This window comes from Mirounga angustirostris, unplaced genomic scaffold (genome assembly GCF_029215605.1).
Source record: "Mirounga angustirostris isolate CCGP_5_RB_7025 unplaced genomic scaffold, mMirAng1.0.hap1 SCAF_8, whole genome shotgun sequence".
In the NCBI taxonomy this organism is placed as follows: Eukaryota; Metazoa; Chordata; class Mammalia; order Carnivora; family Phocidae; genus Mirounga; species Mirounga angustirostris.
The window spans coordinates 129,576,511-129,720,689 of NW_026991716.1; the positions used below are offsets into that span (position 1 = coordinate 129,576,511).

A 144,179-nucleotide genomic window follows, 5' to 3' on the forward strand; every position below is an offset into this window, starting at 1 on the left:
TCTCTCATGAATAAATAAATAAAATCTTTAAAAAAAAAAAAAAGAATTGGCATCTCAAAAGTTTGAGAGACATTTGACATTGTCATAGGACCAGTGGGATAGCCTGGGGTCAGAGGGCAGGGATCAGACTCGCTCGGTGAGTTGAAGGCGGCTCAAGCTACAGATCAGCTGGTGCCTCAGGACCACACCTCTTCCCACAATGCCCTGGGAAAAAACAAAATTGGTGCTGCCCCACAGATGGCCTAAGCTGGTGGTGGCCTTCTGACCGGTCCTAATTTTATAGCTTGAAAACAACAGCTGGGGGAGACTGTAATCAGCTGATGGTGGAGTCTTGATAGGAGTAGAGTTGGAATGACAATTTGATTTTACACCTGATGCCTCAGCCATATCTCATAACAGCCTCCAACCAACCAGGTGCTCAAAAGCCGAGACTAAATGCTGGAGGAAGAGGTGACTCAAGATCCAGTTCAAGTGGAGGGTCTTGGGAGGTCTGGGAGACAACCGTTTCCTTTGCTTACTATGGAAACCTAGTAAGAATCCTCAGAGTGTCTCTGTAGAGGGGAGAAGTGTGACTTCCTATGATTTATAGAATAGCCAGCATCAGACAGGGCCTGTACTGAGGAGTGATGAGATCTGCATTTTTGTGTATTTATATTGGACGATCAAGAACAAAATGTGTCGAGCCAGAAGTGGAGATGGTTTCACTCATGTATTGCTTTGGGGCACCCACCATGTTGTAAGCACTGTTGTTGTTCCTGAGAATACAGACTCCACTCGGTCACATACTTGTCTTCAGGGGTTTATTATCTGGTGGGAGGGACAGATGACCCAAAAGACTCCTTCCATCATCATATAATATATACTGCTATGTAAAACATACGTAATATATAAAATATAATATCTTATATAATTATATATATAAGTTTTCAAGTGGTCATAAGAGTGAGGAAGAGAAAGAAAGAGAGCAAAGGGACAGAGGTTCAGAGAGAAGGCCTGCCTGAGGAGGTGACATTTGAGCAGAGACTTGATCACAGAAAGACTTGATGGGCGATGTGATAGATAGATGGTGGCCAAGGGGCAGACATGAGAGTGAGACCTTGCTAGGAAATTGGCAAGAGCTTAGTTAGGGAGGTGACTAACCCCAGCTGGGAGTGTGAAGGGTTAGGCTGGCGCCGTGGGGAACTGGGAGGTGAGGTTGTAGGCACAGACAAAAGTAGACAGGAGTGTTCCGTATTTGGGAATCCCAGGCTATGTAAGGTGATGGGCAGAGTGAGGTGTGTGTGCCTGGGGGTGCGGTGGGGAGTATTTGAACACATGCTGGAAAAGAAAGCAAGAGAAGCCTTAGGGGCAATGTGAAGTTGTTTGGACTGTAGCCTGAAGAGAACGGGGAATATGGAGGGAATTTTAAGTATATGATATGATATGATCCCATTTGCTTTTAGAAAGCTCTCTGTGGGAGCAATAGAAAGAATGGGTGGAAGGCAGGGTGTGGAGGCAAGCAAGGAGACCACAGAAGAAACCCAGATGAGAGTGTGTGGACAGAGAGGAGAGGAGAGGGCAGATAAGACCCAGACAAGCATGGGATCATTAGGGTTTGCTTATTGATGGATTAGACACAGTGGATAAGACCAAGAATTTCTAAGTGTAACAAGAAGTGAATGGTGTTACACAGTCCTGCCAGAAGGCAAACTGGAAGTGAAGCAGGTTCAGCTTGGAAGATGGTGTTTTGGTTTGAATTTGTTAATTTGGGGATGACTACAAGACATCCAGGTGCAGGTCCCAACTGAGTAAGCAGTTGGAGATACATGCTTACCTTCCTTTATTTGGCTTTGCCAATGGGGACAATAACTGAATTACGCTCTAGGGTTGGTGGCAACAGGATGCCTATGGAGATGATTTCCCACTGCTTGCTTCACATCCCTGAAGTGAAGATGTGCCTGCGGCCATAATTTCCTGGGGACATTGTTGGAACAACAGTGAGTCAGTCCCCTCCGCCATGTTTATGGCATGTTATGTTCACACACAACAGCGGGCACTATTTTACTATTTTAGGTGCTTTATTTCCAGTGACTCATTTTCCCTCAGAACAACCTGTTAGACAAGCACTGCTGATTGTTCTCTAGATGGAGGCATGAGAAGGCACAGAGAGGTGAAGACACTTGCCAAGGTCACACAGCGCCTATGTCGCAGAGGCCAGATTCAACCCAGGCAGCTGGGTTGCAGGGCTTAGGCTGGTAACCACCACAACATACTTGTCGGCAAACTGGACGCTCTACCAATCCCTGGTGTCCTCTCTGATCTTTACCCTCGAGGCCCTTCACCATTCCCTGAGGGAGGAGCATGGAGGTCCAGCAAAAGGTATATCTTTATGTCCAGAATATTTTTCCTCCTTAGTTCTTTCGTGGCATCTTCAAGAGGATCACACACATGCCCGAGGTCCGCCATTTGGGCCAAAGTTGTTTACCAGAACACTTGATAACCTAATAATGACAGAAAGAGAGTGCCAGGGGAATAAATAACCAGCCCCGAGTGTGCCATGAAGGCTAAGGAGAGCCAGGATCTGTTCTCGTAGGGACAGCTTTGGCTGACAGCAGTGCTTTCCCAGCTCTGGGCTGCAACCCTTCAGTGGGTTGGGAAATCTGTTTCGTCGATTGTAACCAGCATTCGTTCCAAATAATGCAATGGAAGAGAATAGGATGTGTAGGGGGTGTATTACATGTAATATGCGCAAGTTATGTGTGTGGATATATGTTTGGGTCATGACATAAATGTACTTCTTATTGAATGTTTGGAAAATGCTGAGCTAGAGCACTTTTTACTGTGCGGTCCACGGCCAAAACCATACTCACTGTATGACTATAGCCCCCCCTTACCTGTGGTTTCAGTTACCCATGGTCAATTGTGCTCCAGAAGTGGACGAGCCTCCTTCTGACATGTCAGAAGGTCAATAGCCGCCGAATGAATGCTACGTCATTCCCCTCGTGTCATCTCATCACGCAGGCATTTTATCATCTTGAATCATCACAAGAAGGCTGCGTGCAGGACAAATAAGGTATTTTGAGACAGAGATGCCACATTCACACAACTTTTTTTATAGTATATTGTTATGATTGTCCTATTTCATTATTAGTTATTGTCGCTAATCTCTTACTATGCCCAATTTATAAATTAAGCTTAATCATAAGTATGTGTGTATAGAAAAAAACATAGTAAATATAGGGGTTGGTATGATCTACGGTTTCAGGTGAGAATGTATCCCCTGTGGAGAAGGGGGGACTGCTGTATCTTCTTCTCTAATGAACTGATACAGGCATTCGTCTGTGTACTTTAACTCTACACATATGTGCATAGTGCATTGGCACTAAATGTGGTATTCCTGCAGACCTGAAGCTTGGCCCAGAAACCTGCTCTAGCTCATGATTTGGGGAGTTGGTGGCAGGTAGATGGCAAGTTGTCAAAATGGAAGCTTTAGCAGGAGACAAAATCCCCTGGAAAGAGTGTGAAAGAGCAAAGAGAAGAGGGCAGAATCTGGGGAACCATTTACCTTTAAGGCAAGGATACTGGAAAAGGAGCTCAGAAGACCTGGACAAAGAGGTGGGAGGGAAACCAGGAGGGTGTTGGCATGGGAGCCAAGAGAGGAGAGAGTCCGAAAAGCAAGGAGAGGTTCAAGATTGTCAAATGTGGCAAGAGGTCAAGTGAGGTAAGACCTGGAAGGCTCACACTGAATTGAGCAACATGGAGCTCCCTGGTGACGTTGGTTGGTGCCTTCAGCCCAGTGGTGGCCGCTCTACTGTGGGGGGAACTGAATGGTGACCAGGGAAGACAGACATGGGGCGGGGGGTGGGGATGGGCAGCTCTTCCAAAATGTTTGGCAATGAAATGGGGAGGGCAAGAAGCTGCTGGCCAGACGGGGGATAACGGGTTCCTCCAGAGACAAATTGTGTTTTTCTAGTGTTACAGAAAGACAAAATCTTCACAAGCTAGGCTTATAGGAAGGTGCGGGACATTTAGCCTCTGTTAGAAGGGATGAGGTGAAACTATGGATTCCCACCGCCTACCCCCATCCTCTCTGAACAGACGAGTAAGAATTTCTGGCAATTGTGAAGACAAAATTTTAGAATGGTGACAATGACCGCTGATGTTCTGGTTATTTATATGAGTAATGGCTAAGTTTATTTGGGGATTATGATTCCAAATTGTAATGCACAATGCAATCAAAATCCCAGTTAGGAGGAGGAAAAGAAAAAGAGGATGAAATGGTAGCCAAAAGAAAAATGACATTGATAGGTTATCAATATTAGTGCTATCACTGCTTAAGGAATAATGAACTAATGGACTGTATTCTGAAAACAGAAAATGCCGTGGGTAACTGATAGAATCCAATGGGACAGATCAAATTTCGTCTACTTTCATGATGAAAACCAGACTTGAAATTACTTTTGATTTGTCTCTTGGCTTTACCACATGTTTGAGGGAATTTGGATGTAGGCACCTTATCACTGACATTTACTAGTCAAGATAAGAATTTTCTGTTCAGGTTTGTGGGCCGTGGGGACTGCCATTATCACAGCCTCCAGGTGGATTACCAGGTGTTGCATAATTATTGCGACATCTAGTCTGTAAGGAGTAAGGAAATTTGCATCTGAGTATAAATATTTGTATTTAATCTTTGTTTCCCTGGGGGGGGTGAAGAAAGCTGGGATAAAGTCACCTTATTTAACAAACGTTGGGCATAGAGAGAGTTTTCAGAGATGAAGGAACTATATATAATTCCTAAAATAAACTTTCTCCAAACCAGAGAGCAATTTAAGAAAATGCAAAGCTATGAAGAAAGGATATTGGCGAATCTTCCTTAGGTTGCTTTCAGAGCAGTGAGTAATTGCCTTAAGGTAAAAGCTCATCTCTTGTGTTCTAGAAAATTCTCAGACCATTCAAGTCACTAAAAACCATTCATTGTTTTTGATTAAGCAGCATGTGAAGAATCTTGTCTAAATGGGTTAGAAATGAAAGTGTTTGCCTTGAACAAAAACGTATAGTCTTGAAGATGAGAAATATTGCTGGTTTTGCTCAATTTAGTCATCTATGTAAAGGGTCTCTGGCGTGAGAATAAACCCCTTATTCCCAAATATTTTGAAACATGGAATTAAGTGTGTGTGTGTCTGTGTGTGTCTGTGTGGTGGGGAGTTCCCTTCAAGTGTACATCATGTCCTGGGTGGAGCAAATGGATTTACAGGAAGAGGAACTTTCATGTTAGTTCAACTCCTAATTGTAAGTCAAGGTGACTCATTTGGGCAACGAAGGTCAAGGTATGTGAGGAAAGAGACGGACTCCTCACTGGCTATTTTTTCATAAGTGAAGATGCTTAAAACCCTAAGTTTCTTCTTGAATGTCTCTTATTACCTGTCATTTTTGAAGTTGTAAGTGAAAGCTGAGTTTTAAGTACAAAGGAAAAAAGGATCCTACACAGTGAAAAAAAAATTGACACAAGAATTTCTCAGAAAGAACTTAGTGAATTTTTATAAACTCTTTGAAGTTGTTCTTGAATGACTGAATTCATTGTCCAAAGACTCAAAGGAGTTGGAATTGGTTGGAATTTTCCACTCTTTGCCATACTCCTGGATCAGAGGCACAATTTTTCAAAATATTGGTAGAGCCAGGTCCTAGTGCCAGAATGAGGGAGACATTTTATGTAGTTTCTCCTTCATTAACTATAATTTTAGCTGTTTTTGTTTTGACTGAAATTCTCCTGTTTGGTTCAGTTGGTTAAAGCTGGGGCTAGCTAACTTGGACCAGTGCCAGATATCTGGAGACAGGCAAGCTTATTCTGTCATTGATCACCGCCTCTTTCCATCCTCTTCCTCCTGGCCAACAGAGGTACTCACCCTCTTGGCTACGTGTTCAGGGTTTAGAACACCCTCTGATGCCCCAGGCAGTTTGAGGGTGGCGGTGATGTGGAAAACAGTCATCAATCTCTAGGGGCCAATCATGGTAGTTCTATGTCCTTTGTGAAAAGTTGGGTGGGGAACCTACCTTGAGGACAGTTGGCCTCTTCCATGGGGTAGAGAGGTTTCAGCCTTGACCCCCTCTAATTGTGATGACTCCAGCCATCCCATTTCACACAATCCCCCACTAGATTCTTTACTTTCACTCTTCAGGGCTTGCCCTGATGATGAGCTTCAGATATGGAACTCCTTGGGAAAATCCCTTCTCAGGCTCTTGGTGAAAACCTCAAAGGGACGGAACAAAGCTGATCATAAATCTGGGTAGAGCAGACCTGCACACTGGTTGATTGCAGAGCTGGAAAAGCCAGGGAGAAAGTTGTTGGTTACTTCTTTTATTTCCCTTTACAGCTGTTGGTCTAAAACCCCACACAGGGATACCTTAGAAAATGTTCAGAAGAAATCAACTTTATCTACTTTCCTTCTGAGAAACTTTTTTGAGTAGCTGCTGGTAAACCTCACCAGCTTTTTCAAGAAGTTCACAAAAGCCACTTAATGTGTTGAAGCATCTTTGTGGTTTCTTTCGGTTGCCTGAACAGAAATGTAATGTTAGGTACAAGAGACGTATAGTAGCGTCTCCCTATAATTTTACACACATCCACATGCAGTTCTCTGTTTATAATTTCCCTCCCCATCTCTTTGCCCTAAACCTTTATAATAAGCTCATTCATTTGTAACTCTACTTGGCTGCCTGATGTTTGTAGAGTAGAATTAGTGCAATTGCTTTCCCCAGTAAAAAGAGGTAGCTTGGCAGTGGTATTGAGAGGGAGGAAAGCTGACTAGCCAGGGAATGCAATACTAGAAATGTAAGCCCAGTAAACAGCACTGACTCCTTTAGAGAAATGTTTGCTGTCTGGGTGTCCCCAGCCTTTTAGCCCAGCGATGGATCAAGCCTGCAGCCCTTTAGATACAAAGATAACATGAATGCTCTGCCTGCGAATAAACAGACACTTTGTAAGGAGAGAAAACTGGTCTGAAGAGAATTTCTCAGGCGCTTTGATTGTCTGATGGCACAAACATCGCCTCGTCAATTTTTCTCACAATCTAAGAGAGGAAGTGGCATGAATAGGAATGTGTTTGGAGCTGGAGGGTGGGGACAGGAGGGAGAGAGACGCTTCCCCGCCATCCGAAGAGGCGGGAGGGCAAAGAAAACCTTCAAGAGGAACCTGCGACGCGGTCCCGCCCCGCGTCCCTCTCCGGGCGGTCCCCTGCCCCCCGGGGCAGCGCCGGGCAGCGGAGGGGGGGGCGCCCAGGCCGCTGGAGGCGGCGGGTTTCGTGCGCCTGGGCACTGCTGGGGGCGAAAGGCGCAATCCCGCGGCTCCGGGAGGGGAGGCCACGGTCACCCGCGCGGAGGACCGTCTCTGGCGCCAGACCCAAGCCGGTCCTCTCCGGTGTCTACGCACAGGCGGCCGCGCGTGCCCACGCGCACACATTCCCGCCTCCGCGCGCAAGTCCCACGCCCCGGGCCCCGGGCCCGCGAGGCGCCAGACCCGCCTCCCCGGCAGGACCTAGAGGGTCCTCGGCGGCGTCTTTAAGGCCGCCGTCCCCGCCCCTCCCTCCTCCCGCCCTCCCCCGCCCGTCCTCCTCCGTGTCGCCGAGGCTCCTCCCGACCTCCCCACGAGCCGGGCTGCCGGGCGTGCGCGGCGCGCGGAGCAGGTGCGGCCGAGCCCCTCGCATGCCGCTGCCGGGCCGGAGGTGCTAGCGGCGCCCGGCGCGCTCCGCCCGCCCCTCCTCCGGGCCGCACTCGGGCTCTGGCGCGCGCGGGGACATGTCGGTGGCGACGGGCAGCAGCGAGGCGGCCGGTGGGGCCGGCGGCGGCGGCGCGCGGGTGTTCTTCCAGAGTCCCCGGGGCGGCGCCGGCGGCAGCCCGGGCTCGAGCAGCGGCTCAGGCTCCTCCCGGGAGGACTCGGCGCCCGTGGCCACGGCGGCCGCGGCGGCCGCGGCGGGGCAGGTTCAGCAGCAGCAGCAGCAGCAGCGGCGCCACCAGCAGGGAAAAGTGACAGTGAAATACGATCGCAAGGAGCTTCGGAAGCGGCTGGTGCTGGAGGAGTGGATCGTGGAGCAGCTGGGCCAGCTGTACGGCTGCGAGGTACCTGAGCGCGGGCCCGGGAGGGTCGGGGGCCTCCCTCGGCCCACTGTGCCCACACCGGAATTCTCCAGGGCTCCAGCTCTCGGGGGCGCACCGCCCTGTCTCCTGGGGACCCAGCGCTGGGAGCGAGGCGCAGGGCGTTCTCTCTCCGGGGTGCCCTCTGGCGCCGGGGCGCCACAGTTGGGACGCCCCTGCCTGGGTCCAGATGCCGGGTGCGCGCAGAGCTGCGGGCCCCCTTGTTGGCAGTGGGGAGCGTTGGGTTTTGCTAAGCACCTTGCTTTTCTCGGAGCCCGGGGCGCCTCGAGGCTCCAGCTGCAGCTACCCTCAGAAGGGCTCACCCCAGCTGCGCCTAACCCAACAAGAACAGTACTCACTGCTGAGATCCTGGCAATCCCGATTTCGGTGGAGGGGGAGCAGGGAAGGGACCTGAAAGCTGCTTAACGGAGAGGAGAGGTTCTGGGGATCCCAGAGGACCCCTCGGTTCCTGAAATTCTACAGCAAAATCATGAGATGAACGCTTTCCCTTTTGCAGCGAGCCCCGACGCGCGTCCCCATAATTCATCCTTGCATTTACCCAAGCTTTACACGTTGGGCTTTGTTGAAGCAGTTTTTTCCCCCCCTGGTCGAGCTCGGTTACTCCTGTTGATGGGCGCAGGGTGAGAGCCTTTGGCAACCTGGAAGGGTGCCTGGGTGAAAGGACGGTAGCTCTGCGGGTGGTGTGCGGGATGCCCGGAATCCGCCAGCTTCCCCTCCGCGGCGACCCCTGTGACTTCCCACGGTTCAGGGGCCAAGGTTCATACACAAGTCCGACGGACGCGTAGATGCTTGATGTTAGGAGAAATATTTGGAATAAACTGTAACAAACGTCTGCTAGAAAAATGACTGAAGCCAAAATGATTCCCCATGAGAGTCTTTAATAACAGCGATTCTGAATGAAGTATTGTACTTCTCTTAAGGGCGTGGAGTTTGGGAAGGGTGGGAGAATGGAGGGGATTAATAATTAAGGATTCGGCTTCTAAGTTAAAGCAGGTTTGTGTCCATACAGCTGCTAGCGCTGTTCAGCAAAAATGAAAGCCAGATGAACTCATTGGCTTTTCTCCTGGTTTGGGGTATTCTGTTTTTCACACATTTTATGGCCTATTGTGAACACATCCTTTCCTTAACATTCTCAGGATAGGAGGCAACAGCATCCTCATTAGGGACTACTGATGAATGATTAGGATATAATGAAGCTTGACTATATGACTAATAGGCTTGTAAAAATATATTGTTTCCCCAGCCTGACTCTTACAAAAAGCCATTTTAATTGCATAAATAAAAACCGGCCAACATAGGAAGTGTTTCTGGGATTTCTTTCTTTCTTTTCTTTCTTTCTTTCTTTCTTTCTTTCTTTCTTTCTTTCTTTCTTTCTTTCTTTCTTTCTTTCTTTTTTTGTAGGAAGTTGGCAAAACTCTTTCAAGAAACACTGTATTTGATTTAGATGGGATTACTGTTGGGTGGATGGATGTGCTCAGTCTTGCCTCTGTAGAATCCAATTAATTTTCATTTATTTCATACTGACCTTTATACTCCATTTTGGATTTGGAGAAGATTTAATAGAAAAACTACTCTTGAAATTAAGAGTGCTTTAGCAGTGCTCCTTTTATGGGAGGCTAATTAGGTGTAGTTGGGGAAACTAGAGAGTTCTGGCCCCTTAGCAGGTTGGCAAATCAAAAAATTTAAACATTTTTCAGAATAATTGGGGAAAAATGGTGGATTGGATGTTCACCGTATTGAACATGTAGGTTAGATACATATTTTAAAGGGTAAACATCACCTTGAATCTTTTCCTGGTACATCTCTTCTCCTATTTTAGACCTTCTGGCATACAGCAAACTGGAGATTTGAGAGAGGGCTTTATGCTGCCAGCATGTCATTACAATGTGGCAAGTGTTTCTCTTTAAGTTGTTTGCTCTGTCATTTTAGGTTTAAGGAATATTGGTCATTGAGAAGGTTGTTGGCAGTTTGTATTTACCAAGCTGATGACCATCTTCCTTTAATGACAAAAAGCATGTGGACTCATAAATAGGCATATAAAGAATTGTTGTCTTCCATCTATTTCTCCACCGGTGGGGCTCTATTTTTAGCTTAGCTTCTCTGGTCTGTAGCCTTTCCTTGCTGATGTCTTCAAGTATGTCAGCCCCTGCTTTCTTAACCGAGAAGGACTAATTGCTCTGAATCTCATGAATATAGAAGGTGGGGAATGTTCCTTCTACACTTAAAATTGGTAATGTTGTCAAATTTTTACTGCATGCAATTGACACAGAAAGCGAATTTGCCAGACTTCAAACTGGCCGGGGGCCTGAGCTTTCTGCCAAATTGGGGGAGATGATGAACACATATTTAACTTCAGAAGAACTTACATCAGGCCAGTCAGCAGTTGGATGACTTGTCCTTTTCGGAATAGAAAATAGTGATCTTTTGGAGAGGCATAGAGCATGATATTTAAAATTAGGAGTGGGAAAGAAGAAATACACAGAATAACTTCCTGGCTGTGGTCTTGTCTTGAAGTTTGCAGTGGCCGGTCAATTTTGTATGGAGAATAACCTGAAGACAGCATCTGTGGAGTGCTTATTAGGTGCTGTTCTCGGCACTTTATATGGACTAATTGATTTAGTCTTTACAACAGCCCTATGAAGAGGGTGCTGTTGTCTGTTTTACAGATGAAGAAACTGAGACCCAGAGTAAGAGGCTTTCCCAAGCTCGAAGAGCTGGTGAAGGGCAGGGCCTGGGGATGGGAGTATGAACCGCGGCCGTGTGGCTCTGAGCCCACATGCTAATCACTGGGCCCTGCCTCTTAAGTTTGCAGGGGCCCATGCAAGAGAACAGATGGAGGCCCTCAGAGCATAGATCTAAATATTTAAAAATAATGCATTTGTAATGAGCATGATATAAAATTTATTCTGTCTACCTCCCTTGACAATGATATCTCCATAGTGGCCTGGAAGGCTAGGTTTGAATTTTGAATTCTCAGACTTCCCAGAGCTCACAGCTGGAATGCAGCTGGAGAATCCCCTGGCCTCGTGCCTGCTTTCTTTTCTTCCCACCCACAGTACAGTCTCACCTGGTGAAGAGCATTGTGTCCGCTCGCATACCCAATCTCTGTCTACTCTGTTTACCCTTCATCATACCTTCGGCTCAGACCAGTGGCAAAGGCCCCCTTGGGAGGACAGATCCGGGAGGAGCCTGTTCATGCGCTGGAAATGGCTTGGTATTGGATCAGGAAACTCTGGGGATCTGCAGCAGAGCCTAAAACCAGACAGAGGGACAGCGGTTCCAGGTAGGTGGGTCCAGTTGGTCCCAGGAGCTCTGCAGGAAGATGGGTGTGGGAGGATTAGGGCCCAGGACCATGGCCCTTCTTACCCAGTCTAAGGGCGGTATTACTGCCCACCACATCAAACAGCCGTTTGGATACAGAGATAAGTGTTTTTTATAAATTCTAAAATGCTTAGTTATGGTTATTTTCCATTTCATCTTCTTATACAGATAGTTAAATTTTCAGCGAAGGATTTGGTTATAATGGAACTGTTAGGATGGATCTGTATCCTCCTTTAAGAATTTCTGTTTTGAGACATTTTCGTATCTCATCCAGACCCAGACAGTTTTTAAGAGCGTTTGAAATCTGGCATCGAGTCTCCTTTGACAAGTATTGCAAGATGGCTTACTGGATAAGTCATATCATTTTTTCTCATCTTGCCTAGTATCAAGATAACATCTGTACTTTCAGTTTTGCAGTTGGATTTGTTTTGATGGTGACCCTAGGAAGAAATACCCTTTAGATTGCTGCCTGACACATGGACACATGGATATATGAAAGACACATGGATTCACAAAGCACCACTTAATATTACCATGTATGCTAGAGAAAAAAATGACAAGGGTAGTGTAAAATATGACTTTATTAATGTTTAAATACAATGTTCTATTTCCTTTTCCAGAATTGCTGGTTGTGACCCTCTAAATTGATTTCAGGGGGCCCTGGGTGGCTCAGTCAGTTAAGTGTCCGACTTTTGATTTTGGCTCAGGTCATGATCTCAGGGTTGTGAGAGTGAGCCCCACATCTGGCCCAGTGCAGACAGGGCGTGGAGCCTGCTTAAGATTCTCTCTCTCCCTCTCCCTCTGCCCCTCTTTTTCTCTCTTAAAAAATTAATTAATTAATTAAAAAATAAATAGATTCCATGACATTTTTGGACAGTAGCATGCAGTTTTAAAAATACTCCTCCAGCGGCACCTCAGTGGCTCAGTCAGTTATGCATTTGACTCTTTGATTTCAGTTCAGGTCATGATCTCAGGGTTGCGAGATCAAGCCCCGAGTTGGGCTCCACGCTCAGCGGGGAGTCTGTTTGAGACTCTCTCTCTCCCTCTGCCCTTCCCCCCTCTCTGCCTCTCTAGAATAAATAAATAAATCTTTAAAAATACTCCTCCAGAAAGGGAAAAGCCTAAACATATGTGATAGAATTACCTGGTGTTTATTAAATGATCTCTGTGCATCAGGTATGATTCGTGTAGTCCTAGTAACAATTTCTGATATTCTCATTTTGTCAGTATAGAAAGTGAGTCATGGAGATGCCAGAAAGTTGCCCCAGGGCCCACAGCTGAAATGTGGCGGTGCAGGGCCATGTCCAGGAATTGTGATGCACCCCCTTGCACCGACTGCTTCTCGAGGCAGGACAGCTCCAGGCACCTTCCGTGAACTTGTGTGTGTTGTGTACTCCCCAGAAGTGGCTGTTGGAGCCTCTGAGTTGGCTGATCATGCCTGTAGGGGGAAATCCCACCACCGGGGAGCTGTTCTTATACCTGGATCAAGCTTCTAGCTTTAAGTTCAGGTCCTTGTTTTGTATATAGATTCCCACTCTAACAACATCACATTTCCCTGTTTTGCTGCTTTCTTAGTACCTGAGCCAGAAGGTAGAAGCTATTGCTTAGAACTTGGTTTGTGGATCATTTGGTGAATCTCCATGTGTTTGGGTATTGGAGAATGAATAGGCTTTTTAAAAGAACTGCTTTTTTTTTTTTTTTTAAACCTCCATAAACTCAATCTGTAAAATATTAAGGAATAAATTAAACGTGTTAGAAGTCTACGAATAAAAGAATTCTCAATTGCCAAGGGAAGAAAAGTGCTTCACACGTTTCCCTTTGGAACAGTAGTTAGGGAAATTTGGGGTGGAGGCGGTGGTTAAGAGAGTAAGTGTTCCGTGGCTAGAAGAACCTGAAGTCACCTCGTGGCCCCAGCATTCAGTAGTCGTGAGAGCGTAGGCAATTTCCGTAACCTCTCTGAGCCTCACCTTCTGCTATATTTAAGGGGATCACCCTGGCCTCTTTGCAGGGTTGTCGTGAGGACCGGATGGGAAAGACGTGGAACGTAGCATCTGGAACACAGTAGGTACAGTCACTGTTGTACCTTGAACCACAACCAGCCACTAACTACTTCTGATTCTCTGTGATGTGGGCAGAGGACAGGAAGGAAGAGAAAACAAGGCATTTGCATCTATTCGGTGGTAGAATTTGGAGAAGATGAGTGGATACTTTGAGGTCAGGGATATCGGTATGTGTTTGAACTTGAACGTGGGCAAATCGTCTCTATATCATTCCCCTTTCTTCTAGAATCTTCCTTATTCTGGAAGTTCCTGTGCATTTTCATGTATGTATGGAGAAATTAGACTTCAATCTGCGTGAATTTTCTTTGTGTATGTCCTACTGTGGGAGAGCACAGTTCTTCAACCATTAGGCATTTATTTGAATGAATGAAAAAGAGCCAGTCATCAGAAGCCATATTTTAGCACTGAGTGAGTTGGTGGCATTTCTTTATTAGAGTCACAGCTAGGAAAAAAAAAACAAAACAGATTTATGGTTTTGTTACAGTAATCCATATCCCACTCTTGCATTATTACTGTTTTATTTCAGCATTGTTGAAAAGTACACTTACCTTCATTGGCTTATCTGCTCCAAACAGGTGTTTACAAATCGTGGTTGCAGTGCATTGATTTTTCAGCTTAGATCGAGAGAATTCTTTTGAGAATCTGATGTTCCCGGTGTCTCCTGCCCACCCTCTTTTCCTCTGCTTCTGCTGTGCCCCTGACATACTAGTTCTGCCTGCATTCTCGCCTTGGACTCATGCTTTTGCTTCCAGGGTCTTGTGCTTTTCTCCCAGCTCTGAAACGACCTGGCTGCACCTGGCTACACCTGGCTGCACCTTGCCTCATTGACAACTCTCCTCGGAGGAGTCTCTCTTTCCAGATGAGGGAAGAGCAAGGTCTGCATTGTTTTTTCCCATGTGGTGCGTGCACCTTGCGCACTATTTCATTTTGCGGTTTACTCCCTAGTCTTCCCAGGCCGTACTTGGCTATTTCATGGCTTGAATTTCAAACCGTCCTCCATCTTTTCAAGGCAAATCTTCCATGCTCTTTCCTTCCCTGCAGCCCAGTCCTCGGCCTCCTCCTGCGCCAGCCAGTGTGGCCACCCATCCGGGGGCCTCTTCCCTTCATCGTCCTCCTGCCTTGGATGGGTTGGCAGCCGGGCTCCCTGCTAGAAACAGCAACCATCACCGGCCACGAAAAACGCTTCCCTTCCCCAGTCCTGGATCCCCTCTGGTTGCCACTCTTACTATCTATTTTTCTGGATCTTTCTCCGGACACTGTTTATCCACCACAGCTGCCCTGAGGACCTTGCTGTTTCTCAATCCAGGGGGACTGTGTGAGGCTTTATTTGCCTTGGCCCTCCTGCCGCGTTAGACGCCCTTGGCCACTCCCCCGGGGAAGCCTTTGGCTTCTGAGGCAGCCCCTCCAGGTCTCCCACGCTTCTCTAGCTACTCTTCCAGCCCCCCTTCTGGGTTTTCTTTCTCTGCCCATCTCTTTGATCTGATGTTGCACAGGGTCTGTCTTTGGGCCCCTGCTCTGCCTTCTGTGTTGTTGGTTTTTTTTTTCCCCCGCTCTTGCACGCTCTTTCTGGGTGATACGAATATTCCCGTGGCTTCAGTTGCTGGCCATATGCTGACAACTCTTCAATCTGTATTTTTAGCCCAGATCTGTTTTCTGAGGACCAGACATATTCAGAGAGTTTTGAAATGGATAACTCCACTTAGATGCTCCATGGGAGCCTCGTGGGTAACTGGCCTGCAAATGGAGTTTACGTTCCTCTGCAGACCTCCTCCTCTTCCTCCCTTTCCTCGTGAGTGAATGGCATGTGCTGCAATCCATGGATGTCCCAGCCACAGATACTGCTGGCATCCTCTCTCTTGCTTCTGCCCTCCACATCACACCCGGCAGCCTCAGAGTCTTGTCGACACTCGCTCCTTACGGCTCTGCAACCCGGTGCCTTGACTTCTCGCTGCCACCGCATTCGTGCAACACCTAACATTTCTCACCGATTGATGCTTCCATCTCAGTTCTCTGCCCCGAGTCCTGGTATGGCCGCCAGCAGCAGCCCCCTGCTTGTCCGCTAATACAGCTCCCCGCGGAGGGCCAGGGGACTTGTACGTTTTGTCTCCCACAGTCAAACTTTACAATAACTTTAGGAGAGGGGGGGTGGTGATGTTCTCTTCATTTCTTCATTTTGTAGCAGAAGAAACCGAGACCAGAGAAGCTGTGACCTGTCCCCGTCTCAGGTCATGCTGACCCCAGAGGCACATAGCCGCAATGCTGCCCCACAGCTCAATTTACTGAGTTCCTACTGCATACCCCAACCTTGCAGTAACTCTGCAAGAAACTGAGGTGCGGGGAGCTTGAGCAACAGGCCCCGGTCAGAGGCCACGTCTCTCTCAATGGCAGAGTCAGGAGCAGACACGTGTCTCAGGTTCCTGGGCTGGGACCTCCCCCTCTGAGCCCTCCCCTCCAACTGCCCCTCACTGTGGTGATTCAAAGTGTTTTCTGAAGTCCAGGCTGGATCCTGTTATTTCCCACGGCCTTCCTGACAAAGCATGAGACCTTAGGCTGCAGCCAGGGCTCAGGGGCTTACCCTGCCCGCCTCTGTAGCATCATCTCTTGCCCCTGTCCCCCACCCCTGAATGCAGGGCAGACAGGACCCCTTCAAGCTTGCTTCTCTCTCTGCCAGACCATCTCTCCTTACCTCTCCTACCTTACTTGTCCACCTGTTTCCTGTTCTTCAGGCTCACCCTTGGGGTATCTCCTCTAGGAAGCTTCTCTGACACGTCCTCCCTGGCGGCCTGGCTGACAGGCCTCCGCTGGCTTGTGCTTACTCACCCCTTTCTTGGAACACGTCGTGTAATCCTGTCTTGCAGCTTCGTGAGGGCAGGGTCTTATGGCCCCTGCAGCCCCAGTGTCTCTCACACACCTGGGTGCCCTGAGGTGTCCAGCACCTGGCCGCCAAGGGAGTGTGACCGAAACTGGCCCTCCAGACCGTCTTCTGGAACTGTGCATTTCAGAAAGACAAACCCCAAATTAACTGCACTAATGTAATTTGGCTCTGCCTGGGTTATAAATCTACTTTTTCATTGTTGACTCAAAGTTTTGGTTCTCTCCCCTGCTTGTGAATTATATCTGTGCTGTCCTTTGAACCTGTGAACGGAAAGGAAGTGGCAAAGGAATAAAACACAGAGGTAGGGGGATGAGAGTCTTCCAAGGAAGTAATCACAGGTTACTGCCATTCTTCTCTCTAATTTTAATTTTTCAGTATGTACAAGAATCCTGTTTTATTTGCACAGTCATTGTTCATTTCTCTGAGAGTAGCTGTGCTTGCTGGGCAAAGAAGGGGTGAGTGCTTTTCCATCAGCAGATAAGATTCAGAGCAACGGGCTCACACAAGTCTTAATAGAACGGGAATGTGAGCCAAGATTCCTGCCTCTCCTTCAAAGTTTGGGTCAGTAAAGTCTAACCAGGTTTTTCTGAGTCAGGACTGGTGCTTGGGAAATCTGTTTGATGGTGTAAGACCTTAGAAAAAAGAAGAGACCAGAGTGCAGATTCGTCTCTAACACATGACTTTATGGTTGAGGAAAAAATGATCAGAGAAGGGCTTTTCCTTTTTTGAAGAATCCTTAGGGCAGGAAGTAACTTGGGAGTATTGATTCATTCATTCGTTCCAACAGATATTTGCAAAGATGCGGAAAGGGGAACAGGAAGCCTTCATCCTTGAAAATTGGGTAAGAGGAAAAGAACAAGAAAGGAACCTTTCTGTTACAAGAGAATGGAGGTGTCCATATGACTGAAAGCCCTTTGCGGGCAGAGACTATGTCCTGTTCCCAGTTGTCTTCGTGTATCCAGTACGTTTATTTACTGCATAGTGGTTCTGTGCTTCTCCCTTTACTCGAAGCCTGTTTTCAGGGAAGGATATGATAAATTCGTTCACTTTATAGTGTAAATGACTAAACACACTTTAATTATCTTTCATTTTAATAGGAAGTAAGGTTTTAAGTAAGAGAAAGTAATCTCTTACTGCCAGCCGAACTTCAGGAATCAATGAACCAGGACAGGATATCTTATTTGTGGGCTCCAGGTCCTTGTTGGCATCTGTGAAATCTATGGAATCAAAGCATGTCCATTGTTCCCAAGATGTTATGGGAAGGACCTTGGGCTGTTGCTTAATTAGCTCGATGACCTTGGCAAGTCATATTCATGATAGACTTCTGTTTTCAGGTTCTCTTTCCTTACCTGAAAAAATGGGGCTGGTCTAGGGTTTTTAAGCCCTACCTTTTAGGGCTTCTATGATAAAGGTGCCCTACATTGCAGAAAATGGGATTTATTAAAGAGAGGGTGATACTTAAAGCGGTTATTGAAGTGTCTTTCTCTCTTAAGGCAAACCTGAGACAAGCATTAGGCTAGTTCACCAAAGGATCATCCAATTGCAGAGCTAATTCCAGTAGCTAAAGTGAGAGTGTATCCATCCTTCCCTTGGCATGATCTCTTGTGTGACGTGGCTTGGATAGGAAGAATCAGATTGAGAAGCCTTTTAAAAACACCCTCTTTCCCTCCTCCAGCACTTCCTACTATTGACTTCTAAGTTAAATTTGAAATCTTGATGCTGCAGACATCATAGGTACCCTACCTGCCTTTTAAAGAAAAATTTAATTGGTTCACCTTTAAGAAGAGCTGGTGTATTTGACTTAAAAATTTTTAATGTGTAACTTATAATATTGTCTGCTGGGGGGCTTTTCCTGTTCCTATTATTTGTCCTTTACCTTGGCAACTCATAATTGACTAATAGTGGTATTTATTTTTAACTTGTGTTGAGATATAAAATGAGCATCTGAGAGGGAGAATAGTAGCAGCTTTAGGAAATAAAATTTTTAAAAGGTGAAGGGTACAAAGTAGCCTAAATAAGAGGCTGAATAAATCTGTATAAACAAATTCATTTTCACTGGGGAATGTCTTCCTAGAATGTCATTTTATAGTTCGTTTTAGAATGAGCATGACGTGATAGAAAAAATAAATTAAGATTTTTCATGGACACCTCTGGTCGGAAGTGGAAAGCAGTATTTTTTGCTCTTAATGATATTTGTTTATTTTGTATGATGATAGAATCCATAAAGCACCAACAGATAATCCCATTCAATTCACACAAAGACTCTGTGATAGAAGTAGTTACCTCATTTTCAAAAAAGATTTATTTATTTGAAAGAGAGAGAGAGAGCATGCATACGGAGGGGAGGGGCAGAGGGAGAGAACCTCAAGCAAACTCCCCTCCGAGTGCAGACTCAATTCTACAATCCTGAGATTATGACCTGAGCCAAAATCAAGAGTCAGACGCTTAACCGACTGAGCCACCCACGTGCCCCAGTAGCTACCTCATATTTAAAACAACAGAACTGAGGCTTAAGGGCACCTGGGTGGGCTCAGGTCATGATCTCAAGGTCCTGGGATCGAGCCCCGCCTCCACCCTCGTGCTCGGAGGGGAGTCTGTTTGTCCCTCTGCCCCTCCTCCCCCTTGTGCTCTCTCTCTCTCTTTCAAATAAATAAATTAAATCTTAAAAAAAAAATTAAAACAACAGAACTGAGGCTGAGAGAGGCTTAGTTCCATCCCTGAGTTTAAATTGCCAGCAGGAAAAAGAGGAAGACTCACACTTGGAAACAGTGACCATGTGGGTCACCTCCCTCACCCTGGTCATTTCCAACTATTCTAGAATGTTTGCCCCATACACCGGGCAAGGCTCCTCTGCTTAGTTATTTGATAGATTTTCAAATATGCTTCATCTTAGTTGAACAGTTTACAGGTTTCCATTCTATGTTTGCCATTTATAAGATGAACCATCAACAGGATTCAACGATTTCTTTAGAAAAATTCAAATCCATCAGTACTCAAGTATATATCCTAGGAAGTGTACTACTTATTTCTTGGATTGTCAAGTCTGCATGAACAGTTAATATTGGAGCCCTTACACTCTCTAGCTGTCCACATAGATGGAGTTTTGAGGTGAAAAGTTAGAAACTCACTTTAAATAAAACATTGGTTGCAGAGTGGGTATTTTATCCTACCTGTTTGAAAGCATCAGCTATTCCTGTCACATGATAGAAGTAAAGAAATGATGCTTCTAAATAATGTACAAATGCCTTAACAACTTCTTTTGCTTCTGCTAAAGGATATTTTTGTCCTGAGCTGCTTGTTGAATCATCTGTTAATATCTTTTATATTTTATATGTCAGTAGTACAACAGATGTAGATGCTCCGTTCATTTCTGCAAATGTTAAAAGAATCAAATCTGTTTCAAGCCAAATAGGTAAGGTGTTGAGATTTCAGATTGGTAAAGATGATTTTTCTGTTTAGTTCTTATGAGCCAATACTCAACATAACAATTCTAAGTAGTCAACTGGTTTTTCTTCTGTTGGTGATGGGGTGGGGCAGCTCTCTGACAAGTCAAGAGAAAATGAGTCATTGATTTGGTGCTAAAACATGATTATGCTTGCCATAATGAAAAGAGCTACAAATATTACAACTAAAAAAAAAATAACATGTACTATCTCTGGTAGACAAGTGCCTTTTGTTAAGCTAGAATATTCCATTTCTTCATCAAACCCCAGATGGTTCAAACTTCAGTAATCTTCTGCCAGAAGCAGTTTATATGGATGGATGTTTAAATGAAAACGTGTGTATTTAGGTAAATAGGACATCATTTAAACTAGCCTGAGACTTTAAAAGTGTTTAGCTGCCAGTCATTTCTCAAACCTCTAGGATATTCGCATGTTAAACTTCAGAGAGGGAGAGTGGGCTGCGTTTTATATGTGAAATATCCCAAGTTTGAGTTAACTCATTGCTCTAAAGAAGAAGAAAATGAGGAACTGGTCTGTTTATCATTGGCACCTTACTGTAAATTGCCTCGCATAAAGCAGTTTAAGACAGTGAAGGAGGGTGAAGAATGAGATACAGAGAATGTATAAAACATTTAGTGAAGTGTAGATTCTCAAGTCAGCCATTATGATGAAGCCACTGGCCCACCCCACCTCTGCAGGTGTGAGGCGGGGGGCTCTGAGCAGGTCTGGTGGGCGTGGTGTGGACCAGCCTTCTCAAGGAATTCAGGCTGTCTTTTTCCCTCTGGCCCCACTTTACAAAATCACAACAAATGGAAAAGTTCCTAGATATGGCTTCCTGCTGGTGGTAGGAAATAAGTTGTCTCATTTCAGAGATTCCTTATTGGTTTAGACCTTGGGTTCCTTTTAAATGCTTAATGCCTGGCCTGGGTGGTTCAGTCGGTTACGTGTCTGCCTTAGGCTCGGGTCATGATCCCAGAGTCCTGGGATCGAGCCCCGCATCGGTCTCCCTGCTCAGCAAGGAGCCTGCTTCTCCCTTTCCCACTCCCCCTGCTTGTATTCCCTCTCTCGCTGTCTCTCTCTCTGTCAAATAAATAAATAAAATCCTAAAAAAAAAATAAACAAATGCTTAATGCCTGGCCTGGTGTGGGGCATCACATTATACGGAGTAGGTTTGGTCTGCCCAGAAGGATGAGGCAGGATCCCTGCACCTGCCTTTACTCACAGCGTGGTTATAAGTCGTCATCCTTGGCTTCCTTTAATTTCCCCTTTTAAATGATATAGCCCTCTCAGGGATCTTTTGAGGATTAATAATGTTAAAAAATCATCCCAGGAAAAGCCCATGATATTTATTCAAGTACCACTAGCAACGTCTATGCTTTTTTTGCCATGATCGATTCATCCTTGTTGCTACAAATATTCAAGGTAAAGGTACATTCTTTGGCCAAAAAGAGAACACAGGCTTTTGGAGTTTTTATTTAGAATTTTTTTTTTTTTGAGGGTTTGAAAATTTTGGTCACACACCTGGTTTTATGAATATGGAATAACCTTGGCAGTGTCTCAGAATGAAAAATTTTGTTGGGCTGCTTTTCGGTTCAAGAGAATTATTGCATGTGAGTTAAGTGATAATATATCTATTATCATATAACATTCATTCTGGATAAAAATATTTTTCCTAGGGTATCTTTCATATGTGCGTAGGAAAAGGGCTGCAAAGATGTGTAATAAATATTAATAGTGTTTTTAGTGTCATTATGGGTGATTTTTATTTTGCTTACATTTTGTCCAATGAACGCATTCCCTTATGTGAGAAATCTAAGGTTATTTTAAAAAAGAGGTGGGCGTGGATATGCCTATTGTCACTGGTAAGGAAAGGGCTCCCTGCCTTCAAGGACACCAGCTCTCCGATCACAGGGCTTTACAATGTTAAGAGCAGCTTTCCTGGGGCTTTGCCTTCTCCTCGTTTGAGGCAGCCAGGAGGTTTTTGTTTTTAATTGCAGATAATTAAGGAAAGAATAAGCTAGCAATTTTGTTCATATTTTCGATTCTTTACCTTTGCCGACTGAGTGCTGATAACACTTTGGGAAATCAGGGTGTCCTTATCTTTTTGGGTACAGAAACAGCATGATCAAGGAGAGTGCAGGTCCACGTGCATTTTCTGTTGCACTTGGTCTTATAGACTCCACTCATTTCCAGTTACTTCCCCCGCCTTCAGTGAGGTTGCTTCCTACATTTGTAATGTAGTTAGATTGCTTTGTCACATTCTACATCCCTTCTGGGATCCCCCAATCTCCTAAATGATTTTTTTTTAATGTGCATACAAAAGGCTTACTCTTTGTGCTGTAAAGTTCTGTGGGTTTTGACAAATGCAGAATGTCATGTATACTCTCACAATATCACATAGAATAATATCATCACCTTAAAAAAATCTCCTGTGAGTCATCCATTCAGCTCTTTCCGTTTCTTTCCAGGCCCCTGAGAACCACTCATCTTTTTAGCATTGCCATAGTTTTGCCTTTTCTGGAACGGCATAGAATTGGAACCAGATTGTCTGTAGCCTTTTCAGACTGGCTTCTTTCGCTTAGCCATAGGCATTTAATATTCATCTATGTCTTTTTGTGACTTGGCAGCTCAGCTCTTTTTATAACTCAGTAATAACCCATTGTATGAATGTACCACAGTTTATTTGTCCATCTGGCTGTTGGAGGACATCTTGGTTGCTTCAGGTTTTGGGCAATTATAAATAAACCTGATATAAACGTTTGCAGGCAGGCTCTTATGTGGATATAAGCTTCAAATCAGTTGAGTAAATATGCCAGACGTAGTTTTAGATGCTGAGGGTCCAGGTGCCAGGGATCCTGCAGTGAGCCAAAGAGGCCAAGTCCCTGTGCTCTAAACCCAAGTACAATGAGCAAGCCAAAGTGGGTTCAGCTCGGGAGAGGTGCTGTGAAAGAAATAGAACAGGCCACTGGGATAAAGGGTGAATGACTGTGGCCTGTTTGGTGGGACCACGGAAGGGCCTCTCCAGGCAAGTTGTCACACGTGAACCTGGACCTACATAATGAGAGATGATGTCAGCAGTGCAAAGGCCCTGGAAGCACGTGCCACTCAGGTTTGCTCATTTGAGTTGCCATCCAATATTCCACGTGTGAGTACATCCCACTTCTTTTTCATCTGTTCTAGAAGCCTTTGATGGGCAGTTGCGAGGTTTCCAGTTTGGGACTATTCTGAATCGAGGTGCTGTGAACATTATTGCACATGTCTTTTGGTGAACATATGTCTGCGTTTCTGCCGGGTTATATGCATCGTGGTGAGATTCCTGGCTTAGTGGGTGTGCATATGTTCGGCTTTGCTGCATATTTCCAGATGATTGTATATGGCAGCCAAGAGTAATTATACTGACTTACATTCCCACCACAGTATAGGAGAAAGCCAGTTGTTTCATATCCTTGTCAACACTTGGTGCTTTCTCTTGTTCATTTTCACTCTTAGGTATACCATCACCTTGTGGTTTTAGTTTGCATTTACCCGAGGACTTAGAAAGTTCAGCCCCTTTTCATATGCTTATCGATACTTTGGGGATCCTCTTTGTGAAGTGCCTGTTCAAATCTTTTGCCACTAAAAAGTAAAACGTTGAGTCAGGTGGTCTGTCTTACTGATTATTTATTTATTTTTTTTAAAGATTTTATTTATTTATTTGACACAGAGAGAGAGAGCACAAGTAGGCAGAGAGGCAGGCAGAGGGAGAGGGAGAAGCAGACTGTCCATCGAGCAGGGAGCTCGATCCCAGGACCCTGGGATCATGACCTGAGCCGAAGGCAGCCGCTTAACCGACTGAGCCACCCAGGTGCCCCTGTCTTACTGATTTTTATGTATCCTGGCTACTAATCTTTATACATCCTAGATATCAGTCCTTGGTCAGAAATACATGTTGTTTGAGTATTTTCTCCCACCTTGTGAGCTGCCTTTTTCACTCTTGTAATGTTAAGTGTCTTTTGATGAATAGAAGTTCTTAATATTAATATTGTTCAATTTACCAGTTTTTTGCTTTATAGTCAGGGCACTTTGTATCCTGTTTGAGAAATCTTTGCTCCAAGGTCATGAAGATGTTATTTTTTGGATGCTTCACTGTTTTACTTTTTGTATTTAGATCTGTAATCTATCTGAAATTGATTTTTATGGTGTAAGGTAGGGATCAAGATTCATTTTTTCCTCCTCCAGTTGACCCTGTACCATTCATTGGAGATCATTCTCTCCCCAATGCACTATAGTCACAAGTCAGGGGACCTCGTCTGTGTGGGTCTATTATAGATTCTGGTGAGTGTGTTTTCATGTTGGGTTGGGCCTTCCCGTCTTGCTCACAATACTCCCATTTTCATTTCCTGGCACAATGGCCCATGCACTCAATTGGTAAATGGTTAATAAATATCAACTGTTCAAGGGGCAGGTCTGAACTTGCCTTTAGACAAGAGTGTTTAAAATCCCTAGTCTCAGGCTCTAAGAAAAGATACTCAGATTTCATTTTAGAAAAGACTTTACTTGACTAGTTAATTATATTTCTTCAACATGCCCCAATATGGTTTTGGATGCATCCTGCTGATGAAAGTCCTAGGGAAGGTCGGTTAACTTCAGACTATCCAGTCTGTAGTACTGTATCTATTCAACCATCCAGCCAGCCACCCAATAAATATTTGTTATGGGCCTACTATGTGCCAGGCATAAAGGAAAGCTATTAAATAATGGGATTCTTTCCAGAGTTTCTGTTTTTAATTTTAGGATATTTGTTGTTTCTTTCTTTACAAGTTGAATACTCAGTACAAGAAGGGCAATTTTTGGAATTTTCTTCTATTTCTAGGATAGCTTATTCTATTATAGTTATTTAAAAATTTTTTGTGTGTGACAGTCTGGGTAAAGAGGTGATAGGCCTATGTAGTAGAACTTTTATGTTGCTCTCAGAATATTTTAAAACAAATAGAACCTACAAAAGGAAAGAGATTAATTTTTTAAAAAGTGCATTATTTATTTTAAAAAAGCACCTTATTAGTGAATTCAATGAGCAGTTAAATACTTTTCTTATTTTCAGAATTTAGTGCCAGCCCAAAGACCACATCCCGTGAAATGGAGACCTGCGTTTTCAGGAGGATGGCATTGTGCCCAGAAGGGGCCAGTCAGTGTCCTTACATCAGATTGCACTACGAATGGGTGGCATGCTGAGGGCTGTTTTTGCTCTGCTACCTGTCCATCAGGGGACCTGTCTGTTGATGGCTTCTCCGCAGCCGCCATCTTGCTCAGTTATGGTAGCGCCCTGGTTCATGTCATAGGACCTCTCTGCTCCTAGCCTCCCCCCAGGGATGTGCATGAGGAGTGGTAGGGTGGGCAGATGGTCGAAGCTGGGCCCAGCCCTTGGCATTAGCTGCTGGCAGGTGGGGATGTCTGTGCCAGCTTGTTCGCCCACTGTTGCCTGTATCTGATGGTTTCCAGTTCTACCCGTTCAGAGCCCTTTGGGGATGCTGGAAGAGACAGCCGGGGAGCCAGGCCATGGCTGGCTCGGCCTCTGCCTCAGGCAAAGCAAAGAGACTGGCAAGAGAACAGGGTGTCTGGGCTATCGACTGTCACTTACGTGACAGAACTTTTATTCGCTTTCGGATTAGTTAAGGTCGGCTCTGTTTAGTTTTTCGTTTGTCTCCTTGAATGTCTTATATATTTAGTGAAACCTCAGCTATCCAGAGGTCACTAATTCTGAAACCTCAACCATTTGGAACACAGCGAAGAACCTGGGAGAGAGCCGATGGGGGACTTCGAGAACCTGAGGAGCTGCCCCGGAGTTTATGTTCTTTATTTATTAGAGAGAGCATGTCTTGGGCTGGGGAGCGCACATTGACTCTTACTTGAGCCACAGTTCTAACAAGCTTGGCCTCCTGACTTCTTAGCTCACAGTGATGTAAAAGCAGCACAGCAGGCTGCTTGCTCTAAGAACTGGGAGAAAGTCTACAAGTGACAGCTGACAGCCTGACAGTCAGGGGGTTGACAGAGAATCTATAAAAAGCTCAGAAGATTGGAGCCATCTTGCAGAAGACAGAAAGAGCTCTGTGCATGCCAGTGGCCTGGAGGGTCGTGCAGCACCATAGAACGCCTGCTCAACAGGGCAGACCTGAGTCATTAAGAAAATATTAATTCTGTTGCTAACATTAGAGAGGTTTTCAGAAGAAGACTCCCAGTGTTGGTTATCTGAAATAATTTGCTTATAGAGAACCATTGTTTCCCTCAGGGTAGTGAATATTTTTTTCTTTCTCTCTCTGTCTTCCTTCTCTCTTCCTCTCTCTCCCCCTTCCTTTCTCCCTCTTCTTGCTTTCTTTCCTGCTGTTCTCTCCCCATCCTCTCCCCACTCTCCCTTACCCACCCCCAGTCCCCCCACCCCTTCCTCCCCCCTCCCCCGCAACTGCTTTCCCTCCCCTCCCCCAGCCCTGCCCAACACAGTGCAGTTTCCCATTTGTCTCTGAAGGACACAGATATCCAGTGGGTTGCTGGGAAATGTTCAACAACTGGTTCTCAGGAAACAAACCAACCAGCCCTGATTTATATAGCATTTGTACTCCTCCATGGTTGATCTCAGGCTACCATTGTGAAGTCACGGAGTGTGGAGCAGGAGCGAGTATTTCCTCCACCCAGATCCAGTAGATGTAAGTACCCTCCAGAGTGTAGACAGGAGTGCAATGTAATGACATCATTAAGAAGTGATAAATTTTGAGCATTTATTAACTTTATTTTACTTGTAACTAACTTACTGGTATGTTTATATAATTTAATTTTTAATGACTGTGCTTAAGAGCTGGCTCATAAAATTCCTGCAAGGTTAACAGTTGTCTCTTATGAGCTGTGAGCCGCTCCAGCACGTACCCAGCCCCTCGTAGTTGAGGGAGACTATGCGGGCTTACGCGAGCATAACAATGATCTAACTGCCTCTCGAAGAGAATCCCAGAAGCTTGTAGTTAAGAGAGACCCCTCATCTATTCTGACCTCGCCACCTGCCACTTTAATTCTATCTGCAGCCCGATGAAAGGAAAGTCCCAGGCTCCTGCTGCTCGTATTTCTCATGTCCCAGGACAGAATCCACCGCTGACCTGCACGTTTGAAGGTGGAGGGACACGGGTTCCTCCGGCCCCAAACCAGGACTGGAATTTGGTCTCTTTCTCCTGTTGCTCTCCAACTTCCTTCTCATGAAAACAACCCGAGTCCTGATTTCATAATTTAGCACAAGACATGTTTTATTTGTGGGGATTAACTTAATGACCACCATGTCTTTGAGTAAAATCAGCAAATGTTTATTCGCGCTTGTTATGTGGTAGTTGTTCAGTAGCCCCGATTTTTTGATGAAGAATTTATTTTACTGATCCATCATGCATCTATAAAGGATATTTATTATACAGAGTTTATTATATATTTATTCATAGGTGTGTATATATATATATATATATATATAAAACCTATATGCGTATATATATATATATGTATGTATACACACACACACATACTCATTATATGGTATTTCTGACATTCAGAACTAATAATTCAAATTACTATAGATAGGAAGTGTTTGATTATCTTGGGCCAGTGAGACCAGACAGCTTTCTAGAAGATCTTTCTAACCCTGGGGCATTGGTGCCTTTATGACACGGTGGAGCTCTTTTGTAAAGCTGGATTTTAGTGTGTGTTTGTTAACGCGGCCGACCACACTAGGCTTACCGTAGGAGGTCCTGTGGTGTGGTGGGAAGGACACGGCCTGCCGAGCAAGGCAGACCTGAATCTAAAGCCCAGCTCTGCTGCTCACCAGCTGGTGATTCTTCTTCCTTTGGACTACTGAGAGTTGGTGTTACGGATATTTCTTCTTTCCTTAAGAAGCCTTGGTTTATTATGGGCCTCAAAATAGAAGCTCCTTAGTCTGAAGATAAAGTTCTTTGGAAATCCTATCTGACATCTCTCCTGGTGGGCATAGCTCTGTAACAGGAAGCAGTGGGTGTGTGGGTGCTGCGTGTAATAGGGGGGGAGATAGGCTCCTGGCAAGGAATGTGAGCGTGGTAATTGGAGAGGACAGTCAGGCCACTCCATGTCCCTAAGAGGCCAGATTCATCCAGATTCATCACATGGCCAGACGTGGGCACAAGGTTATGTTCTCACATCCCACGCTTGGGTATCTCTTTGTTCTAGCGTCAGCCATATTGCTCTCTGTGTCACTCAATCAAATCATCTCAAGGCCAAACTGGCACTTGCTATGGCTTCCTTCTTTTTATTGATAGTGTGGTGAATAACCCCAAAAGACCTGGATTTTGTTTGTTTTTGAAGTAATTTTAGATTTACAGAAGAGTTGCAGAGGTACTGATGAGTTTTCCCATTTCCCTGTCACCTGTCTACTTCTAATGTTAACATCTTATCATGTACATTTATCAAAACCAAGAAGTCAACACTGGTATAATACTATTAGCTAAACTGTAGTCTTCATTCAGATCGCCCTGTTTTTTTTTTTTTTTTTTCGCTAATGTCCTTTTTCTCTAGCAGGACCTAATGAAGGATATCACATCTCATCTAGTGGAGTTTGTCTTTGGCTCCCCTCATGTCCCGCCCACTCTGAGCCACCTAATCCAATCTCTTATACCCACATTTTGTTCTATTCTTGTGGAAGTGCCTGGACTTAGCCCCAGCCCTTTACTACTCACATGTGGACCCTGGCCTATTACTTTTGGATTCCTATCCCCAGATTCTCTGACCTTCTTGGGAGCTGTCCAGAACTGCCAGGGGAACCATCAGAAAATGGACTCCTATGAGGTAGCTCAGATCTCTCCCTGACTGAAAGCTGAGCTTCCACAGCCTCTTTTCTAACCCTTCCAACATGATTTTGTACCACCTTCCAGATTCAGCTTCAGCCCTCTTATGCAGATGGGGAGGTTTCTTGGCAGCCTCCCAAACATTGCTCCCTATCTCACAATTGCCAAGGCTCGAGTCCTGCTGTGTGAAGGAACTGTGTTCTCCTTTCATGCTTTATCTTACTCAGTCTTTAGGACAGTACCTATGAGGGAGACCAGTTAGAAACTGAGGCACAGGAAGAGTAACTGGCCATGGTCGCACAGCCAGTATGTAGTTGAACAAGGATTTGGACTGAGACAGTCTGACTATAGACCTTAGGTTCTTAAGCACTCCAGTCCCTCATCTCAAATTCAAGATGGCCCCATGAGTTTTGCTCATGCCATTCCACATTCCTTCACCAAACCCTTCTGTATTTTCAGTGAGGATCCTACTCATCCTCCAAAGCCAATTGAAATCTCATTTCCATGATTTATTTTTTTCATTTTAGGCTGAAATCAATCTGCTTACCCAGCACTTCTTAATATTTATAAATCAATTAGAATAAATGCTTTATCTCTCAGCTGACACTTTCCATATGCTTCCTGTGGGTGTGATTTCTTATGGGTGGGCATCTAATCTTCCCAATTTGACTGTAAGCTCCTAGAGGGTAGGAACTTTGGTTTATTTATTTTTATTTTATTATTACTATTTTTTTAACCTTTATTTTTTTAAATTAACATATGTACTGTTGGTTTCAGAGGTACAGGTCTGTGATTCATCAGTCTTACATAATACCTAGTGCTCATTACATCACATGTCCTCCTTAATGCCCATCACCTGGTTACCCCATCCCCCCCACCCCCACCCCTCCAGCACCCTGTTTGTTTCCTATGATTAAGAGTTTTGCTCTCTGATTTCATCTTGTTTTATCTTTCCCTCCCTTCCCCTATGATCCTCTGGTTTTGTTTCTTAAATTCTACATATCAGTGAGATCATATGATAATTGTCTTTCTCTGACTGACTTATTTCGCTTAGAATAATACCCTCTAGTTCCATCCATGTCATTGCAAATGGCAAGATTTCATTTTTTGATGGCTGACTAGTATTCCATTGTATATATATACCACATCTTCTTTATCCGTTCATCTGTTGATGGACATCTGGGCTCTTTCCATAGTTTGGCTATTGTGGACATTGCTGCTATAAACATTGGGGTGCAGGTGCCCCTTCGGATCACTACATGTGTATCTTTGGGGTAAATACCCCCTAGTGCAATTGCTAGGTCGTAGGGTAGCTCTATTTTCAACTTTTTGAGGAAGCTCCGTACTGTTTTCCAAGGAACTTTGGTTTATAATATATTGTGTCCTCCTAAGAGTCCAGCATATAGTCTCTGTTGAATAAAAGTGTTTTAAGTAAGTGTGATTTCCTGGAATATCATTTGATAATAAATAGTGAAGAGAGTCTCATTCTATTTGAAACATATTATTAATGGCTTGAACTTTGCTTATGGAGCTGCTATGGCACTGAATCACTCTCGACCAAATAAAACCCAAACCAACAATAATAATGGGCGCGAAGTGTTTATTAGGTTCTGGGCTCAATTCTAAAGGCTTTCCCACATTAACTCTTCATCGTCTTAACAAACATCTGAGATGGGTATTTTCACCAGTCCCGTTTTAAAAGGGTAGAGACCAGGCAAGGAGAGATCCAGTAACTCACTGAGAAGCACAGAGGAGCTGGTGGGGCAGGAAGGATTGTCCCCAGTGGACTGGGTGCCCTGGATCTACTTCAGTGGGGTCACAGTGCATACAGAACTCACCTCTTGTTTTTGTGAGGTCAGAGGCTCATTTACTATGACTACAGAACTTTGATATGCTGAGTGTCTTTTTTGAAAAAAGTGAGTTCATTACCAGTGTGAACCTTTATAAATCTTTAACTCCTTGATCTTTACGACTGCTTAGTAATTTCCTTTGTAAAATATTACTTTACCAATTAAAAGCCCCAGTAAAGGCAAGCTCCCAAGTGTGGAGCGTTTCTAAATGCAAGAAAGTTGTTCTGACATTTTCTGGGTGCTGATTTGGTCCCCCCAGGACAGGGGGGTAGGGCATTATCAGAACTCCTACTTTGTGTGCTTTCTCCGTTCTAATGCTTAATCATTTTACAGCATCTAACCATGTGTTATTGGGTAACCATAACACATGGCTCTTCACTCTGCTAAGTTTAAAGCTGGTGTTTTTCTTAGAATCAGTTAAAATAAAACCTGGATGTCGTACCCCTGGCTTGTTTTGGGAAATGCAGTTTAACCACAAGCCAACCTGTGGTATTTTTAACTGATGTTTGGTTTGCTGGTCGTAATTGCTCCAGTGGGTCCCGAACATTCCAAGGTTCTCTCGCTGGCAACAGGATCCCCAAACCTGCCACACCGAAGTCATAAGTTACTCTACTTAAAGAAGAACTCAAAACTCTACTGTGGGTATTTAGAATGCTGGCCTGACATGGCCTGTGCTTTTTTTGTTGTTGTTGTTTTTCGTTTCTTGTAGGTTTATCCTTTGACTGATTACCTGGTTTTGGGGGGAAAGGACTTCTCGTGATAGCAGTGAACAGGAGGGACCCTGCCAGGCTCTGGTAGGTGAGGGGGTCGGGGAGGGTTGGGGATGGAGCCCATGCAATGGTTGCAGCCGCCCTATTGTCTAATCTGGACAGGACAGACTGGAGCGATGCCAGCTTGGCAGAGCAGAGTTACCAAGCCAGGGATTGCTCCTAAAAACTAAGCTTGAGGCAGGATACCCTTGGTACAATTTGTGTCTGGCTCCTTCCTCTTGTCTTGTTTCCTGCTTCCTGGCTTATCATTCAGTTTAAATTGACCTTTCCCCTTGATTGTAGGTCTTGGTGCCAAAGGGATGACAGAAAAGCAACATCCTATTTCTATCTGTGCAGTCTTTTTTTTTTTTTTTAAGATTTTATTTATTTATTCGAGAGAGAGAGAGAGAGAGCATAACAGGGAGGGGGTAGAGGGAGAGGGAGAAACAGACTCCCCACTGAGGAGGGAACCCGATGCGGGGCTCGATCCCAGGACCCTGGGATCATGACCTGAGCCGAAGGCAGACGTTTAACTGACTGAGCCACCCAGGCACCCCTATCTGTGCAATCTTATTTAAAATACCGAATAAGTAATTGGGCTCAGTAATTGTGGCAACTTCCTTAGTTTGTTCGAAAGACTTGTTCTTGGTCTAATTCATAATCTGTTTCTTTCTATGATATTTTGGTGGATCAGTGGATTCATGTCTTAGAGCCAGCAGAGTTTTATGATCATCTTCAACTAGTTCCCATTCAGACACACTCTTTTATTTCATAGAAATGAGATTTTCTCTTAAGCTGTTATTGGGAGTGAAGCCCATGGAAGGGCAGGCCCCTGTCATTGCCACAGAGGTCTGTCTAGCAGAGGACTGGAAGGAGGGGCTGAGTCAGGAGAATCTTGTGCTGTGGAGGACCCTGTGGACCAGGAGGTGGGCTTCATACTGACGGATGAGGCCACCCAGGGAAGTGGGAAGCCAGAGCGCTAGGAACAGCCAGTTATTTAAGGCAGTCCCACCAGGCAAGTAACCCACCTTTGTCTTCTGTGTCTGCTAGCCTTTGCCTTCTGGCTTCCTGTGATCCTGACTCCATGTCCTGTTTGCTGCCTTCTCTGTACTCAAAATTCTAATGTCCGTGTTACCCAGCCTGCAAACTTGGACCTACTTCTCAACAGATCTCTCGCTGGGTGGTTTTGTGCTAGAAGTTTCCGACACCACATTGCCCTCCAGACACCAGTAAGCCAGTCTTAACACTCAGCAGAAAGAATGCAGGCCTTTCCCCGATGCTATGTGCCGACCAGAATGGGAATGAGCTTCTGCTTCAAGAGACGCATCTTGACAGTTCTGGAAAAACTAAGTTACACCGCTTCTCTCTCTACCTGTTGTTGTTTCTGTGAAGCGATCTGGGGCGAAGAGATGGAAAATGAAACGCTAAATTGGGCCTATATATGGGTCTTACTTAATGGCACCTTTAGGCCAGGTTTATATTGGGAAGGGAACTATCTTGGTAGATAAGAAGCGAGAATTCTTGCCAGTGTGTCCGAGGACTGGCCTCTGTCTGTTGACAGCAAAGAGTGTAAACACAGGGTCATGTGTGGAGTGTCCCGGGGCAATGGAGCTTTTGTGAAGATGGAATCGTTTCATACCTAGGCTTGCTTTCTCTTCTCCTTTTTGTGGGCTCCTGTCCCTCTCTTCCCGGGAGGGGGAGCTAGAGAGTGGGTGGGGGGAGCTACCTTAATGGGGCTGATCGGACCTGCATCAGAACTCCAGGGGCCCGCCTGTCCAGTGACTCTCCCAGTGAGGAGATGGGGACAGACCTCACCACCAAGGCCCCATCTCCAGCCATGAAGATGGGCTTCTCTTTGCGGTCTATGTTTTCCCTCTTTTCTGTGTAGTTGTCCAGTTGCTCATCAGTTTAATGTTTTACCTTGCTCGTGAACATGCTTTCCCCCACAACTGAGTGCTGTGATCATCATCTCCTGGAGGGCTTTGTGTGTGTGTCTTCTGGCCCCTGGGATGGCCCCTCACCACACCAGCAGGACTATGGGGCTTTTGTGCAGAGGCTTTGTGCCCTCCTTGTCTATCTGCATCCTGTGATCAGGGGCAGATGCCACATTGGAAAGGCTTACAGCAACCCATCTCGGGCCCACCTGGGAGCCTTGTGGGGAAACCAGGATGGTCTGCCTGATAACCCAGCTCATGTAGGAGGCTGAAGGAAATGCCATGTGTGGGCGGGGGAGTGTGTTGGGGCCACAGGGTCAACGGGAGCCCTATATGGGATGACGGAGAGGGGCAGGACCAGCTCAAGGATCTCTGGAGACTCTGGGCTATTACTGGAGGAGAAAGGAGTTACAGCAGGTGGAGATTTGTTACTCTCCTAATATGCATGAGCAGCCCTTTTAGTTCACTCCTTCAACTTAAGTCAGTATGATTGATTTATAGGCCTGCTGGAAGCATCTCAGCCAAAGAGATGACTGTATGTCTAACCTAAGCATAGTAATAGAGGCATCACCTTGATTGCTTTGTTTCCTCTTTTGTTTTTTGGAATCATTAAAGACAGAATTATACCTGGCTTTCAAAATTATCCTGGTGATACAAAATACTGTGTCCAGAAATACTGCAGAGGATCTTTATGCCATTGGTTGTCGTGGGATTACATGGAAGTGATCATCTAAGAGGAGGACGTAGCTACTAGTGGTTTGTCTCAAACCCTGACCCATACTCTCTGATATGTGGATTTTCAAATCTCACAGGTGACTCATTTATTCATTCATGGAGAAGGAGAAAAATGAGATCCTCTTAGAGGTACCTCTTGGATGACTGGCCCCAAATGTGGATGCTGCAGGCAAAGCGAGCTCTCCAGGGAGAGTCAGCCAGCTGTACTTGTTAGCTTTCTAGAGTCTTCCTGTTACTATGAGTGCAGTCCTTTTCAAAGCTCTGTTCTGTTTCCTAAAATACCCTCCCAATCCACTTCCTCTTGAGAGGAAGAGAGGCCTGTGGTGTCTGCCTGTCCTGAGAGTAGAGCCAGCGAGGGGAGGCATGAGGAGAGACCCAGGGAGGAGGGACTGCCCGCCCAGAGGCCTTCATCCTCACAGTGAGGAGGATGGACTGCCCAGGTGCGGAGAGTCCCAGTAAGTGTCTAGACCTGGCGGCCTGGCCACAGGGGTCTGTCTTTTTAAATGGAAACTAACTCTGCAGATTTACCCTTTGTTAGACTCTGAATCTGAAATATTTGTCTCATGTTAAATCTTGTTGCTTTTCAGAGTGATACAAATAATTGGCACTATCCATGATGGCTCTTACATCCGTGAGATGAAACAACCTTACTATTATTTTTAGAACAGGCGTGATGAAACCTAAGAATAAGGCCAGGCATAGTGTGTGAGGAAGACGAGGGTTTGAGTCACATACTGATTGTGTGATCTTGGGGAAATTACTTGGCCTCTCTGTTCTTTGGTTTCTCCGTCTGTCAAATCGGGGGTAACGAGATGTTGTGAGAATGAACCGAGGTGTTCTATGTAATAAAGCATTTATCACAGTGTCTCGTAGATAGTAAGCACTCAGGAAATGTTAGCTGTTATTAGAGTTGAGGCAAAGGAGTACAGACTGAGGCAGACCTGGGCTGCCCCTCTAGCCGCATTACTGTGGGCTTATAGTGGAACCTGTCCAAGTCTCAGTTTCTTCATCTGTAAAATGGGCATTTTAGTTCTGCCTCCATGGAAGGGTAGTCACAAGAGCTACACCTGGTCGTGTCTGGGAAAAGCGCTTTAATGAAACGCAAGCCCCTTGGGGTGTAAGGCGTAGTGTAGTTTTATATCTTATCCAGTGCTGCATACGGTACTCTACACTTGCAGATAAATCTCACGAGCTCCTGAGTTTGCCTTTGGTTGTTTTCTCTGCTCTAAATGTTGTCCCAGCCACACAAGCCCTTCTTGGAATAGTTGTTTTGAGTGTGTGTCTTGAGGACCTCCCTGGGGTCCCTTCGGTGGGTGACATAGGCAGAGCAGTCTGTGTAAGCTCCTCGAGATGAGTGACACCAGGACGATTTTGCGGAGGTTTAGGACCATCACCACCAGTGTGGCTGGGGCTAGGGGTGCGCGGAGTGGGCAAACCACAGGTCTGAATTTGAAGGAAGCCTGGGCGCAGAGCCGTTTGGAGCGATGCGTTTCTACTGCTGAACAGTGATCCTGGACCACATCCGCAGGTGTAAGAGGGGCTCTTTGTGAAACAGGAGGGGACAGGGCCAGTCTGCATCGTCACTAGGAAAATTCATCAGTGTCCACATTCTTGTCACCATGCATCTGAAATAAGGACAGAATGTCAAAGTTGAGGTTGATCTGGGTGAAAGGGAGGTAGAAAAACTATAGCTTCTCCCTTAGGAGCTAATGGTCAGATTTAAATTTAGTAGTAAGTGATATATATACGTGTGTGTGTGTGTGTGTGTTAGGTGAAATCAAGTGGCTGTGTCTTCAGAATTGCAATTTTTTTAATTAAAATTTTTTTTTAGAGAGACAGAGAGTGTATGCGGGGTGGGGAGGGGCAGAGGGAGAGAGAGAATCTGAAGCAGGCTCCATGACCAGGGAGGCCCTGATGTGGGACTCGATCTCACGACCCCAAGATCATGACCTGAGCTGAAATCAAGAGTCAGACGCTTAACCGACTGAGCCACCCAGGCGCCCCCAGAATTGCAATCTTTATTCCCTCTATCTTCATCTGTTTGCCAGGAAGTGGCTGGCTGCTTCCGGCAAGGCTGGCATTTTAGGAGAGATTCTGGATGTGCATTGCCCAGCCTGCCATGCACCCGAGCTCCTTCTTGGTAGCAATTATTCGGGGCTTTTTCAGGGAGGGGGCGTTGCTGGGGGACCTTTTTCCTCCTTTCTGCTCTGAGATTCAGGTTGTCCTGAGAGGAGACCCTTTACTAGTATGGGAGAACATTTTACAAATCTCGTCGTGAATATTTAACTGTGAATGAACATTGTTCTTTTCTGTCGCCCTAGCTCTTTCCTTCTCCTCCGTTTCCTGTTTCCCCAGGTAACCCACTTCCCAAGGTACAGAATGGTTTCTTGCACATAATGGTTTTCTTGCTTATCCCTTAATTAGGAAAAATGTCACATATGAGCCTAGTTGTCTTGTTTCTAGATATAATAAGATGCTTTGTCCTTCGCCTTAATGGTAGCATGCCAGGGAGCTGAGCCACTGAGGTTTGCTTGGAGTCTGTGTGAACCATCTTTCTGACAAACAGAGCACGCTTTGAGTGTACCTTTGTTAAGATCTTTCATTAATGTGACTTGATTTATTTTTGATTTGGAGCTATGACAGGTTTTCTTTTTCATTGCTTCTCTAATTTGAGACTTGAAATAAAATTACTTTATGCAGTAAATGGTTGGCAATATGTTTATCCCTCTCTTCTTCTCCCATAGCAGTTGCTAGATAAAGTGGGAAATAGGATGCTGGGGTAGAATATGAATTAGTTTTTTGGAAGTGCTAAGTCTGATATGGGTTGTACAGCTAACTAGCCCAGGTGCAAATGATATTAAAGAACAAGAGAACTTAGTGTTGTTATTTGACTGATTTCAGCCACTGTCACCAAATTGGTTGGCGTGTTTTGGTCTTTAGGTTATGGTTGGCAACGGAAAAATCTTAATATAATGGCCAAGAGTGCACACTCTCTGTCCAGACCTGCTGGGTTTGAATCTGGCTCTATCAATTCCAAGCTGTGTACCTTGCTCCAACTATAAAGTGGAAATAACACGCCTACCTTATAGGGTCATGGTGATGAGTAAATGAGATGATACAGTATGTGTAAAGTGCAGAGTATAATACCTGTCACCAAGTAAGCACAATATAATTGTAGAAATCCATAAATACCCACTTAAAGCATAAATATTCTGCTGGTTTGTGGATTATAGCTTTCATGATTACTGTGGTAACAGACTTTTCACTTTTGAAAGGGAGTGATTTTTTTTTTTTTTTTAATATGAGTTGTCTTGAACTATTAGCAAGCTACTGTGGCTAATGTTAGTTATAAATTTCAGTTGAGTTTTCTACAGTACAGTTAGCCCTAAAATTATAAAAAGGAAAATGAGTTGGTGAAAATGGGTTTATAAATTCAGCTTTATCTTTCTACCTTGACAGAAAAGAAATAGAATGGAAAATAAAATTTTGTATTTTGTCTTAGGAATTCAGGCAAGTTCAATGTTCAGAAAAGTGCTTTCCAATGTCATGGTATAGGGTCATTACAAACCTGCTGGCTAACATTTGAGTGTGGGCTTATACCTGAGTCGTCAAACTGGGGAATTTCTTGAAATGAGTAAGTAAAACACAGAAAAGTTTCATTGGTTTATGGAAAATTCATATTGATGCAAACATTTATAAGCCTTTTAATTTAACTTTATTTATTTTTTTTTTTTAAGATTTTATTTATTTGAGAGAGAGAATGAGAGAGAGAGAGAGAGCACATGAGAGGGGGGAGGGTCAGAGGGAGAAGCAGACTCCCTGCCGAGCAGGGAGCCCGATGCGGGACTCGATCCCGGGACTCCAGGATCATGACCTGAGCCGAAGGCAGTCGCTTAACCAACTGAGCCACCCAGGCGCCCTTAACTTTATTTTTTAAGCCTATTTATCTTAAACATCTTAGAAAAGGTGAAGAGAGATGTGCTATGGTGTAATACACACTTTTTGACTCTTTACATATTTCTCTTGTTTTGAGTGGTCCCTTTTGATGTCAGGTGAGAGATTCTTCAGGCCTTTGAAGAAGATTAGTTGTCAAAATTTGATGAGCTAAATCGGGCAGGTTAAATATAATGTTCTTCTCTGATCTAGATGGACTCAGAAGTTAATATCTGGGCTCTCCAGGAACTAATTTGCAGGGGTGGTCACACGTCGGAGTGTAGTAAATGCTGGACCTGGTGAACACGTGTCCCATTAGCATGTGGCATGCGATGCTCAGCGTCTGGCCTGTTGTGCTGTTCAGCTGAGGTGGCTTTTCCACAGAGCTGACTCCCTCACTGACGCCGCCTCTTGCTCACGGGCAAGTCTGACTTCTGTCCCATGAGCACCTTCTGTCACCTTCTGCTGAATATGGACGCCTGGCCCTTTGTCCCCTGCCCGCGCCTTGTTCCCTTTGCGACCACGGGGTGTGATTCCTAGCTTGCGTTTGGGCGACATCACCTTCACCCCTGTGTTGAGCTTCTTTCTGCCGAAGATGTGGATAAGAGACCCCGTTCTGTGTGGGAGCCCTCGCTCCCAGGGTAGGTCCATTTTCTCCAGGAGAAAGAAGGGCCTCTGAGGAGCAGCTGCGGCCCTGGTTTCCTCACTGTTGTGTCTCGGGGCACACACAGTGACTGGCACGGGGCAGGCACCCAGAGGGTTTGTGGGTGAGTTAATGGACGGGTGAATTTGTGTCTTTGAGCAGACCAAAGCTGGGCACGCGGGGCCCAGCGGAGAGACGCCTGAGCAGGAAGTCACGCTCCTGACTCCCCCACCAGGGGTGGGCATGGCCGGTGCCCCTTTCATACGCTGGATTCCTTGGCTGGGCTCTCCGCCACCGTGCCACCTGCGGTTGGGTCTCGGCTGTCACCCTGTGCTGCAGGCCTTTCCCCCTTTCCATTCCAGCTTATTATCACCCCCTCCTAATTGCTAATGTGTGTGTTCTTAACTCCCCTGCCTCTCGGTTTAGCTGGGGTGTTACTTAACTTCTTTTTTTTTTTTTAAGATTTTATTTATTTATTTGACAGAGAGAGACACAGTGAGAGAGGGAACATAAGCAGGGGGAGTGGGAGAGGGAGAAGCAGGCTTCCCACGGAGCAGGGAGCCCGATGCGGGGCTCGAACCCAGGACCCTGTGATCATGACCTGAGCCGAAGGCAGACGCTGAACGACTGAGCCACCCAGGCGCCCCTTCCTTTCTTTTTTTAAAATTTAACTTCTTTCTGTGTCTCTGCCTAGGAAATGACAGCAATGGTGCCGCCTGTCGCAAGGGGCTCCGGGGGGTGCAGGGAGTGACTGCGTGGGAAGCAAGTGGCAAGGGCCTGCGGTAGTCCATTCTGATCCCCAGTCACCCACACTGTCCCGCGCACATGCACAGCTGCCCCTCCTGAGGCCCAGGCCATCTCTCCTGTGCTCTCGGCCCTGCCAGCCACCTCATGCTTTCCTGACTTTGTTCAGCTTGCCAGGGAGACCCTCCTCACAGCATCCATCGGAATCTTCTAGCAACAGTCCACCGTCTCCCTAGCACCCCGCTCAGTGTCGGTCAAAGAACACACACCGACAACCGCTTGTTGGTTGGCAGACGTTGAGGTTCTGGCCTCGCCCCCTACCGGGGCCTCCAGGCTCCACCGTCTGAGGCCGCTGCTGCATGGTGGTTCGGAGCCTCCTGCGGGGGTAGGAACCGAATGAGCATTTATAATTCCAGCAGCCGGTGACAAGGCAGCTCGCTGTGTCAGTCAGGATAGGCTAGGTTGCGCTGCAGTCAGGAGCAACCCCAAATTTCACCGGCTAAAATAATGACATCTTATTTCCCACTCAAGCTGTGTAGCCAGTGTTGACCTGATGTGGGGGTTCCGCTCCTCACTGTCACTCAGGGACCCAGGCCCATGAGGCTGCCTCTAGAAACATGCTTCTGTAATTACCAAGCCAGGGCAAGGGCCCCGAGAGGCACCTACGGCTCCTAAAGCTTCCACCAGGAAGGGCACCCATCGCTCCCACGTGCTCTTCACTGGCCAAAGTGAGTCTCACTCCACATCTAACCTTAGAGGCAGAGCACAGACCTACCCTGTGCCTGAAGGAGCCACTAGAGGACTTGTGACCAGAGAGAGATTTTGCTGATAAAGGGAGTGTTGCCTAATTATTACTGTCACTCTTCAAAAGGATTGCCATGCCTCATCTCCAGCCTCATTCAAAATAATTACTTAGTCAGAGAGAAAAGGCATGAGTCCCAGGAAGCTTCACAAATGGAGTTTTCCTTCAGGATGGTCTTCCAGTTTTCCTTCAGGGTGGTCTTCCAAAGCTCTCAGGAACAATGAACTCATCCACGTTGAAGGAAATAACTATGTGTCTAAAGAGAAAATGTCCTAGGTAATCTAGAGCTGGACCTCCAAGGAGAGTGATTTACATGAAAAGCCCCTCAGTTCACTCAATTATTTTATTGGGATTTTGCTGAGACCCTTTGTGTGATCAGGGTTTTTATGGCCTTTAATCCTGACTCATATGTGGGCTGCCATTGTGTAGATAAGCTCCTGTTAGATAATCACCGGCGGAAGCATAAATAAGCCTCTGGGGACTGGCCCCTCTGTGCTCAGCGCTGAGCTGGGAGCTGGGGTTCTGTGGTTCTGTGGTAGAGTGGCTAATAGACAAAATGATGGCAGCTTGAGAGAAGGAGAAGCAAAGGGAAGTGTGCCAGAGGATAAGGGAAGGAGATAGCAGGTAGGGGAGGGCCTCCCCCAGAAGATTCTAGAAGGCTGAGAAATCAGCTCGCCTGAGGTAAAGAGGAGGGGCGTGGTCAGGAGATGGTTCTAGGCCATAGGGCAGCAGAAGCTGGAGACCTGGAGGGGTCATACCGTGAGAACTTCGTGGGCCAAGTCGGGGAGTCAGAATTTTAAGTTTGGTTAGAAGCCATTGAAGCAGAGAAATGAGGTGGTCAGATTTGAATTTATTTTATTTTTTTACTATTACAAAAGTGTATCGAACGAAAAAGTTCAATATGAAAATGTACACAACCTGATTTTTATAGAAAAAACAGGATGGGGGGGACACGCAGAAACAGTGGATTTCACTGGTGAACATGGCCATCATCTGCGCTCCATCCAAGGCTATTTCCTCCCATCTCTATCATTCCCACATTGTTCGGTTGCCTCATCTCCACACGTTCATCCGTCAAAAGATCCATAAAGGGACCAAATCCCCTCAATATTCCTTGGCCACGTCTGCCACCATTTAATTGTGACCATAACTTCTTGCCCATACATTTTTTTCATCTCAGGAGAGGAGTTTTGCTTATTGTATCTGCTTGGCGAGCTCAAAGATGCCTTCAAACAAAATGCCTTGAATTTTTAAATTTAACTTATGCTTGATTTGTTCATTATTTTTTACATGTGTTACTTCTTGGTATGATTTACATTTCCACAACTAATTACTCTCGGCAGTATTTCTGTTTTAAACCTCAAGTTCTGTTTTACACTGAATACCCACATTTAAATCTGATCATTTCCAGTATTTTTTTTTTTTTTTTTGCACTCGCACAGAAAATTTAGCAACGTGAGAAAACTGAAGTAGAATATTATACTCGAATGTGGATTCAGTCACAGCAGAGAGAGAGATCGGTTTGTTCTTGGGGCTTGTTTGTTTCATTAGGTGATTGCTACAATTCGTTGTCTTGTCAAAATTTAACTTTATACATATGGATTTAGAGCATTAAGGGTTTCTAATTTAATGGATATTTCTTTTTTTTTTTTTTTAAGATTTTATTTATTTATTTGAGACAGAGAGAATGAGAGACAGAGAGCATGAGAGGGAGGAGGGTCAGAGGGAGAAGCAGACTCCCTGCCGAGCAGGGAGCCCGATGCGGGACTCGATCCCGGGACTCCAGGATCATGACCTGAGCCGAAGGCAGTCGCTTAACCAACTGAGCCACCCAGGTGCCCAAGGGTTTCTAATTTAGAAGAGATTAATCTCCTTCTGGTTTTGTTGGTTTTATGGTGAGATAATCTATTTGTTCAAATCTGTCTTCCTTTGGTAATAGCTTAATCAGAAGGCCACACCAATGTTTATACACACATTCTGAAACTGTGAGTTTTGTTCCTAAATGACTGAAGGCAGATCAGAATTTTGAAAAGCCTCCATGAGTGCTGCAAATGCCAAAGGTCAAGAGAGAGTGAAGAGGTGGGGGGGACCAAGGTGTTAGTGGTGGGGATGGGGTGGGGTGCGCCGACGGGGTGCTCTTTGGAGGTAGGATGGACAGGACTTGCCAATGGATGGGTGTGATGTCCAGCAGGAAGGCAACGGTGGTCATTTGCTCAGGGCCTGATGTCCTGGGGGGCAGTGCACCTGGGAGATGGGTGATTGGTGATGAACAGAACAAAGGGAGCTACCTTCTTATGGGATATTTAAATTACCCTTTGTTTGCTCACGAAATTCCCACTCCTTTTGAGTTCGTTTTTCTGGATATAACTGAAATCAATCCTTGAGGGTCTGTGCAATCCCTTTTCTCCAAAAGTGCCAGATGAAGAGCGGTACATTTAAAGGGCTTTGTGTTTACTCCCCATCCTCCTATATTTCTTTCTGTTGACACAGTGCCCACTCAGGCAGTGGTCATAATGCAATAGAGAAGATTTGCAGTGTTCTTTGATGACTTAATTGACATCCTCATCCCATTTTTCATGGTCACAGTTATTGGATTTGAGGAGGACTCTGGTCTCTTGATTGGATAAGGAAGACACTTGGGTGTCCCTGATTGAATTTGGCAACAGTTCTAGTCTCCTTGTGGAGGCTTAGGAAAATCCCCAAGTCTCATCTGCAATATATTACCAAACCATCTTGTATGTTGGAGGGATTTCTGGTGATGGCCAAGCTCATCATGTTGATATTGATTGTTTTAGCTTCTCTTGCAGTGAGAACATTTTCTGACTTCACATTCTAGGCCACTCGCATTTGGAACCTCTGAAACCTTCCTTCAGACTAATATTGAATGTTTTATTTTCCCCACATACCTCTGGATAGAGTTTGAAAGCCACAGTCACCTTAACATCGACAGCCACAGCTTGGAATCTTAATTCTGGCTGGTTCTCCACTGACTCTTTGAATTGAATCACACAGATCTGTTCTGGATTGTAGTCCCCCACTCTCCCGGACAAGAACACGTCCGTCCAGGAAGCTACAGGAAGGTGAAGGCCAAGAGAGTCACTGTTCAGCAAGGCTCTTAGCCGGACCTTAGTTTCCCATTTCACTTGCAGGTTAAAGAGGGAAGAAAGATGGTTTTGGTTCAAACCACCGTTAGATCAAGCTGTGTGACCCGGGACAAATCCTATAACCTCTCAAAGGCCTCATGTCCTCATCCGTAATAATAGCACCTGCTACAAGGGTTGAGATGAACAGTAATTAAACTCTTGATTATAAAAGTTATTGGCACAGCACCTAGTACGGTGGTACTAATAAATATGAGCTATTATTATTTTGAAAAAAAGAAAAAAAGAGGACTGTCTTACCCAATTTGGTACTTCTTGATCAGACTTAGGACCTTACTTTGTGATAATTTGTGTTTCACACAGGTTTCTTAAAGACAATGTACACATTGGCTCTAAGTCACTCATTCATAGCTGATTTATGGTTCAAGACTTTGTCTTTTTGTTATTAATCAATGGACATAATAGTCTCTGTTCTGGGGCTGATTTACTAATTCTTAGAGGGTGTAGGTCAGGTGGTTACTAAGCAATTGTCAGGACAGAGTCCAGTAACCCTGGACAACTGCATAATAAACCTTATATTTTGAGCTCTGCAAACAAAGGCATTGCTCAGATATGATAAGGAATTTGGATCAAGACTAATCTTTTCTCTGGCCTGGGTCTGCTGTTGACTTCCTCAGACTCATCATAGCTCTCGTTGGTGAAGGACTTACTATAAGGCAGGTACTGTGTTAGGCACAGGACATACTATTTAAACCTTAGGACAGCCCAGTGAGGAAAGTTCTATTCTTATTTATTCCCATTTTATGGATGAGGAAATAGAGGTGTATAGAGGTTTAGGTCACACAGTGAGTGATTGGCAGAGCTGGGACCAAACCCCTGGTCTGCTTGGCTTCAAGTCTGTGTTCTTGAAGTACTGTTCCCGCTCGAAGGCAAAAGTGATGTTGGATTTGCATATTCCCTCGAGAGCAAATATTTAATGGGGGGACAGCCATGTGCAAGGAGGTGCCTGAGGCCCACTGAAAAGGACCCATTTACATATTGTCCCCAGTGCTGCTGGGACTTCATCTTGGAGGAAAAAAGAGAGCTGGCCAGACTTTCTTTTGTGCAGATTCTGGCTTGTGCCTCTCTCCTGAAAGATGTATTCACTCACTCACTCACTCTTACCCCTCTGCCCAGACATACCGTAAATTCACGACGACCAACAAGAGGCAGGCCCCGCACATGCACTGCATTTGCCCAGGCTGGCTGCTCTCCAGTTCTCCCAGAGGGCAGCTGCCTTCCTCGGCACCTTGTTCGCAGGCCTCACCTCGGCTTTCTGGTTCCCCACTGAGAAAATGGGGACAGTCGGAGGGCCCTCCCAGGGCCCCGCCGGCTCGCGTGCCCACACACATTGCTCACTTCCTAGCGCGGCCGATGAGCTGTCTGAGGCCCCAGAAAGAGACCCTCCCTTCTGCAGTGGACTCCACCCTTCTGGCCTACTCAGGGATATTGCTCCGGTAATTTCCCCTCACTTTCCTGCTTCGTTTCGTTCCCCGTAGAGTATAAACATGCTATTCTTTCTTCATCCTTAAAAAAAAAAAAAAAAAATCTAAAATCCTTTCTTGACCCCACTTCCTCCTTTTAGTTAGCAACCTTGTCCTTTTCTTCAAAACAACTCGAGAAAGTTTTCTGCACAGTGCACCACCCCCCAACCTTTTGCAGGGGATACATTCCCAGACCTCTCGTGGTTCTGCAGTGGTTCCCAGCACCAAGCCCTGTACATACTTTGTTTTTGCCCCATACGTACCTACCTGTAATAAAGTTTAATTCATAAATTAGACATTGTATCCGGTTAGCAACAATAACTAATAATGAAATAGAATGGTTACAACAAAATACTGTAATAAAACTTCTGTGAAGGTGGTCTCTCTCTCTCTCTCTCTCACGATATCTTCATTGCACGGTACTCACCCTGCTTCTTGTGATGAGTGAGCCGATTCGATGCCTGCATGATGAGATGAGGGGAGGGGAATGACGTAAGCATTGTGACGTAGCACTAGGCTGCTCTTGACCTTCTGCTTGGTCAGAAGGAGGGTCATCTGCTTCCAGACCGCCGTTGACCACAGGTATTTGAAATTGCAGATGGTGAGTGGGATGACTGCATTCTTGAACACCAAACCCGGTCCCAGTCTCCCATTGTGTCTTGAATTGACTCTGGATTTCCGCCCCAGCCCTGCTCCGAAGCTGCTTTGTTAGGTAACCGTGACTTCTGTGTTGCTCAACCCAATGGCCCAGGCTCGGTCCTTGTCTTACTTTCAGACTTTGACACAGTTGATCTCATTCCCTCCTCCTTAAGGCACGTTCCTCTTCTGGCTTCCCAGGCATCAAACTCTTTCCTGTTCCGTTGCTGGCTCTCACACTTCTAATTTTACCCACCGGAGGCCTCAGGGATTAGCCCTCGGACCCCTGTATACACTGCAGCCTTATTATAATAGCCAAGATATGGAAGCAGTGCGTGTCCATCAAAAAATAAGTGGATAAATAAGATGTGGTATTTATATACAATGGAATATTACTTGGCCACAAAAAAGAATGAAATCTTGCCATTTGCCATGGACCCAGAGGGTATTATGCTAAGTGAAGTAAGTCAGAAAAAGACAAATACCCTGGGATTTCATTTATATGTGCAATCTAAAAAACAAGACAAATGAACAATAATGTAAAACAAAAGAGACTCATAGATACAGAGAACAATCCAGTGGTTGCTGGAACAGCGTGGGGCTGGGGAGGGGGCAGATGAACAAAATAGGAGAAGGAACAAAAGGTACAAACTTCCAGTTATAAAATAAATAAATAAGGTACAGGGATACAATGTCGAGTATATAGAAATATAGTTGGTAATATGTAACAACTTTGTATGGTGAGGAATGGTCGCTACATTTACCATGGAGATCACTTTGTAATGTATATACATGTTGAGTCACTGTGTTCTACACCTGAAACTAATACAATATTGTACATCAACTACACTTCAGTAAAAAAAAAAAAAAATCAAAAATTAAAAAAATTGCTTGGTGGGGCGCCTGGGTGGCTCCGTCGGTTAAGCGTCTGCCTTCGGCTCAGGTCATGATCCCAGGGTCCTGGGATCGAGCCCCGCATCGGGCTCCCTGCTCGGCAGGAAGCCTGCTTCTCCCTCTCCCGCTCCCCCTGCTTGTGTTCCCTCTCTCGCTGTCTCTCTCTCTGTCAAATAAATAAATAAAATCCTTAAAAAAAAATTGCTTGGTGGTAGATATTTGCTATTCTTTGGCATCTCAGTGAGTAAAGGGGGAAGACTACTCGTTTAAGTACTTATGCATGTTGAATACAGTTATTGACAAATTTAAAGGTGAGATGGGGCCAGTTCATAAATATAATAACTGATCCAAGAGGCTGTCTGTGTCATTGTCTCTCGATCAATGAAGGCAAGAGTTATGAAAAGAATATATGTCTACTTTCCCTCACATTTTCTTTACTTACACAGCTAAAACCGTTGCTATTTATAGCCAGCCTTTCTTACATAAACCTGCACCACCATTTTATCTCCAATTCTGGGTCAGTTTCAAGAGGAAATTAAGTATTCATGCAGTTATAGGAATTCCTCTTTTTCTTTAACCTCAATATTCTAGAAAATGTGTCTAAAGGTAGTTCTGGGCCTAAGTATTTTATTTTGGTGAGAGCTTCCATTTATTCACTCAATAAAAATTCACTGTGCATATATGTGGGCCAGATAGGTATGAGTGTTACAAAATAAACAAAATATAGTCCCTGCCCTCAAGGAGCTCTTAATGTGCTATTGGAGAAAACAGATATACGTCTTGATGGGTTTTAGGGTTTTAATGTGCTAGGGATCATGATGAAATTTAATGTGCCAGTGACTACAGGGCTGTGGGAAGCCAGAGGACGGGAGGTCCAGGTCCTAATAGTGTCAGGTCATGGACAGTGGTCAGCCTGAATGACCTTCACCCCATCTCCTGATGTGCACTGGATACCGAGGATAGAAGGCCTGAGATCCTTCAGCCTGGTCCCTGTCTGGGCTGACGAAACCATCTCCGTGAGTAGAGGGATGGGATTCTCCTGGTCTATGTTATAAAGGCGGACTGAGAACAGTAGTCCTGGTAGACCTTCACTTTCTTTTTTTTTTTTTAAGATTTTATTTATTTATTTGAGAGAGAGAGTATGAGAGAGAGCAAGCACATGAGAGGGGGGAGGGTCAGAGGGAGAAGCAGACTCCCTGCCGAGCAGGGAGCCCGAGGTGGGACTCGATCCCGGGACTCCAGGATCATGACCTGAGCCGAAGGCAGTCGCTTAACCAACTGAGCCACCCAGGCGCCCCAGACCTTCACTTTCTAAAGAAGAGTGCCGCCAAGGCTTTCCAAAGGGCATCATCACAATATACTGTCATTATGCCTGCCGAACTCCTAGCTGGGCTGCTTGGAACAGCCTAGAGGTTGGCAAGGATTTATGGTCATTCCGGGTAACTGGACAATCATAAATCTTCCACCGTGCTTGCCTTTATAACAACTGAATTAGCTTGCTAGTGCAAAGAGCCATTGGGACTCAGAATAAATCATGCAGTCAGTCACTCAATAGACAATTATGGAGTGCTCACCAGGTGTGAGGCATTCTGTTTCCTCTCTCATTGATGTCAAAAGTTAGCAGAGTAGCAGGGCATCGGATTCTTGAATCTAATTTCTGTTCCAAGGAGTTTTTTGGCTTGTTTTTTGTTTTTTGTTTTTAATTTGCAAGGTTGTTTTGAGGATGTCATCTTCAATCCTAATTATTCTCTCCCAGAAGAAACTAAATAAGGATTTGGGGAAAGATTTGTCCATGTCACACCTCTTTCTGGGAATAAAAACATAGGTCAGCATAGGCATTTACACCTTTGTTATTTGCCACTGCTTTTTTCCTTTGAAAAATAGATCTGTAGTTCAATCAGTCCGTTTGTGGAAATCAAAAATAAAGCATGGCATCCCTTTCTTTCTGTGCATCTGCCATTAAATGAGCGTCTATTCCAGTAGCAAAAGTGACAGATGCAGATGAGGTAACAGCTTGCTGTCTTCTTAGTTGAAGCTTACTTTGCGATGGATCAGAGTAACAGAATTGGCGTTTTTAGAATGACTGGAATTGTATTTTGTGCTACTTGCCTGGGATCAAAGGTGAACCTCTCTCACAATCAGGGCTGACAGCATTTTGGAAGACAGATGAGAGTTTCTAGGTATAAGGAAGGTCTGGATGCTCTTTCTTTCCCTCCCCGCCCCTTCACATAAATATAACCTCTCACCTGCCACAGACCAAGGATCAAAACTTCAGCCTCAGGGGGCCACTCAAATCTCAATCCAGTGTTTACAAGGATTGTCTCCTGAACTCGCTTTCCTCAGGCCTCAGAGAGGTGAAGGATGAGGGAGTATTTTCTTGGGGAGGAAAAAGTCAGAAGAGCCCAGTGTAAGAGGCTCAGCTCTGGCCCGTTGAATTCAGGTGAAGACGGACCTTCCAGTTGCTGGTGTTTGTCTAGGAAGTCACGCCGTGTGCCTCCTTCCATCAGCAGTCACTCCCAGAAGGGCCACACCAGTGGATCTCTGGCTCCAGGGGGCACTCGGCTCGTGTGGGGAAGGCACTAAGTGTTTGAATGGAATTGAATGTTCACTGCTTGCCTGGGATCTGGCCGATTAGGGAGATGGGTGCAGGTGGCCCCAGAGTTTAAAGGGTTGTTTTATAGGATTGGCGAATTGCTGATTTCAGACTGTTATGGGATGTCCGCTGGTGGGTATCCAAGTGGTTGAAGCGTTGCTTTCCAGTGTGGAAACAATCTGGTTCTGATGTCTGTCCCCCTGTTGCCACAGGCTGCGAGGAGGAGGGCTGGCTTCGGGCTTTTGTGCGTGTCCTGGCTACCCGGTGTCAGGAAACGTCCCTCCGCGGGGCCAGGGGGCTGCTCCTTGCTGAGAGCTGTGTGGGGGGCGCGGTTCCCCTGCCCGAGCTTTGTTTCCCTCGGCATTCTCCCCCATCTCGCCTCATCCTATGTTTAAGACCTGCACAATGACAAATGCCACGGAAGATGGGTTTTGGGGACTCGTTTTCAAAATGGAGCCACCAGCAGGAGCTGAGGGACTCTCAGGAGGGCCCAGCAGTGCTGTCTGTTCACAGAGGGTCTGGGAGAAGCAGAGATGAGCAGTGGCCTTGGGCAGGGCTCGGTCCTTGGGGGGGCCCCTGATTTAGTCAGGATGGAGCAGCCGCTTCGCGCTTGTGTGTCTGAGCTTTGCTTCCACAGCCAAACGACGTTCCACGGTGTTCTTTTGTGTAGCTGCCATTTGCCTTTGTCTTGCCCTGCAAACGGCAGGTGGGGGTCTCCTGTCTTGTTGACGGTGGAATCCTCAGCACCCAGCCTGTAATGGTAGAAGGAAGGTTCTAGACGGGGAGTGGAGATCAGCGACCGTATGTGAGGAGTGGCTCTTCCTTTTTGTTGTCACTCTCTGTCGTGGGGTGTCTTCCCTTTCTGCAAAGACGCTCAGCGCCTTCTGAAGCAGTGGTTTGCAGACTAATTGGTTTGTGAATCCTCTGTGGCCCCTGTCAACCTGTGTAGACTCTGAGCTCCTCCTTACGGGCTGGGGTCCTGTGGCTCTGAGGGAGGATGGTGCCCAGGGATCTGCATTTTCATAGGGGCCTCTGAGGCAGGTGTTCTGTGAGTCAGGACTTGAGAAAGAGCACTTCCCGCTTCTAGCCGCCGAGTGCTCTGGAAGTAGGCTCTTCAGGTGGGGAGTCAACAATCGAGGAAGGAACTCTGACTCATTCCCACTGCTTTGATCACACACCTGGAATTTTCCACACCTTTGATTTCTTTTGTACCACCCCATCGAGTCCCGTGGGGACACTTTACCATTCTCTTCAAGTACCCTCTAAATATTCAGTGGCATGGCTGAAACCAGTTGACATTTAAAAAACTGAGTACTTTTATAGGAGAGCAGTAACAACAGCAACAAAATTACTAGATGTACCATTAAAAATCAGTTAAGTTTCCCAAGTACCAGATCTTAAATAAACTCTATTGTAGCCCCGAGAGACTGGACTATATCACAGCCACTTCTCAAGGAGTCGGGGTCCTAATTACTTGTTTCTGTAGAACAATTGGCCTTTTCTCCCCCTCCCTTATAGTCGTGACTCCTTCCCTGTCCAAGACTTAGGTTTATCCTTGGCACGCTGGGGTCGATCTGTCCAGCTCCCATTCCCAGTCTGGGGAACACTCCCCACTGTTGACTGACAGGTAGTGTAGACTAGTACAGACACTGGGTCCCTTGCCCAGACCCGGCTGCCTGTCCCTTTGGATCATATCCTCCGGTGTGGATGTGGGCTTTTCTGTGACAGGCCAGGGAATAGCAGTACTTACATCAACCATCTCCACCATGTTTGTAACGTGTGAGGCTCAGGTCTCCAGCTGGGGGGTTAGCATGTTCTCTGGAAATGGTTAGTCATATCCCAAACTTGCCCTAGAACCCCGAGTCCATTCGTGTGTATTTCACAAAGGGTGTGTTCCATGGAAACTTGGAATCACCTGCTGGGTTCCAGATTAGTGAGTGCCTTGGCTATTTCTGATGTGTTGGAGTGCCCGAAGCCCGCTGTGACAGGGAGGCCATCCCCGGAGGGCCCTCTGGCTGCTGCCCAGCCCTCCAGAAAGGGCTCTGCCATTCTCGTGCTGCTCCCAAAGTCACTGAAATCAGCAGGGACAAATCTTTTGCTCAGCATGGCTGCATCCTGAAAGGCATAGAACACGTGTTGGCATAAAGCCATGCAGATTGGGGTCAGGGTGTCTGAGTTTGAAACTAAGCCCTCAGTCCCTGAGTCAAGATATTCAAACATTTCTGTGAAATTGCAGTGAGGATCGTACCTAACTCAGTGAACTGTTCGATCTTTAATTCAAAAAATGATTATCAAGGGCTTCCTATGTGCCCGGCACCGTGCAAGGCACTGCTCTAGGGACGTACAGTTTAGGGAGGGATAACACCAAATGTAAAATTTTACCTGTGTGCTACATGCAACAAAGAAGTCTGTGGCCTTAGGAATACAGTTTCAGGGGTTAGGAGGTTGACCTTGTCCCAAGTGAGACCAGGGAAGTTTCCCCTTAGGAAGTGACTGTTGACTTCAGATAATGAGAAGAGCATACCACACATGCATGTGCAAAGGCCCTGTGGAGGCCTAGGTGGGGAGGATCCTGTTGAAGGATCGGGGATGGGGCGGAGCAGGGGGTGGGGCCTGGCACCCAGCACGTCTTGTAGGCTGTGCTAGGAATTTTGGTTTTAAGTTTGATGGGAAGCCACCGAAAGGTCCTCAGCAGGGCAGTGACAGGGCAGTGACAGATTTGTGTTCTGAAAGTTGCTACCCTGGCTACAGAGAGGTGACTTTGAGCAAAGTCAGTTGTGCCCAGTGTGCCCAGGGACCTGCCCTCTGATCCCAGTGTGGCTCTTGGAGCAAGACTCCATGTGAGGAAGGTAATGAAAGAACTTCTGGCAAATTTTGCTCCTCAGGCAGAATGTCCCGAGGGGTGGCCCTGAGCTCTCACCTGTACCCTAGAAGGTACCTGAGCTTCCAGAAAGTACCCCCATACACCCCCTCGGCATCCCTTCCCCTCCCCCTGCTTCCACTGTTGTTAAATCTAGTATTAGTCTGGTGTATTTATTACAACAGATGAGCCAGTATTGATACATATATATCAATATATGATATTTTGGTGGGCAGCAAAGCAAGGTTTATTGAGCGATAGCAAAGGGATAGTACAAAGCTCCCAAGGAGGGAGGGGATCCGAGGGGATTGCCGCCGGAGTTTCTAAGTCTAGGGGTTTTTATGGGTTCATTGGCAGGCTGTTTGAATCTGATTAACCCTCCCTGCACCTGTCACCCAATCAGGTTTTTGTCACCTATCTATCATATGGGAAAGGGTGGAGGGCTCCTTCCAGGGCGGGTGCAAAATCTTTTTAAGGGTGGTTTCCTCTTAGGGTGTGTGTGTGGGGGGAGGGGGGAACCTCTTGTCCCTGCCTGCCTTCCACTTAAAAAGGATTTTGATACATTTTTATCATGCCAAACTCCAGAGTTTTCATTAGGGTTCACTCTATGTTTTGTACTTTCTATGGACTTGACACTAACGACATTTTTCCACCATTACAATGTCATACAATCTCACTGCCCTTAATTGCCCTGTGCCCCACCTGGTCACCCCTCCTTTCCCCCAAGCCTTTGGCAACCACTGATCTTTCCACTGTCTCCATAGTTTTGCATTTTTCCAGAACGTCATATGGTTGGAATCCTATGGTATGTAGCCCTTTCCGGTTGGCTTCTTTCACTTAGCAATAGGTATAATAAGGTTCCTCCATGTCTTTTTGTGGCTTGAGAGCTCATTTCACCCAGTCTTCCGCAAGTGGGCCTTGCCTGCTGGTCTGTGCCTGGAGGTCTCCAGATGGGAATAGCAATTTCTTTTCGGTGCCTGGCATCGCTTCCAAAAGGCAGCTCCACATCATCTTCTCAGTTTTCCCCTTCTGTGTACCTGTCAACCCCGAACACAGGTAGCCATAGCAGATTTAGGAGCTTTCTCAAGATAGGAGATGGGAAAATGTTCAGACTCAGTATTCTGTGTTCCTGAAATCCAACACCCTGGCCCCCCGGATTCCCATTGGAATGATTCAGTCACGCTCAGTGTGGTGACAGGATTGATAGTGTGGGAGGACTGCCATCTAAGAACTGAGCTGGAACAGGCATGTGCCTTTGTGACACCCTGGGTCTGAAGTGTTTCCAGCCTGAAGAGCTCTGCTTGGTCTTTAAGTAGTTTTTCTAAAAACGTAGGAATGGGTCACCTTCTATCCAAAGACAGTCTCGGCCGTATTACTAAATGGAGGAGAAGCAGGACATAGCCAAGTGTGACTTCTTAAGAGACAGGCTGCATGCCCAATGCCTCTTGCTCTCCGTGGGTGACACCAGCCCTCTCTTCTGGAACAGCCCTTTATTCTCTCCCCGTGTCCTTAGCGGCTGCCTGCAGCCCCATAGCAACTTGAGCTCATTGCCCAGCTGTCTTGTCCACATTCTTGACCTGCCTGATCCCTCCTCTCTTCTGCTTGATGTGCCTCTGAATGTGTGTGTGCCCACCAGCTCCCTCAGCACTGGTCTGAGGGCTTGCACGCGGTGCTTCTGGTGATGCAGGTGCTGCTGGGGGGGGGGGGGGGAGCTGGGGACCTAGAGGGGTCCCACTGCTGTGAATCAGTGCAGGGAGCATGAGGATGGTGGCCATCTATTCAATGCAACCAGAACCTTCGGGACATCCATTCTGCCATGGCTAAGAAGGCTGTCCTCGCCATCTCTAAGAACTGCCTCAGCTCTCCCTTATTGTCAACTACCTTCTTAGGATACCAACTTCTGCTTTTTTTCTTGTCACTTTGGCATTGTTCATGACCAGCTGTGCATGTTTAGCGTTCATCCGTAGAAACGCAAAGTGTTAAAAAAAAGAAAGAAAGAAAGAAAGAAACGCAAAGTGTTATTGTTTCCAGAAAGCTCTGCCTCTGGGGATTTTTGCTTACATTTCTCCCTCCACCCTTGTAATCCTTGTGGTTTTGAATAAGTTGGTGATGTGTTAGGTCTTTACATGCAATTTTCAGGCATAAGGAGTGAAAGATGCCCCGGAAGAGACATTTACATTAAATTTTTTTAAAAGAGGGATCAGCTGATCAGAAGTGCTCAGAAACCTTAGCCACGTCTGAGGTCGTGTTACTGACCCTTGAGTTGATGCGATAAGCCCTGGCACCATCGCGCTGGCTTTTTCTATTCGGCCCCATTTTACAGGTGTGGGAAAGAAGGGTCAGGAGGGTGAGCTACCTCGCTCCAGCTCACACAGGTTGTAAGTGGCAGGAATGCAATTGAACCTGGGTCTGTCTCTCTCCAACCTCCCTTGCCAGAGATGAATCGCTACATGTCAGGTTTTAGGAGGGGCAGAGATTTGGGGGGGTGGAGGCCTGCCCACATAGCCCTTCAGCGGAGGAACAATTGACACGGGGTGGGGGGCAGGGCGGGGAATGGGGTTCAGATCTGGGAAGGCACCTCCCTGGCTGGGCTCGGTTGTCCTGCTGCTTTCCCACACAGCTCCTTTCGTTAGCATCTCAGTGGCCACCCCTGACCTCTCAGCCCGGGCACCCCCTCACCTAAATGCTGGCCCTCAACACCCGAGTCTGCGTCCCAGCGGCTCCCACCCACGATTGTGCCCACCTGCTGCTGCTTGATAGGCATGTCCTTGACACCTGCACCTAGCGGAATGCTCTAGCTCCCCAGACTCGGGAATGGCGGGAGCTGCATGTATGCGGTCTGCTCTTTGAGGTCTGGAGTAGCCATGACCCAAGTAAGAAGAGAATGTATATTGCGCTACTGTCGCCTGGTCTAAGGCACGTTGTCTCTTACCAGGTGATTTCTGCCACCTTCTACGTGACTCTGTTCACCCCCATTCCTCGCACAGCCCAGGGTGATCCTCTCTAAGAGGTGAATCAGATCATGCCACCACTCTGCTCAAACTCGGCTTTTCTCTCACTCAGGGGACAAGTCAGTCTTTACAGGGTCCCCACCCCAAGCCCACTAGAGTGACCCCCGACTCCTTGCAGCTTCTCAGATACACCTGGGCACTTGCTTGTCCCCCTCGACATCTTCCTCCAGACATCTGACCTGGCTTCCCTCACTCTCTTCAAGGTCTTCTATTCAGATATTTCTCTCACCCTAGGTAAAATTCTAGCCTTGCTATTCCCTGTCCCTCTCCTCTGCCTATTTTTTCTCTAAAGTATTTATCACCATTTGCTATGTGGTATGTGGTCCTTACGTGCTTATTGTCTGTCTTCCCCTACCAGGGTTTGATCTCCACAAGAACAGGTATTTTTGTCAGTTGTCTGTTCTTTCTCTCTGGCATCTAGAAAGTGCTTGGCAGGTAGTAGGTATGCAGTCAGTAGATGTCACATGGATCTGCCTGGTGCTCTTAGCGTTTGCTGTAGATGTGCCTAGTTCTAGAATAATCTCATGAGACCAGTAACGTGAATCTTCCTATCTATGAGTTGGTATTCATTTTCTATTGTTGATGGTTAGGACAGCAGCTGTGCCCTGGGCTGCTCTGACATGAGACGGTGTGGCAAGTAATTTGCTCAGTGATAATAGCGAGATAATACCAAATCAAGCAAGTGAACTCTCGACAAATTAAAACATAGTTTATGGTGTTTATAAAATAATGTCAGTGTTGCTCACCCTTATCACACCATGTTTTCTTGCCCGAGAGGAATGGGGTGGCGCTCTGTGTGGGGTGCTAGGTGGATGAGGGTCGTGACAGTGCCTGGGTGCTCTGGGTGCTCCAGAGATGAACTTCAGCTGTGGGGTGTGTGGGATAAAGGGAGGTACAGACTTGCTCTTCTGGGCGGCAAGAATAGCATCCTCTGTGGACATTATCTTAACCATCCCTTTACCATAGGATAAAGTTTGGTTAGGCTGTTTCATTTTTTTTTTTTTTAAGAGAAGAGTTTGGGAGATATTACTGTTTGGCTCGGAGCCAGCTTCAACCCTTGAAGCTTATTTAAATTTTAAAATAAGTGGGTATTAGGGAAAGACTGGTAACATGGGATCACACCATTTACCAAGGGTGTTGGAGCTGGGATGACCTACACGTGTTTCCCCCATTTTGGTTCCACAGGAGGCCATCCTCTTCCAGCCCCTCTGAATGCCTGGCCACCCAGGCAGGTGTGAGGTGGTCCCCAAGCCCGTGTTACCCATTAGGCTCGGCTCCATTCTTTCTGCTCAGCTTCCCAGCTTTTGAGGCCCCATGTGCTTTGTTCTTCACTTCCTGGCCTCCCAGGTTCCCTCCTTGGGCTTCATTTGAGAGTATGCCCTCCAGCCTGCACCATCTACCACCACAGATGCACAGATGCCTTTCCTAGCTTATTTCATTGTTTTGCTGGAACACTTCTTCCCCAGATGGGAGGCCAATCTATTAAGATGTAAAACCTGATGTGTCTTGAAATGTCTGTGGTGTTTCTCTGACTCTTCGTTGGCAGTTTGTGGGCAGGGAGGCATCCAGTTTGGAAATCATTTCCCTATGGGATTTTGGAATTACTGCTCCCTTGACTGATGACGCAGATTCTCTCCCTGCCCCTGTGTGACCTGTTTCCTTTCTGAAAGCTTCCAGGATCTCCTCTTTGTCCCCAATGTCTTGAAATTCCACAGCGATGCGCCGAAGGGCAGGCTAGCCTCCTTTTTTAAGTGGAAAAGATTTCTTGCAGTTTCCAGGGCTGATTTAAACATGTAATATTATAATATTTAAATTTGTGCCACTTAAAACCAAGCATAACTCTGGATGCTTATGGTTTTTCCAGTTATAAAATCAAATCGAAATTGCAAATTAGCCAGAAAGCACCCAGCGGATGGAATTCAAGCACACAACATGAATTTAGTGTGATGGCCAAGTCACTCCTTTCGAGGTTAGGAAGGAGGCCCAGCCCTGCCCCTGCACGTCCTGTAAGAGATGTCTTCTGGCTTCACCTGGTGGGCATAGGTCACCAAGGTATGAATCTAACAGGTACTATATCTATTCGGTATTACTCATTAGCCCATGACAGTTAAAGGAATTCTGCCTGATGCCCACGTGTAGACACAGAGTCAAGTTAAAGGTTAAAGGATGCCCATCCAGACGATTCTTAGAATAAATATGCTTGCTTACAGAAATTTTTGGGATTGTCATTAAAATGAAAACATGGAATGTAAATCTTTTCATAGGGAACCCACAGAATCCCTCGACTTCAGCTCCCCTCTGTTCTTCCTAAGCCAGTGTCCCCTGCGCACTTACAGCAGGGGGAGTGCTCAGAAGTGCTGGCTGTGGGAATGGGCCCTTGCCCACCCCTGCCCCTGCCCCCCGCAGGTCCTGCCCCGCGTGTATCCTTCCGGGGCTGCCAGGGTCACAGGTTCTGATCGTGTCCCGCCCCGCGTGTGTCCATCCGTGGCTGCCAGGGTCACAGGCTCTGATCGTGTCCCGCCCCGCGTGTGTCCGTCCGGGGCTGCCAGGGTCACAGGCTCTGATCACAGCCCTATTGGAGCTGTGGACTTGCTGAGAACCATGAGCCTCTGGCACATTCAGGGAGCCATTAGGCTGTGGGTCACAGAGCTGGAAAACAACAATCCATGTTCAAGCTGTTTTATCTCAAGCATTCCTGCCCCCATCGCTGCTGTGGAGAGAAGTGAGCATTTGTATATATATATTTTTTAATACAAACACGCTTGACAGGGTTCATGGTGTAAATTTTCTGGCAGGTTAGAAGTGTATGTGCATATGGTATGTGAGTGTGTGTGCACATGAGAGTGCGTGAGCGTGTGAGTGCGTGCATGTGAGAGAGTGTGAGCTTGTGAAGACTATGGGTGTGGGTGCATGTGAGTGAGTGCATGAGTGTAGGTGCACGAGTGTGCGTGTGAGTGTGTGTATGCACATGGGACGCATATATGTATGTGTGCACGTGCGTGAGGGTGTGTGTGTTTCCACAGGCTGGCCGTGCTTCGGGAGACCGTGTGGGTGGCCCGGGTGCATCCCTATCCCCGGGCCTGTTGTGTGTTCCCAGCCGAGGCGGCCGCCTCCAGGCTACAGCTTCTGCCTGCACAGGGCTGGGCCTGCAGTGTGTCCCTTTATGGTGGCGCCGTGGGGGTCCTGCGGCTCGCACATCTGCTCACGGGCTGGGAGCTGGGGGGAGAGGGTATTGCACATGGCTTATCTCTGCACTGCTTGTTGGTTGTGAACTGCCCTCCAGGTCCCAGATGTGCTCCTTATTACTGCATTTTCCTCCAACACCTCTCGGGCTCGAAACCTGGATTTTCTCTTACCTTTTCCTTCTCCCTCATCTGCCACCCAGCTCAGCTCCAAATGCCATCTGTTTTCCCTCCCTGTTAATCGTGGTTTAAGATCTTTTTGTTCTTGCCACAACTCATTCAAGCCCGGTTAGCTCACGCTGGGCTGAGTGTGTGTTTCTCAGCAGCCTCCTCATCTCCTCACCTCCTCCCCTTTGCCCTCAGCCCTGCAGCTGGGCGGGCTCCCCTTGAGGCATTTCCCACCCTTGCTCTGGAGCCCTCCATGGACTAGTCTCTGCAGGATGAGGAAAAAACTGCAGCCTGCAGGGTGATGGATTTTGTTTGTCCTTTACAGGATTTTAAGGAATTGTTAACCAGCTTTTAAAATATTGTGATAGTTTTATATTAAAAATCTGTATTTTCAACTTCTCCTGAAAAGTTAGAAAATCTGGAGGCACTAAGCACACGTTCCTAAAAGGAAAGTCACAATTGGCAGGAATGGAGTGTTCTTTGCTGTCTTTCTTCAGGGCATGTTTTCTCCAGTTTGCCATGCTCCCCACTACTCCTTATAGCGCCCCCAGGCTACCTTAGTGCTCATTTCTGTTACCTGTCTGCTTGCCATCAGGCATTAAAATTGGCAGCACAGAGCTGGGTGACTTCCAGGCCAAGGACCTCTTTACAAGCCATGTTTACAACTCACATTGTATTTTTGTCTCCTGTGTACCATTTTGCCTTTTGTGAGTGATCTCCCTCCCCCTCTAATCCTGTCCAAATCCTGCCACTCCTCAAAGCTAGCTTATGCATTCCTTGGTGAAACCCTCCCAGGCAGCCCTCAGTGGAAGGTTTCCCTCTCCTTAATTTCTCAAGCACTTGGGGTTTGTCTTTCTCTTTTGGTGCCATGTTATTTTGTTTTGAGCTTAGACTGACAGTCCCACCTGGGCAGAGTCTCACAATGCCTGACCCACAATGCCTTGCATATAGTGGATTCTCAACAGATGTATGACCAGGAAGATGCATGGCCATGATCAAGGGGCTTTTTCTTTGGGTACCAACAGGAAGGCCTCTGACTAAAAGGGAGATATGTTAGCTGGTGACTTAGCCCAGGGATCCTCAAGAGATGATTTCACTTACTGTCACCAGAACCACTATTTCACTTGGACAAGGGACCCTGAAGATATTGTTTCACTTACTGTCACCATTACCACTGATCTACTTTTAATGTGGGGAAATCCTCAAACGCAACTAAACTCTGGGACATCAGAGTGAGCTGTAGCTGTGGTTACTCCTTTGTCAACGATGTGATCTATCACTAAAGTTATTTATTCAGTGACACTGCTCCATACATTTAAAAGCGCTAAAGAGTACTTCAATCAAATGTAGAATATTTCTGCACTCCTCATTAGATATTTTAAATACCAAATATACATAGGATTCTCTACTTGATACTAGATCAGTCTTTGCTCCCCAGGACTCTCCCATGTGTACCTCCATGACCCATGTCTCTATGTCATTGTGCCCCATGGTTTGGTTTTGGCATCACCGACCTTCAGAACACACCCTTGCTCCACCCTCCTGGCATGCATGCTGAGCTCGGACTCCTAGCTATTGACAGATCAGGGTGGGGGTAATGAGAAGCATCATAGGTTGGTAGAAAGTGTGCATGCCCAATAATTGTTATAATTACTCAGTTGGTAAAGACAGTTCGCACCAGGAAAGCCAAGCCTAGGTTCTCCCTGCCACATACCCTTGGTAATGGTAGTGACCTTGTGATGCGGGGCTTTTTCTTTACTCCTGTCAAGCTCCTTTGAGAGGGAAGGAGGCTTTGCTTCCCAATGTCTGGGCCAGGGGGTAAGTGGACTCTAGGGCAGTCCTGTCCAATGGAATGAAAGGGTCTACATCTGTGCAGGAGCCACAGGCCACATGTGGCCCCTGGGCACTAAAATGTGGCTGATGTGACTGAGGAACTGAATTTTTAATTGTATTTCATTTAGTGAATTGTACTGAAAATACCACATGTGGTTGCCATATTGGACAGCCCAGATCTCGAGGGTTGGAGAAAATGGGCCAAATGTAGCATCTGAGGAAGAGCTGAGTGCATTCCTAATGAGAGTATTGCAGATGCCTCCCGCGTGGGTGGGACTCTGCGTTGCTGCACAAGTGAGGGCCCATTTGACCGAATTTGGCAGGGCATCAAAGCTGGATAATGTTTGCAGGGAAACGCATTGCTGTACTGTTCTGAGGAGAGCATTATTTACTTACTCTTTCATTTCCTTTAAGAATAGCAGACATTGGGCTTCCCTTAGCTGTGACTCCTTGAGCAGGTTCTATATCTTGCTTCCTGTGCTCGAGGACATTGAACCTTAACTTAAATATAGACTTTGTGTTCACACCTAATATTAATGCCAAACCCACACGACTGTTTTGGGGAAGGAGTGGAGAAACTGAGGAGGATTCTGTGTAGATCGTTAGCTAGAAACCTGTGGGCTTCTTTCTTTCACTTAGCTTTTCTTGGGTAGAATCAGCTAAAACTGGCTGTGGGTATTTTGGCCTTATATGGTAGTTTTTAAAGCTACACTGTGCTGTGGATGTAACCGAAATAATCTCTAACCACATTTACCAGAACATAACCCAGTGTGCGCTGGGCTCTGCTCGGAGGGGCTGGTGGCCATTGGTTCGGCATTCATTGGCCTGGGGAGGTTCCCTGTGGGCTCCGCCCACACTGGGGCTCCCCAGCTGTGGCCTGTGTTTGTGGGCTGCTGGCTGTTTCAGAATCCAGTGAGATTCTCTGTTGATGTTTCAGTTCCCACCTGTCCTTTCACTGTGGAAAGTCTAATAGACCCTTGAGAGCTGTACTACCATCTGTGGCTTCCTAAATGATTCCTTTCAGCCGGGATTTCACATACACACAAAAATAGGAAGTGGGGCACGGGCAGCTCAGAGTGACAGAGCGCCAGCATGGTGGGGGCAGGGGGGGAATGTGGTGGCGGACAGGGAGGCTGATAGCCATGGATGGAGGGAAGCAGCACGCACATCCAGTGTGCTCTTTCCCAGCGTCCTGACCACGGAGTGCAGCCTTGGGATCCTCCCAGCATCCTCAGCCTGGATAGAGGCCACATCTGTACCTACCTCCATTTCCAGCCCCTCTCCCCTTCTGGGAGGATGGGTGAGGGGTATGGTGGAAAGTTCCAAACTTCTATTCATGGTTTGGTCTTTCTTGTGACCAGCCCCCATCCAGGAGCCCACCAAGAGTCACCTCATTAGGACTCAAGATGTTCCTACCAGCCAGGAAATTCTAAGGGATTTAAGAGCTCTATGTCAGGAACTGAGATCAGACACTAAATGTTAGAACAAATGTTGGCACCCCCATTCATAAGGGTTTTAGGAGCTCTGTGCCAGGAACCAGGGGTCAAGACCAGTATATACATTCATCATTTCACAGCAGTGTATCATATTCCTTAGTTTCCTCCAAACGCTTGGGTCCTCTTTTGTATTGGAATAGAAAAAAAAAGAATGGTTGAGCACTATTAGTAAATGCATTTTACTAGAAAGGAGATACTCAGGAAGTGAGCCTTGCTCTTGAAGACCAGGTGATGCAGCCAGCACCAGGTGGCTAAGCCCAGATGTCCTTCATAAAGGTCTCTCTCTAGCTTCTGCAGAAAATCCCTGTGACAGGGAGGAACTGGGGAGGAGGTGACTCCTACTGGGAAGGTGACACGCAAAATTGTAGCACTTTCCTAAATGTGATTATATTTCAGTGTTCTCAGAATGGCGCAGATCAGACAATAGAAATAAGAGGTAGCAAAGACCTACTCTGGGGTGGAAGTACAGATTCCAAATTGGGGACGTCTTTCACCACATTCCAGCCGGACTTTCTTGCCCTCTGTTCTGGATTGGGTGTCTTTGGTTGCAGGAATATTACACTTCACTCACGTTGGCTGAAATAGGAATAGGGATTTACTTAAAGGTAGGTGGGCTTCAGAGGTGGTTTTGACTCAGTGACTCAGTGACTTGTCCAGGACGCTGAGTTCTTCTTTCTCCTTGCTCTGGCCACCATGAATCAGGATCACTCCCTTTGTAGTTGCAGGATGGCTGCCAGTAATTTATGGCTAAGAGCTTCCCCTTTCCACTTTCAGTTTAGAAGGAGCGAGCAGGGATGCTTCTTGTGGAAAGAGCATCTTTTCCCAGCACCCCCTCGGGTCTCCGTTGGATTTCCTGGGCTCTCTGGAGTCAGTAGTTGGAGCTGGGTGATCCTGACCCAAGCACCATGCCTCAGAAATCTGCGGAATCAGGTTCCCCCAGACCCAGAGCTGTGAAGGGAGATGCGGATCTGGAATAAAGATCAGGTAGCCACCAAGCAAAGGGTAGATGTTGGGTAAGAAGCTGCAACTCTCACTGCTCTTTCTGTAATCTGCTGAGTCCCATGCTAGCCTCATAATTGTAGTTTTCTACCAGAACGTAGGAAGTTGTCATCTTTGAAATACTGCTTTCTACTGCTTCGTGACTCTTAAATCTTCTTTGCTCCCTCTCCCCTCTCCCTTCCTTTTCCCCCTCTTCTTTCCTCTTACCCCCTCCCTCCTTTTCTTCCGTTTTCTTCTGGTTTCTCCTTTCTCCCCTCTTTCTCTCTTTCTCCTACTTCCTCCCCTTCTCCTCCTTTCCCTCCTGTACCTTTTGGTCTCTCCTCCCCCCCAGTTGTTGACCTCCACCCTTCATTAATGATCTAGTTATTTATTTAAGTTAACTAAATTGGTTTGGTGCAATGTAGTTGCTCACTAAATAGAATGCCTTTCTATTTGCTCCCCCCAGGAAGAAGAAATGCCAGAAGTAGAAATTGACATTGATGATCTTCTTGATGCAGACAGTGAAGAAGAGAGAGCTTTAAAGTTACGGGTAAGCAGCTTTCAAAATCTAGAACTTGCCAGTCTTGGATGCTTGAATTGGCTTGAGTCTCCCGAACCTGGCATACACTGATCCTGCCCTAGGGCGGTGTTAGCTCCAGGACTTGAGCAACGGCAGTTTGCTGAGAGGAAAGCACTGGGGTGCTAGGTATCCGTCCCCCTGCACTGCGTCTCTGATGGTAAAGCAGGCCTTGAATCTACCGGGTCAGTTCTCAAACCACCTACCAGGTATGCGCTTCCGTAGCTATCTCTTCTTGGAGAAAGAGCCGGTTCTGCTTCCAGAAATTCATTTGCCAGGAAAGGAAGCGATGCGCCACAGTTATGTGAGAGGAAGAGATGCTGAGCCAGACCCAGAGTACCCAAACCCAGGACTCTGGTCTCACGGTTGTGGATTATTGTCACCCATGGAATCAGTTTCTAGAGAAGATCGTTTACAATCTAATAAAAGACATATTATTAGAGTATGCTCACCTGGTAGCCTTCTAGTACACCAGTGGATGTTGAGCTGTCTCCTGTTTCCTCAGTCCAGAGCAAATCGACATTTATTTCCTTTCTCACAGGAGGTCAAATCTATCATTTTAAAATTTGCATTTGGGAGTTTCTAAAACCAATTAGCTTCTGACCTGTCATTGTTCTTAATGTTCACTGATGATTACTGTTAATGGCTGTTGGTCATCACCAATGGCAAGTCATCTCTAAGGGCAATTAAAGGGCACATTTTAATGTATTAATGTGTTCAATGTGTTAATGATTACTTGTGTCCCTCATGTGGTGAACAGTCTCAGCTTAATGATTATTTCTTGTTTGTAAATTTAGTTGGGACATGATAGCATCTAGTTACAAAAGTTAAAAAACAATAAAGCAGGCACCAGATCTGTACAAAATGTAATGACATATAAAAGGTTTTTTAAAATTGAGAACTTCAAAGGGGCTTTAGCTACTTAGGCCATCCGCTTTGGTTTCCAGGTGGGGACACTGAGGCCTGCAGAGGTGTGACAAGGTGGTTTGTGGTTGAATTGCAGCCAGGCCCCTGGCTTTCCATGTCAGGGGTGATTATTACCATTTCCCACAGGCTGTCTCAACTTAAGCATATGCAGTTTATTATTAAGCAGTTGGTAGGCCAAAGGGAAGGTGCACGTGTGTTCTGAATTCGTGCCTAGGAAGGTACAACTTTTGATATCTTCAAGATGACCCAACGGGTGCTGAAATAAAGTGCGATTCTAGATTGTTGATATGAAATCTGGATTTACCATGTGTAGAATAACACCATGAAGATAAAATGATTTTTAATTGATACTGAATTTTCAAATAATCAAACTTACCTTCTGTGTATTTCATTCTAGGAAGCTCTTGTAGACTGCTACAAACCAACAGAGGTAAAGAAATCGCTTTTCCTAAATGCCGTGTTTGAATTCATTTTTATTAAACCAATTTGTGTATTTTTAAAGCCAAACAAGAATACATGATTTGGTTAGTGATTATTATTCATAAGTGAAATGCATGCTTGACTACTATTAACTTCCTTAAATGAATGCCCAAGCATACCTGGTTCAGGAAGACTTAAAACTAATGGAATTGGGTGTGTTGCTTGTCTTTTTTTTTTTTAGTTCTTTATTTAAATTCAATTTAGTTAACATATACTGTATTACTAGTTTCAGGGGTAGAATTTAGTGATTCATCAGTTGCATATGACACCCATTACATCAAGTGCCCTCCTTAATGACCATCACCCAATTATCCCTAAAAGCCAAATTCAAAGGTAATTGTGAGAGGGTTTGGAATCATTTTAGTAAAAGTGTTAGATTTATAACTGGAGAATACATTCTTTTAGTATATAGATACGCATTTTTAAGAAGCTTAAAGTGAAATCTGTCATTCAGAAGAATTGTCTTTATTGGAAGAAGAAATTTTATGCTTTGTTTGTGTATTTATCATCAAGTGGATAAATATTAGTATAAAAAACAGTGGGTATTAGTTTGATTAGACCAAAGCATTTAAGGTATATTCCAAAGAGTGAAAGCATGGTGTAGAAATTAAGGATTTGATCAGTCATGAAAAGATTGGTAAAGGAAGTCCTTTTCATTTGTTCCTGTGATAAATCAGAGAAATTAGAAGATCCATCAGATGTTTTTTGCAACATCAAAGCAATGGTGGTAGGACTTCTGATTTTTTGAAGTGATATAATTACAAAGTGAGAGGAAAGCATACTTCCACAAGAGTGTGTAAGATTAAAATGACTAGGGTGTTTTGTGATCATTTGGCTTGAGACCAATTACTTATTTGAGCCTTATTCTTATAGTCTCCAGTGTTCCTTTATGCTGATTGTGTCTTGCAGTCATAGAGATTTTTAATTCTAATTTTAAAATTATAAGGTTATTAAATATATTTTTTAATTAATGTAGTATATACTCATAGTTTTGAAAGCCAAAAATACAACTAGGCTTATAAAGGAAAAGTAACATTGCCTTTCCTATTCTTCAGTCCCTCTTCCTAAAGGTATATATTTTATATTTATATTTTATATTCAAGTGGTTTTATACATCAATACTTTTGGCTGTTTTCCTACTATTTACTCTTGTATTCCTAAATATGCAATTGCTATTTATTTTTTTCATTTATTGGCTTAAAGGGAAATATGATAGCTCTCTCACTCTCCACATAATTCATTTCCCTCCATCCCCTTAATAAAGTTATTGACCAGAATTTTGTTGAATCAATGGTCAAGGTTTATAGTATTATTATTTAAACAGGTATTTTTCACTGCTAAGCCAAACAGTGAAATAAATATGACCATGTCTCCTTTTCTGTATAGCTTTGTTTTTCCTGGAATTGATAGTTTCTTGTCTTTTATTTTTGTCTAGTACCTATTGCTATTTTTTGTTGAACTCTCCAATATCTTTGTTAAACATGTAGTATCTTTTCTGTATATTCATACCTGTCATTACTATGCCCCCACCCCAGACTTTCCTCCTGGTGCCCCTATGCAACAATCTGGAGAAGTTATTCTCTGGGTCTATTGAGTAGCTACTGTAATAAGATTTTTGTTCACTGTTGTCCGGTTAGATACTTTGTTTCTTAAGTCCCAATCTTCCTCATTTTTGCGGGAGTACATCCTCCAGTAGCTTTTGGGGAAAAGATGCATAGAAGGTAAATGTTTTGAATCTTTTTATGAATGAAAATGTATCTTGATTAATAGTTTTGATGATATAGAATTCTGGGATAAAATTTATTATTAAAACTCAATTTTAAGGCATTATCCTATTTTGTCATTTCTCATATTAAAAAGTCTGATGCCACTTCCATTCTCAGAGCTTTGTATGTGACCTATTTTTCCCCCCTCAATTAACTTTAGGATTATCGCCACACTTTGAAATTTTACAGTGATATGCCTCAGTGTGGGTCCTTTTTTTATCATGTGCTGGGTACTTTGCAAACTCTTTTAGTCTGAAGATATATGTCTTTCAATTCTTAAAAAAATATTATTTATTTATTATGATTTTTTATCAGTTTCTTCCTCAGTATTCTATAATATTGGCTCTCCTGTTACTTAGATGTTACATCTTTTAGATGGAGCCTCTGATTTCTTATCTTTTTCCTTTTGTTGTCCCTCTCCTTGATATTTTGTTCTGCTTACTGAAAGATTTCTGACTTTATTTTCTAGCCCGTTTATTGATATTTTAAAATTTCATCTGTTTTTTTTTTTAATAGTTAAGAGCACCTTCTTGTTCTCTGTTCACTATTTTGCTTTACTATTTCTTCTTGTTTCATGGACACATTTTATAATTTTTTTTCTCTTTGAGGATATTAATCAAATGTTTAATTTCTGTTTTTATTTTTAAGATTTTTCTGCTCTCTGCATTGTCTCTGTTTTCTCTGAATCTCACTTTTTTTCTTTCTGTTTTCATCTGTCTTTGCTGATTTTTTGGCAGTGTGTCCATGAGTGTTAGGAGCCAGTAAACTGATTGAATCTGTGTAACGTGAACACATCTTGTCTATTGGTGGGTCTCACCATGGATGACCAGGTTGCAAATCAAATTTTTTTTTTAGTGGGGTGTGTGTGTGTGTGTGTGTGTGTGTGTGTGTGTGTGTAGGAAGTGGTCCCCACTCAAAATGTTGCTATTTGGACATCTTTTTACGAAAAGATTTGGGTTTTGTTTTTGTAAGAGTTTGACTATCTAAACTCCTTGAGGAGTTAATAGTTTGATTAGAGGCTTTCTGGAAACAAGGACAGGATGGAGGCAAGAGACCTCACCATTAGGTTTTTTGGGAAAAGAACCTATTTATAGTTATCTGGGGGAATTAATATAAGAGTTAAATTAATTAGGGGTGCCTGGGTGGCTCAGTTGGTTAAACATCTGCCTTTAGCTCAGGTCATGATCTCAGGGTCCTGGGATCGAGCCCTGTGTTGGGCTCTCTGCTAGGCGGGGAGTTTGCTTCTCCCTCTCCCTCTGTGCTCTCCCCCTCTCTCTCAAATAAATATATAAAATATTTTCAAAAAAGAGTTAAATTAGTTAGATATTTAGAGACTTATATTGTTGTGAAAGGTTAAACAAGAATAGTAAAATAGTCAAAAAAGGTGATAGATTGTATCACTGAATTCACATGTGATGTGGGGGTAGGAGGGTTGCTGCTGAGAGTAGATCCAGACGGGTAGGTGTAGACATGCCATTTACTCACTTAATCATTCCCTTCTTCTTCGCTTCTCCTCCTAGTGGGACAGTTCATGTTCTGGTATTTAGGTAAGAAAGGTTCGACTTTCATGAGCCCTATTCTCTTCCAGTTGTTTCAGTATCTAGGAAGCAAAACATTCATACTTGTTAACAGCCATGCAGTTGAATGAAAATGGTGAGTCTTGCTTCCCCCAGAACAAAAGTATTCCTCATCTGGTTTTTATAAGGAGTTTTAAAAGATGAAAGATGTAATATTTGAATACTCTTTGGAGTTCCAAAGGAAGAAAGAAGGAAAGGTGTTTACATGTGAACATCTCTGTGTTCTTTAGCTCATGGTTTCTAGAAATGGAAATGGTGAAAAATGCTAAGGAATTTCAGTCAAGTTCAATCATCCATTAAAGGGGTCATTTCAGAAAAGGTTGGCAGTGGGTTATGATGATAAAAATCATAGCTTATTATTTTCCCAAAGCTCTAGAGTTCGCATCACTGTAACAAGCACTATCTTATTTAATCCTCACAATCATGACTTGAAGAAGAAAGTTAGGTTATCTTGTCTATGATCTCACAGCAGTAAGCAAAGGGAGGAAGGACTCAACCGCAAGTTTCAGAACATCTCATCTTGTGCTCATTCTTTCCCCCTGCCTGGCTTCCTAAGCTACTTGACTTAGAAAGACATTTAGGACATTAAAGGACTTTGTCCTATCTCAAATAAGTGCCTACCAATTAACAATGTTCTTTTTAGAGTAGTCCTCTCTGAAGGTGCTATTTTTTGATCAAAGGATTTTGCATACAATTTTATGTCACTTTGAAGTTACAAATGTAAAGAAGACGTCTTTGCTGAATCAGGGACATTTATTTATAGTCTTGCTGAGGTGGGGGTGGGTGATGGGAAGAGTGGACTTTAAGACAAGAGTCTTTTTTAAAAAAATTTATTTATTTATTTGAGAGAGAGAAAGAGAGAGTGCACATGCGAGTGGGGAAGGGGGAGAGGGAGAAAAATCCTCAAGCAGACTCCCTGATGAGCATGGAACCCCACCCAGGGCTTGATCCCAGGACCTTGAGATCATGACATGAGTCAAAATCAAGAGTCAGATGCTCAACTGACTGAGCCACCCAGGCACCGTCTAAGACAAGAGTTTTATGTGAGCACCAGCACTACGTATGTGTGACTTTCAGCGATTTTCTCAACCTCTCTGCGCCTCCATTTCCTCCTCTATAAAATGGAGGTAATAACCACCTCTCCGGGTTTTAGTAACAATTGTTTGCACTGATAATTTTAGAGATAGTAATAACAATAATAATAGCTAAATAATTACTAAGCACATGTCAGGGACCGATCTAAGTATATCACATATATTAACTTATTTCTTCTTCACAAAAAAACTGTGAGGTTGACACTATTGTTATCAGGAATTTGAGACATTGAAGGGCTATGTCATTTGTCTAAGGTGATATAATTAATAATTGGACAAGTCAGGATATGCACAAAAGCACATAGCATAAAGCTTGACACATGCTAGTCGAATCTGGTTCTATATAAGGTAGTACTTCTCCATTCCATATTAAATATGCAAAATGCCCCAGTTTGCCAATGATGATATTCTTGAATTATTCAATTTGAAGAGTGCACTTTAAAGAACTTGCTAATTTCACAGAAGTGAATGTTTTTTTGTGTTGTCAGATGATTTGGGTCCATGTGGGACCCTGGCTAATCAGAAAAGAACTTGTATTTTCTCATTTTGATTCAGATTCCTAGCTGTGGACTCCTGATGCGCAAATCTTTTCTGACTTGGACCTTTCAAAACATAGCAGTATAATTGTGGTCACCACACTAATGTATTTGTGGTTGATTAGTAAGAATGGTGTTTTAATTTTTTCCCCTTGAGTAAATGACATTTCTGATGTAGCTGATATTAAAATAGAGCTGATTTAAATGTAGAAAAATAATGTTTCTATATAATGCAAGAAGAAAAGGAGTAATTTAATTTTGGCTAATATTTGGATTTGAATGATCAGGAGTGGCAGCCTGGTGGACATTACAGAAATCTGAGATGAGGTGTTGGAGCTAGCTAGCCAGGCTAGGGAGAAGCTTCTTTTCCTATTTCTCATTATTACTTTGCATGGTTTTCAAATCTTAGAGTCACATAGGAGCACTGCCATTGTACTGATATGGTGGACAGAAAATGCATTTAATGTGGGCTTGAGGGCATCTGTCTTACCATCTGTTAGGGGAGTTGTCAGTCTGGTCAATGGACTCATAGAAATCACTTTTTATAGTTGATGATGGCTGTGCCATTGTTCTCTGATAAACATCATATTTTTTTCCTGTGCATTTAGCAATCAGAGCCTGTAGGTTGATATGCATCAGGGTTTTATGCAGGATGACTAAATCTGTGAGTAGGTGGTGAGAGGCATTTCTGGATCCCAGTAATGTGTCGGGTCACAGAAATGTCACCGACACACAATGGTGCAGGAAATGGATGTCTGATCGTGGTTTGCAATAGAAATTGACCAGTGGTTTTGGAAAGGCAGGATTGCTCTGTTCTCCCCGTGATGATGGTAGGAAGGCAGGATCTCCTTCTTTCGCCATGCTGTCATGGTGACTGCATCTCACTTTTCTGACCGACTTTTGTGGGGGCCATTGTTAACTCATCCTGCTCACATCAGTCTCGCTCCATTTAGCATTTTAACCTGTCCTGCAAAATATTGTTCAGCTATGTATACATGGAAGTAATGGTAGTGCTCAGAGCTCCTGTTCTGAGCTGATTGCAGTGGAGAGAAAAGATAGACTGGGTATTTATAACACGGAAAGCCTGCGTGTGTGACTAGAGGAGACATGGCTTGGCATTTTGCTCTCTTCTCTCTATTCATTTGCTCAACAAATGTTTATTGAACATCTTTGTGCCTATAACGAATCTAGGGACTTAGATAAAGCAGTGAACCCGGGCGTCCATTGAAAAAACAGTCTTTCCTAAGTTCACAATTAACTATGGTGAGAATTAAGTGCTCAAAGGTTATTAAAATAGGAATAAAAGGACAGAAATGCCAGGGTGTCTGCTTATCCCATGGTTTTCCAAGTTAGTTACCAAATTGCCTAATTGGAATGTGATTTGAGTGGATCCATGGTTGCTAGGGAAAGACAAGGAAGTAGCCATTTCACTCCGTTTAAATGGCTCAGAGTGACTCCATGCAGAGGAACCTTTTTTCTTCTCGGGTCTCATGGGGTTTCCTCAAAAAAGACTGCAATGTGGGGCTGGGATGAGAAAGAGAGCTTGAATGCTGGATTAATGAGTTGAAATACACTCGTTGGAATCTGTCACCTTCAGAACAAGGTTTCGGAAGAGTCAGAGCATTGGGAGCTTCCAAAGAAAGCCTGCAATCAATGAAAATGACATTCTAGTGGCTGTAGCTGCTGGCTAGGAAAACCTTATTATGTTTTAGCGTAATTAGGCAGGTAAGTAATGAAGGACTGGGATTTATTAACCAGAAACAAGAGTAACTTTACCAAGTAGCAAAAGGATTTTGGTCCCCGTACGCCAATTGCTCACACACTTTCCTTAGGGCTCTTTAGGCACCAGGCCTCCTCTGCCCAGGGACAAAGAGCCAGGAGGGGCTTGAGCTAGCATTTGGACCCATATTTGAGTCCGCATCTCTGCTCTGTCTACCTCTCACTGCCTTTCTCTGAATTCTTACTAGGTCAGCACGAGCACCCGTTTGGAATATTTATAAATCTGGTTAAGATTGTCTTCCTTGAGGAAATCAACCCAGAAGGGTTAGGTAAGCTTGCCAAAGACATGCAGTCATAGAGCAAAACTCTGCATTTCTCTTTTGGTCTTTATTCGGCACACTTTGCAGAGTTAGGGAACAGTCCACAGGCCCATCCTCATTTCCAACACCAATTGTAAGCTTAGGGGTCACCAAGACCATACTCATTTGATAATTTGCTAGAAGGACCCACGGCACTCACTGAGCATTTCTATATCCATAATTTCATTTTATTACAGTCAAAGGCTACAGATGAAAATCAGCCAAGGGAAGGATACATGGGACAGAATCCAGGAAAGTTCCAAACACAGAGCCTCCAGCTGTCCTGTCTTGATGGAGTCCTGGACAGTGTTGATTCTCTCAGCTATGATGGACGACGCTGTATACAGAGTCTTGCCAACCAGGGAACCTCACCTGAGCCTCGATGCCCAGAGTTTTTACTGGGACTAGGTCACATGGACATGGTTGACTGCCCAAGTGGCTGACTTCAGTTGCTAGTCCCTCGGTATATTGAGCTGATATCACATGACCCAAAGCCCCCCAATTAAATCACACCATTAGACTCTCTAGGGTGGCCCAAGGCCCCCCGGGTAAACAAAGATACTTTAATCAGGCAAGACATTCCAAGGGCTTAGAGCTCGCCTCCCAGGAACTGAGGGCAAAGACTAGACCTCTTTTGGGGCAAGGTGAAATTCTTTACTACACTCTTAGAAGCAGGACCACCACGAGAAGAGTGATAACGATGACAATAACCATGACATAAGGAAAGAAGAGGTAGATGCCATTATGGGAAGAGCCACACAGGTCTGGCTTTGGATGCTTTTCCCCCCCAGTAATTAATGATGGTTATTTTTTAAAAACACATGATAGAGGAGGTACAGGCTTTAAAGGACAGTGGACCTTTAAGTGGCTGGCATTTTTGAATGATTGATTGTGATTTTATGGCCTTTTCTTCTTTCATTAAATTCAGAATGAATGATCATGTTTTAAAAGCTGATCAACCCTAATTATAAACAGTTCCACATTCTCTTCTTGGGTTTCGACTTAATCCGACAGAAGAACGAACGCGATTTAAAGGCGATTTGACACATGACTTTTGGATTTCTAGATCTTTAGCAAAGGGAGACATAATCAAAAACAAATCTCACAGCTTGTAAATTCAGTAAGATTTCATTTCAACAAGATTTAGGTATTTGTAGCAAATAATATTCTCCCTCATTGATAATGGGGCCCTTGATAAAATTATTTTAGTTTTTCGTAGTGATTATAAAGTTAGAGATCATAATTTTGCTGGATTTACTCCACTGATCATTTATTGTGGTGGGTTTGTTTGTGTGGGTTTTATTTTACATTGTCCGAATAGCAAGTGTGTGGGTTCTGAGAAGCCAATTATTAGTAAGTGAAGGAAGAATTGAATGCTGGTGAGGTTGAATATGGGGAGGGCAGGTGAACGGTTCTGCTGCATACAAATAAAGGTTAGGATCTGGGTACAAAATAATTAGTCTAAGAGCAGTGGTCTCTAAAATAGATTAATGGGACTGCTTTCACCAGCACAACAAATCAATCTCTAAAGGCAAATAGTCAAGAAAATAAATGGACAAAACAGTGTCAAGTGGCTTTAAGTTAAAGGAAGGAAAGAAGAAAACAACCAGGCTGCAGTTAAGAAGACCTTCCGGAATTTCTGTTGGCAGCAGGGATTATAATGACGGCAGGCACAAACCCTCACCCGTAACAGATTCATAAACCTCTTTTCAGATAATGAAAAATAGGATCCGTTCTGGCGTGCACTGTAAGCAAATGAACCTCCCTAAAGATAAACAACACTCCCCCCACGCTCCAAAAAAGAGGGGGAAAATTAAATATTCATTGGTGAGTGATATTGGTGTTTGTGGTGCTGAGATGCCGAGGATGGCAGGGAGCAAATTCTGGCTGGGGGGCACCGGGCCGGAGACACTCCAGAGCTGTTTGTCAGTGCTGACTCACTGCCTGCCTACTTGGCCTTCCGTGTGACCTGGATATGCAAACTGAACAAAATTTACAGTGTGATTTTTAAATGCTTAGCTGGTTCTTCGGGCGAGCACATTTTGCCATTTGGAACGGTTCTCAGGTTTGCCATGCTTTTAAAAGAGGCAAGTACTACCCTTCCATCACCCTTGCCTATTTAACTTCAGCGGATTTGGAAATTCTTCTTTCCCTCCCCCTGATCACGCTTTGCCTGATCCCCACGTCTTCTGATGCATGTCAGGCTTTTGGGAAGTGTCAGGTAGCTCTGTAAAAGTTGTGTCGGTTGACTTGGTTTTGCTGTCATTGGGCAGTGAGACTCAGCACCTGGAGCAGATGGCCCCTGTGAATATGCATTTTAAGGAAGTGACTGGTACATTGACTGGGGTGACAAAGAGGGCACAGTACATGGGGGAGTCACTGAGCCACGTGGATCCCAGCCTTCAGAATCTTCACCTGCTGTCTCTCTCTTCACTTCACCCTGGACTCTGCATCAGGGGTGGATGATATTTTTTGGAAAAGCAGGTTGAGCATTCAGAGTTCCGCTGGACACCCTTTATGGGAGCTCGCATGATCTACCCAATTATTGTGATTGGCGACACCACGCATTGAGCAACAGTTTTAAGCATATCCTTCAAAAAGTCCTTTTGTGGGGAACTACTTCTAATTAAAGGGCTACCACATAATATCCATTTGTCTTTTTAAATGACTCTAAATGCTTGAAAGAATCATGTAAGTGTGATTTAATTATGCACAAAGCAGTGATTTGCAAGATACTGTGGTTTCTCCTTTTCCTGCTTTCCAGTGGAGCCATCTTTGTTAAAGCATCACAGTACATCAATGAATGTAACAGATGAATCACTTTGAGTGACAAGGGGAAGGTCCCAGACGCCTGGCCGTGGTGATAATTACAGAATGAGTGTCCATCTGCTGCCTCTGGCCCTGGCCGGGGCAGGCAGAAGGGGGTGGAAGCTGAAAGCCACAGGGCCCAGGAGGGATGGGGGGATGAGAGCTTAGAGCAGAACGTGCCGCTGGGACGCCATGCCCCATGACAGTGCCACACGGCAGAAACTCCAGAGCGAGGACGGACCTTCTGTTTTCACGGCTGCTGCCAGATCCCTTCAGAAACATGGTTTGGCTTTTCTCAGAAGTCCCATAAATCAGGTGGCTGCGTGTTATATAGAGTCAGGTTTATGAGGTCACTGGAACTGTTTCTTTTCTTTCTGTTGTTTCTTTGAGCTCTTTGTACATGTGTGCATGTGTGTGTGTGTACCCGTGTGTGCACACAAGCATCCTAGGCTCCACTCTTCCCCAAATGCTTCTCATCTTGCGTAACTCCCCCAGGTTGGCTAGTTTTCCAGTGCTTAAACAAGAACCAACGAGAACCTTTAGAACCTTTCTCCATAGTAGCTGGGGCCAATAGATACTTTGTACAATCCCCCCAACACACACACACACACACAGAATTAGTACACAGATTCTAGAGTCTCCTCTCTCTACTCCTTCACTTAACTGCCACAGTTGTGTGATTTAATTAGTCCACACATGTATTCCTTTACTTGGTAAACCTTTGCCGAGCACCTCTTGTGTATTACACACCATGCTAGGAAAAGAGGAATGGGGCTCTTCCAGCTAAGCTGGAGTGACAGATATGCACGTGGATTATCTTACATGCTTTATAGCTATGTAAGTAATGTTTTGCAGATTTTCTTCAGCTTGCTTGTATTGCCCAATATTAGATTTCTGAGATTTGCTCATGCTGATATAGGAGGCTCTAGTTAATTCATTTTCATTGCTGTATAGCATTCTGATATATTAATGTACTTATCCATTCTTCTGCTGACATTCATTTAGGCTGTGTCCATTTTTTTGTTATTATGAATAATGATGTGATAAAAACTCCTGATCTGCTGACTCATGTACAAAATCTCTCCAAGGAATATACTGAGAAATGAAATTGCTCTTAAATGTTGGCACGAGTTTGCATGCCCACCAGCAGGATTTGAGAATTCTCTTTTAACCTCATCATTCTCATACATGGTATTTCCAAATGGTAAATTTTTTGCCAATCTGATGAGATCTCACTGTTTTAACATACCTTTTCCTGACTGCTTGCTAGTAAGATTGAACACGTTTTTTTCTCCATGTGCTTATTGGTTGTTCATGTTTCCTTCTTTGGGGATTTCCATTTCAAATCCTTTGTCTACTTTCAACTTGTTTGTGTTTTTCTTATTGATTTTTAAGAGTTGTTTATATATTGTGGATGACAATCCTTTGACCTTTATGTAGGTTGCAAATATATTTCACAAACCGTGGAGCTTATTTTGCTTGTGTTCTCTTTTGTGTACAGAAGTTTTACATTTTAATTGAAATCAGTTTTATCCGTGACATCCTTTATGGCTTATGCTTTTAAAAGATGTGTGCCTAAGAAAGATTGAACTACTCCAGTGTCTTAAAGACAGTCTACTTGGGGCGTCTGGGTGGCTCAGTTGGTTGAGTGTCTGACTCTTGATTTCGGCTCTGGTCATGATCTCAGGGTCGGGCTCTGTGCTGGGCCTGGAGCCTGCTTAAGATTCTCTCTCTCCCTCTCCTTCTGCCCCTCCCCCCACAGCTTGAAATCTCTTTTTTAAAAAAAGATAATCTTCTTATATATTGTTCTAAAACTTTTCACTTTTATTTTTTATGCTCAGATATTTAAACCATCTTGAACTTATTTTTGTGTATGGTGTGAAATAAAGATCTAATTTTACATTTGCTGTATTGTTCCAGTACCATTTATTATGCAATCAGTCCATCCTTAGCTGCACTGATAACTAATCATCTTGTGTTATATATCCAATTTTCCTAATATGCAGAGCTGGCTGTTTGTCTATCACTGCACACTGTCACAGGGATTTGATTTATTTTATTTTATTTTAAATATTTTATTTATTTATTAGAGAGAGAGAAAGAGTATGAGCGGGGGTGGAGGGTGGAGGGACAGAGGGAGAAGCAGGCTCCCCACTGAGCAGGGAGCCTGACGCAGGGCTCCATCCCAGGACCAACCTGAGCTGATGCTTAACCAGCTGAGCCACCCAGGTGCCCCTAGCCAGGGATTTATAATCGGATCTTAGCCAGGGCCAGGTGAACCCACGATTTTCTTATTTGAAGTATCTTCACTATTCTTCAATATTTATATTTTGATTGGAACTGCATTAAACTTATAGATTAATTTGGAGGTAAATGAGATCTATATGATGGTTTGTTCAGGACACAGTAATAAAAACTGTGAATTCCTCAGGGTGAGGGACAGGTTTGAAGAAGGGATTGGTAACAGTGAGTTTGGTTTTGGTCATTTTGAGACTGATGTGCCCATGGAACATCCCTGTGGAGATCTCTGCGAGCCACAGGAAATGCAAGCCTGGATCTCAAGGGAGAAGACAGAGAGGAGGCCTGAGAGTATGAGGAAAATGGCTGACTGAGAGACAATGCCTTGAGGAGGCTGGAAAACAAGCTTTGGAGAATGCCCACATTCCATCAGCAGGTCAGGGGGCAGAAGTAAGTGGCCAACAAAGGGGAATGAGGGGAGAAAGTCAGAAACTTACAAAGAGAATGTAGAGGAGAGTGGGCAAGCTCTGAAAAGAAAGAAAGGAAGGAAGGAAGAAGGAAGAAAGAAAGGAAGAAAGAGAAAGAAAGAAAAGGAAGAAGGAAGGAAGGAAGGAAGGGGGGAGGGGAGGAGAAGGAAGGAGAAGGAAGGAAAAGAAAAGAAAAGAAGAAAGTAATATCTTATCACTATACACACCCACTAGAATGGCTAACACCAAAAAGACTGACACCACCAAGTGTTAGCAAGGATGTGGACCAGCTAGAACTCTCATATCCTGCTGGTAGGAGTGCAAAATGGTACAACCACTTTAGAAAACTGTTTGGGGCTTTCATAAAAAATTAAACATACAATATACAACTCTGCCATGGCCCTGCTAGATATTTACCCAAAGGAAAGAAAAAATATGACCACACAAATACTTGCACATGTATCTTCATAGTAGCTTTAGTCACCATGGTCAAACACTTGAAACAACCCAAATGCCCATCGGCAGGTGAATGGATAAACATGTTGTGATACATCCTTACAATGGAATACTAGTCAGCAATATAAAAGACCAAACGACTGATACAACAATATTGGTGAATCTCAGAAACATTAAGCGGAGTGAAATAAGCCAGGCAAAAAGAGTACATGATGAATAATTCCAGTTACATAAAATGCAACCTGTAGTGACAGAAAACTGGGCTCAGACAGAGGGAGAATGAGCTATAAAGGGAGATGAGAATTTTGGGGAGCAATGGAAATGATCTGACTTTTAAATAGAAGCGATTTTGTGTTACTGCAATTTATAAGAAATAATATATTTGGTCATTCAGATTACCGAAATATATTTCTCTGATGCATTTACTTCTCATTCACAGTTCCTGACTCACAGTTCCCCAAACCCACAGTATTTCCTGAGCCATAAGAGCAACGGGAACATCTTCTGTTATAATATTTGGGCTCTTGTCCTCAGTTTCTGAAAAGCTTCGGAGCCATAAAGGTGAAATGGGTGACTTGTTATTTGTAACAAGGCCCTTTCTACCACAACCGGGTTTATGTTAATGAAGTGATTTTTGCAAATCACCTAAGGATGGAGGCTGGTGGCCAGGGGAGCCAACCATAACTATAAGGCTCAAACTTTCAGTTTCACCCCCTGATTTCCAGAGATGGAAGAGGGGCTAGAGCTCAAACCGATGGCCAGTGAGTTCATCAATCATGCCTAGTAATGAAGCCTCTGTGAAAACTTTAAAAGGATGGTTAAGAGAGCTTCCCTGTTGGGGAACCAGAATGCATCCATGTACTACTGTGCTGGGCTCCAAGCTCCATGAGAACAGAAGTTCTTTTGCTCAGGACCTTACCCTATGTGTTTCTTATCTGGCTATTGATTCATATCCTTTAATATCCTTTGTAATATATTGGTAATCTAGTGAGTAAATGGGTTTTCCTGAGTTCTGTGAGCAGTTCTAGCAAATTAAATCCAAGGAGGGGGTTGTGGGAACCTCCAAGTTCTAGGCAGTCTGTCCGAAGCACAGGTAACAACCTAGACTTGGGATTGGCGTCTGAGATGGAGGGCTGTCTAGTGGGACTGAAACCTTTACCTGTGGACTCTGATGCTCTCACCAGGTAGATAGTGTCGGAAGTGAGTTGAATTCTTGGACAGTTGATAACTGAAAGCAAGCAAGTAAGCAGGAAAGAAAACAAAGGAAGGAAGGGAGGAAGGAAGAGGGGGAGAGAGAAAGTTGTCCTTAGCAGTGTCAGATGACGAGAGCTTAGCAGGGGCAGGAGCTGTGGGGGGCCCTGAGGAGTCAGAGCTGACTGGGCAGAATCCGGGTCTCAGTGGGCAGAAAGTCAACACTCCGGCTTCCCTGTCTTCTTCCTTTTCTCCTTCTCTCTTTCTCTCTTTTTGCTCCATCCTCTTCCTCTTTCTTCTTTTCTAATTTATAAGTTAGCTAGAGTAGAAGGCAGCAACTTAGGGCTTCTGAGGTATTTATTCATTGGGAAGAGGCTTTGAGCAGAATGGAGGGAAGGTTTGTGCTCTGGAGAAAGATTTCCAGAGCTTACCTGTAAAACACAGTCCTTTACATATCTGGTCAGCCCTTCCCCATAGGTAAACATTAAAGGATTGCTGTGTTTATCATACATATTTCAAGTCATTTTAGTTTGGTTTGGAATTAGACCAAAATTACCCATCTTGGGTGCTTAATAAAAAAGATGTCCTCCCCTGGGCATCATGGCACAGAGAGAGGGAATTGTACCATCTGTTCCCAGGCGATGAGTCCAGGTTTCTTATGGCTTTATAGAAATGTAGGCAGTGAATCTTGGTCTGACCATTCAGTAGCTGTGTGACCGTGGGCAAACCTCTAAACTTCTCTGAGCCTACATTACAAGACAGTTACAATGATTAAATGAGATAGTACACGAAAATGCCCAGAGTGCTTGTCACATGGAGGGTGCCCAATAAGTATGAGTTGTGTCTGAACCCCAGACAGGAATTCAGCGCCTGTGAGAGCATGGCGCTATGCCAAACAAAATAAAAAGGTACACACTGTGGGAAAGAGTCATCCCCAGGTGAGTTAATGGATGAAAAGGTGAATGCAGAGCATTCTCCGATACAGAAATAGTGCCCAGGACCGAGGTCAGGGGTAGGGGCCCAGGGTCATTTAGAAAGATGTTTATTAATTTTTTAAAAGGTTTTATTTATCTATTTGAGAGAGAGAGCGAGAGAGCGCACGAGCAGGGGGAGCACAGGCAGAGGGAGAAGCAGGCTCCCCACTGAGCAGGGAGAGAGAGAGCGAGAAACATGTGCGTGGCTGGGGGCACCGACGCTTCTTCCAGGAAACACACGTGTTGCTCACAGACTGACGTCACCCCCTGACCCGAGCACCTCTGTCTTGCTGGATGCCACTTCTCATCTGCCTCAATTGTCCAAGCGTTTCTACAGGGCTGTGTGTGGTGGGGTGTGTTTGTGTTGCAGGGGTGGGGGGAGATGGCCACATTTCCCTTAGTGCTCTTGATTAGAATTTGTCCAGACTGGAGCGATTCTTACCAGCATCGTCTCGACGACGACGAGGAAGAGGGCAGCAGGCACTTAACACGGCACTCCCTGTGATAGAAGCAGTTTCCCAAGCCTCTCACGGCTGTCCGTTCATTAAATTGTTAAATACACCAACCTTGAGGGCTCTCAGGTTATGGTGAGGAAAACTAAGGCACAGAGAAAATAATGAGCCCTTAAGTGGTGCGCAGGGATTCGAACCCAGTCCCCTGGCTCTCGAGTCTGTCTCTTAGCCCTGTGGCCACACTGCTTCCTGCTCTGTGTGCAGAGAGTGACTCCCTCCACATAGGAATGAACCCATCTGAGATCTTTCCAGGCATTTGTTTCAAAGGGCCTGCTTAGGTTTGTAACCCGAGGTCTTTATCTTCTGTCTTTCTGCCTCTTGCGTCACCATAGAGTTCACGGTCCTGGGGACATGGGGCCCCCATCTTATTAGAGGCCACTGTGTGAGGTGATCTGTCCAGCTGCAGTTTGGGGCCCTGCCCGGCTGAGCACAGCCTGGCCCTCGGCAGCCCACAGGGGGGCTCTCTCAGAGTTGCAGACCTGGGATCTCGGGGAGCACAAGGAAGAGCATGTGGACAAGAGCCGCTGAGGTGGCCTAACAAAACAGATGATGGGTCAGGGCAATGTCTGTTTGCCGTTTTAAAATTCAGGCAGTTCGTTGAAATACTGTTTCAAACGTTAGGGAACCAGAATGGTTAGATCTTACAGACTAGTAGAGGGATGTTCAGCTAATAAAAGGGGTACCTTTAAGGAGTGAGGGGGAGGGAGAGAAGGAGGAGGGAGAGGAAGCTGGGCCGTCACTCCAGAGCAGTGGTTCTGGATTCTAGACTCCTTGTATTGACACAGAGCTTCTCATCTTTCAAAGTCTCTTGGAATTATGACCTTCTTTTAGCCTGTCATCCACTGGGAGAGGCAGAGTGGGAGAGGCAGGGACAGTCCCAGGCCTGGGCTGGGCAAGGACAGTGCACACTGTCCAACTGCCCACGGGGCACTCATGTACGCACTTAGCACTGTGGCTCGTGTCTTAACGTCGACAGAGCCTATCTCTCTGTCTTCCTTCCCTGCTGGCCTGGGAGCCCCTGTTAGGCAGGGCCTCTCCCTTCCTCTGCATCCCAGAAAGTGGGGTAGAGTCTGGTGGGGGTGTGGTACCTAGTTATTGAGCTCAACTTGCTTCAAGAGACCTGGATTCAAATATTCACTTTGTGACCTTGGACAATGATTTAGAATGAACTAGAACACCCATTTTTCTCATCTGTAAAATGGAGATGATAAAACTACATTAGATTAAATATGGTAATAGGTATGAGTAGGCAACACAGAGAAGGCCTTCAGTAAATGCTAATTCCCTTTGTTTTCTTTAGATTGAGCACGACCAGAGCCAGCTCCCAATACAGAACCCACATCCACCAGGGAGTTTGCATCCATCCTCACCCATCCTTTTAGCTGGGGACTAAGGTCAAAAGAGACATGAATGCCCTTTTTTGAGTATCACAAAAGTTCATGTCCTTTGTGGTTAGGGAATCATTTTCTTGTGGAAATATTACATCTGGGGAACCACTTTGTTCATTCCTTCTTTTGGCGTGTTCTGTATGTGTATAAGTCACATGGCAGGAGGCCGTATAAATGCAGTGGTAAAAGGTCTGCTTGAAGTTAGCCTGTTTCTTTATAAAGGCACACAGATCATTTATCAAGATAGACATATTCTGGGCCACAAAGCAAATCTCAAATTTTAAAAGATTCAAGTCATACAAAGTACGTTCTTTGAATAATGGAATTAAGTTAGAAATCAGTAACAGAAAGATGTCTAGAAAATTCCCAAATATTTGGAAACTAAATGACACATTCCTAAGTAATTCCTGGGCCAAAGAAGGAATCAAATGTGAAATTAGGAACTATTTTGAAATGAATGAAGTGAAAACCCATTATATCAAAATTTGTGAGATGCAGCTAAAGCGGTGCTTAGAGGTGAATATATATAACACGAAATATCTATATTGGGAAATAGGTTTCAAATAAATGGCTTTAGAATCCACCTTAGGAACTAGGAAAAGAAGAACAAATTAAAATCAGAGTAAGATGAAGAAAGGAAACAATGAAGGTGAAAGCAGAAATCAGTGAAATATAAACAGAAAATCAATAAAGAAAATCAGTGAAACAAAAGCTCATTCTCTGAAAAGAACCATATAATTGATAAACCTCCAGTCCAAGTGGAAATAAAGACAGGAGACAAATTACCAGTGTCAGGAATGAGAGAGGTGACATCACTACAGTTTCTACAGATGTTATGAACCTCATGCCAATAAATTCAACAACGTGAAATAGACAAATGCCTTGAAAGACACAACCTGCCAGTACAAACAAAGCAAAACAAAACAAAAAAACTCCAGACCCAGATGGCTTCACTGGGGAATTTTTACCAGACACTTAAGGAAGAAATTATACCAACTCTGTACAAACTCTTCCAGAAACTTGAAAAGGAGGGAATACTTCCCAACTCATTCTATGAGGCCAGCACTACTCTGATACTAAAACCAGACAAAGACGTCATAAAATAAGAAATGTAGACAACTATTCCACATGAGCATAACTGCAAAATTTCTAAAGAAAATTTTGTCAAATTGAATGTAACAGTACACACACACACACACATACACGGAAGGATCAAAATATCAAAAATCAATCAGTGTAAGTCACTGAGGAGGAAAAAGCCCTTTCTATAATTATGTCAGTTGATGCAGAAAAAGCATTTGGCAAAATCCAATCTCTCTATTCCTGGTTAAAAATTCTCACCAACTAGGTATAGAAGGGAAATGTCTAAACTCTAGAAAGAACATCTGCAAAAGGTAAATGTCTACAAAAAGCTGATAGAACTAACAAGTCAGTTCAGCAAGCTTGCAGGATATGAGGTAAATATATGAAAGTCTATGGCTGGCAATAATTGGAAATTGGAATAAAAATATGCCGCTTACAATAACAGCAACAATATTAAACACTTAGGAATAAATCTGACAAAAGATGTGCAATATCTTACACTGAGATCTATAAAATGTTGCTGAGAACATCCGTTGTTTTTTCCACAAATTGATTTACAGATTGCAGTCTCAACCAAAACCCCAGCAGGTTTTGTTGTTGTTGTTGTTGTTTTGTAGAAATTTGCAAGTTGATTCTAAAATTCTTAAGGAGACTTAAAGGACCTAGAATAGCCAAAACAATATATTTTTTTAAAAGATCAACAAAGGTGGCAAACTAACATTACCTGATTTTAGGACTTGTAAACCTATACTTAGAAGACAGTCTGGTATTGCCAGAAAGCCAAACAAATAGATCAGGAATTCAGCCATTCCAATCTTAGGTGTTTACCCAAAAGAAATGGAAGCATGTTCCATACAAAGAGTTTTATATGAATATTTTAAGCAGCTTTGTTTATAATAGCCCCATACTGAAAACAACTCAAATTTCCATCAACAGGTGAATGGATAAACAAACTGTGGTACTCTGATATAACAAAATGCTACTCAGCAATAAAAAAAAGAAATGAGCTATTAATAAATCTCAAAATAGTTATGTTGAATGAAAGAAACTAAAAAAGTAGACGACTTCTTAACAGCACACTCTCTTGGGTTTTCCCCCCTTCTCATTGGTTTCTCGTTTCAGTTTCCTTTGTTGGCCCCAGACCTTGCTTGCTAGGGGGCCTCTGGCCTTGGTCTTCAGCCTTTTTTTCCTCTCTATTTGCACTCTCCTCCAAGCTTATCCCATTAAGCCTTGTGATGCAAAGCGTTGCCACCTGCACAGTCCAATAAAATTTTCTGAAATGAGGGAAATATCCTGTGGCCCCAGTGTCTACTGTGGTGGGCACTAGCCACGTGTGGCTACTGACTATTTGAAATGTGACTAGTATGAGTAAGGAGCTGAATTTTAAATTGTATTTATTTTAATTAATTTACATTTAAATAGTCACACTATATCATTTATATTATAGAATATAGAAATATATATTACATATATGTGGTTGGGGGCTACTGCATCTCTTAGCCTTGGTCTAGATCACTGTATTTACAACCCGTGGGTGGTAACCCATGAGCTGGCCTTGACCTTTAGTTTTTTTCAAAGTGAAATATCAAGGGATATCATATATAGTAAGAGTTATATTTTTTTCAAGAAACTTTTTTTTTTCCGTCTTGTCTCTCTGTGGAGTAGGTTGCTGTAACTATGTATAGATGACATGTAGTTTTTTAGGCGTTTTGTTTTTTAGTGGAAAGCCGCTGATTTAGGCGCTAGTGAGGCCTAGGTTTATGACCTCAGCCATGAGCTAAGGCGCCAAGTCATGTTCAGTTGTCTACCCGAGATCTCCCAAGTCTGTAAATCTGTTTTGTTTCCCCCTCTGGTTTTTCCTCATCTCAGCATAATGGTGACCTTAATCCCCCTTTTCCCTGTCCCCTCTTCCCGTTTTGCTGGAGGCCTCCGTTCAGTCTAGCAACACAGTCTAGTGACTCTGCCCCTGAAATAGATCCCACTTAATTTCCATTTTGATCTCCCTCACCTTTAAGGCCGGGCATCCCTTGCCTGGATCCCTGCCACAGCCCCAGACTGGCCGCTCTTTCATTCTTGTCTTTATACAACCCATTCTCCACACGGCAGTCAAAGGGGGCTTTGGAAAAGCCGAAATCAGATGATGTTGCTTCCCTCCTTGAAACCCTCCGGGGGCTTTCCATTGCCTAAAGAATACTCTCTCCGCGGCCATATTTCTGTGGCCAGCAAGGCCCCGGAAGGTGACCCTGGCACCCCCAGCATGGCTCCCACCCCACTCATATTGGCCTTTCTGTGCCAGGAACACCCACTTCCTTGCTTGTTTCTCTGCAGGGCCTTTGCACACGTGCCATGACCGAGACCTCCAGACTTTCTCCGAGCTGGCCTCTCTTTGTTAATGCAGGTCTTACATCAGATGTCATTTCCTCAAAGGGGCAGCCTTTCTCTGACTCAATTAGTGTCCACAACCCAAGGCTGAGTGATCTACTTTGGAAGTAAATGAGCTATATTGTTATTTACATAGAGAGTTTTTGAGTAATAGGAAAAAGAGCCATCAAAGTATTTTTGATTAGAGATTCTTGAATCTTCTTTGAGAATCATCTATAATCATTAAAATCCTTCTGTGCAAGTTTCTATATGAGGAATAAGTATTGGTCTTGCTATTTTTTTAACTTAGCGGAGTACCTCATTACGCAAATTTAATGAACACTTTAAAATATGTGTAATGCAGTATATTAACTTATAGACATAAATTAGTTAATGTAAAATGTTAAGAGTTTCATTGATGTTAATTTATTATAAGTACAAGTTATTTATTGAACTTTTTAGTCACTGAGATTAATGCACATCATGATTGATTTTTTGAGATAATTTGAATTTAAATTACCAAATTACTTTTGTCTTGAAGAAGGAAGGTCTGTAGTTTAGAGTATATTATTCCTTATGATGTTTAATCTTTATTTTTATAACGATCTTTATGAAAAATATAGAAATAGTGCAGAAGGATTACTAGTTATTAACTAAGTGATAGGATTTGTGATTCTTACCTTTGCTTAAAAAAAAAAAAAAAGGAGATCTACACTCAAATGCTGGAACTTTCTACAGGAGTCATTTGAGTAGTAGGTTCCAAAACAATGAAACTGAAACTGTATGTTTCACATTATATTGTCAAAACCACATAGCAAGGGGTATAGAAAAAGGAAATGCATTTAACTTTATAAAATGAAAACTGAATATAAGTGTGAAAATTTGGCATTATTTTATCCTAGAAAATTCTTTAAATTAGATAAAATAGTGTTCAGAAAGTTAAAACAGGGCCTCATTTTATTTCATATGTGTTCCATTCTGCCCAAGGTCAGAAATGGTGGTGATGAAAACGTTTTTGTCCTCTGAAGCCTTTCTGGATATGCTTTCCAAAGAGAATAATCAAAACTGCAGATTTATGCACAGAGATGTTAATTGTGGCATCGTTTCTAATTCTGTAAAGTCCGGAACCAACCACATATCCAGTAATGGAGGAGTTAAGCAGATTGTAGAATATCTGTATAATAAAGGATCGTATAACCATTGAAGTTAATTTTTAGGAAGGCTATTTAGTGTTGTGGGAGAAAGCTTCTGACATAATGCTAAGTTAAAGAAAAGGACATATTTATTCAGTGTGATCTTAATTAGGTAAAAAATCATTTTCATAGGAGAAAATACATTAGTGGTTCATTCTGAGGGGTAATTGTTGTTAGCATTTTCTAAGTTGTCTAGAAAAAGCGTATATTACTTTGTAATAGCAGAAACATTACAAAAAAATTGGGGAGGCTAACGAAACACTAAATGTTTAAGCTTATTGTGTTTTGGAGCTGGAGAGTAGTTGTGGGGATCACTTGGCCTGGGAGCTCGTGACCAAGGGCTGTGATGGGCAGGGGAGATTGAGAGCGGTTTCTCAGAAGGCCAAATGGAGAGGAAGATTTCTTAGTGTTTTTGCTCTCAGTAAATTCCTGACATACCCACCGTCTGCCACTTGCTGATCAGAGTCTGGCTGTCCACTTTGTGACAAATATAAAAGAGGAAGACAAAGTAATTATTATCTAATAAATGTGACTGTTTAGGTAGCAAATATTTTAAAACAGAAGGCAACAAATGAAAGATTCCTAATGGTATAACGTGGGGACTATTCTAGATTGTTCTTTAGTCTTTGGGTGTTCATCTATGACTAGGACGTGAAATCATTTTAGTGGATCTCCCTCTGCATTACCCTTTAAATGAAATTAGAATAGAAAATAGAGGGTGTATTCTATATATTAAGTATTCATTCTTTAGATTTTTATTTCAGGTATGTGTTTGTACTGAATGGTAAATGTAAAATGTGGTTGGCTTTTTTAAAAAACTGATTTGCCATCAAAAAAAGTCAAAAGACTTTTGAGGTCTAGGTCAGTGGTTCTCAGAATGATCCTGGAGCCAGCAGCAGGTATCACCTGGGAACTGGTCAGAGGGGCACATTCTTAGGCCTCACCCCAGAACTTCTGAATCAGAAATTCCTGGGCCCAGCACTCTGTGGTTTCCTAAGTCCCCCTGGTGATTCTGATGAGGACTTATATTTGAGAACCACTGGTCAAGCCTTGCTGTTCCACGCATGGTCCAGAGACTAACATGGGCATCACCTCGTGGCCAGTTAGAAATGCAGAATTTCTGGCCCCAACCTGGGCCTACTAAATCAGAATCCCCAAGCTCCCTGGGTGATGTGTATGCTCATATAAAAGGTTTATTAAAGGTTGAGAAGGCTGATCTCAACCACATGTGCCTCCAGAGGCCATATAGATAATGTCACTGAGTGAAGGCAGCCTATGTTTCTCCCCCAAAGAGAGCAGCAGCGAGAAGGATTGATTGTGATATGGGGTTTAAGCACCCTTCATTTGTTTAAAAATGTCCTCTACTGAAGCCACTGGGGTTAACACCTCCAACCAAACTCATCAACTCAAGATAACTGTAATTGACCTTAATAACTTCAAGCAGATTTTAATCCCCAACTTTAGTAGAGTGAGCCTGTCATATTAACTTCTTCTGATCTCTTCTAGGAATTTATCCAGGAGCTGCTCTCTCGGATAAGAGGCATGAGGAAACTGAGCCCTCCACAGAAGAAGACTGTATAATTCTGGCACAGGATGGAACTCTCCCAGAGACGAAGAAGGGTCCTGGGATTTGGGCTTCGTGAAGACATTTATTAAAGCATAGTTGCCCTTATGAGAAACTTTTTTTTTTGGGGGGGGGGTGTCTATTAGACATTTATTCAAGAATGTTCCTTTTTTGTTTTGGGAGGTTTTGTTAGTGTAATGTTTTAATAGCAAGAACATCACGACTCTGGTTTCAGCCCAACCAGGGGTTATCAAACCAGGCAGACATGCAGGAATGGGCTGATGCGGGCAGCATTTTCTTTGAGAAATCGCAGGTTTAGGACCTAACTATACAGGGATGATGGTTTTCTTACAACTAGTTTGGTAATACTTTTTCTTAAGTTGTACAATTGTCTCAGATGTCGAATTTCTCGTACATGTATATATCTACACACGACTAAGTTAAAATGTAGATGTGAGTTTTATTTCACATTGATGGAATAAACTTGTGGTTGTCCTTTAATTGGAGGTCACAGCACATGGGTTTTCAAGAGGCCACTAGATATTCTTCGTGTCGTGTGACTGTTGCTGACCTTCAGCGTTCACTTTATGCACCAAAGTGAAAGAATTCAGTGTATCCGTTATTTTAATGAGCTACGCCACAAAAAGTTGAGTTGGTCAAGGGCTTAATTCATGGACTTTATATTATTTCATTAATTGGGATGCTTTGCCAGGTCATGTACTTCTTGCCTTGTTCGTGGTATTTTCAAGTTTTATGAACCCTTCATTTGAAGAACTATTTAGATTTCTAGAGAAATGCCCATGCCGAGTGGTGTTTTGCAATGGAAAAAGGAAGCACTGTGTAGCAATTAACTCTCTGCTTTCAACCAAATACTGTGTATTCTTCTCTCTCCATGAAAGCAGGTCAGAAGGAAGTTAGCAAATCACGTATCTTCCTCCTTAGATGTAGATCTGGTCACTTCCATGCCTGGGCAGCATTAGACCAGAGCGGGTGAACTGAGGGTTGAAGACTGTAGAGGTGAGAAAGCCTCACCTGCTTTCAAGAAGGTTGATACAGGAGCATTGGCCACTTTGGAAGGGTGGTGGAGATTGCATTTCTGGCTCCTCTCTATGGCATGTGCTGAGGATTCTGGCTCTTGGCCCCAATTACGCACCCCGATGTCCTTGCTTGGAGCTAGGCGTGGGGCGCCTGCCCCGCGCCTCCCGGTGATATATCAGCTCCTTGGAGAAGGATCAAAATTCAGACGGATGTGGGCTGGGTAAAAGGTCAGAGTAGAAACTCTTCCTTTCCCCAAGGAGGCCTCCACCGCCTCCGCACAGAAATCCCACCTACTGTAAGGCGTCTCTAGGCGGCCCTGTCAGAGGATGGGAGTCAGACATTTTATATCAAGGGTGCTCTGAACATATTTTATTTTTTAAAAGAACTATGTTTGTGAATTTTATGTATACTGGCAAGCTTTTGAAAATGTATTTAATTTTGTAATGTTTACCAATGATTTATTTACAAGCTATTTACTCAAATAAATGGAGCTGCTTACAACTCTGCTCACACCTTTGCATTGCAAGACATGTTCAAAGGAAAATTTTACTTTGTGAGATGTTCCCCAGACAGGGGTACCAAGCCCTTATATCTAGCTTTTCATTTCCCAGGTATTTTCAGGCGTTTGATCCTGGTTCTCTCCTGATGAGAGCAGAGTTGCTGGGACACATTCCTGGGTTGGGAAGGAAACCGAGAATGAGCTCTGTGTATTTGGTCCTGCCTGGCCATGTGCTCTTGGGCCTCTCTCCGGCCATGTGCTTTGCATTTAATTAAAACTCCCTTTTACCCATCTGATAGAAATTCTCAAGAAAATTTCAAATTAATCAGATATTCCAATTATGCGAGAATGCCATGCACCCTATACACACAAAAAAATACTGAATTTGCAGGATTTCCATTAGGCCTGACCAGCTCGGGTTATGGGCTGATGAAGCAAGAGGCCCTTTGATTTGGCCACATAACACACTCTCTTCCTTCCCTCACCAAGGGCCTGGCATCACCTGACTCCCCTGAGTGGGACCTCCTCCTTGATTCCCCATCTCTGCCCTCAACACACCCTCAATCACCAGGCTCTTTTTCCTCTGCTAATACCGCTCATATCTATCCCTTATTAAATCTTGCCTTGATTTTGCAGCGATCTTGGGATTGGCTTTCCCATGTCCAGTCTTGCCTACCTCTTATCTGTTTTCCACCCAGTAGCTGGAATAATCTCTCTGAAAGACAGCTGAGATCACTCCATCCCCTACTTAAAACCCAAACCCCTTAAAAGGAATTAGTCCCTGCTTTTCCCGCTTCATCTTTTGGCCTTCCCCTAACATCCAGTCCTACTGAATAACTAGGGTTTCTGGAACATAGATATTTTCTCCTCTGAGGCTTTGCAAAAACTGTTGCCTCAGTCTGGAATACCCTCACCATGAACAGGCTCTATCTGGAAAGCTGGTCTACAGCCCTTCCTAAGTATGTCCAGAGCTTCTAGCATTTACCCCATCACAGCATGTACCCGCCATATTATTACTGTCTATTCACCTGTTTGTCTCTCTTTTAGACTCTAGGATACTCCAAGATTGGGACCGAGTTCTATAAATCAAGCACCTACTCCTGAGCCTGGCCCATCAAAGGGATCAATACATGTTTGCCAACTGAATAAACATGATAAAGATTCTTCAAGAAAACTCAACTGTTTCCTTTCTGGCGGGGACAGTGGTTCTTAGGCCTGAAGGTGCATTTGTATCACCTAGGAAGTTTTAACACAAGTCCTGGCCAATTTAATCAGAATTTGGAGGAGCAGACTTTAGGCACTTTTTTCATGCTCCCAGACGGAGCACCAGCTGGGCCGTTGGATCATTCTCGCGGAGGCTAGCACACAAGTCTGACCTCACTGACCTCAGCTCACCGTGTGGATGCTGTTACGGCAGGTGGAAGCTGTGGCATTAACACATTGACTATTTGTCATTTTCTCTTCTGCTGGAGGGGAGTTACGGTCCAGCACTAGGGGAATGACTCCAAAGTACCTAACTTCTAGTTCAGTGCTCCACTTGAGCATTGAGATACCTAAGTTTAAACTTGATCCATTTATAACAACTGTAATAATAGTCCCCACTTAGGTATCACCGTGCTGAGTGCTTACCTGCCTGATCTCATTTAATCCTGACATGAATCTTAAGAGGTAGATTGCATTATCCTCATTTTATAGAAGAGAAAATAAACTCAGATGCGGTCCCAGAGCTGATATTCAAACCCAGTGCTGTTGTCTGACTCTAAGCCCCTTGACCATTAGGCTTTCCTGCCCCTCAGAAGGGGTTGCTCTCAGTTCCCCCCCCAGGAATGAAAGCCAGGAGCTGCTTCGAAAGTGAGCTGAGCCCCTGAGCTGAGAGGTGGGGCGTGGGAGGCTCTGTGGTTGGAGCAGGTCCTCGGCTCCCTATGGGTTCTCCCTCACTCCTGATAACAGGGGATCCCAGGCTTTGTGCTCCTGCCCACCCCCCGCCCCCTGCATTTCCAGGCTCTTCTTGCCTTCTACCCTGATGAAAAGCTCCTGCACTTGGCCTCGGAGCCTCAGCATGGAGTACCTCCTATCAGTTTCCAGAGGAGGCAAAATCGGGAGGAAGAACAGCTTGAGGAAGGTGTTTCTCAATTCCCGTAACACAGAAGATACCTAATTTTCATTTACTACCTAAAATCCCTATAAAAGACGGTGTGCCATGCAGAATCAGTTATCAACAATAGATGCATACATGATTATGTTGGCTCTTTCCAAGAAGACACAGTGGTTTGGGAACATGAGCTGTTTGGGAGCCCTGGCCACCATGTCCCCAAGGGACACTGACCGAAGGGGCCACCACCGAGAGCAGCCCGTCTGGCCCAGGCGCTTGGCCCACCACTCGGAGAGGCAGGTGGAATAACATCTGGGAGATGTCCCCTTCCTGCTTCATGGCGCAGGCGAGGCTGCCAGAGGGGGCCAGAAATGTGCTCCATGGCGTAGTTATATGGTGGGCCCTGCTGCCGCCTAGCCTGCTGGGATCTGCCACTTTCAGCTAGTCTTCCAGTATTGCTCAGCCGGACTCCCGGGCCCTGAGCCAGCCTTTCATGTGACTAACAGCTTGGGGAAAGGCAGGCCCCACGGCTGATGGACACATCTCTATCCTCACATCATTTTTGCTTCTGAGTCAAAGATCCTGGGGATTCCCTCCACTTCTCAGGAACCTTCTCTGCGAGAGGGAGAGCCTCCTCCCAACCCCATTGTCTCCTCCTTTTCCCCTGTCTTTGGTCACTAGACTCAGGGCTCTCTAATGGCACAAAGGGCCTAAAAAGGCCTGGTGGGAAGTACTTTGGGGTGGGGGGACCCCTGGTCTGTGGTCTAAAAAACCAAAAGAATTCAATGTATTCAGTAACTGGAGCTTTGTGAAAAGCCAGTTTCAAGTTGGACACAGACAGAAATACCAGTAGTCTCCCCCATTGCTTTCCTCTTCTGGAATTTACTTTGAGCCTGCAGAGTTTTTACTAAGAATTAGTGCTATTTCCTTTGGGATTCAGGATATCCCTTACTGTGTGTTTGTAATTTGCCTGTGAAAAATTGGGTGACTTCTCCTAGTCCTCTCTGAGTGAGACCTATCCAGACTTCATGGAGTTTCCTTCCACCCTTTCTGGACACCCTGCTGCAAATGTTTCACTTTCTCAGTGTCCTTATGCCATCATGGTGTATCTTGGCTGGGGATGAATTGTTTTTATAAGACTGGATAGTTCACCACTTCTCTTGGCTCCATGGGTGTTCCCACTACAACAGGGCAGATGGGCATTTCAACAGAATACTGATATTAAAGCAACTACCAATCAGATCCTGGAAATCTGGTTTTCTAGTGCTTTCGTTGGATCCATTGGAGAAAGAAGACCAGATTTCTCTGGTACAGTTTTCCTTCATCTTCAGGATTTTCAAGTGACTCTGTGGGATGTCCTTCTTGGGGCTGACCTTGTTCTGGTAGATTCTAGAGGTAGATAGTCCTAGCAAGCATATGAGGGTAAAGAAAATTGCGCTTTTAACGTCATGGCTATGTAGACTTGATCTCATTTATATACATATTTTTAATTCAGTGTGGTCATTGTTGGGAGACAATTCTACACAGGTCTCTCATGTTTCTGCTGGCTTTAATTAATGTCAGTATTGGAAGATAGAAATACTTTTCTCCCTCTAGAGCAAGGAGCAGGCAGGGCCTGAATAATATGAGTAGCACATTATTGCTTGTTGTTTTGAAGTTCCCAAATTCAACTCCAACAGCAGGTCTGTGACCATCATTTCTCTGTGTATCCCAGTCCGCCCAGTCATTTCTGAAACCAAAAATAGAAAATGAGCTCATGGAATATCTGGTGCTACCAGATTGGTTCCTGTCAGTTCGCAGGATGATTCATAGAAAGTGTAACCCAACACACCCTTCTGGGTCACACGTCGCTTGAGCCTAAGTGATTTACTATTTGGTTTTTCTATTGTTAGTAGCAAGAAATGCTCCCTTGTGGCTGATTGTATTCATAAAAGGGGACATTACTGACAAACCACCTTTCTGATCATTCATGGATAAGGAGATAAATAAGATAATTTATCTTTAAGAAATATTTTATAGCACTTAACACAGAGCCTGACTCTTTTTAGCTATAATCCCAATGGGGCGGGGGCAGAGGGGGGGCAAAATGTACAATCTATAATGTAGGCTTGCCTCACTTTAACGGAATGTCCCAAAGCCCTAGAGACTTCCCTCTTTCTGAAATTAGTGATGAGTGAGAAGTTGAACAAAACCTCCTAAACTGTTTGGGGAAAAAAAATGCATAGTAGTTTTGTTTTCCTTCTGAATCTTATTTTCTGTTGCAAACAAGTGTGCTGAGAACTCCCTGCCAATATCTTTAAGCTAAGTGTTCCTATAGCTACAGCTCATGTAGACTTTGGGCGTCCTCAAAACTTCTGAAACTTTGCAGGAGAGAGAGAGAGAGAACAGACAGAGACAGAACCACACACAGAGCAGCAGAGAGAGCCCCAGAAAGGAGAAGGACACAAAGTGGCAGAGAGACACGAACAGTTTGGGGAGGAGAGGGTCTGTGCTATCACTGGGTTCTCAAAATATCCATACTGAGAACTGGTGAAGAACCAGGGCCTGGAACTTTGGAGGTCGCCATGCAGGAAGCCAGGGATGCCAGGAGTCCCAGAAGAGCTGGTGGTAAGGCCAGCCTCCCCTCCTTGGCCTCAGACCTCCCTGAACGCATTTCCCAAACTCCTTCCTTCCCACCTCATACTCAGATGTTCTACTTTGCCAAATTCCTTCCATGGATGATAGATTCTCCTGGACGCACTGCCTCAGGAGCAAGTGATGGCCTGCCTGACAGAGAACACACTGGCTTGTTTAGGAGGTAGATTCCAGGTGCCTTTCCTCTTCTGCCTTCTGTGCTGAGTTCTGCCCAGGGGTTCCCATGATCACGAGCCTCTGGAGTAGATTCACCTCCAACACGCCCAGCTCCACAGTCTGCTTCAACTGCCAACACCGTTGCCCAACCAGCGCGTGCTGGCTACGAAAGGGCACCTGCAGAAAGATCTTTCCTCACCCTAACCCCCGCTCCCACTCCCAGCTGCCATCTTGTTTAGGTTATCAAACAAACACGCTGAGACAGGCATGTGAATACTGGTGTACAGGGCAGAGCAATGGGTGGGAGAAAAGTCCATACTTTGTCATCTTGTCCCTGGGGGAAAAAAAAGAGGAAAAGAAGGTAAGAACAAGAGCTTCTTCCTTGACAAACCACTTCTTTTGAGCATTCTTTTGTTGTTTCATAGGTGTTCAAAGAAAGAAGCTATTGTGTTATATTGGGGCTGGGAATTTAAATCCCATAAAATATTTTATACCTTCTAGGAGGAAGGAAGCTCTTAACTGTTTGTTTTGCTCGTGTCTTATCATGGGTCTCATTTAATCCAAAGCACTGGTCCGTGATTTATGATCTTTGTATGGCGGAAATACTAAAGATACTTCTTAATGCCATGACGCACATCAGTTGCACACGTCGTGTGAGCAGCAGAAATGGCCCCTGCCTGAGTACTTGCTCACCCTTCCACCACCTGAGATTCAGATCCACCCATATTGTGGACCAGATAAAGCCATATTTCTAATGAGCTCCAGAGCCTGAAGGCAGAAACCCTGAAAGAGATGGAATTCCCATTTTGTTGCCAACAATAAATATCAAACTTAATGTTCATTCGGTGATGACTGTCCAGAGAAAAACAAGCAGACATGAAGGGGCTTTAAAATCCTAACCAATAATCAATCCAATGTCTCCTGCAGATACTAATTTCATTACTAAAGGGCTCATAATTTTTGTGTTGTCAGTTTTAGTGAAAAGTCCTTGAAGGTTATTCATTGGTCATTGGGAAAGTCAATGTTAATGTCTGCCGTGGATTAGGAAAGGATGTTTTATGACTAACTTTTCAGATGCTTGTATTGAATTGCCTGAGATTGGAAGTTTCATTGGGTTCCACCCAAGGCTCCATAAAAGCTTTTAAATTACCTGCAGTTGTCAGAGCGAATTGTCTCCTCAAGAAGGTGGATGAAGCTGGCCCACTATACTGCATATCAGGTTTTTTAAATAATGCCATGGCTCCCTCTGTCCTCCTCCTAAATGGTGGCCCTGAGGCTAAGCTCTGTGCCCTGGATTTCAAAAGAAAGAATCTTCTGGGAAAAAGCTTAGGTTAGTAGAGTTGGTGGACTCAGCAGGCACCAGTCGGTGAGCTTTCAGCAGCCACGGGAGGCCTCTTGCCCAACCCTCCTTCGTCTTGAATCCTGCAATCCCCCCAGCATGTCAGTGCTGGAGACCCCACGATCAGACACCCATTCTCCCCCAAGTTAACCTGCGCATACCCCTGGTAGGAGCCTTAAACTGTAATCATGTTTGCTCTCATCCAATTCCTTATTGGGGGGAGGGTCTGGGTGTGTGAGGTTGTTGAGGGCTAAAGGTGGGGAATGCGGACACCACCAATGGCCATTTGAATGTCATTTGAACTTCAGTTATCTCCTACAGCAACCCTGTGATGTGAGCAGCATAATGTCCCATTTACACTTAGAAGCCAAGCGGAAAGAAGGTCAAACTCTTTGCCAAAAGACTGAGCAGGATAGGCATATAAACTGATACCATACCTTAGGAGGGCAACTTAGAAATATTTATTAAAATATAAAATGTTAATACTTTTTAATTCAATAGTTATACTTTTAAAAATGTACCTAATACTTGTATAGATACATGTGTAAAGTTTCTTTATTAGTGTTTTTTGGAATAGAGAAAAATGGAAACCAACTCACGCCTACCGATAAACATTATGTAGGTTTTCGAAGAAAGATACACCAACATGGTGTTGGTTGCCCAGAGAGAAAAGGAAACAGTGTAGGATTTAATGTAATCCCACTTTTTAAAAACAGTGTATACAGGGGAGCCTGGGTGGCTCAGTCGTTAAGCATCTGCCTTCGGCTCAGGTCATGATCCCAGGGTCCTGGAATCGAGCCCCGCATTGGGCTCATTGCTTGGTGGGAAGCCTGCTTCTCCCTCTCCCACTCCCCCTGCTTGTGTTCCCTCTCTTGCTGTCTCTCTCTCTCTGTCAAATAAATAAATAAAATCTTTAAAAAAAAATTAAAAATGAAAACTACATATACATATGATTATATACATTTTAAAAAGTGGAAGAATATTTTGTCATCAATTGTTACCTTGGGGTAAGAATATCTTGGGGTAGGTGTTGGGGAGACCACTTGCCATTGATTACATTTCTGTAGTATGAGTATTTTCTTTCTTTTTTTAAAGATTTATTTATTTATTAGAGAGAGAGCGAGAGCATGCAGTGGGGAGGAGCAGAGGGAGAGTCTTAAGCAGACTCCAAGCTGAGCGTGGAGCCCGACGAGGGGCTTCATCCCACAACCTGTGAGATCATGACCTGAGCTGAAACCAAGAGTCGGATGATTAACCGACTAAGCTGCCCAGGTGCCCCACATGTGAGTATTTTCTGATGAGACCACATTCACTTTTAGTGAGGAAACAAAGTTTGAGTAAGACACGTTTGTGCAAAGTGCCTCACCGAGGGCCTCTGTGAGCCTCACACCTGTGTCCATGGCCAGCCGAGTGTGGTTTGCACGCCTGGCCTGTGTGCTTGGGCCTGGGTGACTGCACAGAGCGTCTGGAAGGTTCCAACAGGCCCTGGCAGAGAAGGTTTAGCCAGAGGCATTTTCCCTCTGAGAGAAGAGGCTGATGGTCAGTTGGAACCCAGTTTCCCGATCCCCGAAGTGTGCCTGTGGGCAATGTGAGAAAACAAGACAAAAATAGCATCCAGCTCCAGCAGGAAGGGTTAGCGCAGACCCTGAGAGTGCAGAGGCTGAACCTATATCCCTAGAGACTTGGTGAAGAATTGGGGAGAGGGGGAGGGGTTTGTTTTTTTCTCCAGAAAAGCAGGGGTGGCTGGAGCGCATGCAAGATGGCCCTTCTACTGTTCATCCTGGGTAACTCCATGCAGCGGGCATTCAGCCTCTGCATGCTCTGCTTGTCCAGCTCCACCACTATGTGCTCGTTGTGCAGAGAAACCCTGTCCCAGCTTAAGCTCTCACTGAGATTCCAAGTGAGATGGTTATGCGGGCTAGGGAAGTAGGGGCCATCCTGTCTTTTGACTCCCATCTTGTGATATAGGCCTCCCCAAACAAAGTATGGGCATCTCTCCATCTTCAAAATAAAAAGATAGCAAAACTCAGCATAGACTGAGGTAGGCCCTGGGTGCTGGATTAAGCAGTCTGTGATTCTGGTTTGTTGATCGGAATGTATCGTTCACACAATGCAAATATCGCAGAGAAAGGCCTAGCTCAGGAAAAGACCCAAGGGGCTGTGAGACAGAAAATGGCAAGGGAGTAGGTGAGGAAGGGTACAGTCTTCATTGTGATTTTCCTGTGGGCATCAGGTTGATAGAGTGAGAAGAACATTTGGATCTGTCACAACCCAGCCTGGTGTCCTAGGGCAAGGGATTCTGCCCGGGGCGTAGAAAGGAGCAAATGAGCGATTAATGCAAAAAGGTCCAGCACTGGACGAACAGCTGTAGAAACAAGGTAGTATGTTCGTCAGACTGGAAGCCTGAGTAGCCGCAAAGATGTGGTACTATTACTCCGTCACTCAACAGTGTTGGGCTTAGAATCAGGCCTGCACGCTGCTGACTCTCTATGTGATTTTTGGTGCTGTCTTCGGTGCCCGCCCCTTGCTTGCTTTATATAGAAATTAGGAAAATAACAGGATTAGATTTTACACGTATATCAGCCTGTTACATAAAAAGCGCCTTATTACTATTCTGTAATTAGGAAGACACTGCATGTAGCTACTCAGAATACTTTGCTTGCTCATTTTCAGTTTGAAAAATAATGATCACTACCCTTAAGACTCTTGCTCTTCCTCCTCTGTTTTCTTTCTTGGTCAGTTCCCGTGGTTCATCTGATTCTGCTAAGCCACAAGTGTGGAAGCCAGAGGAAGGTCAGGGCCGTTGATGGTGCATCATAAGGCATCGAGGTCATATGGAGGAGGTGTCTTTAGAAGTAAGTCTGGAACACCTGAGCTTTTTCAAGCTCTCGAATTCTGTAGTTAGACGCTTAGAGGACCTGAAAGAATTCATCTTTTGGTCATGGTTGTCTGTGGATTAGACTTTCTACTTTTTAATATTGAAATGTATTTGTAGTTTTCTCCCTCTTGGGGTCATATTTGTCCAGTGTAGGGAGGTGGCAGTTGAGCAAGACTCCTCGATCCAATAGCCATCCCAGTGGGCCAAAATACAGGTGGGAAATGGCCTTCATATCCGAGGTTCAAAGAAGGAGAGATTCATCTAACAAGGCATACCTGGTTTTCCCAGCATTTCTCCAGGCCAGTGTTTCTTAAATGAAGGACAAGTTTATGGAAGATCATCTTTAATTAAAACCTGCAGTCAGTCCCTCGAGGGCTTTGTGCTGTGTTCACCTCTTAAATTATATACTCCAATTAGCAGAGCCCTCCCTCTGGCTTCGAGGTTTTATTCACAGGTCTTGCCTCTCTCTGGCAGCTAGTCTCTGGAAGCGTCATCTGGAGGATTTCTTCTTGCTGCCTCAGCTTGCATTCTTTTCTCTCCCAGGGAGCCGTGGCTGTGAGCCAGGGAAGGGCAGAGCCTGCTCTCTCTGAACTCCCCACCCCTTGCTCATCACCACCCCACTGGCCATCACTCCTGCCTCTCCCTTGAATTGGTCTCCACCTGTCCATAGTTTTTTAATGAAGATGTTGACCAGCATTTCCTGCTGTTTCCAGAAAGATGCAATGTTCCCTTTTTTAGACAGAAAGTCCAAGGCATAAACAGATTTCTGGGAGAAGAGGTAGAGGAACTTCCTTAATCAAGCATGGAACCTGCTGACTTTTCTTCCTAAAATCAGAAAAATCCAGTTGATTTCTAAAATCTTCATCACTCAATAAATTCATCATTGAAAAAGGAACCAGAAAATGTGGAGTTTCTTTCATGTGACCCACATATTAACCCTAAAAGACTTTGGCTTCCTGGAATATCTATTAGGAAGATCAACAGTAATTTTTTCTTAAAAGATCACTATAATAAACTATTTCTGGTGTCCAGAAAAATCTAGGCAATGATATTGGAACACCGATCTCTGTTTATAGCAGGCTATCATCTATTTATCTACTTGTCATTCTAGATAAAATCGAAGCCCTGGCTGACACATTCCTTTCCCTTTGTAGAGGGAGCTATTAACCTGGATTTGATCTTTACCCTTCCCATGTATGTCTTTATATTTTTACTACTTATGTAAGTTCCATAAATGATACCACCTTAAAACTTCATATAAATAGTATCATATTCCATTTCTCTATCTGCAACATGCTTTTTTACATGTGAGAATTTCCTGTTTTAATACTCATGGCCACTTCATTTATTCTAAGGGAGGTGTCCATTTGCTCATGGATGTAGGCCAGCTCTGACTTCTAGTGATTAAAAGCAATGCTATGGGGTGCCTGGGTGGCTGGTCGGTTAAGTGTCAGACTCTTGATTTTGGCTCAGGTCATGATCTCAGGGTCCTGAGATTGAGCCCCTCATGGGGCTCCCCACTCAGCTTGGGGTCTGCTGGAGATTCTCTCTATTCCTCTCCCTCTGTCCCTCCCACTGCTTGCATGCATGCTTTCTCTAAACACACAAATAAATAAAATATTTAAAAAAAATAAAAACAATGCTATGATGGGCTTGTCACAGGCAGGGATCTATATGTGTGACAATGTCCACAGGTGAGTTTTAAGATGACCAGACAAGTTTGAAAAACTCCAGAGCAAACTTTTTCTGGGAAGGGCTAGATCCTATGTATTTTAAGCTTTGTGGGCCACAGAGCTTTTGACAGGTTCTGCCACTTCATCTCTCCCCACCGCCACTTTCTGCACAACCCTGTAAAAATGTAAAAGCAATTTTCCAACTCGACGGCCATCCATACTATGCCAGCTGGATTTGGCCACCTTGGTGGCATAGTGTCCAGCCCCGGTCTGAGGACTGCTGGGAATGAGGCTATCCATGCCTCTAAACTTACTAGATACCATCAAATGCTCAAGGTAATTTTGGAGAAGCACAAAATCTGGCATCTCCCCTTTCTGCCTGATTCCCTCCCTCCCTCCCTCCCTCCCTTACTTCCAACATGCTGCTTGTACAAACATTGATCATTTCTTTATACTATGGAACTTCTTGCTTGAGCTCAGATGTTTATCGATTACATTTGATGAATTCTATAGAATTCTAGAATTCTAGAACGAGGCTTACCCTACTTCCAGAAACTGGGTACTATTGCTAGTCAATTTGATACATAAAACTAACCATCACGACCATATTGTAGAAATCCTCGTAGTAGGTCTCAGTTTTGTGGTGGGCAGAACTAAGACTTAATACCGTGGGATGAAAATGAAACCGATAGATGATGTCTCCCTTCTAGGCAAGGTCTGCTTCAAGTTCAGCTTGGGATCCCTCACACCCAGAATAGTACCTGGCCACAGTGGGCCATCAGTAAATATGTGTTGAAGGAATATGTTTCCCCCCACCTTGTTATCTCGGAGAGTCAGATCATGGAATTAACCATAACATGTAAAACCAATGGCTTCCAGGTCTTTCTAGCTGTAAGAGGTGTGCTCTGGAGCCTGACTGCCAGGGACTAAGGCATGGCATTCCCACTTGCGAGCTGTGCCACCTTAGGCAAGTAACTAAACCTCTCTGTGACCATTTTCCTCATTTGAAAAATGGGGGTGATCACTGCATCTATTACATAGGGCTCTTGTGCAAATTAAATGAATTAATGCATGTGAAGGGCTTAACTCAGTGCCTCCCATATGGAACTACCCAATAAATATTAGCTATGAGTCCTATTATTATTTACACATCAACCCTAAATTCTTTTGCTTTGAGCCCCATGCTCTTTGCCTGTAGGAAGTACAGGGTTCTACAAATTCTTCTTCCTCAAGCATTTCCTAGATTCCTAGGTTCCTACTGCTCGCTATGCAGATCAGAAGCAGTATAATATTTAAAGAATTGATAAAATATTACCTTATGGAAGAGAATGCCCCCAAATCAAAACAATCAAAAGTAGCCTAGCATATTAGTTTGCTACTGCCGTAGCAAAGTACCACAAACTGGGTGGCTTAAATAGAAATTTCTTCTCTCTGGGCGCCTGGGTGGCTCAGTTGGTTAAGCGACTGCCTTCGGCTCAGGTCATGATCCCAGGGTCCTAGGATCGAGTCCCGCATCGGGCTCCCGGCTCAGCGGGGAGCCTGCTTCTCCCTCTGACCCTCTCCCCTCTCATGCTGTAAAAAAAAAAAAAGAAAGAAAGAAATTTCTTCTCTCCTATTTCATTAGGCCAGAAGTCCAAGATCAAGGTGTTGGCAGGGTTGGTTTGTCCTGAGGGCTGTGGAGGAGAATCTTTCCTAGCTTCTGGGAGCCTCAGGTGTTCCTTTGGATTATAGGTAGCTGTCTCCTACCTGCATCTTCACATTGTCATTGTCTTCTTTCCATGTGTGTCTATCTCTGTGTCCAAATTTCCCCTTCTTATAAGAAAACCAGTCATGTGGGATTAGGACCCCACCCTAATGACTTTATCATACCTTGGTCATCTGCAAACATTCTATTTCAAAATAAGGTCATGTTCACGGGTACAGGGGGTTAGGATTTCAGTGTCTTTTAAGGCGGGACACAGTTCAAACCATAATACCCAACTTTCATACTGGGCTTATTGAATTATAAGCTGTGCTTATGCTCTGGCCCTGAGACGGCGCTCTTTAGCTGATAAATAAAGAGCTAATTCCAAAGTACATCATGGAATATGCCCAGCGGCTCTAGCCAGAGTGATGTTGGGGGGCCACTGTGCTGTTATTTTAACATTCACTGTGGTTATAGTTTAGCATCTTATTAAATAGCTTATCTTTATATCTTTAGCTCATTTAGTTGGTGGTATAATGCTAAAGGATGGGTTGGAACGAAAATTAGAAACAAAAAGCTATGACGAAGGGCGGGCACCATGGTACCCTATGCTATTAGCTTCAGAAGAAAGAGAGCTCGCGGAAATAATCAGAGATGATGCTAGATAATTTTTTAAAGCATTACTACACGGTTGTTGATTTACATGCTGTGAGAAGTTATTTCTCCTGCTTAACATTTAGTCCCATGTAAGAATTAGTTTTGGTTATTCAAGGCCTTCGGGCTGAATTTCTCCCATGTAATGTTATTGCCCTGTGTGTGTGTGTGTGTGTAACCCTGTGTACTCTCCCACCCCTTTCACGAGGATCACCTAATTGATACAGGTCTCATATCACAAGAGATCACCCTGAAGCGTAGGGAAGGTGGTTGTCCCCACTTTACAGGTGCAGTAACTGAGATATAGAGTAGTGAGAGGCAGGATCCGAAGGGAGATCCCAGCCCGGACTCACTCCACCGCCGCATGCGGAAGGTTGTGATAGGTGATAGAAACACACCACTGAGTTCAGACTAACAAGGAACTAAAGTCTCTAAAGCTCTTGAGAAAGACAGAAACATTCCTACTCGTGGAAAAAGATGAAGTTGCCCCTTGTTGATTCATTCCCCTGAATACCGTTTCTCCTTAAAGTGGAAATCAAATGCTTGATCATGGATTGTCTCGAGGTCTCATCCTTTCAAAAGTGATTGGCTGAAAATCAATTGCCTGATTGAAGTTAGTCTTGTTGTGAACTGAAGATCTGGCTGGATGGGGCCAATCACTCAAGCCAATGCGTTCATCACCTGTTGGGAATATTTCCTGGTCCAGCAGGTCCAGGTGTTCCATGGCCTTGCACACATATCTGTCCATCTTTTTTTTTTTAAAAGATTTTATTTATTTATTTGTGTGAGAGAGAATGAGAGAGAGAGAGCACATGAGAGGGGGGAGGGTCAGAGGGAGAAGCAGACTCCCTGCCGAGCAGGGAGGCCGATGCGGGACTCGATCCAGGGACTCCAGGGTCATGACCTGAGCCGAAGGCAGTCGCTTAACCGACTGAGCCACCCAGGCGCCCACATATCTGTCCATCTTGTCATCATCTTCCTTCAGACAAGATAGCCGCTTTCCCTTCCCTCTGCACCTGTCTGGAGGGAACCATGCAGTGCTCGGCCTTGAGATGCTCTTGGGCACAGAGAGAGTTGCTGGTCAGCCAGGAATCGGAAGCAGGGCGGTGCAGAGCAAATCCAGTCAAGAGCCTGTCACATGCTGGGAAGTCTGCTGGGTGCTGGAGTTCACCGGTGAAGGACCATAATGGCCACTATTTTCTGAGGACCTACTGTGTGCCACCACACCACGAAGCACTTCCCACATATTATGTCATTTAATCCTTATGGCGTTCCTGTGAGGCTGGTAGGATTTGTTGTGATCTCTTTTCACAAATAAAACTGAGCCTCAGCATTGTTAAAAAACTTGCCCTCAGCGTTGTTAGAAAACTATCCAGCAAAAAGTAGGAGAGCCAGGACATTAATCTAATTGGTGTGCCTTCAGAACAATGCCTCAACCGCACTGTGAAAACACTAAGGGGCTTGTAGTCTAGTGGGAGAGACAGGCAAGCCAACAGCATGATTCCAGGACAAGGGTTGTGATGAGGGCTACGGGGACAGAGAGAAAAGACCCTGAACGAGGTCTTGGGGGGAATCATGGAAGCATGTCCTGCGTTGGGTTTCTGTCTGTCCTCATGGTACCCTGTGATGGTTAATTTTATGGGTCAACGTGACTGGGCCAAGGACTGCTCAGATATTAGGTCAAACATCATTCTGGGTGTTTCTGCAAAGGGGTTTTTAGATGGGGTTAACATTTAAATTGGTAGACTAAGTAAAGCAGATTGCCCTCTCTAGGGTGGGTGGGCCTCACCCAATCAATTAAAGGCCTGAACAGAACAAAAAAGGCTAACCCTCCCCAAGTAAGGAAAAATTCCTCCTGCCTGACTGCCTTTGAACTGGGACTTTGGATCTTTTTCTGCCTTTTGGATGAGAACTGAAACTCTGGCTCTTCCTGGATCTCTAGCCTGCTGGCCTTTGGGCAGGAGCTACACCATTGGGTGTCCTGTTCTCAGGCTTTCAGACTTGGACTGGAATGAAACTGTTGGCTCTCAAGAGTCTCTACCTTGCTGACTCACTCTACGGATCTTAAGACTCATCCACATTCGTAATCATGTGAACCAATTACTTATAATAAATCTCTTTATATACATACACACACACACACCCCTTTTATTGCCTATTGGTTCTGTTTCTTTGGAGAACCCTGAATACACACTCTGTCACACCACATCTCGGCATCTCATGACTGCCTGTTTAACTGTGTCTCTTCACCAGGCCACAAACCCTGGGAGGGCAGGGACAAGGTCTACTTGTTCATTGCCATATCCTTAGCACCTGGTGTGGTATACGTAGGGTAAATACCCGCAGGATGCCTGTTGATTGACTGACAGAATGAATGAGATGTGGGGACCCCAAAGATGAGTGGGAATAAGCCAGGAGAAGGTATAGGAGGTGGAGGGATTAGACGCTGGAGAAGGATGTTCTAGCAGAGGGAATGGGACAACTCAAGTGTCCAGCTGAGAAAGGGTACCCTGAGTCTCAGACATCAGTGATTGGAGGTGTCAGTGAGAGGCAGGAGGGGTGAAGCTGGAGAGTCAGGTCACAATGAGCTTCACATGCATGTCACATCGTTTGGACTTTATCCAAATGGGGAACCACTGAAGAATTTGAGGGTTTGGAATTTATCTTGTGCTACGACCTTGCCTGAGGTATTAACTCCATCTGGACCTGGGTTTTGTTGTGGTTGGTTTTGTTTGTTTCTTTGTGTCATTTGACAAATGAGGGAAACATCTGCCTGGACTGACTATGAGAACCCCATGGGAAGTGCCGTGCTGGATAAGGGGAGGCACGCTGGAAATCTGAAGGGGGCTGGTGGGCAGACCCCGTGTGCCTGTGGGGATGGGGCCCACCTTGCCTTTGGCACATGAGTACAACTCTGAGGCATCCTTCTGCTCTCAAGAGCAACTACCAGCAACATGTGATGAAAGAGTCTCCAGCGGCATCAGAGAGTGAAGATGTCTTCCTGGAGTACCCAACATCAAGGGAATAATTTCTGTCTTCGGAATGTCTAGATGAATAAATGATGTCTAGGAAGAGTCCCTGGGGAAGAATCACAATAGCATGAGCAATCGTCTCTGTGTTAAAAACAAGGGCCTTTGAGTTCCAAGTTAAAAAATCTTGGACCCATTTAAGACTCATGTGTCTTCATGTGCCGGTTGGTATTTATCCACGCTCATACTATATGCAGGTCAGGTCACCTGCCGACAAGACCTTTTCATCGGTCACATGTACTCCTGGGTATGGGAATATGTGGAGGATAAGTAGATTAAATAAATATTGCAAAGCCTTCCAAACCCCAGTTTGCTCCCAGGGGACGTATTCTATTTTTCTGAGCTTACTAGCAGAAGAGAGGCAGATTGATTTTCCTAGCAGTATGGTGGACAGAAAAGGCTGGATAGGGTTTTGGTCCTGGGATGACAGAATGATAACCAATGCTTTAAAAATGCCAGTGGCTTGCACAGCCTTAGCTGATGGGGATTCCAAAGAGCATGCTGGGTTTTTCTAATTTGGGGGCCTCCTTGGGAACTTGGACTCTGTTTTTACACTTCTGTGGGCATCAAAAGAATCCAGCATGACTCATATAATCTGAATGTGCGTACCATCTAGGATGGAAATGGTACCAAGTGAAGACAGAAAAGTATTGTCTAGCCTAAGGGCAAAGGCTTTTTTTAAGCATACTGATTTATTTTTTAAAGTAAGCTCGCCACTCAATATGGGGCTCAAATTCACAACCCAGAGGTCAAGAGTTGCATGTTCTTCAGACTGAGCCAGCCAGGTGCAAAGTGTTCTTTCCTTTCCCTTTTTCACTGGCTTTCTTGTGTATTACTTTCCTTTTCTTCCTGCCTTTCTTGTCCTCTCTTCACTCTTAAACCGGTCCCCCCCATCTTCCTTGAGCTCCTATTGCTGTTGTTCTCATTTCAGGACAGCAAGGGTGAGGGCCCTGTGAATAAGCAGATGTATCATGAAGTAGCGGCTACTCGTAAATCAAGTTTATCCATCCCCTTGTCCAGCGACTGCCACATGCTCAGGGAATAGTCCCTTGTTTCCAGTGGCCGGGGAAGCTGAATAAGCAGGTTGGTGACAGTGACTGACTATGACAAAGATTGAGCGCAAAACTGTGAGTGTGGCCCCCAAGTGCTGTAGGAATTCAGAGACAGTAGAGATGAATGAGAAAGCCAATTCTGGTGGGCAAGGAGGCCCACTCAAGGTGTTGGGGATTAAAATGAGCAAAGACAGTGAGTTGAGGAATCATGAGAAGACCAAGCCGGCTGGAGTGGAAGGGGGTAAGCCCCAGCAGGTGCACAAGCAGAGAACGAAGCAGGCCTAGCAGCAGCTGATAGTAGTCTTATGTGGAGGGGGTGTGCAACCCCACTTCTGAAGCCTATCCAACTCTTGCTCTGTCTTTTCTGCTCCTCCATAACTGTATGTAGATCTCCTGTTATAACACTAACTGGTTGCATCGTAAGGTACCATCTGGCATTATTTTTCCACGTATCCAAATGTAGTTATCACCCATAAGGTCCTGAAAGGAAGGGCTACCAGAGTGATCTGTGGCACAGAGGAGGTGCTCAGTACAGATGGATTACTGTCTATACCCTCACGGCTATAGACAGTATGTAGGCTGGGCCCCCAGAAGTGACTCTCAGGAGAGCAGGAGTGCAGGACAGAGCCACTAAGGGAACTTCAGGAATCTGGGGCTCGGCAAACCACTGTAGCAAATGCAAGGCTCCAGGTCCTATCCCTTAGTCATACTCCAAGGATCAAGAAGTAGCCATTGCAAATACTGGTTCCAGAAACCTTAATCCTGGGACCAGAAGCTACCATCCAACCTGTTGGCTGCAAAACCAAACAATGCCTGTGGGCCCTGCTTCCCCCCTACCCCCACCTCACTTAACTCAGGTCTTTCTTTAAGGCTGCATGAGTGCATTGAGTGAATTCCAATCCCTTAGGAAGCCCTAGTTGCAAAGGGTCTGAGAAATTCTGCTTATAATCTGTTCAAAATGACTCTAATATATGAAAGTCCTTAGAAAAATGTTGGAATAAGGGAGCTACCAAATGACCATTTCTACTTCACTAAGTATCCGAATATCCCTTTGTCCAGTATATGCTGTTAAAGCTCAATGCTGGGAGCTGGCAAGAGGGAATATTCTCATCAGCTTCCTATTTGAAGCCTGTGTGATTTAATAGATCTACCTAGAAAGATCCAAACTCTTACTCTGTCCCCCGTTCCCAATTTGTGCTCAAGGCAACTACAGTTTGGAGAAATGACTTGCTAAACCAGTGTGAGGCAAGTCCCACGATGACTTCTGACAATGGCCACTTTTATGGGCCAGAGACAGAATCAGATGGGCCAAATCTTGTTCCCAGACCTCTCGCCAAGACTGGATGGCTGATGATAGCTCTCAGTAAAGCTGAGAGTTCTCATACTTTAAACATATTTTTTAAATTTAAATTCAATTTAGTTAACATATAGTGTATTATTAGTTTCAGCGTTAGAATATAGTGATTCATCAGTTGCATATAATACCCAGTGCTCATTACATCAAGTGCCCTCCTTAATGCCCATCACCCAGTTACCCCATCCCCCCCATCCACCTCCCCTCCAGCAACCCTCAGTTTGTTTCCTATAGTTAAGAGTCTCTTATGGTTTATCTCCCTCTCTGATTTTACCTTAGGTTATTTTTCCTTCCCTTCCCCTATATTCATCTGTTTTGTTTCTTAAATTCCACATGAGTGAAATCATATGATATTTGTCTTTCTCTGACTGACTTATTTCGTTTAGCATAATACTCTCTAGTTCCAACCATGTCGTTGCAAATGGCAAGATTTCATTCTTTCTGACAGCTGAGTAATATTCCATTGTGTATATATACCACCTCTTCTTTATCCATTCATCTGTCGATGGACATCTGGGCTCTTTCCATAGTTTGGCTATCGTGGACATTGCTGCTATTAACATTAGGGTGCACGTGCCCCTTCGGATCACCATGTTTGTATCTTTTGGATAAATGCCTAGTAGTGCAATTGCTGGGTCGTAGGGTAGCTCTATTTTCAACTTTTTGAGGAACCTCCATACTGGTTTCCAGAGTGGCTGCACTAATTTACATTCTCACCAACAGTGTAAGAGGTTTCCCCTTTCTCCGCATCCTCACCAACATTTGTTGTTTCCTGACTTGTTAATTTTAGCCCTTCTGACTGACATGAGGTGGTATCTCACTGTGGTTTTGATTTGTATTTCCCTAATGCCGAGTGATGTTGAGCATTTTTTCATGTGTCTGTTGGCCATTTGGATGTCTTCTTTGGAGAAAGAAGTTCTCAAACTTTCAAGAGGGTTTCTGGAAGCCTGCATTTAATGGGATTTTTAAGTGTGGCTGAGTCATACTTCACCATCCTCTGCTTCCATACCTAGCTCCAGGGCCAGATAGGTTTCGAGTTTAGACATATTCCCGAGGGAGGGCAGCTCCACCCACGTGGTGGAAGACTTCTTGAGGCTGGATTCCAACTGCAGGATTCATGGAGGTGATGTCTCCCTGCCTGCCACAACAGAGCACCTGCCGCTAAGTTAACCCATTTGCATAGCACAGCATAGTGCTGTCCCAGTCCCAGAACAACATGGCTCCTTCTTTCTGATGATAAAGGTATTAAATGCTTTTCTTAGAACATGGAAAATATGTCTAATAGGAAAAAAGAGAAAACTAATTTATAATTGTACCACCTAGTAACATTTGGGCGTTTTTTTCCTCAGAGCCATGGGATTTTAAAAACAATCCAACGAGACACATGTACATATATCTGAGTGGGGTCTTCATCGTGTGAATGTGGATCTTTCCTCTTGTAGAGACATTACCAGGCAGACATCACCACTTACCCTTGCGATAGTCGTCACTCTGAGAAAATTCTTTTTTTACAGCTAACTGAAAAAAGCTGGTATAGTTATAGCCCATATTTTTAGGCGATCGCCCATGGTGATAGATAACATTTGGCCCTCACTCTCTAGGAGACACGAAGAAAGGCCCACAGTCTTCTCCAGTTAACTGAGAAGCTGCTTGGTAGAGTTGTCAAGGGGCTGACTGGTGTCTGGCAGGTGCGAGGAAGTGCCTTGAATGAATAAGGGCTTTTTTGTTCTCCCCAAAGTGTGTGGACAAAGGCTGTGCTGAATGGGCAGCATCGCCGTAACTCCCTTGACATATGTCCTGACTCTGAGAGCCCACGGCAAGTTAGCATATGGCTTTCCTTCTCTTTCCCCAGGGGAAAACAGCAGGCTGGGGCATGTCTGCTAGCCTGCAGACCTCGTTCTGGAAAAAAGAGTGCCTGGCATCGCTGCCCATAAATACCCTTCCTAGGGCTCCCAGTGGGTCTGGCCTAGCTTGACCCCATTGTGGGTGAGAGGGAAGGCCAATGCTGGCTGATTCCTAGGCTGAGCAACCCACCCTGACAGCAGCTGAGGTTTGGGTTTGGGTTTGGGTTTGGGTGGAGGTTAAATTTAGCCTCACACATCTCTGGCGTCCCACTTGGGTGACTCAAAAGGGTAAATCGGTCCTAAGAGGATTCTCTCAAGGGGAAAGCCAGATCTGTTTTCTCTCCTTGGGCCGGACAGTCTGCAGAGACATGAAAGGTTTGAAATGCACTGGCCTCTCAGATCTTCTGGGCGGATGGGCACCAGCAAAAGCAGCATCTCAGCACTTTCTAGTCCCCTGTTCTCCTCCCCACTTGGATCCCCACCTCCATTCTGCGCTTTTCCCTTTCATTGCTGACACCTCAGAAGCCTCCAGGAAACGTGGCCCGGAGAAGTGAACTCAGAAGGAAAGCAGGGAGAGAAGAGGGAGGCGTTAAGATCCGAGGTTTTCAGGTCAGATTAGTGTGTGAGTTTCAGCCTTTTCTGAAGCGAAGCTATGGGGCAGACGCACAACCTTCCATCTGTTCTGGTGATAAGCCAGTCTTCTGTTGATGGCTGGACCTTGGCAGAGAACACGTGGATATGACAACGTTGTTTCCCCGCCCCACTCAATAGCAAGCAAATGGAAAGCACTTTCCACCCAAAATCAACCAGTGAAAGAGAGGGTGTGATATTGTGATTTATAATAAAAGTTATATATTTGGGTCCCTGTTTCTGGCACAGAGCTCCTAAAACCCTTGAAAGCTCCTAAGTGATGAGAGCAATAAAGGCCTCTCTTGTTTTCTTGATGATGTCTCTTTTGGAAAGCATCCCCCACCCCTCCGAAGGTAACCACAGGGATGGGGGCTGGTGGCCAGAGGAACCAGCGGTGGGATTAGAGGGTCAGAACTTTCAGTCCTGCCCGCTAACCTCGGGGATGGGAGAGGGGCTCAAGGTTGAATCAATCATCAATGGCCAATGATTTAATTGATCATCTCTATGTAATGAAGCTCCTATAAAAACCTAAAGGACAGAGTTTGGAGAGCTTCCAGACTGGTGAACACAAGAAGATGCTGGGAGAGTGCCCCGGAGAGGGCATGAAAGGTCTGCCCTTTTCCCCTTACCTTGCCCTATGCCTCTCTTCCATCTGCTATTCCCGAGTTACATTCTTTATAATAAACCATTCATCTACTAAGTAAAATGTTTCTCTGAGTTTTGTGAGCCACTCTAGCAAATCAGTGGAATCCGAGGAGGGGGTCATTGGAAGCTCCAATCCATAGTTGGGCAATTTGAAGTACAGGTGACTACCTGGGTTGCAATTGGCATTTGAAGTGTGTGTGGGGGGGCTGGGGGGCCATGTTGTGGACTGAGTGCTTAACCTGTGGGATCAGATGCTATCTTTGGGTAGATAGTGTCAGGCTTGGGTTGAATTGTATAAGATGCAGCTGTTGTGGGAGAGTTATTTCTCCATGGGGAGTCCCTGTGCCCACCCCCACACCTTAAAATTGGGTGCAGAATCTTGGAAGGCTAACAACTATGTTTGTGGTGAAATAATTTCAGCGCTTCCCAATCTTTTCTGCATCATGGCATGAAGAGGAAAAGATATTTAATGGCACACCGGAGCAAACAGGACGAGCAGAAGGCGAGGCCACCAGGAGATGAGGCCTGTAACCCACCAAGACAATACCAGGGGAGCATTCTGAATTCCATGAGCCCAGTCAGCTGTGTTATCTGACGCTATCAGAGGGAGGTTCATTATGGAGCAGCTTGAAATTCTTCTAGAGATTGATGTTCACATGATTGATTCCTCCCTCCCTTACTTCCCTTTGCCCCTCTTTGATTGATTGATTGATTGATTGATTGATTGATTGATTCTTTCCATCATTAATCAAAATCTGTCTTCAGGGAATCTCAGGAAAAAGGCCCATTAAGCAACCACAAGGTGGTGTAAAAATGTATAAAGAGAATGGTCAGGGTATGTTGAAACATGTTTCTAAATCAGTTTCTTTCAAGCATGTGTTTTATATTAGAATAACCTGGAGTCTTTATAGATGTAGCTTCTGACCTTGTTCTCAGATTCCTGGATGGAGGTCAAGGATCTGTACTCACCACACCCCCAGGAAGTCCTCAGTTCATGCTTCGGGAAACCTGCTCAAACAGTGTCACCCACTGTCTTTCCTCCCTTTATTGATGGAATTTCAGGATGCTCAGAGTCACACTGTATTTCTAGGGATCATTTGACGTTTACCTTTAACCCTTTTCTGTCCAGGCCTGCGTTCTTGTTGTTCAACACCAAGTATTTTCAACACCAAACATTTCTAACCTTTCTGTTTCTGAAACAGCCCCCAATGTCAAGCCAGAACTTCAAGCGTGAAAGGGTTTTCGGGCTTCGGTGTCGCTGCTCTCCAGGACCGTTTGAAGGGTCTGGGCTGTTCCAAGGGGCGGGGGCAGATGCACTGATTGGTGTTGTCTGCACCTGGTCTGCTCTAGCTCTTGAACTGGTTTTCTGAAAACAAGCTATGAGCTTTGTGTGCATGAAGAACGTGACCGCAGAGTGTAAAAAAAAAAAAAAAAAAAGACTCTTTGAACTTGACCAATACCATGGGAAAAAGCTGGATGAAGAAAACAGGGGCATGATTTGTGCCGTCCCAGGGGGCCTGCAGCCTTCCAGCTGGGTCAGGGGACACCTGCCCACTTACTTGTCCTGGAGGCCTGGCAGACACTTGCAGGCATGTCCAGAATCTTAAGTTCTTTACCTTCATTAAATAGTAGGATGACCATTTCACTGATGTTCATCCGGACACTGTGGAGAGTGAAGAGGGTGCTGTTAGCGACCCTGGAAAAACATACACGAGACTATACTGGACACCCAACCGAATGCCTGCTTCCTTAAGAGGAGGAACTAGAGATTGTCAGTGTAAACTGATGTCAACCCTGTGGTTTCAGCCAGTTTGATCGTAGAAGTCTGGCCGACCTGTCCTTCCCAGCCTGGGACAATGAGGCGCAGCCGCAAGCTGTGTGACCTTGGGAGACCCGCTGGCCTTTGTGGACTCATCTTCTTCTGTCAAAGGAGCTGAGCCCTCACCTGGGGCCAGTTCTGCACCAACTTGTGAAGGGTGCACCTCTGGCTATTGTTACTCATTTCAAAACTCCTTTCAATATACAAACCAACTATTGTTACTCATTTCAAAACTCCTTTCAATATACAAACCAACTCAAATAAATACAATTTATTTCTACATGTCACTCTCCTCGAGCACATCGTAAATCCCTTTCCCGGAGGCTGGGAGCCTGGAGCGTCCATCTAGCGTAACACCTTGCATAGCCGGGGGAATGCTGTGCAAGTGAGTTATAGCAACTGAATTGAGCTCATTAAGTTCTGGCAATAGTCATGAGGCTAAAAGAAGCTCTTTCTTAATGGTGGCAGGAGCCTGGGATCCCCTCAGTTTAGAGTGATAAGAATTTTTCTGAGTTTCCTTCTGCTGCCATCTGAGACAGCACCTGCTATAGAAGGAGGGGTGGGATGCCACAAACCCACCAGACAGCACATGAGTCACTTGGAGGGGTTTCCCGAGCCCTGGAGACAGACAGCCCATCAGCCCTAGAACGCGGAGAGAAGAGCCTTTAGGTATGTTGTTCGCTAATGAGTTGATAAGATTCGGTGTTTATTTAGGACCATCCTTTCAAAGAGAAGGGGGCATTATGGGGATGAAAGGTAGAGCACAGGGCTTATAGTCAATGGTATTGTAACAAGTTGCATGGTGACAGGCGGTGAGGACACTGGTGGTGAGCACAGCATAACGCATCGCTCCATCGTACACCCAAATCCAATGTAACATTGTGTGTCAACTGTATTTCAATAAAATAATAATAAAATGAGATAAATAGAATTAATTAAAAAAAACCAGGAGTGGGTAATCTGGCCCGTGAGCAGAATCCGGCCTGATGTCTGTTTCTGTAGGGTCCTGAAGCTAAGCATCGTTTTTCCATTTTCAAATGGAAATTTCAGTACCCACAAATAAAGTTTTATTGGAACACGGCCACGCCCATTTGTCCACGTGTTGTCTCTGTGGCTTTCTGCTCTGCCGCATAGCAGTTGCCAAGAGCCCCCGACCCTTTGCCGCTTGGTGCGCTATAAATTGGAGCGATGCTGTTGTAACTCAGTGGCGTTTGGGGTGACACCCCTTCTGTCACAGTAGGCCATTTCATTTTATTTTTTATGAACAACTACTCCAAAGACCTCAAAGTACAGAACACAGGAGAGGAGGCGAGTCAATCTGAAGCACTAGGCTCCAACTCAGTAGTTGCTGAGGATGATTTTGCCGACAGTTGTAGACCAAAGAACCCCACATTTTACCTTGGCTCTTTTGATTTTTAAACCCATGCTCTCAGGGGGGTTGGCGATTGCGAGGGGGTGGAATTTGGCTATACAACTGCACCAGATTCACCTAATAGTTGTTTTCAAATACTGATTTGGTGTTCCAAAATAACTCTCCTAGCTATTTTTCTCGAAATCCACTTTTGTTAATGGACAATTTTCTCTCTTTTATATAATAAATATATATAATATATATAGATATGATATGCATAGCTATATAGATTTATATACAAATATTTTTATTTATAGTTATATAACAAGGATACATGATATCCTTGATTTTGCCCCTTGTCCCACAAAACCTAAAGTATGTACTCCTTGGCCCTTTACAGAAAAAGTCTGCCTACCATAGCTCACAAAGTTCCTGTCTATCCCTAGAAAAGTTCAGAATCCTGGAGTTCATTGGCTTTGTGGCTGAGCCCAGCTGTGCTCCAGGCTGATCTTGCCCGAGGTCCCAGGTGTACCCTGGGCTGCAGCCACTCCAGTGATGTGCCCCGTTCCCTTTCGCTTCCCTGCCCAGGTAGGGGCTGCTTTCTGGGACCCCAGTGTCCTGTCCCATGATGACTGCTAGGGCAGGGAGGGCACCTTTTCCCTGGCATTATGTTTCCATGAGAGTAACAAAGAACAGCTTATACCCGTTGAACACCTACCGGGTACCAGGGACCGTTCCAGCTACTTTGCTTGTAGTATCTAATTTAATCTGTCAACCCCCTGAGGTATATATTATTACCATCTCTATCTTACAGATCACAAAACCAAGACTCAGAGAAGGTAAGCAAGCTGTCAAGGTCACACAGGCAAAAAGTGGCAAACCCAGGCTTGGAGTTCAAGCGGCTTGGCTCCTGCATCCATGTGCTGACTGCTTTGCCAAAGGGCCTCTCTGGAAACATGTCTGACCTCTTGCAACCTTTCTCTGACCCTGCATGGGGGCCACAGTCATGACCTGAATGGGGGTCACAGCCAGTGGGCCACCGTTGGGTGGGGCCACCCCATTAAATGCCTTCAGGTCTGGGAGATTCAGTGTCCTCTCCTTGTTGTTAGTGTTGGGTCAGGTGGCCAGCTCTGCTGTTCCCAAATATCCACTCCACTGTCTACGTTTGGATGGAAGGCTGGGGTGTATTGGCAACCCACTCCCTCTGTTTTTCTTTTTGTGTGTGTTAAATTTAAAGAGAATTTGGGGAGACAGTACAGAGAGGTCCATATATTCTGCATCCTTTTATTATTAACATCTTACATTAGTATGGTAGATTGGTTACAACTAAGGAGCCAAAATTGATACATTTTTATTAACTAAACTCCATAGTTTACTTAGATTCCCTTAGCTTTTACCTAATGTCCCTTTTCTCTTCCCCAATTCCACCCAAGATACCATATTGCAGGGCTTTTTTTTGGTCATTTCTCCTTGGGCTCCTCTTGGCTGTGGTGGTTTTTCAGATTTTCCTTGCTTTGATGACCTTGACAGTTTTGAGGAGGACTGGTTAGGTATTTTGTGGAAAGTCCCTCAACTGGAATTTTTCTGAAGTTTTTCTCATAATTAAACTGGGGTTATGGGTTTTGGGGAGGAAGGCCACTGAGGCAAAGGGTTTTTCTCATCTTATCATATCAAGGGCATTTGCTATCAACATGATTTATGACTGTTGATCTTGACCTTGATCACCTGGCTGAGGTATGTTTTTCAAGTTTCTCCACTGTAAAGTTACTCTTTTTTTGGCATGCTTTTTTCACCGTAGGTGTAGAGCCATGTTCTCCAATTGGCTTTCTCAGCAATAAAGTTGAGATTTTGACCTCCATTGGTCTTTCTATGATGTGTTCTTTCTCAATCGATTCCATACTTGAGAAGGGAAAAAAATAAATGATTGTTAAATGTTGAACCCCTAAGGCCTCAGTAGTATCCATCTGGCAAAATATGGTTCATCTAAGATTTGCCAAGCATCACCTCCTCTTTGAAGCCTTCCCTGATCTCACCAGGCAGAGTCGATGTGTCCTAGTTGTTACCACAACCTCCACCTACTTCTCCCTCATCGGCCTTCTCACTTGGCTATCATGATTCATTCTCCCTGCTCTCTCCTCCACAGGATTATCAGCCTCTCAAGGGCACTGGCCATGTTTATAAATCTTTATGTCCTTGCAACCTGACTTAGAATCTGGAATTTAGAAGATACTTAGTAAACGTTTGTAGAATGAAGAACCATTCACTCCTAATCAGTGAAGGTGACTTCTTTAGGATGGAGACTTAATGGGACTCCTTTTGGTGATGGTTGGAGGAAGGCAGCCCTAAGGACCAGCTCCATTCTCTTTACAGCTCCTTGGGAAGGAGGCAGAGCTGCCTGGGTGGTGCTCCTGGAATAACTCTTGAGTCCAGGACCCATGTGCAATTAAGACTGAGAACTTCACCAATATTTACAGTTGTTATTGAATGAATAGCAGGAAGAAGGCAGTCTTCCCTGAATCCTAGAGTTCCTGTTTGTTGAGCCTTTTAAAAAAGTCTCAAAAAAGGAGTGTAGTCTTAGAAACTGATAAGTAGTAAACACAATAATAGCTATCATTGTTGAGCAAATATGATAAGCACCATGCTAGATGTTTCATATTTGTAATATTTAATTCTTGCAACTCTGCAAGGTAGATCATTGCCAAAGGTCATATGACTAGAGACCCGGAGAGGTAAAACAACTTGCTCAAGATCATAAATCTGTGAAGGTCTGGACCTCAGCCGTGGGTCTAATTCAAGTTCATCCTATTCCTACTGATTCTGCACTGATTCCCATCTTAACTTTCTGCTTTTCTTCATTTTCTGCTTCTGTAATTAGCTGAGTCTAAGAAACTGATGTGAGAAAGGACACAGTATTGGCCAACAGAACACAGCAGATGGACCAAGGTTCTGTTCTTTTTTCAAAAATAAGATTCCATTTTTGTCATCTTGCCCTAAAGAATGCTGACACTAAACTATTTTTTAACATTTTACCTGAATCTTCACTAATAAGGCTTTCTGTGCTTTCTTGATTTTAATATGCATATTTTCCTACATTTTAACATCCTTTAAAATTAGAAAGTCTCTGACAATTGCATTCAACCTGGATTGAAATGAAGCTTCTTAACAGGGGATCTGCAGATAGTTCTATTTACAGTTGTCTCAGTTGGGGGTCCTACCTGCTTGGGTTCAAATTCTCCAGAGAATATTTTTTTTCCCTACCTTCACCCAGTGCAAGTTGAGACTTGTGAGTCTTCTGCTGCTCCTTTTTGTGTCATGGATTTATTTTCATTTACTCCTACGCTGAAGACATAGCCTTTGGTAGACCAGCTTTATTTGGAGAGTCTCCCAATATTGGCCATTTTTTTTCTTTCTTATTGTTATATAAAACAAAAATGTATCTTACATAATCAGTGGTATTTTAGATCCGATAAAATACAGTGTTTATTGAGGCCTGATGTTAGTTTCAAGCAGTGTGGTAACCAGTCTTCATGATGCCCCTCCCTGTCCCCTGTGATTCTTGCCTCCTGATAGTTATGCCTTTAGGAGTCCCCCTCCACATTGAATAAAGCTGACCTGTGCAACCAGTTGGACCTTATGGAAATGACAGAGTGTGACTTTCAATGCTAGGCCATAAACGAACTGGCTGCTTCTGTCTTGTTTTCTTTTTCTTTCTTTCTTTCTTCTTTTTTTAAAGATTTATTTATTTATTTATTTATTTGACACAGAGAGAGAGCGAGAGAGGGAACACAAGCAGGGGGAAGGGGAGAGGGAGAAGCAGGTTTCCCGCTGAGCAGGGAACCCGATGCGGGGCTGGATCCCAGGACCCTGGGATCATGACCTGAGCCAAAGGCAGATGCTTAATGACTGAGCCACCCAGGCACCCCCTGTCTTGTTTTCTTTTGGATGACCCATTTTGGAAGAAGCCAGCTGCCATGTTGTGAGGACTCAAGCAGTCCCATGGAGAGGTCAGTGCAAGCAGTTAGGATCTTCTGCCAACAACCAGGTCTAATTCATTAGGCTTTGTGAGTGAGCCAACTTGAAAGCAGATCCTCCAGCCCCAATCAAGCCTTCAGATGACCACAGCCATGGCTAACATCTTGACTGCAACCTCGTGAAAGACCCTGAGCCAGAACCACCTAGCCAAGTCACAGTCACAGAACTGTGATTCACAGAAGCTGTGAGATTGTAAGTATGTATTGTCTTAAATCACCAAATTTTGGTGTAATTTACTATATAGCCATGACAACGAACACAAAAGCTAGACAAATATATTTTGAAACAAAAAGTTTTACTTGTCTTTTCAAAAGTAGTTTTCAGTTCCTTGTTTTCTAATGATTCCTTTCCACATTAATGAAGGAATTTCTATTATTTTCAGGAAAATTGAGATCTGAAGAAATATGAATATTTGCTATGTCTAATGTAAAGGCAAAGACTTGCAAGTAATATCATGCTTTATGTGTGCTTCAGATTTTATAGTTTTATTGAGAGGTTTTTCTAATAATGATGTAAATAGGAATAGAATACATTTTACTTTTTTGAATGGGGAAGTATTGGTAGGATTACTTTTAATCCAGGAGGAATACATTGCTTGTTAAAATGTCCTTAATTATCCTAAAATGAGGGGACACCAGCGAAAGAGCTATGTTAGGTTACTCATAAGTATTAAAGAGACCTGATTGCCAGTCAAAGCTATGTGTTTGGGTATAGCACTGTACTTCGGGTTTGCTGAAACTTACATTTTAATGAATATTTAATTAATATACCCTTTGGAGAGATTCTTGGTTTTTGGTGTAGCCTTTGAGAAAAGCCAACTTGTGCTGCCTTGTGCCCTATACCCGTACAAAATCTATTGAAATAGATTAATGTTATTTTCCTCATTGGTATTCCAATGGATTGTTTTAACCTGCATTTTGGTTTTAACCTGCATTGTTAGTGTCAATTGTTATACAAATCCAGTAGTTCCTAAACTTTGTTTCTCATCAGAATTACCCGTGGAGTTTATTTTGTTTTTTAAGATATAGATGCTGGACTTCATGCCTGATTTCCTAAATTAGAATCACCAAAAGTGAGACTTGGCTACCTATTTTTTTAGGTAACAAACTCTCCAGTTGATTCTTTCAGATTTATTCCAACATACAGTGCATTAAAACCCACTGGGTTCGCTTCCTGCCCATCCATTTCCGTCTTCCACCTCAGTCTCCAAGTCTGCAGGGAAGAGAAGATGCAGAGGAGTATTCGCTAGAAGAAATCTTGGAGATCATCTGGTCCATACTCTCCCATTTTTCAGATTTTCCTCAAACCTGTACTTCATGAGAGTGGTGAAGTGACTTGCTTTCTTGGGAGTTTTAGTAATTCTATTAGTATTATGACAACATAGTTGGAATTTTAAAAGTTAGTAAAAACAAATACAGCAACACTGACTGCTATTATCTCCATTCTAGGGGAGAGATGCCATTTATGTTTTAGACAGCAAAACTGTCCAAAGTCTTCTCATCTTGCCAGTGATTCCATGATGGTTTTCTTGAGGAGACTTTTCTAGTGGTGAATATAAGTAGGAATGAACATGTATATTTAAATTTAGCTTAGGTAAAGAATATAAATCTAATTTTTATATTGGATTAAAATATTTTTAATCCAGAAGAAAATACAATAGTTGACCAGGTGTAAGAGGCTTAGATAAAAAAAACCCAAGCTTTTTCTGCATTACAGGTAGCAGGATTTCTGGGTTAGGGTCTCACAGCCTGAAAGAGAGGAGGTAATTGGTAGGAACTTAAAGGAGAAGTCCACAGGATCCCTATGAATGTCAGCAGGAAAGAGCCATAAATGGAAGGAATGCCCATGAGAAAGTCTGTGTGGCAAAGATGGCTGGGGAAATTCAGGACTGAGATGTCTAATACTCAATTTTATGTCATGTGAATTGTTCTACAATTCTCCCTCCATTATCCCAACCATCACTAAACTGTGTCATACACACAGTAATCTTGTGTTGATGGTGCTTTGGGGGAATAAATGAAGAGGGAGAGCATAGGGTGAAGTGATGTTGCTTGAGGATGGAAAATTCAGTGGAAAAGGTAGAGGAGGGAGGAAGGAAGGGAGGGAGGGAGAGAGAGAGAGAACACCAAGAGGAATGTAATCCTTTTGAGACTCCCGGGAGACTGGGCTTCATCATGAATGCGGAATGGGTTTGAGCTATTTTGCTTGGATGTTAAAGGAAAGGGTGACCCCCCTCCCCTAGAAGAAAGACTTGGGAACTGATCTCTCAAGCAGACACTTAGATTGCATCGTAAGTTTCTTATCAGATAGGAGAATTTATATCATGCCACAAGCATTCCTGACACATAGAAACCTTGGGCCTTGATGGGCATTCCCCCCCAGAGGCTGAGACTTCCCTCTTTCTCATATGTATCCAGCTGTCCTTCAGACACTGTTTCAGTGCTCCCCAAAGAATAAAGTCACAAGTGCTCCATCAAAAGGAAGACAGGTTCACAATAGCTGGGACCAAATGCTTAATTTAACCCTCAGGAAAGGGCTAGAGTTGTCAAGGGAGAGCTGTGAGACCCCCCCACCCCTGGCTTTTCCCAGCTTTTGTATTCTGTGATTCTTAGGAAGAGAGGGGCTAAACCCTGGTTTTGTGCAGCGATGAATAAAATGGTCTGGCTGGCTGTCAGCTGGGAGAGAACTTCCAAGGAATTGGCTCAATTTGCATGTGTAATGTGTTCATATATGCTGTCTGCATATAGATTGTATAATATCCATGACATACAGAGAAGGACTTTGAGTTCCCAAGAAAGAGAGAAGCTCGGAAATAAATATTTCTAGGGTAGCACGAATAAGGATAGAGATTCTGGTCTCACCCATGGGGTGATCTCCACTGCCAGAGGACATTTTGGGAGCCAGGGAGGCAGACATGAAGACAAAGGAAGTCATTCCCACAGTCAGGGCCCCAACCTGAAGCTCAGAGAAGGAGGGGGGTTGCTTGGCAACAGCAGAGCCTTCCTGTCTTTCCAGTCACCCCTGTGGAGAGCATGATAAGATGTCTCCTTTTTTTTTTTCTTTCTTCCCTGGACTTTCATTGTTCACTTGATTTCATCTGAAATTGTTGGGAATCCAATGTGATTTGTTTGAGGCTTCATAGGAATGCCGGTGGGATCTTTCTTCATGGAGAACCTGAGCCCCGAGGAGCTGAGTCTCATGTCCCCGAAGCTTTCAGTTGCACTTACAGGTTTGCCAATTCCTACTGTGGACAAAATGGGATGACAAAAGCTCACGGCTAGGAGAAGGGAGGTGACATGGTCCTGAAAGCCAGCAGAAATAGCAGATAATGGATCTCCTAATGTATATGATTATTCCTGATGTTTTAGAGAATCAGGCATTGGCTTCCAGGCCTAGGCTCACCCCTGACTATCACTTTGCTCCTGCCCTTTCACTCCCAGCCTCTATAGGACGGGAGTTCCTACCTGCTCCTGGTGTACTGCTGAGATTTGGTGCAAGAGCGAAAAAAAACTCACTGGGTTATAACAGCTCCTGAGGACCGGACGATTGCTTAAAAAACAATTGTATATATCTTTATAGGTACCCACATTGAGTTTTTCACATATTAGGTCCTCAAAAAATATTCATCTTGTTGAGTAATAAAAAGCACCTATAGGATGGTGGCACTGCCCGGTACCTGCCTTTCCAACTACATTGTGCCATTTTGCTTGGATAGTGAAGCTAAGGGTGACCCCCCAAAGGAAAGACTTGGAATGTAGTAATTGACTTGGACTGTACTCTTTGGATTGCATCATACAACATTTTCCACGAAGTGGAAGACGAGATCATAACATGTGCAGTCGTGTAGACGAAGGGGTCTAGATAGGCACTCACCCATTCTTGCAGGTGGAATATTGGAGTTCTCAAGGGTCAAATGGGGTCCAATGCTCCCAGTTGCTTCAAGTGTTATGGAAAAGGGAGTTCATTGTGCTTTCTTAAGATTATTTTATGGGAAAGAGATGTTCTTCGTTTCCTTGAAGCATTCAGATTTGGGCCTCAGGAGAAGGGCAGAGCTTTCCTGGGGAGAGAGGAGATGCTGCTGACTGCTGGGCATTTGCTGCCAAGATGGGAGCCAACGAAGGGCAAGAGGTCCCATCAGAAGCATCTGACTTGGAACTGAGTGAGTCGGTGGGATTGGACGGGAAACCCTATGCCGTTGGGGTGGAGGGGATATTTGCATTAAGCCTTCTAGTTTATATTCCTAGTAGTGTGACCCAGCAACTTTTAAAAATGTCTCTCTTTTTCTCTTGTTTTAAATTATAACGTTTTTCTCTTACAAGATCCAAACCACAACAAAAAAAAAAAGTGAGCATTTATCCTTTACCTGTGCCTCTGGTTTCTGAGTCTTATGAAATCTGCCCTAAATGAACCTAGAGGAGAAGCAAAGGTGCCATTTGCTTCCTCCCCAGACTGGACCAGCCTCATTCCAGGACCTACACATCCCAGAATGCCCAGGCAGGGTCAGAGGTTAGCCAGAGACAATTGAGCCAGATCCTCATCTTTGTTCATTCTGATGAGAATAGAGCATTTCTCTGGTGTATTGTTTTCTTTTAAGTTGGTGGTGGCTGTAAATTTTACATTTTGGAAATGGCTTTTCTAGGAATTTTTTTCTGGTCATTCTACATCTTGAGCTTCAGGAAAACTTATGTAATAATGACTTATGTAAAGCACACTTCTCTGGTATTTTCTCCTAAAGACTGACAGCACCAAGTCTAAATTTATGAAAGCTAAAGCTTACAAAGAATTAACTCATCTCTTTACAAAAACTAAAAATTGATCCTTTAAAATTGCCACAGAACATTCTGGTTCTTTTCCAGTGAAAAAGAAAGTCACTATGTGGAAGGTCACTGTTTAGTCTGGTAATCTATTGGAATGGTGGTGTCATTTCTAAATGTGTAGGGGGGTAGCAGGTGCATAATCAGGCAGGGAAGGGATTTAGAGGTGAGACTTTGGGAAGATAGCTGAGTCTCAAATAAATACTCAAATCATAATTTTATTATTTCTTTTTTTTTAAAGATTTTATTTATTTATTTGATAGAGAGAGATAGCGAGAGCAGGAACACAAGCAGGGGGAGTGAGAGAGGGAGAAGCAGGCTTCCCGCCGAGCAGAGAGCCTGATGCGGGGCTCGATCCCAGGACCCTGGGACCATGACCTGAGCCGAAGGCAGACGCTTAACGACTGAGCCACCCAGGCGCCCCAATTTTATTATTTCTATAACTTATTTTATTTTATTCTTTCCAGGTTCATTGAAGAATAATTGACAAATCAAATCGGACTATATTTTAAGTGTATAATGTGATGATTTGATAGATGTCTGCATTGTGAAAGGGTCCCTTCATCGAATTAACACATCCATCACCTCACATATTCACCTTTTATTTTTTAAAAAGATTTAATTTTTTGGTGAGAACACCTAAGTTCTACTTTCTTAGCAGATTTCAATTATACAATGCAGTGTTCTTAATTCTAGCCACTGTGTTAAACATGAGCTCCTCCAATTTTATCCCATGTTATTATTGAAAGTTTGTACCCTTTGACCAACCTTTTCTTACTTCCCCCAGCCTACAGTCCTTCGCAACCACTTTTCTACTCTCTGTTTCTAGGAGTTCCACTTTTTTCACCTTTTTTTTTTTTCCTGATTCCACATGTAAGTGATACCGTGCAATATTCATCTTTGTTTGTCTGGCTAATTTTACTTAGCATAATATGCTCTAGGTTTATCCATGTTGTTGCAAATGGCAGGATTTCCTTCTTTCTATAGATTGAATAATATCACATTGTGTATATATACCATATTTTCCTTTATCCATTCATCTGTCAACAGATGCTTCTTAAATTGTTTTTATACCTTGGCTTGGGAATAGCCCCGCAGTGAACGTGGTAGTATAGATATCTCTTTGAGATAATGATTTCGTTTCCTTTGCATATGTATCCAAAAGTGGGATTGCTGGATCATATGGTAGTTCTATTTTTAATTTCTTGAGGAACCTCCATTCTGTTTTCCAGAGTGGCCGCACCAGTTTGCATTCCCATCAACAGTGTACAAGGCACTCCCTTTTCTCCATATCTCCACCAGCATTTATTTCTTATCTTTTTGACAATAAACATGCTAACAAGTATAAAGTGATAGCTCATTGTGATTTCGATTTGCATTTCCTCAATGATTAGTGATTTTTGAATATCTTTTCATGTACCTGTTGTATACCATTTGTATATCTTCTTTGGAAAAATGTCTGTTAAGGTCCTTTGCCAATTTTTCAGTTAGGATATATATATTTGCTTTTGAGTTGTATGAGTTTTTTGTATATAATATTTTGGATATTAACCCTTATTGGATATGTGGTTTGCAAATATTTTCTCTCATTCCATAGGTTGACTTTCCATTTTGTTGATGGTTTCCTTTGCTGTGCAGACTTTTTAATTTGATGTAGTCCCACTTGTCTATTTTTGCTTTTAATTTTTTTCTTTGTTTTTGGTATCAGATTCAAGAAGCTATTGCCAAGGGCGCCTGGGTGGCTCAGTTGGTTAAGCGACTGCCTTCGGCTCAGGTCATGATCCTGGAGTCCTGGGATCGAGACCCACATCGGGCTCCTTGCTCAGCAGGGAGTCTGCTTCTCCCTCTGCCCTCCCCCCCCATGCTCTCTCTCTCTCTAATCAATCAATAAATAAATCTTAAAAAAAAAAAAAGAAGCCATTGCCAAGACCCTTTATGTTTGCTTCTAATAATTGGTTTCAGATTTACATTCCAGTTGTAATCCACTTTGAATTGACTTGTTGTATGGTCTAAGAGTCCATTTTCATTCTTTTGCATGTGCGTATCTACTTTTCTCAACACTATTTATTGAAGAGATTATCTTTTCCCTACTGTATATTGTCAGCTCCTTTGTCAAAAATCAATCCATCATATATGCATGGGTTTATTTCTTGGTTTGTTTTTATGCCAATACCATACTTGTTTTGATTACTATAGCTTTTTTTTTTAAGATTTTATTTATTTATTTATTTATTTATTTATTTATTTATTTATTTATCTATTTAACAGAGAGAGAGAGCACAAGCAGGGGGAGAGGCAGAGGGAGAAGAAGCAGGATCGCCACTGAGCAGGGAGCCTGACGTGGAGCTTGATCCTAGGATCCCGAGATCATGACCTGAGCCAAAAGCAGGTGCTTAACGGACTCAGCCACCCAGGCGCCCCATGTTTTGATGACTATAGCTTTGTAGTATAGCTTGAAATCAGGAAGTATGATGCCTCCAGCTCTGTTCTTCTTTTTCGATTGCTTTGGCTATTTGGAATCTCTTGAGGTTCCTTATGAATTTCAGGATTGTTTTTTCTATTTTTGTGGAAAATGCCACCGGGATTTTGAAAGGTATTGCATTGAATCTTTAGATCCCTTTGGTTAGTATGGGCATTTTAACAATATTAAAGCCTGAGTTCTTGTTAGATTACATGAAATCCTATTTGCCAAAGTGCAAAATTTAGATCTAGGGTTCTGTTTCCCAAACTGCGACTGAAGCACCAAGAGGTGCCTCAAAACTCAGGGCACCACAAGATATTTTAAAATTTTGAGGGAAGCCAGGATATCTGTCAGACACCGAGTGAATGACTAGGTCAAGGTAGCTCACAGTTTCAACATTAGGTCATGCTTTATTTCTGTTGGAGACAGCATATTTTTACAAAACTGGATTTTTGGTAGTTGCTGTAATAAAAGGCAAGTATTACATGAAAATCAGAGTGAAGTGGGAAATGACAGGGGCGCTCTCTGCCCTGGTTCAAGGTTTGAAAAGTTGTGCAGTGCCCAGTAGGCATAAATATCCAGTAGTGAGCTTGTGGGGTTATTTAAGAACGAAACAAATATATTATTTTTTTCTTTCCATTTGTAGATTATTTTCCCCAAAGACTACTCAAATATGAAGACTTAGGTATTTATTAAGGTTTTTGTACCTAACAACTAAATACCCGGAGCTACTCGGTATTTCTTTTAGCCAAGGGATGCTGTGAAAAAGTTACTGAGGGACCGTTGAACAGAGGCTGTGGTCTACGAAGCCACTTCTGTCAAAAAGTGGCTTCCCTGGGGCGCCTGGGTGGCTCAGTTGTTTAAGCGACTGCCTTCGGCTCAGGTCATGATCCTGGAGTCCCGGGATCGAGTCCCGCATCGGGCTCCCTGCTCAGGGGGGAGTCTGCTTCTCCCTCTGACCCTCCCCCCTCTCATGTGCGCTCTCTCTCTTTCTCATTCTCTCTCTCAAATAAATAAATAAAATCTTAAAAAAAAAAAAGTGGCTTCCCTGAAGGAGGAGGGGATAAATACCCCTTCGCTTCCTCCTCTGCGATCCTTTAGATTCAGCCTTCCTGGCTCAGAACAGGGGAGTGAACAGCAGGTAGTAGATCTAGAGGGGACTAGATCCGTGATGGACTGCACAGCCTGTATGTACCGAATCGCATGATCTGCCTTTCAGTGGGGCCCCGATGAAGCCTTACGTGTGCACTGCTCCCTCTTCCTCTCCCAGCTGTAAACGTCCTCCCCCGCCCCACACAGGTTCCACTTTTCCCATCAAGCTTACTTGCCTCCTTCGAAGTGCTTGCTTAGCATGTCTGATCTGAGCCCAAAGATTTTATCAAGCATAAATGAAGCATTATCATTTTAACATAATCATATGTTAATCATATGTTAATAATTGGTCATATTTATTCATTCATGAGGGAGCTACCTGAGGACCATCTGAGATATGAAAATGAGAGACACAATGTCTGCTGGGGTGGCCTGTCTGGGAGAGCTGAGTGGCCCCGGCTTGTTGATGCCTCTCTGCACTAGTTCCTTCCCAAGTGGGTGTAGGTTTTAGTCACGCGATGTGTTTGGCCAATGGATCAATAGCAAATGTGACACAAGGAGAGGGTTAAAAAAGGCTGGCACATTGGGTCCTGCCTTGTCTTGCTGCTGGAAACTTCCACGACCATGTGGACAAGTCTGGGTCGATCTGGAGGGAGGAGTGGTCCCAATTATCCCAACCATCCCAGCCGAGGCCCCAGAAATACCAGAGAAGCCATCAGAGACCCTCCAGCACAGCCAAGTCAGCCCGGACCAGACGGCCTCCCCCGGGGAATGTTAGGACTGGTTTCTAGATCCGGGGAGGACGTGGATGTGTGTGTTGCCCGGGTCACAGAGCACAGTGACTGCTCTGTGAGCACAGGTGCTGGGCACATGCATGCAGAGCAGGGGCGTGGAGGTGGCCTGCGGGCAACAGGCAAGGACAGGCAGAGGTGGTGGGAGACCTGAAGGGGTGGCTGCTGGCGAAGTAGAAAAGCAGGAGGGGTGCCAGTGGAGGAGCTGGGGTGCAAGGTGAAGCTGGGCGGAACATGGAGTCTGAGGGCCTCGCGGGGATCATCCTGCCCCTGGAGGTGGGGGGCGCATCTGGGTGGCCAGCTGTCTCCAAAGTCCTCGGGGCTTCCGACAGCCACCGAATGCAGACGGGGACACGCAAACCCTCCTACGGGAAACTGCAGGGAAAGAGTTGTCCACGGGTTGCTTTCCGAAACGTTTGCTTTTAGTTTTCAGGGTTGTAGGACTTGACCATTTCTTACCTTTTGTGGACTCACGCTTTTGGTGGGAGGGCAGATCTGTTGATAGACATCATCTTTGTGAACAAGTCTGGGGCTATAAGAAAAAAATGTCTTGGGGGCCAGCAAGGACATATTTGTCTGCTCCAGAGCACCCCGGAGCTACGTCATTTGCGTTGTCGGCCCTACCATTCTCCTGGGCCCTGCCAGAGATTTAACGGGGCTTGAAATTAGAGTTAACTTTATGTTGCCAGTTTATTAAGCTTCTCTCTCTCTCTGTCTCTCCTCTCTCTCTCTCTGTGTTTTTGCAGTGCCTCCGAAGCACTAGAAAACACAGGCTTCAGGGGAGTGTCTTTTTCTCCAGCTTCTCTTGATACCAGTGATAACAAAGAAGTCACACAACACTCTCTGCGCTTCTTGGAGCAGAGACCTGGGCCCAATGGCCAACAGGGACAGGGTCACAGTGATGGAACGGTCCTTGTTCACCAGGCCTGGGAAAAAAGTCTTCACTCACGCTAAATACCGCTTTTGCTGGTGTCTTTCTTGACCCCTTCTGTCATAATTCAACACAATTCGCACTGTTACTGTTGTGTGAAAGAAAACAATTTTTCTTTTTCTCACAGAGATTCTAAAGAGAGCAATTTCTGAGTATTCCCCTGACATGTTATAAGAAGGCACATTTTGATATGACTGTGCTTTTCTTTGTTAAATCCACATTCTGTTTGTTTGTTTGTTTTTTAAATCCAAGTTTTCTGCTTACTGGGCAGCAGACTGGGAGTCTGAGAAGAAATTACTGGGATCTTGCAGGGATGGGGAAGGACTGTGTTAGACCAAATTTTCATATCAGTTGCAAATGTCTGGTCCAGATATTTCTAATAGAGGATAGCAGAGCTCCAGCACCTTAGGAGCAAAAATGCATTTGTCAGGGACTCTGCTGGGTTCGTTGATGACTGCTAGACAATTTAGCCTCCCTGAATGAAAGTAGTAACTGGCACAGAGTGCTGACTCTACCATTTCCACCATACTCTCTCTGAGTATCTGGCCTTCTCCCTCATGGGAATTGTTCATACTCTGCTGAGGGAATCTGGATCCTCAGAAATATCCCCAGGCACCATGCAAGAGCCACAATCTAGGCTTTGGACCCCAAGCCTCTTAAAAGTTTGACATGTGTATCTGTTATCTGTTGCCATATAACAAATTATCCTAAAACCTTGTGGCTTCACACAACATCTATTATCTCACAAAGTTTCTGTAGGTCAGGAATCTCAGAGTGCTCAGCTGGGTGGTTCTGGCTCGGGGTCTCCTCGAAGGTTGCAATCAAGATGGCGGCCAGGGTTGGCATGGGGCTGAAGATCTGACTGCCAGTTGGTTCCCTCCTTTGACTGTTGGTGAGAGGCAGCAAGCACAGGGTTTTGATACTGAAAGAAAGCCTTCTAAGCTGAGGAGTCCTTCTGTAGGTCCTGTCAAGGGCCAGCATAGGGCTCAGCATGGGAGATCCAAGCAAAGAGGAGAGTTGACTGGTGAGTTGGCCCAGGGTGTGGGCAGGGGCCAATACAGTCCCAAGGGAAGAGGAGTTGAACTTGGTTTGGACAATTCTGAAGAGCAGAGCTGCTGCCTTCCCGGGCACAGAGAGCTCTCATTTATAAGAACGAACACACACCCGGGCAAGAGGTTTGGCAATCTGACGGAGATGATGTCAAGTAAGATGAAAGGCCATCCGCAGCTGAGATGAGAGCTGAGAGTGACCTACTTCTCTACCACTCACAGCTGATTATGGGACAGAGTGAGGCTGAACTGTTCGCAAATCCTGCCAGAAAGAGCATTCAATGAAAATTCCTCATGAGCAAAGGAGCTGGATGAAACGGTTGCTTTTAGTTTTCTGGGGACCCCAGCATGTCCTGATTTTCAGGTACCAGCCATTCAGCTGTGTGCCCTGGAGTAACATTACAGGCAAGCACCAGTCGAAAATGTTAGGATGCGGGGCGCCTGGGTGGCTCAGTCGGTTAAGCAGCTGCCTTTGGCTCAGGTCATGATCCCAGGGTCCTGGGATCGAGCCCCACATCGGGCTCCCTGCTCCGTGGGAAGCCTGCTTCTCCCTCTCCCACTCCCCCTGCTTGTGTTCCCTCTCTCGCTGTCTCTCTCTCTGTCAAATAAATAAATAAAATCTTAAAAAAAAAAAAATGTTAGGGTGATTCCAGTATGGAGTTTAAGGATGATTCCCTTCCAATGACACCATCTTACAAGTAAGAAACCAAGGTTCTAGGAGGTTGGCTGACATCCCCAAGGCCACTGAGTTATGTATGAGGGGCCACGTCTGCTACTAGACATCCTGGCTTCTGACCTGTAGGGCGGTGTTGTCTGCATTACACCCTGGAGAGAGTCAGACAAGGTTTATGGGACAAGGAGCGGCCTCATCTCAGGATACCCCGTGAAAGCGCAGGGCTCCCCCGCTCAGAGCTGTGTTGCGTCCAGAAGCATGCTTTCATCAGCAGACCTGAGGGCAAGGACATGGAAAGGGATTGTTTTGGCTGCTAATGGATTTCCCCAGCACAGGCCCTGCGACACCCCAAGCCTTACTCACACGTGATATGCGTTCCGGTAGAAGCCTGCTAACACTGACCAACGCTTCTGAAGGAATACTTGATTCGTGCAAAAAGCCTTTGGCTCAGGGCATCTAGCAGCTTTGTGTGGCTGTCCTGGATTCTTGGAAACTAGCCGTCCTGTGACCTCCAGGGGTCTGAGAGCCCACGCACACTTCTCCGTTCCCTGTGGGCAATCACAGCTCACCCAGACGGACCCTGTTGCTGCCAGGCTAACCCATATTTTTACTTCCCCAGGTCTTAGAAGCCTTCACATGGGTGAGGCAGGGACTCCAGGCTATTCCCTGATGAGGCCCAGTTGACGGCCATCACCAACATGTTAGTGTCAGCTTTTCAGAGCCTCAGTAAGATGCATTCATGTCAGATCAGCCTTGACAGTGAATCCTATGAATCAGTGACTTGCTTTTTGAAGGCTGAGCTGGGAGACCAGAGGCTGTGTAGAACCAGGCACTTAGAAAATGAGCTGTTCACAACCAGCCCTTGCTTTTTGGTGTTGTTTATGTGTCAGGGCCCTGGGTAGTTCGACAAGGAGGGCAAGAGGACGGTACATGCCGTCCCGGGCTCGATGGGCCCTGTGGGGGTATCCGCAGGGTGCTGATGGCTTTAGATGTTGGTATTCACCCCTAGATCCTGGCCATGATTCACTTCTCACCCTCCAGCTGACATCCCTTACAAGACAGTTATGGAGATTATCTTTACCTGTGTGGTCTTGATTTTGTGTCCCTGCGCCGCCCCCTCCCCCCGACCACACGGGAGGAGAAACTCCATGCATCTCATCTATTGCCCCTTCGGCCCCACAACTTGTCCCCCTCTTCCCCATGCAGCTGTGACAGCCAAAGCACTAGGGGCTGCTCCTGGGCAGCACAAACCAGGGGCTCCAGCAGCTCTGGGGTCAAAGATCAAAGCCAGCCACAACGAGTTTATTGCAAGCGAGAGTCCGAGTTTCACTCTGACCCGGGGAAAACCAGCAGGACTCAAGCAGCTAGGAAGTGTTGCAGACTGCATTTCCAAGGGTGACAGTTCCGTCTGATTGGACAGGCAGGCCTGTGCTAAATTTAGCGTGTTGCTTTATTGGTGTTGGGCAGTAATATCCCGGGGATGCAAGGCGCTAAACGCCATCTCCAGCAGCGCGGTGGAAACAATAGAAGCCGTGAAGCTCATTTGGCCCCGGGAACAGGCAGAGCTGGGGGGGCTGTGAGGAAGCAGGTCTCTGAGCTGGGGCTGATGGGGCAGGTCAGCTGGAGCCCGCCCCACCCCGCCGGAGGGCAGGGGGGTGGGAGGACAACTTTCTCCTTCACTGTGCCACGTGTGATTATTTCACCTCTATTTCAGAGATTCCTATCACAGTGGATTTTGGCTTACACAATTAAAAAATAAATCTCTTTTTCCAAAATTAGACAAACCAGACTGAGTAAATAAGTGTCAAGTATTCCCAGAACAAGACACCCTACCGAGAGGCTCGGCACCCAGGTAGTCCCCAGGCTGGCAGCCTGATTTTACAAAGTTGTATTGGAACCCGACTGCACACATTAGTTTATGGATTATCTGTGGCTATTTTCAAGCTACGAGGAGGAGCTGAACACTTGTAATGGAGACCCAGTGGTGTGCAAAGCCTAAAACATTTACTATTTGGCCTTGTAAAGGAAGTTTTCTGGGCACCTGGGTGACTCAGTGGGTTAAGCGTCTGCCTTCAGCTCAGGTCATGATCCCAGAGTCCTGGGATCGAGTCCCGCATCGGGCTCCCTGCTCAGCGGGAAGCTTGCTTCTCCCTCTGCCTTCCACTCCCCCTGCTTGTGCTCTCTCTCCCTTTGACAAATAAATAAATAAAATCTTTTAAAAAAAAGAAAAGAAAACAAAATGCATCGTCTCATGTAATTAGATCCACCTTTCTTTACCAACCATTAGTAACTAGTAAACTGTCAACTCCTGGGGGACAAGGGGTCAGGCTGCTTCTGACACTTTTTTCCCTGGGCGAGGTGGGGCCATCTATCTGACTTGCTAACATTTCTTCCCAGGCCTTGCTCTGGGTGGGTTTTCCCTGGGCTGGATCCAGTCTTGGTCCCTGTGCTGGTAAAGACGCACATTCCTGGATCCTCCCCAGATGAGCAGAATCAGAGTCTGTTGTGATCATCACTAATGCACACAGGGGGTTGTATTTATGCTACAATTTTTGACAATTTTATTTGCCTTCTGAACTCCAAGCGGGTAGGTGCATTTTACCTTTTCCAGAAAATCAAAGCCTTTCCCTGTCATCACCAGGGTGTACTTGTTTTGTATTCTGAGAAGGGAAAAAAAAATTATTGATTTTTAAAATGGTTTTAAAAATCATAATTGGATCTCCCTTCCACCTGGTTGTTTGTACAGTTTAGCACAGAAGGGGTTTAATTCCTTCTTCAGAACCTGCTGGAAGTTTGAGGTACAAAACTCCCAATTCTGTGGCTAACTAAAGAGAAGATGTTAAAGTTACGTAGCCCGTTTCCATCCAAAGGCACATGGGCAGAGTTTTAATTTTCCTCACCACAGAAGCCAAGGACTGAAGAAATGGAGTCAGAAACAAAGGACCTTTAGGTGGTGACATTGACCCTGATGAGGCTGGGGGTTGGTGGGGAAGGCCAGGCCAGCTCTACCCTCTGTGTCTAGCAGCACCATTAGCATCTTCTTTAAATGCAAAGTGAGGGGCGCCTAGGTGGCTCAGTCGTTGAACGTCTGCCTTCGGTTCAGGTCATGATCCCAGGGTCCTGGGATCGAGCTCCGCATAGGCTCCCTGCTCAGCAGGGAACCTGCTTTTCCCTCTCCCCCTCTCCCTGCTTGTGCTCTCTGTCTCTCTCTCTCAAATAAATAAAATCTTGAAAATATATATAAATAAATACAGTGACACGGAGCAGTGGAAAATAGAACTCTCCCTCTAGAGACGTGGCTATTTCTACATGAAATTTATGAATACAGTTATAGTTTTGTTTTCTTTTTAGGAAAGTATCTACCAGTTCAGAATCTACCAATCTGTCTTGAGGCAGATAAAGGAGTTGAGAGAAAGCTACTCCCTGCATTTGCTGTTTTTCAAGTGCCTGCAGTTTAAAATAATCAATATGCCAAAGTGACATATTTGGGGTGGTATATTCAGCTACCCTTCCCTTATTTTCATAAATCCTAACTTGTACTTTTTTTTTCAGTCTTTAAAAAAAAAAATGGGTCCCTTCATTGTTTTTCCTTGTCATTTTCATCTGCCCACTGTAATGTGGAAAATACTATTCCTAGGATTTCTTTCCTCTTCCTCCTCCTCCTTGTAAGATTTTTTCAAAGGGAACATAATGAATGTTAACTGGGCACTGGTGATTGATCATTTCTTCTGATAACACTCCCCTCCTCCTTCTCTCCCCATCCCATCCCCCACCCCCAGCGGCTGTCCCTCCCCCTCCCCATCCAAGAACTTGGGAGGATCCTTACCCCTTAGTTCACCCTTTCTGCTCTGATGTGCGCTGTCTCTTCCATGTTGAATCCCAGGACTTAGATCCTTTTGTTTATGGACTCATGACTGCAGAAACCACCTCGATAACCTGGGATATAGAGCCTTGAAATCATCTGACACTTCCTTTCCTGCTTTTTCAGATATAAACATCTAATAGCACAGCCTGCTGCCTTATGGGTTTATGAAACATGGGGATTTGCTCCCAAGATGGCTCTTTTCCCCTATACACGATGTCTACACCCCCCATCTCTGAATTAATAAAAAAGATGAGCCCAAATACAAAGAAAAGCTTGATTTAGGACTTCACAAATGAAGGGAATAATAAGGATTTTAAAGTGACAGACCATTTTTTGAATTTACAAATACATTTTTAAAAGATTTTATTTATTTATTTGACAGAGAGAGAGAGAGACAGAGAGCACAAGTAGGCAGAGTGGCAGGCAGAGGGAGAGGGAGAAGCAGGCTTCCCGCAGAGTAGGGAGCCTGACGCAGGGTTCGATCCCAGGACCCTGGGATCATGACCTGAGCCGAAGGCAGAGGCTTAACCGACTGAGTCACCCAGGAGCCCCTACAAATACATTTTTTAAAAGTCTTGTTGGATTAAAATGAAGGAAATCATTTAAATCACTTAATCTTAAAAAATTAAGATTTCTAGTCTCGTTCCAACTTTGACATATTAGGCAAGGCACACCCGCTCTGGCTTGGAGATTTCTTATCTGAGTGTGAAATGGCATCTAAACAGTTCTAGGGGCTGCATGGTCTAGTTGCTTATGAGAGCTTCTGACAAGGGAATACTGTACCAGGAGACTCTTCTTCCTCCTTGCCCCTGATGTAGAAGAACCCCTCCCTCTGAGTCAGAGTGAATCATTCCTTTTGCTTGGCTTTTCCTTCTGTGGAGATGGCACCTATCACATCATATTATAGCTAGCTGTTTGCCTGCCAGTTTTCCCAACCAAACAACAATCGAGTTCTCTTATTGGGTTGCAAGTCAGACAAAATCCATATCAAGCAGACTTAGTTAATAAAGATAATTTTTTTTTCAAAGATTTTATTTATTTGAGAGAGAGAGAGCAAACATTAGCTGGGTGAGGGGCCAGGGAGCAAGCATAAGCAGGGAGGTCCATGTGGGGCTCGATCCCGAGACTCCAGAATCATGACCTGAGCCGAAGGCAGAAGTTTAATGGACTGAGGCACCCAATAAAGATAATTTGTTAACCCATGTAACTGAAAGGTCCAATTGTGGGCCTGGCCTGAGGTCTGGCTGGCTTCAGGGCTCACATGATGTGACTTGGTCCTAATCTGTCTCTTTTCCTCTGCTCTGCTTCCATGATGTCAGCCCCATTCTCATGTGGTTCCAGTCAGAAGATTTTTTCCTTCCCTGTGAAAATCTCCCCCTGCCATATTGACTGTTTGGGTCAAGTGTCTATCCCTGAACCAATCGCCAAGGCCAAGATGATGAGAAATAGTAACCAGCAGAAGTGACTCAGCGTTTCCTGCTTCCCGGGAGCTGGGGGTGGGGTCAGCTCCACCCACCCGCCTGGCCGGGGACAGGGAGGCAGTGACTTCTCAAACATCAGGACGACAGAAGAATGGCAGGGGTAGATGCCGCACTTGCCTTCACATGTAGCGAACACCTCCACTATAGCATTCACCACTGTGTGCTTTCTATAGAATTTTCTTATCTGCGCCCCCCCCCCCCTTAGAAAGTGAACACCTTGACTCCTGGATGATTTATGGCTGCATTTCCAGGTCCTAGCATATGACAGGTGTTCAGTAGAGGTTGCTGGTGGTCAGTTACTTCAGATGCCTCTACAGGGGTCACTTTCCGATGATGGCGCTTCGCTGTTCCCAAGGTCTTTGGATTCCATGTCCAAGTAGAGCAGATGGAGGTCAGTGGCATTGAGATGGGGTAAGTGTGGGGAGCAGCAACTGTCTGGGGCTTTGGAGTTTGTCTCTCCTGGCCATGTTGAAAGCTTGGGGACTCCATCCATTTACCACTCAGGAACACTAGTGTGTTCCAGCATCATGGGAGCTAAGTGACCCCTGAGTCTGGTTTTGGATATGACATTTGCCACAGAAGGACATGGGTGGGTATAAAAATAAAGCACCAACAGGCAGCCTGACTTCCTTCTCCCAGGGATAAAATTGCCTCGACTGAGCTTCTAACAGAAACAGACAGGTGAAAGACAGAAGTGGAAATTAGCTCCCCCCCCGCCCCTTTCTCAAGGTGCAACCTGGCATTTTGCTGGAGGCAGCTACTGCACAAAGATTTGTAGCAGTGACTGTGGAAGAGAAATGAAATGTCAGGGTTTCCTCCCCAGTGGGGCCTGCGTTAGGTCAGTGCAGATGGCATCCCTCACCATGCAGTGTGCTGAAAATGTATGTTAAAGGGTATTTTGTTGATTTAGCAAACTGTGGTAGGGGAACGTATGGAATGTGGGATAGCTAATAAGATGCTGTGTGAAAGTGTTAATTAATATGGATACTGCATTTGAAAAAAAAAGAAAAAGGAAGTTAAAAAAAAAAACAACAAACCCAGAACTTGAAATAGCATGAACACACTGATTATAGCTCCATAACACATGTGTTCATTTTTAAATATTGAAAGAGGGTTTGGAGTAAAGTAAATAGAGTTTATAAGGTTGGAAGCCTTAGTTCGTAATTAGTTTTAAAGGATTTTTGCAGAATGGTCTTCTCTGGGTGAATGAGTAATGCATTTTCAGGAATTGAATTCTGCTCATCCTAGGCTGGTTGGATGTAACTAGTGTTTTTAGTCTAAAGTGTGGAGTGTGAGGAGAGAAAAGAAGGGAGGGAGGGAAAGATGGTTAAGGAAGCAGACAAAATAGTTTGGAAAACATTTTGTAAAATGTGAAGTACTAGGCAAATATTTGCTATTATTATACATAATAACTCATGCTGTACTACAAAATAGCATTGCTTTAGAATGAGGTAAGTCCTCCTGACTTTGTGTGAGATGGTTTTGGGTTCCTATTCTTTTGAGCCTCTCTCATGGCTCTAAAACCCTCTCCTCTCTCTGAGAGACTTCCTTCTGTTGCTCAACTCTGTGGGGACCTTTCTCCCTCATACTTGTCTGCTTGCAGGATGGAGTTGTAAACCAGATAACCACATCCATTAAAACTGAATGTAAAGTACCTGGAGAAGGCTCTCCTACTGGCAGAGTTAAAAACTTTAGATCTTAACTTTTTGTGGCGGAGGCATCATTTTGGCTAGTAACTTTACTTAATAATAGTACAAATGTACTGAACATTTGGGGCTCACTTCTGGGATCCCAGATATGTTGGAGGTAGCGGAGGCTGTTGGACAAGTCACACAAGAGACGTGTTTAGGCATTGGAGCTCTTGGACCTAGTGCCACGCTTGGTTGAAATTGAGCACCTATGTTGGCTAATCGAATTTAAATAAAAAATAAATTTTAAAAAAAGAGCCAAACAGTGTATTGGAATTCAACCAAATGAACATTGTATTCATCATCTGTAATTTTGTAAAGGGATTTTATGATTGAGTGCACTGTGATATATTTGACAAAGTTGAGGAAGTTGGCTGTAGGAGCTGGTCTGCCATGAATATGGACTATTCTATTTTGGGTATATTATATTGAGATGATGACAAGACATGGCTGTGGAATTATCCTGTGGACAATTGGAGATTCAGGAGCAGAACTTGGGGGACAGGGAACAAGTAGGAATAAAGGTTGAGGGGTCAACTGCAATTGAATGGCAGATAAAAATGAGCCTGAAGACCAGAGGATGGAGGGTTGAGCCCTGGGCAAACCCAGAGTTAGGGAGCAGGAGATGGAAAGTGTAAAATGTCACCTCTGACTTCCAGGATATTGCCATCTGGATGGAGGTACTAAATGTGTACAACATGAAGGATTGGAGAGGGACACATGACTATGAACACCACCACATGGACAACAGGTGTTGGCGAGGATGCAGAGAAAGGGGAACCCTCTTACACTGTTGGTGGGAATGCAAATGGGTGCAGCCACTGTGGAGAATGGTATGGAGGTTCTTCAAAAAGTTAAAAATAGAACTACCATGCAAGCTAGCAATTGCACTACAAAAACATAGATTCGAAGGGGTACATGCACCCCAATATTTATAGCAACATTATCAACAATAGCCAAACTATGGAGAGAGCCCAAATGTCCATTGACTAATGAATGGATAAAGAAGATGTGGTGGGCGCCTGGGTGGCTCAGTTGGTTAAGCGACTGCCTTCGGCTCAGGTCATGATCCTGGAGTCCCGGGATCGAGTCCCACATCGGGCTCCGTGCTCGGCAGGGAGTCTGCCTCTCTCTCTGACCCTCCCCCCTCTCATGCTCTCTATCTCATTCTCTCTCTCAAATAAATAAATAAAATCTTTAAAAAAAAAAAAAAAGCTGTGGTATGTGTGTGTGTGTGTGTGTGTGTATATAATGGAGTATTATTTAGTCATCAAAAAGAATGAAATCTTGCCATTTGCAATGACATGGATGGAGCTAGAGTGTGTTATACTAAGTGAAATAAGTTAGTCAGGGAAAGACAAATATATGATTTCACTCATGTGGAATTTAAGAAACAAAACAGATGAACATATGGGAAGAGGAGAGGAAAAAAAGGAGAGAGGGAAACAAACCCTAAGAGACTCTATGACAGAGAACAAACTGAGGATTGATGGAGGGAGGGAGGTGGGGGATGGGCTAGATTGGTGATGGGCATTAAAGAGGGCACTTGTTGCCATGAGCACTGGGTGTTACATGTAAGTGATGAATCACCGAATGCTACTCTTGAAGCCAATATTGCATTGTATGTTAACTAACTAAGATTTAAATAAAAATTAAGAAAATGGTTAAAACAAAAACAAAAAACCCACCACATGAAAATTTGGGCTCTCCAGACCTAAGAGCTTTGGGCAGGCAGGCAGGAGGAGATGTCATAAGATGGAGCTGATACAGAAGGCTTCTTGGGGAGGGTGGCAAGTTCTGCCCAAAAAAAAGGTGGTTCTGGGGGCTCTGAGCCAACTGCAATACATTTGAGGAACCCTCTAGGCCAGAGTTATGCACAGAGAAATGTGGGAAGTCTGGTCAACCCAGTGGGGGAAGAACTCAGCCCCCCTGCTGCCTCCCTCAGCTCCCCCTCCCTCCCATCCAGGTTCACAAACCCTGCCTCTGCAACTTGGCCTCTGCTGCCCCTCCCTTCCCTACAAGGACTTCCTCTTTCTCTTCTGCTGTTACACTTTCTGGAAGCCTCAAAAGAGCACCTTAGTTGACTTCTTTCCTCAAAACTCTAGTAACTTGTTGTTTTGTTTTGTTTTACTGTGTGTTTGAAACTTTACATATATTTCCTTATTTTTTTTTCCATTTATATGCATGGCCTGTTCCTCAATTAAATTGTTTGTCACCTGCCTTAGATTGTTGTAAGGACCAGGGACAATGCATATAAGTCGTTAACACAGAATAGGTGCTTAGTAAGAGCTGGCTGTTACTATCCATGGTAGTACTCATGCCCCTTGGGACCGGTGGCCATGTCTGGTGTCCTCTCCACCTCTAGCTAAGGGACGGCACACAGTGAATGAATGGATGTTGATGCGAGGGTAGATGCTCCCAACTTTCTTTTTTATTTATTTATTTATTTATTTATTTATTTATTTATTTATTTATTTGAGACAGAGAGAATGAGAGACAGAGAGCATGAGAGGGAGGAAGGTCAGAGGGAGAAGCAGACTCCCTGCCGAGCAGGGAGCCCGATGCGGGACTCGATCCCGGGACTCCAGGATCATGACCTGAGCCGAAGGCAGTCGCTTAACCGACTGAGCCGCCCAGGCGCCCCGCTCCCAACTTTCAATTGGCTTCTTTTGTCCCTTGAGCAATTTTGTTCAACAGCTGGGACTGTAAGAGCTCATTTCTGGGTTGTTTCAAAGCTATTTGCCCATTTAATTTTTTTTAAAGAAATGGCTGGAGAAAAGCCAACTCTCTTCACCTTTACTGATGAAGGACAAGTTGCTTTCGTTAAACATAACAGCTCAAAATCTTTCAAATGGACATGAGTACTGATGGCAGACCTGATCTCAGCAGACAAATGGGGAATTACTGGTTCAGGAAGAGGCTGCTCATCCAGAGCTTTAAATCCCTGGCTGTCCCTAGCGCATGATCCATTAACATGGGGGGCGATGTTGTCGGTTCCTTCTGTTCTAGTTGGAGACTTCACCTCACATTTCAGAGCCCCTGCAGAATGAGGGGGAGGAGGAGAAGAAAGAGAGGGGGAGGAAAGAAGGACAGTGATGTGGTTTTTTCTTTTTTGGAGTGGCAAGTATGAAGCCCAGCCTTGATGATTTCCATGATAGTATTTTTTTTAAAGAGCCATTTAAAAAAGAGAGAGAGAGAGAACCATTTTTAGAACTTGAAGTGCTTTCAAGCCAGATCAGCCCTATTGTCTGTGATGCTGGCGGAGCAATAGAAGCTAGGAAAGTGTTTGTGTCCCTGGGGAGCATTTAGGTTTCCTCTTAATGGCATTCATTGTGTCTTGGCTTGTTGCAGCATTTGCTGGGAGGAGGGATGGAGATGTGGCTATTGGAATTTCTGGGCCACATCTCTTCTGTACACTGACCTTCACACTTTGGCTATTTTTAAGAATAGGTATCTCCAGAACCAGAACAAATAATTCTGCTTATTTAATACGTATGAATATTTCACATCCATATAATGAATATATAAAGAGCGGTAAAGGGAAGATGGCATGGATTGGGCAAATTCCCACATCATGTAGCTCAAGCCCAAGGTGAAGCTATGAAATAGATGGTTTGTCTTCAGTGTCTGCCACTCCCTCTTGTCTGAGTATCCTTCCAAGTGACACACCAGATGCTTCCTTGGCACCAGACTGGCCTGGTTCTTGGCATGCCAACAGTATGCAGCCTCCTCCTCGGGAAACAGCTCACCCACCATGTGTCCCTAGCTGTGTGCCTGGTATCACAAGAACCACCCCCTCCCTGGGCCCCACCAGTCAATCCGACCCCAATTCCACCCCCCCAATCCAGCTCCAGCCCAACCCGATGGATCCCACCCCTCTGAGACAGCTGGGTTTGGGGAGCACTCCTGCCTCAAGGGCAAGCAGCCTGGGCTCTCTGGCAGCTTGTGAGAGTTTGGGGTAACAGCCTTACTCAAGAGGAGCAAAAAGATCAACGAGTCTCTCTTTCTGGAATTTGCTTTGGAGAACCAGGTCAAAGCTACTAGTTGGTGATGGATCCTGCGGAAAGACTTGCAGACACACATAGGGAGGGGCCGTGAGTGCACAGCAGTGACCAGAAAGCAGAAGGCAGGAAGGCTGAGGCGCAAGGGCCACAGGGCAGGCAGGAGCCAGACAGGGAGGAAAGCGAGGGCTGGCTCACCCTGACCTGGGGATCCACACTCTCCAGCCCCTGTGGACAGGATACCTGTCCACCAGCATGGCCTTGAATGGGGCTCCTTCCGGCTCCTGTGCTGGGGTCTGCTCTCTGGGGGGCTGGCTGTGCAGTGGCCCCTGTCCATCCTGTGGCCAGGTGGTTGCTGGGTCAGCTTTTCTGGGATTTCCCCATTTCCCTTGCTCCCACACATGTGTATCCTTAAGGTGAAGTCCTCATTCCTAGACCCTACAGTGAGTTTGACTCCTCATGTGGAAGCCTGGCGTCTTCTCATCTTTTCACTGGTATGAATGCTTTAGTTTTAGGAAAAGAAAATACAGGGACTCTGTAGGAGGAATAACACATTAAAGTCATGTTTTAAGTCATGAGACTGGACAGATGTTTTGCTTAGAACGAAGCGTCTCTAGATTGACACCAAGGGATGAGGGCCAGGACCCTGGGGGCTAAAAACAGAAAAGCTGCAGGGACCGAGGGAGGAGGCACATGGGGAGGGGACTGTCTCAGTCAGCTCGGGCACCGTAACAAAATACCACAGATTAGGGGGCTTCCCCACCAGACGTTGATTTCTCACACTTCTAGAAGCTGGAGGTCTGAGATCAGGTGCATGGTTGGGTTTTGGTGAAGGCTCTCTTCCTGGCTTGTAGGTGGCTGCTACCTCGTTGTCCCCTCACATGGTGGGGGGGCACTCTCTGGTGTTAAGGACACTAATCCTTTTGGATCAAGGCCTCACCCTTATGAACTCATTCAACATTAATTACCTCCTTATAGGCCCATCTCCAAATACAGCCACTCTTGGGCTTAGGACTTCAATATATGAATTTTGGGAAGACATAATTCAGTCCATAATCAAAGAGAGAAGCATCCCCTTGATGTCCAGCCAGTGGTGGACTCTGAGTCAATTTATGGTTGACTTGATGTTTGCCTTTTAATTCATTTAGTCATTCATTCCACAAGGATTTTTGAGCCCCTGTGGTATGAGTACCTAAAGCAACATGATAAGAACACACAGGCAATATCCCTAATTAATATGATTTATATAAAATTACCAATTATATAAATAATAAGATATGTAGGATGATGTTAATGCCTAGAACACAAGCAATGCATGGATGTGGGCTAGGGAGAATGTGTACGTGCTTATCATTTTAGATGGCATTTATGGTCTGGTTATAAATAAAAACTCAAATGATTTCATAAGATAATCACAGGAAGTTGCTCCCAGCACATTATCTCTTTCTCTCCTTTCTTGCTTTAAAAGTCGGGGCACTGGCTGGAGTGGGTGCTAGCCTTTTGGGGACCCAATCAGGAAGTGAAATGCAGAAGGAAGGGAGTAGTCACCATTTTCAAGATAATGATTGATCATTGGACATTCAGAGGTACCTTCACTGTTCTGTCCTCAGAGGTGATCTGCCACATCCATTCCTTGCTGCTGAGCCCTACTGTTGTGGGTCAGCTGTCCCCAGGCCACCTGGGCTTTACTCAAAGCACACATGACCCCTGGTAGAGGCTCCTGCCCCAGGAGAGAACCCTGGCCGAGCGTGCACGCGGGGCCCCGGGGCCCTGGTCCATGGCAGGTGAAACAGACCCAAGGTATCTCTGACCCATTCTGAGCAACCAAACCATTGCCATGTCCAAGTTGCTTTAGAAGTATATGACCCCACAGCTCAGGTACGTTCAATCTTTGAGTGTCACAGATACTGGTTTCAAAGAAGCAGCATTACTCTGATGACCCTTGAGCTTTCTCGATGTAGGCCGTCTCCTTTGATAAGGGTGTTGATCAGACTTGGATTCTGTTGGAGGACATTTGGGGATAATTCATTGTCGAACAGCCTGTCACTGCCTGGCAGGGCCGGGAGCGCAGAAGAGCTGCCCCGTGGGGGAGGCCTTAGCATCACAACAGGCCCCTCCCCAGCGACAGAAGCTTCCTCAGACTCGTGCAGCCAGAGAGGCTGCCCCTGGGGAACCTCAGTGAACGCATGTTAGGCTGGCCGGACAAAAGTGGCCAGTCTGTCACCAACCCCTGCTTATGCACGCGCCAGTCCCCCTGCCCAGTGCTTAATGCGTTGGTTCTTCCGGGGGCCCCTCTGAAAACGCCCAGAACTCCTTGCTGCAAAATGACAAAGCTGACTGGTCTTCCCAGCTCCATGTCTTTGTGGTCCTGTGGGGCAGGAGATGACGCGATGAGCAGCGAGTAGCGGGGGCCGGGGGGCGGGGGCAGTGACTGTGCATGTGCACGACTTCTGTGCTGTCACGCGGGTCCACTCCGGACGCAGCCCACACCGCAGGTGGCAGTTCTTTACTGGGACTCGGGGCTGGAAATGGGGGATCAGAGGCAAGCCTGGTACTCTCGGTGGCTTGCTAGCGGCACGGCACTCACGAAGTCGGGCACACAGCAGTTGGCTTGTGTGACACCCCTGCCCCAGCCCTGCCCCAGCCCTGCCCCAGCCCGCCGAATACCGTGTCTGCCGCTGAGCTCAGCAGAGCAACCCGAGATGCTCGGGGCTTTCGTGTGTCCCGGCAGCACTGAAATGCCGAAGGCGCTCAGCAGTTCGTTCCATCCAGCTTCAGGCCTGGGAAACCAAGGGCCGGAGTCAGAGGTGGGGGGCTGCTTCTCGGGCTGCCCTCCGCGGCTCCCCGGCTCTGTGGGATAGTGGGAGCACAGCCTGGTGGTTAGGACGGTTAGGTTAGGACCCTGGAGCCAGATGCCCGCTTGGCCACCTCCCAGCTACAGTCAGGTGACTACAACTCTCTCCATATCCTCCTGCTCATACGATCGCCATTCAGAGACCTCACCTGGAAAATCTAATTGTGTGTGATCTGAAAAATGATGTGCTTGCAGGAAGGGCTCCTAGGATTGAGTTTCTCTGGGTGTCTCACTGTCTGGGACACATGGCTTCAGCAAGACTCCCCGAAGGGGCAGCTGCTCCCTGGGCCCCTCCTACGTGCCTGTTGCCTAGCAGGCCCCCACATAAATGCCCACTGAGTCAAGGGAGTGATGGATGCATCTCCTGCCCTGCAGCAGAGTTTGCATTCCCGTCAGGCTTTCATACACATGTAGGGCTCCTGCTCACGTGCTTCTGGAAGCCGTGCCTTTTCAAAGACCCCTTTCCTTGGGCTTCGTAAGAAATAGTCTTGTGGATAAGCAA

At 44.8% G+C, this 144,179-nt stretch overlaps 1 protein-coding gene across 2 annotated transcripts; it reads left to right on the top strand.

Annotated features, from left to right (window-relative positions):
* The first annotated feature begins 7,176 nt into the window (after positions 1–7,176).
* Positions 7,177–89,113, top strand: PPP1R14C (protein phosphatase 1 regulatory inhibitor subunit 14C). Of its 2 annotated transcripts, none has more exons than XR_010413804.1 (4): positions 7,177–8,088; positions 62,101–62,310; positions 62,771–62,854; positions 64,206–64,239. XR_010413804.1 is itself a non-coding variant. In XM_045865741.3 (4 exons), the coding sequence occupies exons 1-4, from the start codon at positions 7,768–7,770 to the stop codon at positions 87,589–87,591; spliced, it is 513 nt and encodes a 170-aa protein (XP_045721697.1). In that variant the 5' UTR covers positions 7,340–7,767; the 3' UTR covers positions 87,592–89,113. The 2 variants fall into 2 exon arrangements, 1 of the variants encoding a protein (XP_045721697.1); XM_045865741.3 differs by lacking the exon at positions 62,101–62,310 and adding an exon at positions 87,517–89,113 and having other exon boundaries at positions 7,340–8,088; positions 64,206–64,238.
* The last annotated feature ends 55,066 nt before the right edge of the window (positions 89,114–144,179 follow it).

Bases quoted from the DNA above. Each gene is read 5' to 3' on its own strand.
- PPP1R14C (XM_045865741.3), top strand. From the start codon at position 7,768: ATGTCGGTGGCGACGGGCAGCAGCGAGGCGGCCGGTGGGGCCGGCGGC. The intron at 62,855-64,205 runs GTAAGCAGCTTT...ATTTCATTCTAG, and splicing joins AGAGAGCTTTAAAGTTACGG to GAAGCTCTTGTAGACTGCTA. The intron at 64,239-87,516 runs GTAAAGAAATCG...GATCTCTTCTAG, and splicing joins ACTGCTACAAACCAACAGAG to GAATTTATCCAGGAGCTGCT.